The sequence below is a fragment of the Saimiri boliviensis genome, chromosome 14 (assembly GCF_048565385.1).
Source record: "Saimiri boliviensis isolate mSaiBol1 chromosome 14, mSaiBol1.pri, whole genome shotgun sequence".
Classification (NCBI taxonomy): Eukaryota; Metazoa; Chordata; class Mammalia; order Primates; family Cebidae; genus Saimiri; species Saimiri boliviensis.
The window spans coordinates 43999634-44123136 of NC_133462.1; the positions used below are offsets into that span (position 1 = coordinate 43999634).

At 55.1% G+C, this 123503-nt stretch overlaps 4 protein-coding genes and 1 pseudogene across 4 annotated transcripts; 3 read left to right on the top strand and 2 right to left on the bottom strand.

Annotated features, from left to right (window-relative positions):
• Nucleotides 1-4604: 4604 nt before the first annotated feature.
• Nucleotides 4605-4688, top strand: LOC120363140 (U4 spliceosomal RNA; annotated as a pseudogene).
• Nucleotides 4689-5900: 1212 nt separating this feature from the next.
• On the bottom strand, nt 5901-8015 carry GADD45B (growth arrest and DNA damage inducible beta). Its single transcript, XM_003928609.2, has 4 exons — nt 7748-8015; nt 7533-7634; nt 6898-7120; nt 5901-6659 (listed from the first exon to the last, which is right to left on the bottom strand). The coding sequence occupies exons 1-4, from the start codon at nt 7789-7791 to the stop codon at nt 6546-6548; spliced, it is 483 nt and encodes a 160-aa protein (XP_003928658.1). The 5' UTR covers nt 7792-8015; the 3' UTR covers nt 5901-6545.
• An 18605-nt stretch (nt 8016-26620) lies between these two features.
• On the top strand, nt 26621-52054 carry LMNB2 (lamin B2). Its single transcript, XM_039466603.2, has 12 exons — nt 26621-26940; nt 36797-36933; nt 42490-42646; nt 42729-42854; nt 45932-46102; nt 46176-46301; nt 46558-46778; nt 46927-47221; nt 47510-47617; nt 48086-48205; nt 48327-48437; nt 49086-52054. Exons 1-12 carry the CDS (start codon nt 26677-26679, stop codon nt 49125-49127), a joined length of 1878 nt encoding a protein of 625 aa, XP_039322537.1. The 5' UTR covers nt 26621-26676; the 3' UTR covers nt 49128-52054.
• Nucleotides 52055-52573: 519 nt separating this feature from the next.
• Nucleotides 52574-53289, top strand: TIMM13 (translocase of inner mitochondrial membrane 13). Its single transcript, XM_003928608.4, has 3 exons — nt 52574-52768; nt 52858-52926; nt 53137-53289. The coding sequence occupies exons 1-3, from the start codon at nt 52649-52651 to the stop codon at nt 53233-53235; spliced, it is 288 nt and encodes a 95-aa protein (XP_003928657.1). The 5' UTR covers nt 52574-52648; the 3' UTR covers nt 53236-53289.
• A 3399-nt stretch (nt 53290-56688) lies between these two features.
• TMPRSS9 (transmembrane serine protease 9) lies at nt 56689-88553 on the bottom strand. The gene is made up of 18 exons (XM_074384831.1): nt 88412-88553; nt 82763-82890; nt 81003-81070; nt 80682-80857; nt 79250-79291; nt 78635-78748; nt 77522-77693; nt 72798-73072; nt 70463-70599; nt 67363-67681; nt 65246-65417; nt 64324-64595; nt 63103-63239; nt 60485-60881; nt 58940-59108; nt 58006-58271; nt 57780-57916; nt 56689-57368 (listed from the first exon to the last, which is right to left on the bottom strand). The coding sequence occupies exons 1-18, from the start codon at nt 88551-88553 to the stop codon at nt 57207-57209; spliced, it is 3285 nt and encodes a 1094-aa protein (XP_074240932.1). The 3' UTR covers nt 56689-57206.
• Between the last annotated feature and the right edge of the window lie 34950 nt (nt 88554-123503).

Sequence of the window (123503 nt, forward strand, 5' to 3'; positions counted from 1 at the left end):
CTGTTACGGCATATGAACTATATCTCAATAACATATATCATTGTTTTTATATATATAGTGTGGTGTATATATACTATATGTGTATATATATATACAGTATGTATGCTGTGTGTGTGTGTGTCTGTGTGTCTGTGTGTGTGTGTCATCTGTGTGTCTGTGTGTCATCTGTGTCTGTGTGTGTCATCTGTGTATCTGTGTGTGTCATCTGTGTCTGTGTGTCTGTGTGTGTCTGTGTGTTTGTGTGTGCCTTTGTGTATCTGTGTGTGTGTGTCTGCATGTGTGTCTGTGTGTGTCATCTGTGTGTGTCTGTGTGTGTCTCTGTGTATCTGTGTCTCTGTGTGTGTGTCTGTGTGTCTTTGTGTATCTGTCTGTGTGTGTCTTTGTGTATCTGTGTCTATGTGTGTGTGTCTGTGTCTGTGTGTCTGTGTGTCTGTCTTTGTGTATCTGTCTGTGTGTGTCTTTGTGTATCTGTGTGTGTGTGTGTGTGTCTGTGTCTGTGTGTGTCTGTGTGTCTCTTTGTGTATCTGTGTGTGTCTTTGTGTATCTGTGTCTGTGTGTGTGTATCTGTGTCTGTGTCTGTGTCTGTCTTTGTGTATCTGTGTCTGTGTGTGTGTGTCTTTGTGTATCTGTCTGTGTGTGTCTTTGTGTATCTGTGTCTGTGTGTGTGTATCTGTGTCTGTGTGTGTCTATGTGTCTGTCTTTGTGTATCTGTCTGTGTGTGTCTTTGTGTATCTGTGTGTGTGTGTCTGTGTCTGTGTGTGTCTGTGTCTGTGTGTGTGTCTGTGTGTGTCTGTGTGTCTGTCTTTGTGTATCTGTCTGTGTGTGTCTTTGTGTATCTGTGTGTGTGTATCTGTGTCTGTGTGTGTCTGTGTGTCTGTCTTTGTGTATCTGTGTCTGTGTGTGTGTCTGTGTCTGTGTGTGTCTGTGTGTCTGTCTTTGTGTATCTGTCTGTGTCTTTGTGTATCTGTGTCTGTGTGTGTGTGTCTGTGTCTGTGTGTGTCTGTGTGTCTGTCTTTGTGTACCTGTCTGTGTGTGTCTTTGTGTATCTGTGTCTGTGTGTGTGTCTGTGTGTGTCTGTGTGTGTCTGTGTCTGTGTGTGTCTGTGTGTGTGTGTGTGTGTGTCTATATGGAAAAACAGTACTTTGAGTCACACTGGCCTTGGCTTGTTTCCTGGCTCTGCCTTTGTCCCTTGTGACTTTGGGCAAAGTCACTGCACCTGTCTCAACTCCACGTTCTCTTTCTATAAAAAGCAGATAGGGGCTGGACACAGTGGCTTACACCTGTAATCCCAGCATTTCGGGAGGCCAAGGCAGGAGGATCACTTGAGCCCAGGAGGTTGAGGCTGCAGCAAGCTATGATCACATCACTTCAGCCTGGATGACAGAGAGAGACCCTGTCTCAAAAAACAGCAATGGCTGGGCATGGTGGCACACATCTGTAATCCAAGCTCTCCGGAGGCTGAGGTGAGAGGATTGCTTGAGCTGGGGAGGCAGAGGTTGCAGTGAGCTGAGATTGCACCACTGGACTCCACCCTGCAGGATGGAGTGAGACCTTGTCTCAGAGAAAAAAATTAAAAACAAGGTCGGGTGCGGTGGCTCACACCTGTAATCCCAGCACTTTGGGAGGCCAAGGCGGGCCAATCACCTGAGGTTGGGAGTTCAAGACCAGCCTGACCAACATGGTGAAACTCCGTCTTTAAAAAAATTAAAAACAGCTGGGCGCGGTGGCTCAAGCCTGTAATCCCAGCACTTTGGGAGGCCGAGGCAGGTGGATCACGAGGTCGAGAGATCGAGACCATCCTGGTCAACATGGTGAAACCCCGTCTCTCCTAAAAATACAAAAAATGAGCTGGGCTTTGTAGAGATGGGGTTTCACTATGTTGCCCAGGCTGGTCTTGAACTCCTGGCCTCAAGTGATGCCCCCACTTCAGCCTCCCAAAGTGCTGGGTTTACTGGCCTGGGCTACCGCACCCTGCCTGATTCATTCAATATTTATTGACCCCCTACTGTGTGCAAGGGCCTGTGTTAGCCTTAGAAAAACAAGAGAGAGGCCGGGTGCGGTGGCTCAAGCCTGTCATTCCAGCACTTTGGGAGGCCGAGGCGGGTGGCTCACGAGGTCAAGAGATCGAGACCATCCTGGTCAACATGGTGAAACCCCGTCTCTACTAAAAATACAAAAAATTAGCTGGGCATGGTGGCGCGTGCCTGTAATCCCAGCTGCTCAGGAGGCTGAGGCAGGAGAATTGCCTGAACCCAGGAGGCGGAGGTTGCGGTGAGCCGAGATCGCGCCATTGCACTCCAGCCTGGGTAACAAGAGTGAAACTCCGTCTCAAAAGAAATAAAAAATAAAAAAAGAGTTCAAGACTAGAGTGGCCAACATGGTGAAACCCCGTCTCTACTAAAAAATACAAAAATTAGCTGGGCGTGGTGACTCTTGCCTGTAATCCCAGCTACTCAGGGGGCTGAGGCAGGAGAATTGCTTGAACCGGGACCCGGGAGGTGGAGGTTGCTGTGAGCCGAGATCGCGCCAGTGCGCTCCAGCCTGTGGGCTACAGAGCGAGACTCCATCTCAAGATAGTAATAATAATAATAAAAATTAAAAACACAGTTGTGGCCGGGCGCGGTGGCTCAAGCCTGTAATCCCAGCACTTTGGGAGGCCGAGGCGGGTGGATCACAAGGTCGAGAGATCGAGACCAACCTGGTCAACATGGTGAAACTCCGTCTCTACTAAAAATACAAAAAACTAGCTGGGCATGGTGGCGCGTGCCTGTAATCCCAGCTACTCAGGAGGCTGAGGCAGGAGAATTGCCTGAACCCAGGAGGCGGAGGTTGCGGTGAGCCGAGATCGCGCCATTGCACTCCAGGCTGGGTAACAAGGGCGAAACTCCGTCTCAAAAAAAAAAAAAAAAAACAAACACAGTTGTGACCAGGATTGGAAGAAGTGACAGGGGTGAGGGGCTGGCCCCTGCCAGCTCACCTGCTGTATAATTCCTCTTTGCTGTGTCACTTCCCGGCCCTCGGCCTGTCCCTCCGGGGCAGAGATACATTATGGGCCTCACGACATTCCCAAGACCCTGCTCCTTCCCCAGAGAGGGAGGACTCAGAGAAACAGAAGACCATAAACTGCTGAGACTTGGGGCAGGGCCAGGGGGTGCATTTCTTTTCTTTTTTTCTTTTTTTTTTTTTTTTTTTGTTTTGCTTTTTCAGACAGAGTCTTACTCTGTCACCCAGGCTGGAGTACTCCTGCTTCAGCCTCCCGAGTAGCCCAGATTACAGGCACATGCCACCACACCTGGCTAATTTTTGTATTTTATAGTAGAGATGGGTTTCACCATGTTGGTCAGGCTGGTCTCAAACTCCTGACCTCATGATCTGCCCGCCATGGCCTCCCAAAGTGCTAGGATTACAGGCGTGAGCCACTGCGCCTGGCTCATTGGAGTTTTTAAAATAGTTCTTGAAAATATTCTTCGGGTCTCCAAGTTTTTCTATTTTTTTATTTTTTTTATTTTTTTTTTTTTGAGACAGGGTCTCACTCTGTTGCCCAGGCTGGCGTGCGGTGGTGTGTGATCTTGGCTCACTGCAGCTTCTACCTCCCCGACTCGAGCGATTCTCCTGCCTCACACTCTCAGGTAGCCGAGCTTTTCATTTTGCATAGAAGGCGTGGTTCGCTGGCCCCTGCTCAGGCAGACTCCACTAATTCACAGGATGGCCAGGAGAGAATTAAAGATGATTTTGGAGGGCTGACAAAATTACCTAGTGGGTATACTGCTTGTTATTCAGGCAATGGCTATAATTGAAGCCCAAATGTCACTCTGACACATGCATCCCATAACACACCTGCACATGTACCCCCTAAACATAATTTTTTTATTTTTTGAGACAGTCTCGCTCTGTTGCCCAAGCTGGAGTGCAGTGGTGTGATCTCGGTTCACTGCAGCCTCTGCCTCCCGGGTTCAAGAGTTCTCCTGCCTCAGCCTCTCGAATAGCTGGGATTACAGGCATGCGCCACCCCACCCGGCGAATTTTTTGTATTTTTAATAGAGACGGGGTTTCTCCATGTTGGTCAGGCTGGTCCTGAACTCCTGACCTCAGGTGATCTTCCCACCTGGCCCTGCAAAGTGCTGGGATGACAGGTCTGAGCCACTGCATGTGGGCGAAGCTCCTAGGGTAGGGAGGCGGGGTGGCCCCACAGGTGGTCAGTCAGGAGTCCTGGGGTCAGGAGTTCCAGACCAGCTTGGCCAACACACCGAAACCCCAACTCTAATAAAAATAAAAAATAAAAGGCCGGGCGCGGTGGCTCAAGCCTGTAATCCCAGCACTTTGGGGGGCCGAGGTGGGTGGATCACGAGGTCGAGAGATCAAGACCATCCTGGTCAACATGGTGAAACCCCGTCTCTACTAAAAATACAAAAAATCAGCTGGGCATGGTGGCGCGTGCCTGTAATCCCAGCTACTCAGGAGGCTGAGGCAGGAGAATTGCCTGAACCCAGGAGGCGGAGGTTGCGGTGAGCCGAGATCGCGCCATTGCACTCCAGCCTGGGTAACAAGAGCGAAACTCCGTCTCAAAAATAAATAAATAAATAAAAATAAAAATAAAAAATAATAACTTTGCGCAGTGGTAGTATTGTAGCCAGCGAGGTTTATCCGAGGCGCGATTATTGTTAATTGTAAACTTTTCCCAATACCCCGCCGGGTATTCTATTCTCCTCTCCCCCAAACCCCTTCAGGACTCCTTCGGCCTGTTGCCTCCCCCCCGCCCCCCGGGGTTTCCCTGCTCATTCAGGGCTGTGGTGGATTCCCCCTTGCCTTCTTGGGACCCCTTGGGACCCCCTCTCCCCACTTCAGTTCTCTCCTCCTCCCAGCCCCAGGTGGGATCCCCACCCCTCCCCCCTTCTCCCTCTGGGACTTCCCCCTCCTTCTCTCCCTCCCTCCCCCGCTGGGGCTCTCCCATCCCCGTGACTCCCAGGGAGCAGCTGGGGTTTTCCTCCGGCGCCCACGTGAGGCTCCGTGGAAAGGTCGCGGCCTGCGGAGGACCACCCCACCCCGTCTCCCCCCTAGTTCCCAGGCCTGGGGCTGCAGGGCAGCAGCGGGGAGCCACTGGGCGGGAAGACTGAGGCCGGGCAGGGAAGGGCTGGGCCAGGCTCCCAGCCCGGGGCAGGGGGAGTCACCACCTCGCCTGCAACTTGGGGAGAAGTAGGAGGTGGCTGGCCAGGGCCCACGGTTTCGGTTTAGAGTAGCAAAACGCAGCACTGTGCCAAGCCCAGCTGGCCCGGAGGCCGACTTCCTGGGGTATTTTTCTGCTTGTTGATTTTAGTTTGCAGGAAAAAAAAAAAAAAAAATAGGTTTTTGTCTTTAGTGCAAAAGAGAGGCCTATCCCGAGAGGGGGAAGGCGCGTAGTGGGTGCGGGGCGCTCCCTGGGGAGTCCTCGGAGGACGCTCTCCCTGCAGGCCTGAGCTCACCGCGCTGTGTGGTCCCAGATGCCCCCTTGACCGCTGCGGACCTTGGGCTGCGGTGGCGGCCGGGGCAGGTAGGGGCTGCAGCCAGCACCCCCTCCCGCCGAAATGCATCCATCTGTGCCCAGAGCTTGGGGTTGGCTCCGGAACAGCCCGTAACAGCGGTGGCACGGCCCCAGGTTTCGTCATAAACCGGTCTCTTAATTGCTACAAGGGCAGGACGAGAAGAAAAAAAAAAAAAAAAAAGAGGCATAGGTTTGTGGGGCGGCGGCGCCTGCTGCAGAGAGAAGAGGCACTGTCTGCACGGAGCCGGGAGCTGCTACCAGGGGCTTAAGTAACACTTCCTGGTGAGCTGGCGGGGGAGGGGGTGAAGCGTGTCCCCGGAGCACTCCCGGGGAGGGGCGGGGGTCCAGTAGTTCTCGGAAGCTGAAAGCATACCAGCACCCAGAGGCTTTAGAAATTTATTACAAGGCCATCATAGTAGAAGTAAAAATATAGATATCTGTGCTTCCCGTCTCGCTCGCAGTGGTTCAGTAACGAGTGCAAGTAACAAAATAGATCGTCTCTGTCCTCTGCAAACTGGGAGTTCGTGGGTACAGAGCAACCTCAGCCCCAGCTCCCAAGTCCCAAAGTGTGGTCCTGCCGAGGGTGCAGACCCTCGTTCAACCACGTCTCTCGTCCTCGGATGCCAGCTCCAGTCCCATGGAGGGTGGGGGGTGCAGTCACTCTCACCCCACCCCCGAGTGGAGTCTGGACCGTCCGTGACGGGGAGGGCGGCAGTGCGCCCTGCCACTCCGGCTTCTGCTCCGTCCCAAGGCCTGAGCTCCGGGGTCCCATCTCCTGCTGGCCTGGGTCCCCCCTTCTCCTCCGCCGCAGCCCCTGGCACAGCTTCCGGGTCTCCGCCCTGGGGGCGGCCGCTCACTCCCCTTCTCCTCCTCCTCCTCCTCTTCAGTCTCCGACGACTCTGCCCCCGATGGTCTCGTGGGTTAGGTTGTTTTGGGGGGGTTGTGCTGGGGGGGAGGGGGGTTCAAATATTTATTTTATTTTATGTTTTTGGCAGCGACTCCACAGGTTCTGTTGCTGGGAAGGGCCTCAGCGTTCCTGGAGCGAGATGTAGGGGACCCACTGGTTGTTACCCCGGCTCTCTTCGCAGTAGGTGGCTACCTCCACCAAGCCGTGGCTCTTCCAGGCGTCCGTGTGAGGGTTCTGTAGGAGGGGGAAATAAAGGGTTTAGCGGGAGCCTCCCTCTCCCGGGGCCCCTGTTTGTGGAAAACAGGCAGGCTCAAAATAGCTCCCTGGGTGAGGAGGCCCAGCCCGGCTGCCCACGGGACATGCCAAGCATGGCTGAGTGCTGAGCTGTGCAGGACCAGCCAGCCCGGCTTTGTTGACAAACACCGGCCCAGGTGCCCCCGGCAGGGCGGGGTAGGGCAGAGGCCCGACTCACCGTGACCAGGAGGCAGTGCAGGTCCCGGGCCTCGGTGGTGCCCTGGGTCTCGGCCGGCTCGCCCAGGAGCTGTGCCAGGCGCTGCATGCCCGACACCCGCACGATGTTGATGTCGTTGTCGCAGCAGAAGGACTGGATGAGCGTGAAGTGGATTTGCAGAGCGATGTCACCCTCCTCCTCCTCGTCAATGGCCAAGAGGCACAGGACCACGCTGTCCGGGTCTCTGAGGGGGGCCAAAGAGAAGGGGAGGGTCAGCCGGGGAACCGGGGAGAGGCCACCGTGCAGGGAGGCGTTTGCAAAACAAGGAGCGTGCGAGAGCAAAAGAGAAACGGCAGGGGTGCAGGGGGTGATGGCCTCCGCAAGCTGAGCATGGTGGGGGAGGGGAGGGCACATGGTTCAAAGCACAGGGTCGGGGGGTAACAGGTCCACAGCGGGAGGGGCGCTGGCAGACAGATGCAGCAGGATCCTGCAGCCCCCAATCCACAAACCAGCAGAGGAGCCCCGCATCCACAGCGGGGGGGCACTTGGGGAAGTCCCAGCCCCGTGCAGTACAGGCTTGTGGAAAGCGTCCAGAGCAGAGGGGAGGGGGTCCCCCGTCCCACCCGCGCCCAGCCCGGGGAGGGGGTCTGACTCACACATTCATCAACTTGGCCGACTCGTACACCCCCACTGTGAGGCGGTCCTGGCGCTGAGCAGCCACCAGCAGCTCCTCCACCGCGGCGGTCACCGTCTGCATCCTGGGGCCAAGGGAGAGGAGTCAGTGACGCGCGGACCACCGGGTGCTGCGTTCGGCTCCCGGCCCCGCCCGACCCGACCCATCCCGTCCCGGCCGACCGCAGCGGCTACTTACTTCTGCGCCGCGTTGTCGCACGCCACGAGCTCTTCCAGCGTCATGTTGCAATTATAATCCACAGTGGACGCGGCTCCCCGGCAGTCCCCAGGGAGAAACTGCAAAGTCCGAGCCAGAGAGCCCAAAACCTTCCCACGGAGCCGGAGCGCTCGTCCAAGACCTCCGGGAAGCAGCGAAATCCTTCCAGAAAAGGCGGAAAAAAAATGTTGCAAAGTCCTCGGCGAGAATAATCCAGAAAGTGGCAGGAACGAATCGAAGTCTAACGCTTCGGCGATCTGAACAGGGAGCCTCCAGCACCGCCTTTTATAGACTCCGGCGGGGAAAGGGGGCGGGGGGCGGGGAGAGGGGCGTGGCCTCGGTGATCATTTGCCCCCTCCTATTGGTAGGGGCGAGGGCTCTGAACTCTACGGTTGGCTGACGGCGGGGAGGGGGCGGAGCGCCGTGCGGGGGCGCCCCACGTGGGGGCGAGCGCCAGGAGGGGGACGTGCGGGGGACTGGTAGGTGACCGCCAATGCCAGAAACAAAAAAAAAAAAGCAGAAGTTTTTTTTTTCTCCTGATTTCCCGGCAGCAGAGCCGCGGTTCGGGGCGCGCGCGGGATTTCCAGCGCGCGAGGCGGCCCGGACTTTCGGGGGAGGGGAGCCTGGAATCCCCTCCCGCTCCTCGGAGAGTCCCGGACCCGCGCTTTTCCCAAGTTCTGCAGGGGCTGGAGGGGCTGCACGGGGAAGGGGCCCGGGTTGCAGCCTGATCTCGCGCAGGTGGTGGCGATGGCCGGAGGCTCTCCTGGCTGCTGCGACCCCAGCCCCCAGGTGATCTGGCTTCTCCCGGCCTCTACGTTCGGGTCTGAGTAATGGGGCTGCAGTGCCGGCCTCTCTGGTTTGCAGAGCGTGATCTCAACTAAGGCTGACAGTCAGCGCCCAATAAACATCAGCTGTCATCTGGGGGTCGCGGGGGGCTTCCTTGAGGTCCCCCAAAGTGGAGGGGGTTGCAAAGCCCGGGGCACTCTGGGGAAGAAACCGGGCGCCCCCTCGCCGCCTCCTGCGAGTTTCAGGGTGGGGCGCGCGTGGGAGGTGCAGGTGGCGCGGCCCCGCCCCCGCCGGCTGCCTAGCGTTCCAGCCTTTGCCCGTGCAAAGGGAGGCCTCCGGGCCCCGGAGAAAGCCGGGGTGGGAGAGAGGATGGTGCAGGCTCCGGCTGCACGCCGCCGCTTCGGGCCCACGTGCCAGGGTGGCGCCCACTTTTATGTCTCACTCCAGGGTGGGCGCTGACCTGCGTGGAGCGCGTGGCCCCGGACCTGGCCCCCACCCTCGCCCCACCCCTCCCCGTTCATGGATGATTCAATTCAAGACCTGGGAAGCAGGGGTGGTGCTGATGTGCATTATGCAAAAGGAGAAACTGAGGCTTGGAGAGGCCACCGGCGAGTTCGTGTTGGAGCCACGCGTGTGCGCCAGGCACGGCCGCCTGCAGGACTCCGCCGCCGCCCCGGGAAGACTGTTCGAGAGCGAGGCGGCCCGGCGCCGCGTGACAACGTCTCCCACGGTCGACCGGGGGCTCCAGGGTGACTCACATCTGCGTCCCCTCCCCCGCCAGCCTGGGGTCTGGCCTCGGCCCCGAGGCTCGGTTTCCCCGGCTCCCTGGCCCCCGGGCCCGCGGGGCCGGCTGACGCATCGCGCCTCCTCCGCGCCGCCCACCGCTGGGGCGCGAAACGTCGCGGGGCTGCGAGGCGCGGCGGCGCCATCTGGTGGCCGCGCGTGGTCCCTGCGTCCTTAGCGCCGGAAGAGGGGGGGACGGGCGGGGCACTGGGCTGGAGGGGATAACGGGAGGGTGGCAGTTACAACGTTTTGTGTCATTTTATATGTGCAGCGTTTTACGCTGGCAACGTGTATGTTTCTATCTTAGAATTTCAATTTAAAAATGAAAGCAGCAGGGCGCGGTGGCTCACGCCTGTAATGCCACCACTTTGGGAGGCCGAGGCGGGTGGATCACCTGAGGTCAGGAGTTCGAGACCAGCCTGACCAACACGGCCAACATGAGCTGGAGATAGGGAAGGTCAGGGAGGTGACGGGGATCAGTGCAAAATCAGATTCTGTCTTTATTTAGAATTTCGATATTTTGTTCCTCATGGATACTGGGGCATTGATTTTTATTTCCCTCTTGTTGCCCAGGCTGGAGTGCAATGGCGCGATCTCGGCTCACTGCACATTACAGCTGGAATTACAGGTATGAGTCACCCGGCCCGGCTGATTTTGGTTTTTAAAAAGTATTGCATTAGCTGGGTAACGGGGCTTCTCTTTGTCCTCCCAACACTTTGGGAGGCCAAAGCAGGAGAATCTCTTGAACCCAGGAGGCAGAGGTTGCAGTGAGCAGAGGTCACACCACTGCACTTCAGCCTGGGCGACAGAGCAAGACTCTGTCTCAAAAATAAATAAATAGGCCGGGCACGGTGGCTCAAGCCTGTAATCCCAGCACTTTGGGAGGCCGAGGCGGGTGGATCACGAGGTCAAGAGATCGAGACCATCCTGGTCAACATGGTGAAACCCCGTCTCTACTAAAAATACAAAAAATTAGCTGGGCATGGTGGTGTGTGCCTGTAATCCCAGCTGCTCAGGAGGCTGAGACAGGAGAATTGCCTGAACCCAGGAGGCGGAGGTTGCAGTGAGCCGAGATCGCGCCATTGCACTCCAGCCTGGGTAACAAGATCGAAACTCCGTCTCAAAAATAATAATAATAATAAATAAATAAATAAATAAATATAAATAAAGTAAAAGATAGGATCAGTAACAATGTCAGCCAGGCCTTCTTGGAGCCTGAAGTGAAAGGAATAATCGTTGTGAGTAATCCTGTCCTTTTTTTTTTTGAGATGGAGTCATGTTCTGCACCCAGGCTGGAGTGCAGTGGCACGATCTCTGCTCACTGCAACCTCCCTTCCCAGGTTCAAGCAATTCTCCTGCCTCAGCTTCCTCAGTAGCTGGAATTACAGGCACCCACCACCACGCCCAACTAATGTTTGCATTTTTTTTTTTTAAAGATAGGGTTTCACCGTGATGGCCAGGCTGGTCTTGAACTCCTGACCTCAGGTGATCCACCCACCTCTGCCTCCCAAAGTACTAGGATTACAGGCGTGAGCCACCGCACCCGGCCAATTTTTGCATTTTTACTAAAGACGGGGTTTTGCCGCGTTGGCCAGGCTGGTCTCAAACTGCTGACCCCAATCGGTCTGCCTGCCTTGGCCTCCCAGAGTGTTGGGATTACAGGCGTGAGCCACCACACATGGCTTTAAACAAAATTACAGTAAATTTTAAAAATCTATACAACATAGGCATTTTTGCATTCATTTAGATTTTTTTAGAAAAATGTATTGCATACTTTGGCAATGCTGAGGTGGGCGTATCACCTGAGGTCAGGAGTTCGAGAATAGCCTGGCCAACATGACGAAAACCCGTCTCTACCAAAAATACAAAAATTAGCCAAGTGTGGTGGTGTGCACCTGTAATCCCAGCTACTCGGGAGGCTGAGGCAGGAGAATCTCTTGAACCTGGGAGGCAGAGGCTGCAGTAAGTGGAGATCATGCCATTGCAATAGTAGCCAGACTCTGTCTCAAAAATATATATGTATAAAATATACTATCATTATATAATATAATAATATATAATACATAATGTATATGTTATTTATCATGCGTGTTTTGTGGGGCCACCTTCACATTTTGACATTTTGCTTCCGTGATTCTTAGCCCCAGCCTTCTTTTTTGAGATGGAGTCTTGCTCTGTGGACAGGCTGGAGTGCAGTGATGCCATCTCAGCTCACTGCCACTTCCGTTTTCCAGTTTCAAGCAATTCTCCTGCCTCAGCATCCCAAGTAGCTGGGATTACTGGCGTGCCCCACCTCGCCTGGCTAATTTATTTATTTATTTTTTATTTATTATTATTTTTTTTTGAGATGGAGTTTCGCTCTTGTTACCCAGGCTGGAGTGCAATGGCGCGATCTCGGCTCACCGCAACCTCCGCCTCCTGGGTTCAGGCAATTCTCCTGCCTCAGCCTCCGGAGTAGCTGGGATTACAGGCACGCGCCACCATGCCCAGCTAATTTTTTGTATTTTTAGTAGAGACGGGGTTTCACCATGTTGACCAGGATGGTCTCGATCTCTTGACCTCGTGATCCACCCGCCTCGGCCTCCCAAAGTGCTGGGATTACAGGCTTGAGCCACCGCGCCCGGCGCAATTTATTTTTTATTTTTAGGAAAGACAGGTTTTCACCATGTTGGCCAGGATGGTCTCGATCTCTTGACCTCATGATCCACCCGCCTCAGCCTCCCAAAGTGCTGGGATTACAGGCCTGAGCCACCACGCCCAGCCGGCCCCTGCCCTTAACACCATCCCTCCCTGCCCACTGCAGCACACAAGGACATATGGAAACAGGGCTTGATCTGCCCAGAGGGGCTGGAGCCAGGGTTCCCTCCTGCTGTGGTGGCTGGAATGCTGCAGAATTCGGAGTCCTGGGGATGTTTGGAAGAGGTGGGGGCAGAGCAGGAGGCTCTCTGACACTGTGGGAGGTGCCGTGGACTAAATGTGTCTCCTCCAAAATTCGTCTGTGGAAGCTCCAACCCACAGTGGGATGGGATTTGGAGGGGGCTTAACCTTGAAGATGTTGGGGTTAGAGGAGCTCATGAAGGTGGGGTCCTCTAATGAGATCAGTTTCTTTCTCTTTTTCGAGACAGGGTCTCCCCGTATTGCCCAGGGTGAGTGCAGTGGTGTGATCATAACTCACTGCAGCCTCTGTCTTTAAGGCTCACACTTGTAATCTCAGCACGTTGATAGGCCAAGGCGGAGGATCGCTTGAGCCCAGGAGTTCGAGGCCACCCTGGGCAACCTGCTTAGACTCCCATCTCTACAAATAATTTTTTAAAAACTTAGCCAGGCAGCTGGATGTGATGGCTCACGCCTGTAATTTCAGCACTTTGGGAGGCCGAGGCAGGCGGATCACAAGGTCAGGAGTTTGAGGCCAGCTTGAGCAACATGGTGAACCCCCATCTTTTTTTTTTTTTTTTTTTTTTGAGACGGAGTTTCGCTCTTGTCACCCAGGCTGGAGTGCAATGGCACGATCTTGGCTCACCGCAACCTCTGCCTCCTGGGTTCAGGCAATTCTCCTGCCTCAGCCTCCTGAGTAGCTGGGATTACAGGCATGTGCCACCATGCCCAGCTAATTTTTGTATTTTTTTAGTAGAGACGGGGTTTCACCATGTTGACCAGGATGGTCTCGATCTCTTGACCTTGTGATCCACCCGCCTCGGCCTCCCAAAGTGCTGGGATTACAGGCTTGAGCCACCGTGCCCGGCCCCCATCTTTAAAAAAAAAAAAAAAATTAGCCAGGCCTGATGGGCACACCTGTAGTCCCAGCTCCTTGGGAGGCTGAGGCAGGAGGATCACTTGAGCCCAGGAGTTTGAGGATTCAGTGAGCTATGATTGTACCACTGCACTCCAGCCTGGGCAACAGAACAAGGCCCTATCTCATACACACACACACACACACACACACACACACACAGAAAGCCTGGTCACACTGGATCACACCTGTAATCCCAGCACCTTGGGAGGCCAAGGCAGGTGGATCACCTGAGATCAGGAGTTCGAGACCAGCCTGACCATCATGGCCAAACCCCATCTCTACTAAAAATATGAAACGTGCCAGGTGCGGTGGCTCACACCTGTAATCCAGCACTTTGGGAGGCTGAGGCAGGTAGATCATGAGGTCAGGAGTTCAAGACCAGCCTGACCAACATGATGAAACCTCATCTCTACTAAAGATACAATTTTTTTTTTTAAAAAAAGATAAAGCTGGGCATGGCGGTGGGGGCCTGTAATCCCAGCTACTCGGAAGTCTGAGGCAGGAGAATCACTTGAACCCAGGAGGGGCATGTTGCAGTGAGCCAAGATCATGCCATTGCACTCCAGCTTGGGTGACAGAGTGACACTCTATCTCAAAAACAAACAAACAAAAAACAAAAGTTGGCCAGGCATGGTGGCGCATACCAGTAATCCCAGCTACTCAGGAGGCTGAGTCAGGAAAATAGCTTCAACCTGGGAAGCAGCTGGGTGCAGTGGCTGACTCCTGTAATCCCAGGTACTCAGGAGGCTGAGGCAGAAGAGCTGCTTGAACCGGGTAGGCAGAGGTTGCAGTGAGCCGAGATCACGCCACTGCACTCCACCTGGGTGACAGAGTGAGACTCTTGTCTCAAAAAAGAAAAAAAGTAAAAAGCCAGGCTTGAGGGGCTGTGTGGGCAGAGGTCCCAGGCGGCAGGCGCAGCTCATGAGAAGGTCCTCAGCCGGGACTGCACCTGGTGCGTTTGAGGAATCCGGAGAAGGCCCTGGGGCTGGAACAGGGTAAGCCTGGGGAGAGCTGGGAAGATGAACTCAGAGAGACTGGCTTGGGGGCTGTGGGAGGGGTCTGCGTTTCACTCCGGATGTAGCCAGGAAGTGATTGGCAATTGGCAGTGGCTGGGCTCTGACATCATGTTTTTCTGCAGAGAGGAACAAGATGAGCAAGGCGTGACTCCTGTCCCCAAGGAGAGGTTTCAGGATGGAGCTGAGTCATCGTTTGAACTTAGAGACATGTGTAAGACAGCCCCGGCTGGGAGGAGGTGGGATCCCCACGACAGGTGGCCGCGGAGGCTTGATAGGCACGCTGGGGAAGTTCCGAGGAGAGCGACAGGGGAGGAGGGTGGAACGGGACACAGCCAGAGGCTGGCCAGTCTGGGACTGTGCCTCACAGGGGGAGGCAGGAGGAAAAGCTCTGTCTGAGGTCACATTTGCCTGGTTCAAATCCCACCTGCAGCCGGGCGCAGTCGCTCAAGCCTGTAATCCCAGCACTTTGAAAGGCCGAGGTGGGTGGATCACAAGGTCAAGAGATCGAGACCATCCTGGTCAACATGGTGAAACCCTGTCTCTACTAAAAATACAAAAAAAATTAGCTGGGCATGGTGGTGCGTGCCTGTAATCCCAGCTACTCAGAAGGCAGAGGCTGGAGAATTGCTTGAACCCGGGAAGCGGAGGTTGTGGCAGGCCAAGATCGTGCCATTGCACTCCAGCCTGGGTAACGAGAGTGAAACTCTGTCTCAAAAAAAAAAAAAAAGCTCACAGACAATGGAACGGCTGGAACCCCAGCGTCTGACATTGCAGACACTGCTGGCATGCTGGGTGGCTTCCCCCTGTTGCCAGGCATGCCCCAAGGCGGTTAATTTTTTTTTTTTTTTTTAATTGGGTTTCACTCTGTTGCCCATGCTGGAATGCAGTGACGCCATCACAGCTCACTGAAGCCTTGAACTCCTGATTTATGAAAACAATCCTCCCACCTCAGCCTCACAAATAGCTGGGATTACAGGCAGGGGGCGCCGCACCCAGCTAAGCAGGGGCTCTTCCTGCCTACTGCGTAAAGAAAGACCACGTGACTGGGCGTGGTGGCTCATGCCTGTAATCCTAGAACTTTGGGAGGCCAAGGTGGGAGTCCCTCGAGTCCAGGAGTTTGAGACCAACCTGGGTAACATAGGAAGACCCCAGTCTAAAACAGTATTTTAATTAAAAATAAAAGGGCCGGGTACGGTGGCTCACGCCTGTAATCCCAGCACTTTGGGAGGCCGAGGCGGGTGGATCACGAGGTCAAGAGATGGAGACCATCCTGGTCAACATGGTGAAACCCTGTCTCTACTAAAAATACAAAAAATTAGCTGGGCATGGTGGTGCGTGCCTGTAATCCCAGCTACTTGGGAGGCCGAGGTGGGAGTATAACTTGGGCCCAGGAGGCAGAGGTTGCGGTGAGCCGAGATCACACCACTGCACTCCAGCCTGGGCAACAGAGCAAGACTCCATCTCAAAAAAAAAAAAAAAAAAAAAAAAAAAAAAATCAAGGAACATCAGCTCCACTCTGTTAAGAGAGACATCAGCTCTCTTGGGTCTCCAGCTTGCAGACTTCAGATGTTGTGACTTGTCAGCTCCTATAAGCCTGTGTGTCAATGACTAATAATAAATCTCTTTTTCGGCTGGGCTCGGTGGCTCACGCCTGTAATCCAAGCACTTTGGAGGCCAAGGTGGGAGGATCACCTGAGGTCGGGAGTTCAAGACCAGCCTGACCAACATGGTGAAAGCGCGCCTTAAAAAAAAAAAAAAAGAAAATCTCTTTTTCTCTCTCCCTCCTGCTGGTTCTGTTTCTCCGGAGAACCCTGACTCATTCACCTCCAGCCATTCCCAATGAGCAGAGGCAGGTCCTGGACAGCAGTCAGCCAGACTTGAGGCTCTTGGTCCAGCAGTCTGCAAGGAACAGAATCCTTCTAGCCACGTGTGTGAGTGAGTCTGGAAGTGGACCCTGCCCCAGCAACACCTCGCTTGCCGACTCTCGGAGCCCTGAGCCACTGGATGCCAAAGGTAAGCCACATCTGGGTTCCTGACCCACAGAAACTGTGATATAAGAAAGGTAAATATCGGCCGGGCCCCGTGGCTCATGCCAGTAATCCCAGCACTCTGGGAGGCCAAGGCAGGCAGATGACTTGAGCCAAGCAGTTTGAGACCAGCCTGGGCAACATAGCGAGACCCTGTCTCTACGAAAAATACAAAACTTAGCCAGGTGTGGTGGCAGGACCCTGTGGTCCCAGCTACTCTGGAGGCTGAGGTGGGAGGGTCCTTTGAGCCTGTGAGGTCAAGGCTGCAGTGAGCCATGACTGCGTCACTGCTTCTAGCCTAGGCAGCAGAGTGAGAACCTGTAAGCAAGAAAAAGAGAGAAAGAAGGAAAGAGGAAAGAGAGAGAGAGAGGCGGGAGAAAGAAAAAGAGAAAGAAAAAGAAAAAGGAAGGAAAGAGAGAGAAGGAGGGAGGGATGGAGGGAGGGAGAAAGAATGAAAAGAGAGTGAAAAATGAATCTACTCCTGCTATATCTTGGGGCTGTTTGTAACACAGCAGTAGCTAACTGATACACTGATGTTACATGATGTGTGTTTCTTTCTTCTATATCTGCCTGTACCCTCTGGGAGTTCTCATTCATTGCTGTATCTGCTGTGCCCAGGACACAGACTTTGCACTGGCCGTTCCCTGTCCCTTGAATGGTTTTCCACCCTTTTTTTTTTTTTTTTTTTTGAAACCGAGTCACACTCTGTCGCCCAGGCTGGAGTGCAGTGGCACAATCTTGGCTTACTGCAACCTCCACCTCCCGGGTTCAAGAGATTCTCCTGCCTCAGCCTCCTGAGTAGCCAGAATTACAAATTACAAGTCCTCTCCCTCATGCCCGCTCATTATTGTCTTTTTATTAGAGACGGTGTATCATGTTGGCTGGGCTGGTCTCAAACTCCTGACCTCAGGTGATCCACCCTTCTCAGCCTCCCAAAGTGCTGGGATTACAGTTGTGAGTCACTACACCTGGCTAACTGTTGTATTTTCCGTAGACATGGGTTTTCGTCATGCTGACCAAGCTAGTCTTGAACTCTTGACCTCAGGTGATCTGCCTGCCTCGGCCTCCCAAAGTGCTGGGATTATAGGCATTAGCCACCACGCCCAGCCTTATTTATTTATTTTTGAGACAGGGTCCTACTCTTGCCACCCAGAATGGAGTGCAGTGGTGCAATCTCAGCTCACTGCAGCCTCCACCTTCTCGGATCAAATGATCCTCCCACCCGAACCTCCCAAGTAGCTGGGACTGCAGGTATGAGCCACCACGCCGGGCTAATTTTTGTATATTTTGTAGTGGTGGGGTTTTGCTATATTGCCCAGGCTGGTACCGAACTCCTGGCCTCGAGCAATTCTCCCTCAGCCTCTCTAAATGCTGGGATTGCAGGTGTGAGCCACTGCAGCCCGCCTCATTCACCTATTTATACTGTGTACTGGCTTCCCTTCCGTCCCCCCAGTGCCTGCCGCAAAGTAGAGGCCCCCCCATTATGTGTTGATTTCACTGCAACATTCACTCATTTAACAGGCAGCTGCCAGCTGCGGCCCCAGAGCTCTGCTCGCCTCCCAGATTTCTGTTGGGATCACAGGGTTCCAACTCCAGGGTCCTGAATTCTGATTTTAGATACCAGGTTTGGCCTCCAGGTTCTGGAATCCACACTCCATAATCCGGCTTCCCAACACCCAGACCCCAGAATCCAGGCTCCAGGCTCCAGGCTCCGGGCTCCGGAATCCTGGGTCCCTGAGATCCAGACTCCGGAATCCGGGCTCATGCAGATCCAGGCTCCGGAATCCTGGGTCCCTCAGATCCAGGCTCCGGAATCCGGGCTTACGCAGATCCAGGCTCCGGAATCCGGGCTCACGCAGATCCAGGCTCCGGAATCCGGGGTCCCTCAGATCCAGGCTCCGGAATCCGGGCTTACGCAGATCCAGGCTCCGGAATCCGGGCTCATCCAGATCCAGACTCCGGAATCCGGGGTCCCTCAGATCCAGACTCCGGAATCCGAGGTCCCTCGGATCCAGGCTCCGGAATCCGGGGTCCCTCAGATCCAGGCTCCGGAATCCAGGCTCCAGGCTCATATTCCAGGCTGGGAGCCAACCACAGGCGTTCCGCTGAGATTTTTTAAAATCTGGCGCCAAAATCCACTCCTCGGGTGGGAGTGGCAGCACCGGGTAGAGGTCAGTGGAGGGGACACGTGCGGGCTGGGGCCTCCCGGGCTGCATGGTCCCAGGGTCCGGTATTTCTCCCCCGTGGCCCCACACCCCCTCCCCCAAAGCAGAGAGCAATCGGTCACTAACTTTCCTTTTTTTTCCTTTTTTTTGAAACGGAGGCTCACTCTTGTCACCCAGGCTGGATGGCAGTGGCGCGATCTCGGCTCCCTGCAGCCTCTTTCTCTCGGGTTCAAGCGGTTCTCGTGCCTCAGCCTCCCGAGAAGCTGGGGTTACAGGTGCCCGCCACCACGCCCGGCTTATTTTGTATTTTTTTTTTTTTTTTTTTTTTTTTTTTTGAGACAGAGTTTCGCTCTTGTTACCCAGGCTGGAGTGCAATGGCGCGATCTCGGCTCACCGCAACCTCCGCCTCCTGGGTTCAGGCAATTCTCCTGCCTCAGCCTCCTGAGTAGCTGGGATTACAGGCACGCGCCACCATGCCCAGCTAATTTTTTGCACTTTTAGTAGAGACGGGGTTTCACCATGTTGACCAGGATGGTCTCGATCTCTCGACCGTGTGATCCACCCACCTCGGCCTCCCAAAGTGCTGGGATTACAGGCTTGAGCCACCGCGCCCGGCCTTATTTTGTATTTTTTTTAGTAGAGTCAGGGTTTCACCACGTTGACCAGGCTGGTCTCGAACTCCTGACCTCCGGTGATCCGCCAGCCTCCGCCTCCCAAAGTGCTGGGATTACAAGCGTGAGCTACCGCGCCCGGCCAATTGGTCACTAACTTTCTTTCTCTCTCTCTTTTTTTTCTTTTTTTTTTTTAAAGACGGGGTTTCACCATATTGCTCAGGCTGGTCTTGAACTCCCGACCTCAGGTGATCCGCCCGCCTTGGCCTCCAAAGTGCTTAGATTACAAGCGTGAGCCACCGCGCCCGGCCAATTGGTCACTAACTTTCTAGCGCCCTCTCCGGGTCTCCCGTTCAAATCCCGCCTCTGCCACGCCCTTGGTGCGGATCCCCGGACCGGTCCCTGACCTCCCTGTGCCTCAGTTTCTCATCGTGGAAATGGGCCCGGAGCCCCTCCGCTGCGAGTCTTGCCGCCTGGGGAGGCCCCATGGAGTGTACGGGGCAGCTTTGCGGGGTGCCCCGACCTTGGGCTCCGGGCGCGGCCGCCAGCAGCAGCCTGTGGCTGGGTGCGGGGGGCGGGGGAACCACCGCCGCAGCTGTCACCGCCCCTCCCGGTCAGCGCCAAAATTTGAAAATTGCCCAGCACCTCCCAAACTGCGCGCTGGGTGGGGGAAAGCCCTGGGCCCCACCCACGGGAAGCGCGGGGCATTCTGGGACTTGGAGTCCAGTCCCTGGGTGGGGTCCCGCGGGGATGGCCCCAGGCACCCTGCGCCCCTCCCCGGCACCCAGAGAGGAGGGCGGGGGGTAGGTTCGAGACCCGGGTTTGCAGAGTGCAAGACTCAGGCCGAGGCCCGCGCAGTCAGGCAGGAAGCGGCGCTCCTGGCGGGTGGAACGGCACAAGCAAAGGCTGGGAGGTGGATGGAGGGCGATGGGATGGAAGTGCCCAGAGGGGCCGCGCGATGGGGCAGGGGTGGGACCCTGCAGGGCCTCCAGTGATGGGCTCGTGGGGGATCAGGTCGGCCAGTGGCCAAGGCCGGTGGTCAGTGAGAACTTCACGGGGAGGAGGTTGCAGATCAGTCTGGGGGTGGTGGGTAGGAAAAGTGACCCAGCCGGGAATCCCAGCACTTTGAGAGGAGGCAGGCGGGTCACCGGAGATTAAGAGTTTGAGACCAGCCTGGCCAACATGGTGAAACCCTGCCTCTACTAAAAATACAAAAATTAGGTCGGGCATGGTGGCTCACACCTGCAATCCTAGAATTTTGGGAGGCAGAGGTGGATGGATCACTTGAGGTCAGGAGTTCAAAACTAGCCTGGCCACCATGGTGAAACCCCATCTTTAAAAAAAAAAAAAAAGAGGGCCAGGTGCGGTGGCTCACGCCTCTAATCCCAGCACTTTGGGAGGCCGAGGTGGGTGGATCACAAGGTCAAGAGATTGAGACCATCCTGGTCAACATGGTGAAACCCCGTCTCTACTAAAAATACAAAAAATCAGCTGGGCATGGTGGCACGTGCCTGTAATCCCAGCTACTCAGGAGGCTGAGGCCGGAGAATTGCCTGAGCCCAGGAGGCGGAGGTTGCGGTGAGCCGAGATCGCGCCATTGCACTCCAGCCTGGGTGACAAGAGCGAAACTCCGTCTCAAAAAAGAAAAAGAAAAAGAAAAAGAAAAAAAATACAAAAAATTAGCTGGGCGAGGTGGCACATGCCTGTAATCCCAGCTAATCAGGAGGCTGAGGCAGGAGAATCACTCCAACCTGGGAGGCGGAGGTGGCAGTGAGCTGAGATCGCGCCACTGCACTGCAGCCTGAGAGACAGAGTGAGACTGTCTCAAATAAAAAAAAGTGACCCCAGTCCCGCCCAAACCTCAGTCATCCCGCTCTCCTCTGGCCCCGCCTCCTGTAATAGTATTGCTTTCCCATTGCGCTTTACCATTTGTCTTTATATTTTATATTCTTGCCTTTATGAGAAGCAGGAACAGTATCAGGTCTCTAAATACACAGTCACAGCCTAGGCTTTCCTGCCTGGCTGGGTTATTTATTGTTTGGTTTTTTTTTGTTGTTGTTTTTTTTTTTTTTCTTGAGACGGAGTTTCGCTCTTGTTACCCAGGCTGGAGTGCAATGGCGCGATCTCGGCTCACCGCAACCTCTGCCTCCTGGGTTCAGGCAATTCTCCTGCCTCAGCCTCCTCCTGAGTAGCTGGGATTACAGGCACGCACCACCATGCCCAGCTGATTTTTTGTATTTTTAGTAGAGACGGGGTTTTACCATGTTGACCAGGATGGTCTCGACCTCCTGATCCACCCGCCTCGGCCTCCCAAGGTGCTGGGATTACAGGCTTGAGCCACCGCGCCCGGCTATTGTTTGTTTTGAGAAAGAGTCTTGTAGCCAGCTGCGGTGGCTCATGCCTGTAATCCCAGCACTTTGTGGGGCAGAGGTGGGCTGATCATTTTGAGATGAGCCTGGAGTTCGAGACCAGCCTGACTAACATGGTGAAACCCCATCTCTACTAAAAATACAAAAATTAGCCGGGCAATAGTGGTGGGAGCCTGTAATCCCAGCTACTTGGGAGTCTGAGACAGGAGAATCGCTTGATCCTGGGAGGCAGAAGTTGCAGTAAGCCGAGATCTCATCCACCACTGCATTTCAGCCTCTGTGTCAGTGTGAGACCCTGTCTCAAAAAAAAAAAAAAAAAAAAAGTCACCCAGGCTGGAGTGAAAAGGTGCAATTATAGCTCACTGCAGCCTCCACGTCCTGGACTCAAGCAGTCTTCTTGACTTGGCCTCACAAGTAGCTGGGAATACAGGTGCACGCCACCACCACCAACTAATTTTTAAAAAGTTTTTGTAGGGGCCAGGCATGGTGGCTCTCTCCTGTAATCCCAGCATGTTTTGAAACTGAGGCGAGCAGATCACTTGAGATCACGAGTTCAAGACCAGCTTAGCCAACATGATGAAACTCTACAAAAAAACAAAAAAGCCAGGCATGGTGGCGCAAGCCTGTCATCCTAGCTAATCGGGAGGCTGAGGCAGGAGAATCTCTTGAACTCAGGAGATGGAAGTTGTAGTAAACGGAGATTGGGCCACTGAACTCCAGCCTGGGGGACAGAGAGATTCTGTCTCCAAAAAAAAACAAAAACCAAAACAAAACAAAACAAAAACTGTTGTAGAGACAGGTCTCGGTATGTCACCCAGGCTGGTCTCGAACTCCTGGGCTCAAGCCTTTCCTGTCTCAGCCTCCCAGAATGCTGGGATTGCAGGTGTGAGCCACCATGCCAGGCTTCCTGCCTGGGCTCTAAGGCTGAGATCTATCTGGTGAGAGGGGAATGTTAGGGAGTGAATACTGGTGCTGGAGACAAGTAGGCACTTTCCCCTGGTGTCCTCAGTAGGCTGGAAAGGGCGTTAGATTTTCAGCTTGTGACTTACTGGGCTCCCTGGTGGAGGCTGAGCCAAGTCCCCCAAGGTAAGATGTGTGGGCAGGCAGAAGGAACACCCGGCCGGTTCTAGACTAAGAGGAAGTTGTTGCGCAATTGGGGCAATTTTGCCCCTCGGATGACATGTGGCAGTATCTAGAGACATATTTGATTGTCACAAGCTGGGAGCTAGGGCTGTGCACTGTGGCTTACACCTGTAATCCCAGCACTTTGGGAAGCCAAGGCAGGGAGTTCACTTGAGGTCAGGAGTTTGAGACTAGCCTGACCAACGTGGCAAAACCCTGTATCTACTAAAAATACGAAAACTGCTGGACACGGTGGCTCACACCTGTAATCCCAGCACTTTGGGAGGCCAAGATGGACAGATCCCAAGGTCAGGAGATTGACCAACCTGGCCAACGTGGTTAAATGCTGTCTCGACTAAAAATGCAAAAACTAGCTGGGCATGGTGGCGGGCACCTGTAATCCCAGATATTGGAGAGTTTGAGGCAGGAGAATTGCTTGAACCCAGGAGGCTGAGTTTGCAGTGAGCAGAGATTGCACCACAGCACTCCAGCCTGGCAACAGAGCGAGACTCCATTTCAAAAAAAAAAAAACTTAAAAAAAAAAAATTTTAAGGGCCGGGCACAGTGGCTCACGCCCGTAATCCAAACACTTTGGAGGCTAAGGCGGGCGAATCACCTGAGGTCGGGAGTTCAAGACCAGCCTGACTAACATGGGGAAACCCCGTCTTTAAAAATAGTAAATAAGTAAATAAATAAATAAATAAAAAGCCGAGCATGGTGGTGTGCCCCTGCAGTCCCAGTTCCTCGGGAGGCTGAGGCAGGACAATCGCTGGAACCCGGGAGGTGGAGGTTGTCGTGAGCTGAGATTGAGCCATTGCACTCCAGCTTGGGTGACAGAGCAAGAGTACACGTCAAATGAAAATGAAATAAATTAGGGGTCTGGGATGCTTGTGGCGTGGAGTGGGTGGAGACCAGGGACGCTGCTCAACACCCTGTAATGGACAGAACCCCCGACTCTAGCCCCCAGCAACAGAGACTGATCTGGCCCCTAATATCTAGTGCAGAGTTGGAGAAACGGTGAGGCATACGTTGTCTCGTTACATTAAATTTTGTTCGTTTGTTCTTTTGGAGACAGAGTCTGGCTCTGTCGCCCAGGCTGGACTGCAGTGGTATGATCTCAGCTCACTGCAACCTCTGCCTCCTGGGTTCAAGTGATTCTTGTGCCTCAGCCTCTCAAGCCTGGATTACAGGCGCACCCCACCACATCTGGCTAATTTTTGTATTTTTTGTAGAGACAGGGTTTTGCCACGTTGGCGAGACTGGTCTCAAACTCCTGGTCTCAGGTGGTCTGCCCGCCTCGGCCTTCCAAAGTGCTGAGATTACAGGCATGAGCCACTGCGCCTGGCCTTGTTAAATAAAATGTATGGCAGGCCATTGTTTTAGACTAGGGTCTTATTCCCCAGCAGACCAGATAAAATTGGAATGGAGTCACTAGTGCTGGGTAACAGGTAATCAAACCGAACTATTTTTTTTTGTTACTGTTTTTTGAGACAGGGTCTCACTCTGTTGCCTGCACTGGAGTGCATTGATGCAATCACGGCCGACTGCGGACTTGAACTCCCGGATGGAAGCGATTCTCTTGCCTCAGCCTCCCGAGGAGCTGGGACTACAGGTGCATGCCAGCACGCATGGCTAATCATGACAAATTTTTGGAGAGACGGAGTCTCACTATGTTGCTTAGGATGCTCTCAAAGTCCTGGACGCAAGCAATCCCTCATCATCTTGGCCTCCCAAAGTAGTGAGATTACAGGTAAGAGCTGCCGTACCTGGCATCAGACTGAACTTTAAATAGAGTGCAGGTTTTCTTTTCTTTTCTTTTCTTTTCTTTTCTTTTTTTTTTTTTTTTTTTTTTGAGGCGGAGTTCCACTGTGTCGCCCAGGCTGGAGTGCAGTGGCGCGATCTCAGCTCACTGCAGCCTCCACCACCCGGGTTCAAGCGGTTCTCCTGCCTGCCACAGCCTCCCGAGTAGCTGTGATGACAGGTGTGTGCCACCACGTCCGGCTAATTTTTGTATTTTTAGTCGAGATGGGGTTTCTCCATGTTGGTCAGGCTGGTCTCAGACTCCCATCCTCTTGTGATCCACCTGCCTCGGCCTCCCAGAGTGCGGGTGAGCCACTGCACCCGGCCTTATTTTTACTTTTTTTGAGGGAAAGTCTGGCTCTGTCACCCAGGCTGGAATGCAGTGATGTGATCATGACTGGCAACCTTGACCTCTTTTGCTCAAGCAATCCTCCCACCTTAGCCTCACAAATACCTAGGACTATAGGCACCTAATTTTTTCTTTCTTTTTTTTTATTTTTTATTTTTCAAAAGGCTGAAACTGGAAACCTGGCTAATTTTTTACTCTTTTTTTTTTTTTTTTTTTTGAGACGGGGTTTCGCTCTTGTTACCCAGGCTGGAGTGCAATGGCGCGATCTCGGCTCACCGCAACCTCCGCCTCCTGGGTTCAGGCAATTCTCCTGCCTCAGCCTCCTGAGTAGCTGGGATTACAGGCACGCGCCACCATGCCCAGCTAATTTTTTGTATTTTTAGTAGAGACAGGGTTTCACTATGTTGACCAGGATGGTCTCGATCTCTCGACCTCGTGATCCACCCGCCTCGGCCTCCCAAAGTGCTGGGATTACAGGCTTGAGCCACCGCGCCCGGCCTTTTTTTTTTTTTTTTTTTTTGAGATGGAGTTTCGCTCTTGTTACCCAGGCTGGAGTGCAATGGCGCGATCTCGGCTCACCGCCACCTCCGCCTCCTGGGTTCAGGCAATTCTCCTGCCTCAGCCTCCTGAGTAGCTGGGATTACAGGCACACGCCACCATGCCCAGCTAATTTTTTGTATTTTTAGTAGAGACGGGGTTTCACCGTGCTGACCAGGATGGTCTCGATCTCTTGACCTCGTGATCCACCCGCCTCGGCCTCCCAAAGTGCTGGGATTACAGGCTTGAGCCACCGCGCCCAGCCTTTTTTTTTTTTAAAAAAAAAAAAAAAACAAATGAGGTCTTGCTGTGTTGCCCAGGCTGGTCTTAAACTCCTGGGCTCAAGCGATCCTCCTGCCTCGGTCTCCCAAAGTGCTGCCATTGCAGGTGTGAGCAAACTACTGTACCTGGCCTGGCTTTTATTTCTTATTTCTCCTTTCTTCAGCCTTTTCTTCCTGTAAGGCAGAATGCCCCTCCTTTCTGCTCCACTCCTTACAGCGCCTGTTTCATAGATCGAATGCTGTCTGATTCATGAATTGCTGATAAGAACCAATGATCTCATTAAACACAATTTGTTGAAATTATATTCCTTGACAGCTTCTTCTGCACAGTTTATATCAGTGGCATTGTACAGTATATGGCTTTTTTTTTTTTTTTTTTTTTTTTTGAGACAGTTTCTCATTGTCGCCCAGGCTGACGTGCAGTGCCACGGTCCTGCTCACTGTAACCTCTACCTCTGAGGTTCAAGCGACTCTCCTGCTGCAGCCTCCCAGTAGCTGGGATTACTGGTGCGCGCCTCCATGCCTGGCTAATTTTTCTTTCTTTTTTTTTTTTTTTTTTTTGAGACGGAGTTTCGCTCTTGTTACCCAGGCTGGAGTGCAATGGCGCGATCTCGGCTCACCGCAACCTCCGCCTCCTGGGTTCAGGCAATTCTCCTGCCTCAGCCTCCTGAGTAGCTGGGATTACAGGGACGCGCCCCCATGCCCAGCTGATTTTTTTTGTATTTTTAGTAGAGACGGGGTTTCACCATGTTGACCAGGATGGTCTCGATCTCTTGACCTCGTGATCTACCCGCCTCGGCCTCCCAAAGTGCTGGGATTACAGGCTTGAGCGACCGCGCCTGGCCTAATTTTTCTATTTTTAGTAGAGATGGTGAGAGCTCCCTGTGTGGCCAAGACTGGTCTCGAACTCCTGACTTCAAGTGATCCCCTGGCCTTGGCCTCCCAAAGGGCTGGGATTACAGACGCCCGGCCCTATATGCCTTTTGTGTCTGACTCTTTGAGGACGTTTTGAGGTTCTATGAGTGGGGAAACTGAGGTACCAGACAGCAACTCAATGCCGTTTTCTCGTTGCGGAGCTGGGAGAGTTTGCAGCCAGGCGAACTGTTTCTGGAGTACGAGGCTCTGGGAAGCGGGAGCGGGCCGGAGACTTCAACTTCCGGCGTGCTCAGCGCGCGCCCGGCGGCCGGACTACAAGTCCCAGGCCGCCCCGCGGTGGCGGGCGGCGGGCGCGGCGCGGCGCGGCGCCATCTTGCAGCCGGCGGCGCGGATTGAATGAGCCCGCCGAGCCCCGGCCGCCGTCGGGAGCAGCGCAGGCCGCGAGCCGCCGCCACCATGGCCACGCCGCTGACCGGCCGCGCGGGCGGGCCCGCCACGCCACTGTCGCCCACGCGCTTGTCGCGGCTGCAGGAGAAGGAGGAGCTGCGCGAGCTCAACGACCGCCTGGCGCACTACATCGACCGCGTCCGCGCGCTGGAGCTGGAGAACGATCGGCTCCTGCTCAAGATCTCAGAGAAGGAGGAGGTGACCACGCGCGAGGTGGGCGCCGGGGCTTAGGGGCCGGGCGGGGGTGCAGCCGGCAGGCCCCACCCACCGTGGGGCCCGAGATCGCGGGGACCCTGGGCGGGGGTGCAGACGGGGACGGGCTCCGGCCTCGGGGGTCTCCGCGGGGTTCTTGGGGGGGCCCTGAGTGAGGGGGTGCAGCTCAGTCAGGCCCCGCCCACCGCGGAGTTCGGGATCGCGGGCACCCTGGGTGCAGACAGGGACGGTCCCGGGTCTCGAGAGTCTCCGGGGGGTTTCGAGGAGCCCCTGAGTGAGCGGTTCAGTTCGGCCAGGCCCCGCCCACCGCGGGTGCGCGGTCGCGGGGACCCTGGGCGGGGGTGCAGACGGGGACGGGCCCCGGCTCGGGAGTCTCCCGGAGGTTTGGGGGCCCCTGAGTGACGGGTGCTGCTGGGCCAGGCCTAGCCCACCGCCGGGTTCGCAGTGGCGGGGAATCCTGAGCAGAAGGAGAGGGTCCGGATTTGGAGATTCCCTGAGTGAAGGATGCAACTCGGCCAGGCCCCGCCCACCGCGGGGCGCGCGATCGCGGGGGACCCTGGATGATTCCCGGTTCGGGGTCTCCAGGGGTTTGATAGGGAGCCCTGAACAAGGGGTGCAGGCCGGGCTGATCCTGCCCACCGCGGGGCGCGCGATCGCGGGCCACTCTGAGTAGGGATGGGTACGGCCGGTCCTTGGAGATGGGGAAGCCTGTGTGAGAGGTGCCCGCTGGGTAGGCTTTGCCCGCCACAGTTTCCGAGATCTTGGGGGGCCCCTTAGCGGGTACAGACGGGAATGGCCCGTTCTCTCAGGGGCTCCCAGAGGGTTTCTAGGGCTCTGAGTGAGGAGTGCAGACCAGGAATGGCCCACCTGCGGAGGGGGTCTCCTAAGTGAGGACCGCAGAGGGGCCTCCAGCTAGCTCTGGGGACCCTTCCGTGGGAGGTGCTTACTGTGGCCATGAGGGGTGCCGACTAGGGTTCCCCACCAAAGAGAGGTCCTGGGGATTTGGGGGCTCCCTGGGTATTGGGTAGCAGCCTCCATGTGCCTCGACCCTCAGAGGATTCCAAGGAGAGTTGGCGGACTCCCCCCAACTTGAGGGTGTGTGAGTGGAAGTCTCTGGCGTCAATCTGGGGGAATGGGGGTGGTCTCTGGGCTCCAAGGAGACTGGGGGGCCCAGGCCCTCTGAGAAGCCCCACAATGCGGTGGGAATGGGTGGGGGGTATTTCTGGAGTCTCTGGTGTGAGTCATGTGGTCTCAGTTCTCCCTGGAACTGTAGGGAGTTGGCTGATGAATCCAGGAGAGGTTGGTGACTGGGGTTGGAGTCAGGCTCCTCATCTCTCAGCAGGGCCAGGGGTGGGTAGGGGGCCGAGGGAGAGGTTCTGGCACCTTGGGGTCCCACGGGAAATTTGGGAGGCCCTTACTTGTGCCCTGGGGTCACCGGCAGGTTCTGCCCTCAAGGGAATGTGGAGGAAGGGGAGAGTGGAGGTCCTGGGTGCGGTGGAAACTGCAGGTTCTGAATGGGCCTGGAGGCTTCGGTGCAGACTGAAGGCGGGGCTGCTAAGTCCGGCCCCGGAGGGGACGTGAGGGTGGGTGTTGTGGGGGCTGGGTGCAATCTGTCCTGGCCACCTGCCTAACCCTTGGGAGGCTCTTTGTCTCTCCCACTGGCCATGCCCAATCCAACAACAGGACTCCAGATGGGGGGCAGCCAGGAGCACCCACTTGGTTCCTGCCATGGGTTGGGGTCCTGTTGGGAGAGCCGGGTGCCGAAGTCGGAACATGCGGCTCTCAGCCCCCACCTGCCTGTCTGGAGATCGGAGGACATGGTGGCTTCTGGGAGGAGAGCTGCTTGTTGAGGGGGTTGGGTCCCTTCTGGGAGCCACTTACCCTCTGTGTGACCTTGGGCTAGTCACTTACCCTCTGTGGGACTCAGTGCCCCGCCTTTGGAATGGGCGTGATTGTAATAACTGCCTGTTGCTTGTGTATTTGGCCACAGCAGCTAAACTTTGGTCTAGTGGCTCCCTTCGGGTTCTGTTGTCACAGTGCCCTGGGGACAGGGAACCTGAAAGAATGTAGCCAGTGCCTTCAGGGAGGTGGAGGGAACATCAGTGCTTGGGGGGGTCCCCTGCTTTGCTTTTCTTGTTTTTGAGATGGAGTCTCTCTGTCACCCAGGCTGGAATGCAGTGGTGCAATCTCGGCTCACTGTAACCTCCGCCTCCCAGGTTCAAGCTAGTCTCAGCCTCAGCCTCCTGAGTCGCTGAGATTACAGGCGTTCTTCACCACGCCCGGCTAATTTTTGTGTTTTTAGTAGAGACAGGTTTCGCCATGTTGGCCTGGCTGGTCTCAAACTCCTGGCCTCAGGTGACCCACCTGCCTCAGCCTCCTGAATTGCAGTGATTACAGGCGTGAGCTGCCGCACCTGGCTGGTTTCCTGCTTTTCAATCAGTGTGGCTTTGGGCTGGCCCCTGTGTCTCTGGGAGCCTCCGTCTTGTCATCTGTCCAGTGGGGACAGAATTGTCCCAACTTAGAGGCCGCCTGTGGACCTCGGTGTGCAGGCTTAGAGCTGGTTTCTTGTCTTCGGGTCTCTGTTGTCCCACCTGCCAATGGGACAAACAGCTGCAGGGAGCTTTGGGGATGCGGGGCCTGGTGAGTGCTGGGGAGGGACGCCCTGTTGAACGGCTGGAGCCCGGCCTAGCCACCTCTCGGGGCCCCAGCAGCGTCCTTCCCAGCCCAGTTCACCCAGGCTGGGTGAAACGCAGGCCTGACTCCGGTGAAGGCAGCCACTCAGCAGGTGACACACTGCCCGCCCCCCCCAACTGTGAGCCGTGTCTGCAGGGCACGTGGCAGGGGACAGCTGGGAGCTCCACCTGGGACTAGTGGTCCAGGAACCCTGCTGGGGGAGGGGCCACTGGTAGGGAGGCATCATGTGGGCCCTCATGGAGGGGGTGAGCTGGAATAGCTGGGGGCTTTCTGGACACAGGTGGGCCAGGTGGGGTTCAGAGAGTAGCCTCAGGCTCAGGCTGGCAGGATGGGGGCGGGGGAGGGAGCTCTGATTGAGGAGGGACGTTGACTGTCATGCTCCAGAGCATGCAGGTCACCTGGACAGCGGGGCCTCTCTTACCTGGCCAGGTTCTGCCCTGGGGGCGCTTGGCCAAGGCTGGAGATGCTTCTGTTTGTCACATTGGGAGAGACACATCATTGGCATAGAGTGGGTGGAGGCTGGGGTGCTGCTCAGCACCCCGAAAAGAGAATGACCTGGTCCCTGGCCCTCACGAGGACTACCCTACCCCTATGAGGATGACCCGGGCCCCAGGAGGATGACCCGGCCCCCAGGAGGATGACCCAGCCCCCAGGAGGATGACCCGGCCCCCAGGAGGATGACCCGGCCCCCAGGAGGATGACTCGCTATCATGGCATCTGTGGCCAGGCCAAGCAGCCTGCTGGGAGGCAGGAGGGACTGGGTTCCGATTTTATCAGGCTCAAAACACAACGCAAAGCATCCAGGTTTGTGGCGGCCCCTGAGGTCCTCACACACATCTTGCTCACTTCTTTCCTGCCGGCACGAGCGCTCCGTTTCACACTTGTGCACAACCAGGGCCGGGCATGGGTTCCACGTTCCCGTGTGTTGCAGCGAGGTGTCTTTTGGCGGCATGGATGAATCGCCATGTACGCATCGCTGGAGGGCTTGGGGAAGGGTGGGGTGGGGGCCGGCCAGATGGGTGTTTGTTGAAGAAGGGTCGCTGCGTGCCGGTGGCAGGGGCGGCCTGTGTCCAGGTGTGGGAGAGCCAGGTACTCCGGGTACGTCCCTGCCAGGCGTTGTGTTCCCGAGGGAGGAGACTTGGCCTCGCCCCAGTGTCCCCTGGCTGCTCCGGGCTGCGGGGTGGGAGGTGGGGGGGCGGGGCCTCGGAGGTGGCCCGGGAAGCTCCAGCAGGCGGGGCCGGGCGAGCTTGGAGGCTGGAATCTGCTTTGGAAGTGACCCCGAGCCAGTGTTTGCATTTGCCCCTCGGAACCGGAGTTCTCAGCTGGGCAGTTCTGTCCCCCTGTGACCTCTCCCAGCTGAGTGTGCCACTCTGTGTGTGCAGGGGACCCCAAGCAAAGGCCGTCTCGGGTCACCCGAACCCCTGCCAGGCCCTCGAGATCCAACACATTTGTTGGGATCCCTCAAGCCCAGCACTTGCTGGATGCCGTAAAAGATGAAACAGGAGGCCCAGCCCGTCCCCAGCCCCTGCATCGCCTCTAAGCGCCGGCCGGTTCCCCGGCACACCTGTTCCGCAGGCTGAAAGGGTCTTTGTGAGGCGCCCCCGCCTCAGCACCAGAACTCGCCTCATTATGAGAGTTCCAAAAACCAGGCACGCTCCGCGGCCTCCCTCTGAAACAGGCGGAACTGTGTCCGTCGGAACCACTCAGCACTGCCGTAGCATGACAGCTGCCTTAGACCGTAGGGGAAGAAATGGCCACAGCTGTGTGCCAATAAAACTTTGTTTAACCACGTGGAACTGTGGGGTGCATGCAGTCTGCCTGTATCACAGATTATCTTCATTTTTTTCTCCTCGAGGTTTTTTGTTTGTGTTTCTGAGACGGAGTCTCACTCTGTCACCCAGGCTGGAGTGCAGTGGCCCCATCTCAGCTCACTGCAACCTCCGCCTCCCGTGCTCGAGACGTTCTCGTGCCTCAGCCTCCCAAGTAGCTGGGATCACGGATTTGGACCACCACACCCAGCCAATTTTTGTATTTTTAGCAGAGATGGGGTTTCACCATGTTGGTCAGGCTGGTTTCAAACTCCTGACCTCAGGTGATCCACCCGCCTGGGCCTCCCAAAGTGCTGAGATTACGGGCGTGAGCTGCGTGTGAGCCACCTCGCCTGGCCACCCCTAGCCATTTAAAATATAAAAACTGTGGGCTTTCAGCCTGGACAGGCTTGTAGTCTGCTGGGTGGAGCTCGTCTGGGGCCGGAGTTTGCAGCCTGGCTGTGGATTACTGCTGAATTAACACCAAGCAATATTATTTACCAACATACACCCATCTTTTTTTTTTTTTTTTTTTTCGGAGACAGCACCTCACTGTCACCCAGGCTGGAGTGCAGTGGCATAATCTCAGCTCACTGCAGCCTTGATCTCCTGGGCTCAAGTGATCCTCCCATCTCAGCCTCGGGAGTAGCTGGGACTACAGGTACACTCCACTATGCCGGGCTAATTTTTTTTTTTTTCCTTGTAGAAACAGGGTCTCATTTTGTTGCCCAGGCTGTTTTTGAACTCCTGGGCTCAATGATCCTCCCATCTTGGCCTCCCAAAGGGTTGGGGTTACAGGTCTGAGCCCCTGTGCCTGGCCCACGTGGGAGGATTTATCCGGCTCAGTAGTTGGAATTCAGCCTGGGCAACAGTGAAATCCTGTCTCAGAAAAATTTTTTTAAGCAAAACATAAAATCTTTTTTTTTTTTTTTTTTTTTTTGAGGCAGTCTCACACTGTGCTCGTCCAGGCTGGAGAGTAATGGTGCAATTTTTATATTTTTGGTAGAGATCGGCTTTTACCATGTTGGCCAGGCTGGTCTTGAACTCCTGACCTCAGGTGATCTGCCTGCCTCAGCCTCCCAGAGTGCTGAGATAGATTACAGGCATGAGCCATCGCGTGCACTGATGAAAATCTTGGTTTCTTTCTGCTTTTTGGTAAGAAAAAAAAGAAATTGTGCATTTAACGTAAGTTTCCAAATATATTCTCCATTTCATTTAAGGCTTTACAATATTTCATATTTTACTTTATTATTGTTATTAATTTAGAGAGAGTACCTCACTCTGTCACCAGGCTGGAGTGCAGTAGAGTGATCTTGGTTCACCGCAGCCTCCGCCTCCGGGGTTCAAGTGATTCTTCTGCCTCGGCTTTCCAGTTACCTGGAATTACAGGCGCGCGCAACCGCGCTCAGCTAATTTTTGTGTTTTTAGCAGAGGTGGCGTTTTGTCATGTTGGTCAGGCTGGTCTTGAGCTCCTGACCTCAACCGATCTGTCTGCCTTGGCCCCCCAAAGTGCTGGGATTACAGGCGTGAGCCATGGCATGCACCCAATACTCCATATTTTAAATTTCTGCTATGCTTGTAGTTAAATTCACTTTTCATTTCTAAAATGTGGTGTATGTGTGTGCACATACGTGTGCCGTTTCTGTTTTTTTTTTTTTTTTTTTTTCCTTTCTTTTTGGAGACAGAGTCTCACTCTGTTGCCAAGGCTGGAGTGCAGTGGCCTGATACCAGCTCATTGCAACCTCCACCTCCCAGGTTCAAGCGATTCTCCTGCCTCAGCCTCCCGAGTAGCCGGGACTTATAAGCATACGACACCACGCCCAGCTAATTTTTGTATTTTTAGCAGAGACAGGGTTTCGCCATGTTGGCCAGGATGGTCTCGATTGCTTGACCTCATGATCTGCCCACCTCTGCCTCCCAAAGTGCTGGGATTACAGGCGTGAGCCACCGCTCCCGGCCAAATTTTATTTTATTTTTGAGACGGGGTCTAGCTTTGTTACCCCAGGCTGGAGTGCAGTGGTGCAGTCATAACTCACGGCAGCCTTGAAATCTCAGGCTGAAGTGATTCTTCCCGTTTGGCCTCCTGAGTAGCTGGGAGTACGGGCATGAGCCATTGTACCCAGCTAATTAAAAAAAATTATTTGCTGGGTGTGGTGGCTCATGCCTGTAATCCTAGCACTTTGGGAGGCCGAGGCGGGCGGATCACAAGTCTAGGAGATCGAGACCATCCTGGCTAACATGGTGAAACGTCATCTCTACTAAAAATACAAAAAATTAGCCGGGCATGGTGGTGACCACCTGTAGTCCCAACTACTCGGGAGGCTGAGGCAGGAGAATCGCTTGAACCCAGGAGGTGGAGGTTGTGGTGAGCTGAAATTGCACCACTGCACTCCAGCCTGGGCGACAGAGCAAGACTGTCTCAAAAAATAAAGAAGTAAGTGATTAGGTAGGCACGGTCGCGCATGTGCCTGTGGTTTCAGCTACTGGGGAGACTGAGACAGGGGCTAGCTTTGTTACCCGAGGCTGGAGTGCAGTGGTGCAGTCATAGCTCACGGCAGCCTCGAACTCCCAGGCTGAAGTGCTCTGTCCCAGGCCGGAATGCAGCGACGCAGTCTTGGCCTACTGCGTCCTCTGCCTCCCGGGTTCAAGGCAGGAGGCTTGCTTGAGCCGAGAGTTTGAGGCTGCAGTGAGCTGTGATCGTGGTACTGCACTCCAGCCTCAGTGAAGCTCTGTCTCAAAATAAATAAACACAGAAAAGGTGCAGTAAGAATACGGGACTAGAGTCTTTTTATTTTTTTTTTTGAGGTGGAGTCTCACTCTGTCGCCCAGGCTGGAGTGCAACAGCCCAATCTCTCTTGGCTCACTGCAACCCCCGCCTCCCAGGTTCAAGCAGTTCTCCTGCCTCAGCCTCCCGAGTAGCTAGGATTACCGGCGTGTGCCACCACGCCTGGCTAAATTTTGTATTTTTAGTAGAGACGGAGTTTCTCCATGTTGGCCAGGCTGGTCTTGAACTCCTGGCCTCATGTGATCTGCCAGCCTCGGCTTCCCAATATGCTGGGATGACAGGTGTGAGCCCTGCGTTCGGCCCTGCACTCCTTCTGTCTGTTCACTCTGATGGATATTCGGGTGCTGGCAGTCGTTGGCTATTAGGGAAGATGGTGCCGTGGACATCTGTGTGTAGTTTTCTTTCTTTCTTTTTTTTTTTTTTTTTTTTGAGACGGAGTTTCGCTCTTGTTACCCAGGCTGGAGTGCAATGGCGCGATCTCGGCTCACCGCAACCTCCGCCTCCTGGGCTCAGGCAATTCTCCTGCCTCAGCCTCCTAAGTAGCTGGGATTACAGGCACGCGTCACCACGCCCAGCTATTTTTTTTGTATTTTTAGTAGAGACGGGGTTTCACCATGTTGACCAGGATGGTCTCGATCTCTCGACCTCGTGATCCACCTGTCTCGGCCTCCCAAAGTGCTGGGATTACAGGCTTGAGCCACCGCGCCCGGCCCCTTTTTTTTTTTTTTTAAAACGGGGTGTCACCATGTTGGTCAGGCTGGTCTTGAACTCCTGACCTCAGGTGATCTGCCCGCCTTGGCCTCCAAAGTGCTTGGATTACAGGCGTGAGCCACCACGCCTGACCAGTGTGTAGTTTTCAAACAGGGAGGGATGTGAGTTTCATTTCTCCTGGGTCCACACCTAAGAGTGGACTTACCGCGTCCTGGGCCGGCTCTGTGGCTCTTGGGGGAGCTCCTGGGCTGTTTTCTGTAGGGCTGCCTCTGCTCAGGTTCCCGCCGCTGCCTGGGAGCTTCCGATTTCTCTGTGTCCTCGCCCGCACCTGTGGCTGTCTGTCTTCCTGATGGACGCCCTAGTGGGTATGAAGCGGCATCTCGCTGCTGTTTGCTCCCACATGTTTTTAAACTCATTAAGTGCACGGCCCTGTGGGAGGAGGGAAGGCAGGGAGGCCACATGAAGCCTGAGCTGTGCCCCCAGCTGGCTCGTGCAGAGGCCGGGCAGGTGGCGGCTGTGGTTGCAGCAGGATTAGTAGCAACTGGAGAGGTCGCCTTCCTGCACTGCGTGTGCCTCCAGTTCGCCCGGAGGCCCTCAAGAGGGCGGGTTTAGGGGCCTGGCTGTCGGTACCAGCTGGGCTTTGTGTGAGCATCAGGGAGGGGCTTTCTTCAGCCAGGCAGCCCAGAGGGTATTCCAGTCGCTTCTGCCCACCCCTGCCCGCCCTGGCGACCTCTGGCTCTCTAGCCCCTCCCTGCATTCTTGCTGGCTGGGCTGGGTCTCCCTGGGGAAAGGTGGTGGCAGCTGGTGGGGTGGGGAGCTGGGGACTCCAGCCTCAGACCCCTGTGAGCGAGGGGTGGGAGCTTCTGTCCTGGAACCTCTGAGCTGCCACATTGGCAGCTGGCCTGGGGGGCACACGGCAGGGGAGGCCAGCTGCCCCTTCCTCCATCCCGGGGTGCAGCCCAGTCTGCTTGTGGGCCATGGGCATGTGTGTGGGATCGGGGCACAGACTGGCCCCAGTTTGCAGAAGTGGGGGATCTTGGGCCCAGCAGGGTCTGGAAGGGGGCCGCAGGTTGCTGAGGATGGTGGGGGTGGACCTCAGGCCCTATGGGATCTGGGAAGGGGACTCCAAGTTACAGAGGCCGGGGCAGGGGGTCTCTGGCTTTAGGGGGTCTGGAGGGGAGCACTGGGTTACAGAGGCACTGGGGGGTTTCAGGGGCCCAGTGGGGTCTGGGAGGGGCCGCTGGGTTGCAGAGGTAGAAGGGTTTCAGGCCCAGTGTGGTCTGGGAGGGGGTCCCCAGTTTGCTGTCATCACCAATTGTCCGAGGACGATCACCCGATGTCCACGCTGCCCTGCAGGAGAGATGCTCAATGAAACATCTCCACCAGTTTTCTGGTTCCGAAACTGGGAGTGTGAACGATGTACCTAATTGCCAGGCATCATGTCGCTATGACAGCAGCTAAGGGGCTGCGTTTCCGGATGTGGCGGGTCCTCAGGGAAGGGGACAAGCTCCATCCAGCTGCTGTGCTGCTCCAGGTTCAGGAACCCACACCGTTGGTCTCCGGCACTGGGCGCTGCTGTGCCAGGAGCTGGAGCCTGTGGGAGATGATCGCTCCAGAGGGGCCGCCGCAGAGGAGGGGGCTCCTGGGATGGCTGGGACCTGCCCCTCCCCCACAGGGGCTCCCTCTGCTGTGTCTGCGAGGCGGGCAGCACAGGCTGTCCCAGTGTTCCCAGCTGTCATCCTCTTGCTCTGCGTGCCAGTCCCCGGGAATCTGAGCGGGGCCAGTGGCCGGGCCCCCAGGCTGCCTCAGTCCTAGGGGAAGCTTGAGTCCTCACTTCGCCCTGGCCGTGTCTTCCCAGGTGAGTGGCATCAAGGCGCTGTACGAGTCGGAGCTGGCCGACGCCCGGAGAGTCCTGGATGAGACCGCTCGAGAGCGCGCCCGGCTGCAGATAGAGATAGGGAAGCTGAGGGCAGAGCTGGACGAGGTCAACAAGAGGTGAGCGTCCGTGGCTGGGCATGATGTCACCCTGATCCTCGCACCACAGGGCAGACGGGGGAGAGTGGGCATTGGGGCTCGTGCGGGGCACCCCGACACGGGCACAGCCTGGAGCTCACAGCTCCTGTCCTGTGTCCCCACCAGTGGCTGCCACGTCACTTTCTGTGCTGAGGAAAGTCACAGATGCTCAGGTGGGACAGCAGGAGATGCAGGGCAGCTTAGGCTGAGAAGCAAAGTCTCCCGCCAGCTTCCCCAGAGAGGGCTGCCCGGACAGCCTGGCCCGCCGCCCTCACCTGCATCTGCGCCTGCTCCCGCACGGCTAGACCACGGGCCACGCCGGTGCACGGGAGCGAGATGCTTCCCACCTCCAGGCCCATTGTGGGCGTTTCCCTGTGGTCGGCTGTTCCTCGTGCCGGGGTTTTGTGCCAGCTTCTGGGACGCTCTGGTGTGTGGTGTGTGACCAGGGTGGTCATGGGTTGTTGGGCTGCCCCGTGGTTGGCTGCAGAGTGCCTCTGGGTGATGGCTATCAGGTGTCACCATCTGGGTGACAACTGCCCGCATTGGCAGAAATGATCAGCCCTGTCCGCCTTGCACCCAGTCTTGCCTGATTCTTGGCCTGGGTGCTGTGGGCAGCAGTTTAAACAGAGCGATGATGGTAAAAGGAGTATTTATTCAGAGGTGCCGGGAGGCCAGCAAAACCCCGAGCTCAAGGCCTTTCTTGATTTGAGGCTCAAGCTGGCACTAGGTCTCCAGCTGCCAGCGTTCAGGCATCTGCAGGTGCCTCTGATTCCCTCAGGCCAGGGGTGGGCCAGGGTCTTCCCACGCTGCTTGTCCAGAGCCACGCACCCCTGCACCCCGGGCTGGCTCAGCCTGGAGGGACCCGCTGGTAGGAGGGGTGGCACCTTGGCCACCTGGTATGGGGGTGACAGCAGCCATGTTGTCCCTGAGTTGGAGTGTGGCCACAGGGACTCCACGTCCAGCAGTGTTGGGGCCGGCATGCCTGGTGGCTGGGGAGCTCTCCCTCTGACGCCCTCCTGCCAAGGCTGGCACTGTGCCCATGGAGAGAGCTGGCTTCCCTTCAGCAGGAGGACCTCCAGGCCGGCCCAGGGACCACTGCCCACCTCCCCGGGGCCCAGGGCTCCTGGGGGACCACTTGCGCCCTGATAGCGGCCGTGAGCTAGGGACCCTGGGGCCAGGCACGAGCGGGGACAGGCTGCCTTCTCAGCACATCCCACGCAGCACGGGTGCCCGGCGGGGCCTGCGCGGGCCTTGCCTCTGGGCTGTCTGCCTCCAGGGCTCACCGTGCTTCATAAGCAGGTTCCTCTGTGGAGCCGAGCACGCCCTGGCAGGCCCTGGCAGGATTAGAGCGTGGACAGGGTGTTCGGAGCTACTGTGAAGTCAAAACTGCACTGGGCGGACTGGACAGAGCTGCTGTGGGCCCCGCACCAGGCCTCTCTGGACCCTTTCCTTTACAACGTTGAAATTTACGTGATGTGAATTTCACCTCGAATTGAAAGGTTAAAAAAACAAAACGCTCCATAGTGCCTGCCCTAGGTGTTGAGGAATTCCCGGTTCCGGACCTCCTGAGCAGCGCCTGGCATCCACAGTGAGGCCTGTCTTTCCCTTTCCTTTGAGAAACGGTCTCCTCTGTTGTCCGGGCTGGAGTTCAGTGGCACAGTCACAGCTCATGGAAGCCTCGAGCTCCCAGGCTCAGGTGATCCTCCTGCCTCAGCCCCGCCTGGAGTAGCTGGGACCGCAGGCGCACACCATACACCCAGCTAATTTTTTAATTTTTTATTTATTTATTTTTGAGACAGAGTCTTGCTCTGTCACCCAGGCTAGAGTGCAGTGGTCTGATCTTGGTTCACTGCAACCTCCACCTCCTAAATCAAGCAATTCTCCTGCCTCGGCCTCCTGAGTTGCTGGGATTACAGGCCCGTGCCACCACGCCCAGCTCATTTTTTTTACCATGTTGGCCAGACGGGTCTCAAACTCCTGGGCTTAAGTGATCCACCCACCTCAGCCTCCTGAAGCGCTGGGATTACAGGCGTGAGCCACTGCACCCAGCCTAATGTTATTCTTTTTTTAACAAATTTATCTCCAAGACCTCACACGATGAGAGAAACATGGGAGCAGCGTGCAGGACCTCACAAGCCAGAGCCTGCCACGAAACCCCGGGTGCACGGCTGGGGAATCGAACTCAGCGCCTGGGGCTCTTAGAAAATGGCTGTGAGCCCTGCAAGCCAGCACCTTCCTTCCGGGCCTGCCCTGCAGTCCTGCGGAGCCCTGTATTTCAGACTGAGTTGCTGAGGAGCTGCCCAGCTTCCCTGATCTCCACTCCAGTCTTCTGAGCTGGCCTGCAACCTGCCTGTTCCTCCTCACCCCTGGTCCTTTGCGCTGCTGTTCGCCTGCCTGCAAGGCCCTTTCAGCTGTGGTGGGCCTGGCTGCTTCTGCAGCACTGCACCTTCAGGTCTCTGGCCCCAGGGTTGCCTCCCAGCGCCCTCCGGCCCTGCCCGCAGGCAGCCTCCCATCTAGTGGGCAGCCTGTCCCCTCCAAGGACGTCCTGCTTGGGAAGGCCAGGGTTCTAGATGCACCTCTGGTGTGAGAACTGTGCCTTCCACGCAGCGGGCACTCAGCCAGGATCTGCCCCACAGATTCCAGCTTCCCCCAAACCCCTGGAAAAATCCCCTGCAGGGCCGAGGGGCTCGCAGCCCTCTGAGTGGAAGGATCTGGTCTGTGTGGCATGAGCTCAGAGATGTGGGGTCTGCACCCCAGACCCTGCTGGAGATCCACTCCATGCCTGCAAGTAGAGCTTACTGTCTCTCAGGCTGCTGACGGGGTCACATCAACTTTATGGCTGAAGTTTCTGGTCTTCACGCCTTGCAAGAGCAAGCAGATGCCACACCTCCAGTGTGTGGAGAGCCCCAGCTATGCCAGGTCCAGTGCTAGAGTGGCCGGCAGCCCTGCCCTGGTGGGACGCAACAGGAGCCAGACCTGTGTTCCGTGCACCTGGCATGGACGCTTTTACCTGGCAGGTGCCTTATACCTGATTGTCTGACCCCCCACCAGGGACCCCTCACAGGAGAGATGTGTTTATGCAACAGCCGCCCTGGGGCTCTTATCTGACCCATGTCTGGCATATGCCTGCCTGACCATCGCTCTGGCACTGGGAGCCCTGCCTGAGGCAGCTCCTGGTTCTTCTGACAGAAGAGGCAAATTCAGCACAGTTATAGGAAACCAGTTTGAAGATTTATTACAGATCTCAGGCAGGGAGGGCACCATGAGCTGGGAGGGCAGTCCTCCCTCTCTGGGCCACACAAGAAAGGAAGAGTCCCACAGAGAGTGACAGCTTGGCAGCTAGCAGGAGAGAGATAGGTAGATGATGCATAGATGATGGATGGACGGATGGATGATGGACGGATGGATGATGGATGGATGGATGGACGGATGGATGATGGATGGATGGATGGATGGATGGATGATGGACGGATGGATGATGGATGGATGATGGATGGATGGATGGACGGATGGATGGATGGATGGACGAATGGATGATGGATGGATGATGGACGGATCGATGATGGACGGATGGATGATGGATGGACGGATGGATGATGGACGGATGGATGATGGATGGATGGTGGATGGATGCATGATGGATGGTGGATGGATGATGGATGGATGGATGGTGGATGGATGATGGATGGATGGATGGTGGATGGATGCATGATGGATGGTGGATGGATGATGGATGGATGGATGGTGGATGGATGATGGATGGATGGATGGTGGATGGATGCATGATGGATGGATGGATGGATGGTGGATGGATGGTGGATGGATGATGGATGGATGGATGCTGGATGGATGGTGGATGGATGGATGGATGGATGGATGATGGATGGATGGATGGATGGATGGTGGATGGATGCATGATGGATGGATGGATGGTTGGATGGTGGATGGATGATGGGTGGATGGATGATGGATGGATGGATGATGGATTATGGATGGATGAATGGAGACGGTGGATGGATGGGTAGATGGATGATGGATTATAGACAGATGGATAGACAGTGATAGGGCAGTAGATATAGCTATCTGTAGGTTGATATATATGGACATAGATTATGTAGATAGATACAGTTATTGATACAGATATGGTTACACAGACAAGACAGAGGGGAACAGTTGTGGGTCACTTTCAGTTTGTGGGCAAATGCCTATGGGTCTTTTGAAAGGTGCTGGGGAATGGGGAAGCACATTCCGCTAGGCGGGAGAGATCTCTGTCACTTCTTACCTCTAGCTTGGGCTCAAGCCGCCTGGATGTGGGGTTCTTTTAATGCCCAGGCAGCAACCTTTGCTGTGTTGTTCCTGATACACCCGGTTGTCCTCATCCTGGGGCGATTCTGTCCCCAGGGGACACTGGATGATTCCTGGGGACATTTATGGTTGTCAGAACTGGGCAGCAAGGAACTCCTGGTCTGCAGTGAGTGGAGGGCAGAGACAGTGCCCAGGACGGCCCCGAATGTCAGCAGCTGTGACACTGAGACACTGGGTGTCCTCACTGTTGCTTGGGGGGGATAAAGTTAGTTCCCTGGTGGGAGGGGGCAAAATTCAGCTCCAAGACTTAGAATTATGTGGCCAGGTGCAGTGGCTCACACCTGTCATCCCAGCACCGTGGGAGGCCGAGGCAGGTGGATCACGAGGTCAAGAGATCGAGACCATCCTGGTCAACATGGTGAAACCCCGTCTCTACTAAAAACACAAAAAATTAGCTGGGCATGGTGGCGCGTGCCTGTAATCCCAGCTACTCAGGAGGCTGAGGCAGGAGAATTGCCTGAACCCAGGAGGTGGAGGTTGCGGTGAGCCGAGATCGCGCCATTGCACTCCAGCCTGGGTAACAAAAGCGAAACTCGGTCTCAAAAAAAAAAAAAAAAAAAAAAAAAAAAAAAGAGTCACCTGGCTTGATGGCTGACACCTGTAATCCCAGCACTTTGGGAGGCTAACACAGGAGGATTGCTCAGACCAGCCTAGGCAAACAAGTGAACCCCTGTCTCTTAAAAAGAAAATGCTTGAGTGCCTAAAATCCACACTGGCAGTATTTGTGTGTTTACGAAGTCTGAGTGTTTGCTGTCTTAATTAGCTCATGTTGGTGGGTGAGCCTGCTTCAGACAGCTTAAGTTTACCAACAAGGCCGACTCTTGAAAGGCCAGGGTCTTCCTTTGTAACGTTCATAGAGGATGCGTTCATTTCTCCTCAGATGGTCCTCCAGGGTCCAGAAGGGGCAGGACAGGCTGGGAAAGCCCACGGCTCTCGGTGGCCCCAAGCGCTGGTGTCTGTCACTTGCTGGGCTCCTGACAGTGCCAGGCGGATGAGGAGGGCGCAGGTGGTTTTGCCTGGGCGCCTGGGGCCGCATCGTCTGTGGGATGGGAAGGTCCGGGGCTCGGAGGCCCTGGTGACCTTGTCCTTGGGCTTGTGCGACACGCCTGGGGGTGCCCCCTGTGACCCGGTGGGCCTTGCCCCTCCCCGCTCACTTGCCCTCCTGACTTTCAGCGCCAAGAAGAGGGAGGGTGAGCTCACGGTGGCCCAGGGCCGAGTGAAGGACCTGGAGTCCCTGTTCCACCGGAGCGAGGCGGAGCTGGCAGCCGCCCTCAGCGACAAGCGCAGCCTGGAGAGCGACGTGGCTGAGCTGCGGGCCCAGCTGGCCAAGGTAGGTGGTAGGAGCCGTGGGACGCCCCTGCAGGGCGCGGGCGGCAGATTGTCACGCTGGCATGCTGTCCTGTGCCTCCCAGGCCGAGGACGGTCACGCGGTGGCCAAAAAGCAGCTGGAGAAGGAGACGCTGATGCGCGTGGACCTGGAGAACCGCTGCCAGAGCCTGCAGGAGGAGCTGGACTTCCGGAAGAGCGTGTTCGAGGAGGTGAGCGGCGGCCCAGCGGAGACAGAACCCGCCCTCACGGCCGTGGAGGGCACTGAGAGGCCGGGCCGGCCCCCCCCCGCCCCCGCGGCTCCCTCCTCTGCTCCCATGCTCTGTGTATCTGACAAGGACACGTGTCATTGGATTCAGGTTCCTCCCGGATCATCCAGAGTGACCTCACGGCACTGCAGAGACCCCGTCTGCAAATAAGGGGCATTCGCAGCTGCTGGGCATCGGGACATGGGCACATCTTTTTTTTGTTTTTTGAGATGGAGTCTCACTCTGTTGCCCGTGTTGGAGCGCAAAGGTGCAATCTCGGCTCACCGCAACCTCCGCCTCCCGGGTTCAAGCGATTCTCCTGCCTCACCCTCCCAAGTAGCTGGGATCAGGCACGCACCACTATGCCCGGGGAATTTTTGTACTTTCCGTAGAGACGGGGTTTTACCATGTTGGCCAGTCTGGTGTCTAACTTCTGACCTCACGTGATCTGCCTGCCTCGGCCTCCCAAAGTGCTGGGATTACAGGCGTGAGCCACCACGCCCGGCCCTTTTTTTTTTTTAATTTTGTTTTTTTTTTTTTTTTTTTTTTGAGACGGAGTTTCGCTCTTGTTACCCGGGCTGGAGTGCAATGGCGCGATCTCGGCTCACCGCAACCTCCGCCTCCTGGGTTCAGGCAATTCTCCTGCCTCAGCCTCCTGAGTAGCTGGGATTATAGGCACGTGCCACCATGCCCAGCTAATTTTTTGTATTTTTAGTAGAGACGGGGTTTCACCATGTTGACCAGGTTGGTCTCGATCTCTCGACCTCGTGATCCACCCACCTCGGCCTCCCAAAGTGCTGGGATTACAGGCTTGAGCCACCGCGCCCGGCCATAATTTTGTTTTTAGATAGTAAAGACTGGGTCTTGCTATGTTTCCCAGGCTTGTCTCAAACTCCTGGGCTCAGGTGATCCTCCTGCCTCAGTCTCCCAAACTGCTGGGATTACAGGCCTGAGCCAACCCGCCGGTCACAACACATCTCTTGTGTGTCAAGGAAGGTCTACATTGATTTCTTGCCTTTCTTAAAGCTTGGCATTCACACCCTGGGAACTGAGCTGTGGCCGCCTGGGGCCTAACCGCTAGACCCTGAGACGGTCAGGTGTGTCTTCTGGGGCCACTGTGCCGCCTCCCACAGGCCTCCCTGTCCAAAGCAGGGGTGAGGCCTGCACTCCCTACCCAGCCTCCTTCCCCGACCTGCAGAGCCCCTCACCTGGAGCCTCACAAGGAGGGGCCATCACCCGTGTCCCTCAGGACCCGCTGTGATGTCACAGTGCAGGGTAGAATGCCGGGGCTGGCCGGCCACGCTCACTCCCCAGGGAGAGCTGCTGGTGGAGGGATGTCGGGGCAGCCGCGGACTCACGCCCCGCTCCAGCCAGGCCCAGAGAGCACGGGGGCCCTCGCGGGAGCCAGAGGGGAGGCCGCCGGGGCCATTGTGAGGGGGCCTGTGGGGGACCCTGTGAGAGAGCCCATGAGGAGACTCAGCAGGGCTGTGCGGGGGTCCAGGAACACACCCCTGGTGGAACCCACGAGGGGACCTGTGAAGAGACCCACGAGGGCACCTGCGAAGAGACCCGCGAAGGTCGTGTGGGGCCCCGGGAAGACACCGCGGAGGGGCCCTCGGAGGGAGCTGCCGTGGGGAGCCTGGCTCAGGCTCGTGCAGCCCGCAGGATGCCGGACCCCTGAGAGGAGGGCAGCGGCGTGATCTCGGCTCCCTGTAACCTCCACCTCCCGGGTCCCAGCGGTCCTCCTGCCTCAGCCTCCACACCCAGCTAAGTTTTGTATTTTTAGTAGCAATAGGGTTTTCCGATGTTGGCCAGGCAGGCTGGTCTTGAACTCCTGACCTCAGGTGATCCTCCTGCCTTGGACTCCCAAAGTACTGGGATTACAGGTGTGAGCCACCGCGCCCGGCTCGCTTTCTTTAAAACAGCTTTTATGAAGGAGTTCACATTTTTTGCTTTTCTCTTTTTGGAGTGTCACTCTTTTGTCCAGGTTGGAGTGCCGTGGTGTGATCTTGGCTCACTGCAACCTCCCGGGTTCAAGCAATTCTCTTGTCTCAGCCTCCTGAGTAGCTGGGACTACTGGCGCCCACCACCACACCCAGCTTTTTTTTTTTTTTTTGAGACGGAGTTTCGCTCTTGTTACCCAGGCTGGAGTGCAATGGCGCGATCTCGGCTCACCGCAACCTCCGCCTCCTGGGTTCAGGCAATTCTCCTCCCTCAGCCTCCTGAGTAGCTGGGATTACAGGCACGCGCCACCACGCCCAGCTGATTTTTTGTATTTTTAGTAGAGACGGGGTTTCACCATGTTGACCAGGATGGTCTAGATTTCTCGACCTTGTGATCCACCCACCTCGGCCTCCCAAAGTGCTGGGATTACAGGCTTGAGCCACCGCGCCTGGCCCCAGCTTTTTTTTTTTTTTAAATTAAGATGGGGTTTCACCATATTGGTCTGGCTAGTCTTGAACTTCTGACCTCAGGTGATCCACCTGCCTCGGTCCCCCAGAGTGCTGGGATTACAGGTGTGAGCCACTTCGCCCGCGCCCCATGCCCAGCTATTTTAAGTCCACCTTTGTGAAGTGTACAGTTCAGCATTGGTAGGACCTCCACAGGATTGTGCGACCACCACCTCTAATTCTAGAACATTCCATTACCCAAAAACAACCCATCTCTGTCGCCCCCCCGGCCCCGGCACCCAGGCATCCCCGTCGCGCCTCTGTGGCTGGGCCTGTCTGGGACATTCCGTGGGAATGGGGTCACGCCTTCTGCGGCCTTTTGTGCCTGGCGTTTCTCACTGAGCCTGACGTCCTCAAGGCGCATCCACGCTGAGGCCAGTGTCAGAGCCCTGCTTCTGTTCGTGGCTGAGTGACGTTCTAGTGTGTGGATGGCCCCGGGGTCGCCCCTCCCCTGCACGTGCACCAGCTCGTACCTCGTGCACAGGGAACCCGGAATTGCCTGGAGGCTCCTCTTGGCACATTTTGGAGCCGTCCCTTGGGCCCGGGGCTTGGGGCCCGGCGGGTCGGAGGGTCACAGAGGCTGGTCCGCAGGAGGTTCGCGAGACGCGCCGGCGTCACGAGCGGCGCCTGGTGGAGGTGGACAGCAGCCGGCAGCAGGAGTACGACTTCAAGATGGCGCAGGCGCTGGAGGAGCTGCGGAGCCAGCACGACGAGCAAGTGCGGCTGTACAAGCTGGAGCTGGAGCAGACCTACCAGGCCAAGGTGTGGCCGGCGGGCGGGGTGGCCGGGGGGACCCCCGCCCCGCGCGCGCCCTCACCCGCCCGTGTCCCCGCAGCTGGACAGCGCCAAGCTGAGCTCCGACCAGAACGACAAGGCGGCCAGCGCGGCCCGCGAGGAGCTGAAGGAGGCCCGCATGCGCCTGGAGTCCCTCAGCTTCCAGCTCTCCGGGCTCCAGAAGCAGGTGACGAGCCCCCTGCCACCGCCACCATCCCCCTGGCCGGACCGCTGGGCCCTGCCCCGGATGTGCCGGGCTTGGGGCTCCAGCCTTTCCGCAGTGGACGCAGCGCTGGGGCGCCTGGCGATGCCCCTTCCCTCCCCTCCTGTGCACCCCACGCCCGAGGCTGGCCTCTGCCCGGTTCGCAGTGATCACACCCGTCTCCCGCAGTCCCAGGATCACCCGGGCCCTTGTGACCCACGACTGCCCGCCCCCTCCCCAGGCCAGCGCGGCTGAGGATCGCATCCGGGAGCTGGAGGAGGCCATGGCTGGGGAGCGAGACAAGTTCCGGAAGATGCTGGACGCCAAGGAGCAGGAGATGACGGAGATGCGGGACGTGATGCAGCAGCAGCTGGCCGAGTACCAGGAGCTGCTGGACGTCAAGCTGGCCCTGGACATGGAGATCAGCGCCTACCGCAAGCTGCTGGAGGGCGAGGAGGAGAGGTGGGGCTGCGGGGGGTCACTGGCGAGGGGCGGGGCTGCTGGGGGGATGCAGGGGCGGAGGGGGGCCAGGGCTGCAGCCACCGTTGCGCATGCCCTGGGCTGTCTGGGGCTCCCACCGCCAGTCCCACCCTCCTTGCCTTCCCCCCAGGCTGAAGCTGTCCCCCAGCCCATCCTCACGCGTCACTGTCTCTCGAGCCACCTTGAGCAGCAGCAGCAGCGGCAGCAGCACGCCGGCCACCGGGCGCCTGGGCCGCAGTAAGCGGAAGCGGCTGGAGGTGGAGGAACCCTTGGGCAGCGGCCCCAGTGTCCTGGGCACAGGCGTGGGCACCGGTGGCAGCAGCAGCTTCCACCTGGCCCAGCAGGCCTCGGCCTCGGGCAGCGTCAGCATAGAGGAGATCGACCTGGAGGGGAAGTTCGTGCAGCTGAAGAACAACTCGGACAAGGTGACAAGAATGACCAGGGCACAGGGGAACGGGGGTGACCCATCGGATGGGGGTGACGGGAATGACCGGGGCACAGGGGCAACATGAGTGACCCAGCAGATGGGGGTGACTGGAATGACTGGGGCACACGGGGGTAATGAGCGTGACCCAGCTGATGGGGGTGACTGGAATGACTGGGGCACAGGGGTAATGAGCGTGACCCAGCTGATGGGGGGTCCGCTGGCAAGGGCTAGGGGGAGGTGTCGCTGTCCTGGCAGCTGAGGCCCATGCTTGCGCCTCGTCTTCCAGGATCAGTCTCTGGGGAACTGGAGGATCAAGAGGCAGATCTTGGAGGGGGAGGAGATCGCCTACAAGTTCACTCCCAAATATGTCCTGCGTGCCGGCCAGATGGTCACAGTAGGTGGTGGGGCAGGAGGGCGAGGGTGGCCACGGACGGGGTGTGAGGTGGGGTTGGAGGTGCGGGACTCGGCAGGGGGTGGGGATGTCGGTGGCAGCAGGCACCGTCTCAAAGGAGCTGCTGCAGTCCTGGAACCTTCATGCACCCGTGTGGCCCCACTGGGCCTCCCTGAGCCTGAGCAGCGTGCCCAGGGTCTGAGTCCAGGCCATCTGGGCTGGCAGGCGTCCTGAGATGTAGCAGTCAGGGGCATGGACTGTGGAGCCTGGGGGCGAGAGCCAGGAGCCTTTGGTCACTGTGTTCCCTTCTTCTGTATCCTGGGGACCATCACCGTGGACAAGCCCGTGTCGGGCTGGAAGGACTGAATGCCTAGGGCATTGAAGGGGGCTGCCTGGTAGGGGCCAGTGGCTGGCCCACATCCCAGGAACCAGAGGCGACCCTGATGGGGGTCCTTGTTCTTGGGTCCCCAGGTGTGGGCAGCTGGGGCGGGGGTGGCCCACAGCCCCCCCTCAACACTGGTGTGGAAGGGCCAGAGCAGCTGGGGCACGGGCGAGAGCTTCCGCACTGTCCTGGTCAACGCAGATGGCGAGGTGAGTGCCTGACTTGACAGGTGCTCGGCTGGAGTCCTGGGTGGGGTCTTGGGACCCTCGGGACCGACACAGCAGCTCTGGTCCTGATCCCGGACATGCTGCCGTGTCCTGTCCCACACAGGAAGTGGCCATTAGGACCGTGAAGCAGTCCTCAGTGGTTCGGGAGAATGAGAATGGGGAGGAAGAGGAGGAGGAAGCCGAGTTCGGGGAGGAGGATCTTTTCCACCAACAGGTAGGGCTCCTGTGCCCTCTTGTGGCTGGGGAGCAGCCTCTGGGGCAGCATGAGCTCATGCACGCACACACGTGTCCCTGTACATGCACATACATGCACGCGCACACACACACATACCCACACACCCACACACACACACTCTGGCCGAATCCCCGGTGGGAGCTGCACCTGGCTCCCGTGGCTCGGGTGAAGCCAGCCTTGGCTGATACAGGCACGGCAGAGAGCTGCTCTTGCCTCCTGGGTCGTGCCCGTCGTGTGGATGTGTGACATCACAGCCCTCAGGGTAGCTGGCCTCGGGGGTCCCCTGGGAGGTGGGTGTTGAACAGCTCCCCAGATGCTCTCTGGTCAACCAGGCTTCCTCCGTCCAAGACACAGGCCCCTTCAGTGCTGGCTTTTGGGGAGGTGAGTGCAGAAACCACATCAAATGCACGTATCGCAAGATTCCTGTGGTTCTTTCTGGAACCCAAAAACAGCACGTGTGGCTCACAGCTGGGCTCGTGGGGAAATGGAATGGAAGCCTCTAGAAATAGACACTGTTGCCCCGCCCTCCTGTCCGGCCTCTCCCTGGTGGGGAAGGTGGGGACAGCCCGCTAGCTACCTGCCGGTGGCCTGCTCCTGACCGTGGCTGTCCTTCCTTCCTTCCTGCAGGGGGACCCGAGGACCACCTCGCGAGGCTGCTGCGTCATGTGAACCCACACTCCTCATCCACACACCTTTCTTTACCCAGAGCCACTGAAAACTATTTTTATATCATTGGCTTTATTTAGTTCTTGATACTTTTTAGAGAATTTCTAAGCAAACTGCCAGAACGTGTGGGTGGGTCTCCCCAGCCCTCCCTCTCGGTGGGTTTCCTCCAGCTCCGCTTTGTCGCCACTTCACCACGGTCCGGAGGCTTTCTTTCCAATCCACCCCGCTCCCCATCTCACCATTTGGTCCAGTTGGAAGCCCAGGGCCAGGACCCCGAGGTTTAGAAGACGCTCGGGCTTGGAGGGAGGAGGGCCAGCAGGCTAGGGACGGGACAGCAGGCGGTCTTCATGCGGACCCAGCGCAGAGATCACGGAGGAATTCAGTGGTGGTGGGTTTTGCTTTTTTTTTTCTTTGAGACGGAGTCTTGCTCTGTCGCCCAGGCTGGAGTGCAGTGGTGCGATCTTGGCTCACTGCAGCCTCCGCCTCCTGAGTTCAAGCGATTCTACTGTCTCAGCCTCCTGAGCAGCTGACATTACAGGCGTGACCCACCACATCCAGCTCATTTTTGTATTTTTAGTAGAGACGGGGTTTCACCAAATTGGCCGGGCTGGTATTGAACTCCTGACCTTGTGATCCACCTACCTCGGCCTCCCAAAGTGTTGGGATTACAGGCTTGAGCCAGCACGCCCAGCCGGGTTTTGCTTTTTGAAGGCTTTCTACAAAACCAAATTCAGAGTTCAGGCTTCGACGTGGTGGGGCTGGGGGCCAGGCTTGCAGATTCTGGCTGCTCAGCCTTGGACAGTGGAAACCCCTCAGCCACCAGCGTAGGAATCGTGTGGCCCCCAGGGTGGGTTTTCACTCTCCTGCCTGGGCTTCCAGATTCCCAGGTTTTTCTGACCATCAAGTTTATTTGCTGGAGTTTTTTCGAAGTTCAGTTCCTGACTGCAGGGCTGACAGGGCAGGGAAGGGGAGGACCCAGAGAAGGAAGAATGAGGACCGTCCTGTTGTAAGACCTGTCATGACCGTAGTGTGGAGGGGATATACCTGGTTGCCTCAGACACAGAGGCTGTGAGTTTCAGAGCAGCCGTCTGCAGGAAACGCCACAATGCCTGACCCTCTGGAGGAGAGCGATGCGGCCCCTCCCTGTCATGGCACCCTCTGCCCTGCGCCTGTATATACACGTGCATATCCATGCTGTAGCTTTATCTGTGACTTTCTCGCTGAAACCGTTTCTCAGGCCTAGGCCACCTGACTCCTGTCTCGACGCCCCCAAGCCCCTCAGTCCAGCTTCCCGATGCCCCGCACCCCCTTCTGGCAATAGCTCACCGTTTACACCCTCCCTCATAGATACACAGAAGTTATTTTTTTAATGGATATTTATTTTTTTACATTGGTCAGTACGCAGATCAGGGGTTCACGCCGGGGCCTTGAGGACAGGCTGACCCTCCTCGGGTGGCGTGGGGCTGGCGGACCCTCTGACGGCAAAGCCTCTTTCAGAAAGTGCAGCTCGAGTCTTAAAGACGCCAATACTGAGCCATGGGCACGCGCCGTCTCTGGGCCGTGGCATCCACTGCAGGGCGGGGGTGGTGCCGCTCCCCTGGACTGAGTGTCCACTTCCTTGGGGACTTGCTGGTGAGAGGAGGGTATGGGAGGCCAGAGCCCCAGGCCAGGAAGGAGCCAGCGGCCAACAGAGCAGAAACACCACTGCCCCGTGTGCCCCCATCACTGTCCTAGCTCTCAGAAGTCCCTGCCCACGTAGAGAGGGCATGTCTTACCAAAGCATTTCCTCCTGGAAGGTCGGCTGGTGGGGAGCTTTGCCTGCCCCAGGACACCATCTACGGGCCTCTGGAAGTGGGAATGGGGGCGCCAGGCTGCGTCCTCTTCCCCACCCTCACAGCAGGAATCACCCGAACCTTACACCAGCCAGGCTCCCTGCCGTGAGGGTTCTGGGGTAGGTCTTGGTGGTCTTGGCTTGTGGGAGTCTAAGGTGGTCTCAGCCACATCCTATATATTTTGGGTCTGGAGGAACAAAGCTGTACCCTGACGTTGGTCTGTGATTTGCTGACAGCCTTGCAGGCTGGGCTCATGGACAAAGAAGTTCCCCCAAAACTCGCAGGTCTTGATGTCCAGAGGCTGCCCAGCCCTGTCCAGGACCCCCCCAACCCTACATTTGCCTTGAGTGGAGCTGTTGGAGGCCATAGCACTGTGGGTGCCCTTGGCTGAAGGGGGTGGCAAGAGACGTGGACTAGGTGGCCTGTGGGTGACTGGAGGTTCATTGATAAATGAGTCTTTGGAAACACTAAGGAAATCAAATTTTTAAAAGTTATTTATGGCCTGGGAAACAATTTGCATTTGTCCCCAAATACGCTTAGCTGTGTGCTGCTTAGAAGATGCGAAACCGCCCCTCTGTGTAAGCCCATGCCGTGTGACTCTAAGCCTAGCACCCTCCCTGCGAAGCATCAGACGCCACCCAGCCCTGGGGGGAGGCCCACGGCTGCTGGACCAACCGGGTTCTGGGATACACAGCCCCAGGTAAACGCTGAGGTCTGCCCCGTTGAGCCCAGGAGCAGGCGGCCTGCGGGCTGACCCAGAATCGGATCATGCACCTATCCTCAGGCCAGCGGCTTTGGCTGGGGTTAGCCCGAGGCCTGCACGTGGCAGTTCTTTCTGTTAAAGATCTGAGGGTCTCAGTCCTGTGGCGCCGCCGCCTGCAGCCTTTTCCAAGCCCTGCATCGAGCGAGCATCACGGCACAACTTGGAAACGGAGCTGGGCTGCAGCCTCGGGCTGGCGTGGGCTTTCATTTTAGAGATTCGGTTTTTAAGAAGATGCATGCCAAATGTGTGGGGTTTTCTTTTCCAATGATTTGTAATATACATTTTATGACTGGAAACTTTTTTGTACAACACTCCAATAAACATTTTGATTTTAAGTTCTGCCTCTGGGTATTCTAGTGCAGGGAAGCTCGAGCTGGGGCCTCTGTCCCTAATGAAGCGGATGTCTAAGACCGCTCCACCCCGAAGGATAAAAGTCGCTGGCGAGTGTAGACAGGCCCCCGTCTTTTTTTTCTAGCGAGTCTCCGACGCTGCTGCAGGGACTCTTTTGTCACCTGATGCGACCGGGTTCCTGCGGGCTCCGCCCCGGCGGCAGCACGTGGTTAGACGCGCTGGGTGCCTGGTGCGCATGCGCAATAGACCGCGGGACAAGTCGGAGGCGGAGCTTGAGTACAAGTCATCGGCCTCGGCCTCACGCAGTGGCACCCCGCCTCCCCGGGCCAAGTCAGGGCCGCCCTCCCCGCGGAGTCGCAAGCGCGGACGGCTCCCGTCGGTCACGGTCAGTCCACGCCTGCGCATGCGCTGAGAACCGCCCAACCTGGAGCGGGCCGGGCGCGCGAGGTCTTGTGGGAGTTGTAGTCCTCAGTCCTCGCCCGCGCGAGCTTTAATTCCCGTGGTGCCCCGGGCGCCCCGTTTCCGGCGCAGCTACGGGTCGGCGCACGCGGTCTCGGTCCGGTTGACTTTGCGGAGCCATGGAGGGCGGCTTCGGCTCGGATTTCGGGGGCTCCGGCAGCGGGAAGCTGGACCCAGGGCTTATCATGGAGCAGGTGAAGGTGCAGATCGCCGTGGCCAACGCGCAGGAGTTGCTGCAGGTGCGGGGCTGGCCGGGGGCGGGGGTTGGGGGCGACAGGGCCACCCCTGAGGGTCGGCGTCGCGGCTGAAGCCTGGCGTGTCTCCACAGAGGATGACGGACAAGTGTTTCCGGAAGTGTATCGGGAAACCTGGGGGCTCCCTGGACAACTCCGAGCAGGTGAGACCCGCGGAGGTTCGGGGCGAGGGTCGCGAGCGTCTGGATTGGGGCTGGGACGCGTCTGCGCGTGCGCGGACTAACGGGGAAGCGCAGCGGAGCGGCCACTGCACGTGCGCAGCCTGCAGCCCGGGCGACCTGGAGCCTGGGTGCGGGCGGACCCCCGGGGGCGCGAGCGCCGGGGCTGAGCCGTGCGCCCCTCCCCTCCCGCAGAAATGCATCGCCATGTGCATGGACCGCTACATGGACGCCTGGAACACCGTGTCCCGCGCCTACAACTCGCGGCTGCAGCGGGAACGAGCCAACATGTGACTGGCGGGCTCGTGGCCACCCCACCCTGTTTATTTCCATAAACGTGCTTTGAGAGGTGGGGCCCTCCTGTGCGTACTGCCTGCCCGGGGCTTAGGGGGGTGGCTCCGGTGCTGGGACAGATGGGACTGTGTTCTCACCGCCCCCCCCCCGCCCTGCCCCCTGCCAGCCAGTGCAGCCTGCATCTCGGGGTGATCGGCCCTGTGCCTTCCCAGAGTGCTGCCAGCCCAGAGGCACCTCCTTCAGGCTTTGGGGGATTCCCCTGGTGTGTCCAGGTCAGCCTCATATTTTGGATGGAGAACTCTTGTTTGGAGTTTGGAGTTGGCGGCGGTCAGACCCCAGCTGAGCTGTCACCTGTTGCGGATGGGCAAATAAATTGTTGGGGGAGGGCAGAGAGAAACCTGTTTATTTCCATCCGGAGGGTTCTCTGGGAGAAGGTGAGGCTTGCCCCTGGAACCCCAGCTCGGAGGGTCCAAGCCTCCTCTGGGTTGGGGGAAGTCCATCTGTTTGTTTGTTTGAGATGGAGTCTCGCTCTGTCGCCCAGGCTGGAGCGCAGTGGTGCAATCTCGGCTCACTGCAACCTTGGCTTCCCGGGTTCAAGAGATTCTCCTGCCTCAGCCTCCTGAGTAGCTGAGACTTCAGGTGTGCGCCACCACACCCGGCTGATTTTTTGTTTTTGGTAGAGACATAGTTTCACCATGTTAGCGTGGATAGTCTCTTATCTCCTGACCTCGTGATCCGCCCACTTTGGCCTCCCAAAGTGCTGGGATTACAGGTGTGAGCCACCGCACCCAGCCCCATCTTTTCTCTTAGTGCCACTGGGCTGCTGAGTCACGAGGAATGTGTTGCTGGCGCCACCCCGTCCCAAAGGCTAAGGGGGACAGCCCTCCCCAGGGTAGAGCTTGCCTTCACCCTGTTAAAGCGCGCTGTGAATGACAAGACCTCCTAAACAGGCTTTGACAAGGCTGTTTATTCACCCCGGTGCTGGCGCACTGAGTCCAAAAGAGAGTCAGCCGAGGGCGGTGGGATAGGAGTTGGTTTTATAGGTTTCGGGTGGGCAGTGGAAAGTTAACCCAAGTCACAGTTCAGGGTGGTTTTTGCAAGCCGGGGGTGGGGGTGGCAGGTGTCGCAAGGTTGGCTTCGACTTTTTGGCTTTGGGAGTGCGTCTGGAGGTGTACCCGTGGGTCTCAGGGGTCACCATGGTGCAGCCAGTTCAAAGAACCTTGCATTCCTGCCTTTTGTGTATTAACAACATAAAAGTAACAACTAGAAAAAGGGGGCAGTGAATATTTTGGGGGTTGCACAGGGGGGCGATGGGCGATGTTTCTCAGCGCTTCTTCGAGTGGGAGCGGGAGCGGCGTGGAAACCTAAAAATGGGAGGGGATTCAGACTGCCGAGAGGTTTTGAGGCAAAGGTCGATGATCTGCGGTTGTTAGGAGGAGCGTTTGCTGTATTGACTGATTGGTTATAGCCTGGATGTGGTTTTGTAGGGATTGTGAGACTAGTCCGCGTAGAGGAGGAGAAAGACAGGTGTAAGGGGCCAACCAGTGGGAGGAGCCATGATACCCAGCTGGAGAGAGGCCAGCTAGGTCCAGAATAATTGTCTGCCTGATGAGCAAGCTTCTGGGTCCTGTCTTAAAGCCTTTTGATGGCGTTATATACAAGGTCAGATTGATTTAGATAAAAGCGGCGTTCTTTATTTGGGAATAGAGTCCTTTTTTATTTTAGTTTATTTTATTTTAGCCGTTAGTAGATTGAGGATTTGGCCATCTTGCAGGACACGTGCAGCCAGGGAATTAACCTGGGCTTGGAGAACAGTGTTTGAGTATGTCTGGAATACTGGCGGAAACATCATTAGAGACCCTGGAAGGTGGTGATGGAAGTCGTGAGGCCTGCCATACCTGCTCCAGCTGCAGCAGTGGACACCCCAGTCCTACAAGAAAGGGGATTAATGGAATGACTTGTCATGTAGGAGTTACAAGGGGGACAGGGAGATGGTCATTTCTATTGGCAAACTGGATTTTGGGAGTAAGGAAAATTAAGCTACAGGTGCCTGTCTAGTTGTAAGAAGGCAGAGGTAGGTGAAACCGCCCCAGAGGAAGAAAAGGCCTTGGCTCAGGCGGAACTGGAAGTGTAGACTGAAAAGGTGAGAAAGCGTTCTGGGGGGCCTGAGGTCTTGTCCCCAGATACCAATGGAACCAGCAAGGGCTGCGACTTTTAAAGGTTGTAGTGGGGTTTGATAGAGTAATTGTGTGGAAGGAGAGGTCTTGTTTTCATGATGTGTGAGAAAGCGTTACAAAACCCTGATTTTTTTTTTTTTTTTGAGACGGAGTTTCGCTCTTGTTACCCAGGCTGGAGTGCAATGGCGCGATCTCGGCTCACCGCCACCTCCGCCTCCTGAAAACCCTGATTATTAAGCAGAGTGGTGGTGCTGACTTCTGGGGGTCCTGTAAAGCAGACAGACAGGTCGGCTAAATGAAGCGGTTTGGGTGCCTAGAAAGTTTTTGATAGTCCATTGGGGCTTGGAGTTGCAAAGTGGCATTGATAGGGTAGGAGGTGGCTAAGAGGTAGACCAGAGGATGGATTGTGTTGGGAGCGTAAAGGGGCCTGAAGAGTTAAAACCAGGCATCCCCAAACTACGGCCCGCGGACCCATGCGGCCCCCTGAGGCCATTTATCCGGCCCCTCGCCGCACTTCAGGAAGGGGCACCTCTTTCATTGGTGGTCAGTGAGAGGAGCAGTTTGTGGCGGCCCTCCAACGGTCTGAGGGGCAGTGAACTGGCCCCCTGTGCAAAAAGTTTGGGGACGCCTGGTTAAAACAGTATTTGTGGGCCAGGCACGGTGGCTCACGCCTGTCATCCCAGCTACTAGGGAGGCTGGGCCAGGAGAATCGCTTGAATCCAGGAGGCGGAGATTGCAGTGAGCCGAGATCGTGCCACTGCGGTACAGCCTGGGCGACAGTGCAAGACTCTGTATCAAAAAAAATAATGGTATTTGTGGTTACGGAACCACAAATATGGGTTATTACCTGTACATGGAGTGAGGCTGGAAATGCAGAAGTGCAGAAGCTGTAGTACCCATCCCGTCGGGATATGTCCGATCTTGTGACAGATGCATGACTGCATATTTAAGAGCTGAAGGGGCCTTTTTCCTTCATAGTGAGGGTGACAACTTAGGCGAGTCAGGGACGGAAGTGACAGTATAAGTTGTAGCTGATAGAGACATCCCAAGCCAGCAAGCTTTTGTTAGGGTTGGCTTTAGCAAAGAATGGGTTGAGTTTTGTAGAGCTAATTGGAAACAAGAGGAAGGAGACGTGCAACTATGTGGGGCAGACAAAGTGGTTGTAGTTGATTGGGGGAGAAGTCACAGGGGGTACCCAGGTTTCGGCACCAAATGTTCATCGCGCTGTGTGTGAAGAGACCACCTCAACAGGCTTTGTGTGAGCAACAAGGCTGTTTATTCACTCTGCGCTGGTGGGCTGATTCGGAAGAGAGTCGGTGGAGGGTGAGTTGGTTTTATAGGTTTGGTTTTATAGGTTTGGGGTAGGCAGTGGAAAGTTACAGTTCAGGATGGCTTTTTTGCAAGGTGGGGGTGTCACAAGGTTGGACTAGACTTTCTGGCTCTGGGAGTTCCTCTGGAGGCGTACGTGTGGGTCACAGGGGTCATCGTGGTGTAGCCCCTGTGTGGCCAGTTCAGAGAACCTTGCAGACCCCACTTCTTTGCACCCGAGGTCCTGGTGGAGCACCAGGCAGGTCGGTGGTCCTCACCGTGACACTGAGGTGCTGAGCCAGTGAGCTGCGGTGGAGGGGCTGTGTTCATTGTAGCAAAATGTGCAACCCAGGTGCCTCCCCATGACCCCCAGCTCCCCCCACGTCTGTCCTTGGGTAGGGTACAGTGAGGTGGGGTGGGGGGTGGGGTGGCCTGCTCCCCCTGCTGCTTTCACCCAGAGTCCTGGCCTAGACGACCACGTTGTGATCACTCCTGGATGTGCTGTCCTATCCAGCCTCTCACAGCTGCCACCCGGGTGTAGACACCTGGGAAGTGGGGCCGGCCACAGCCATAGCCCCAGCTGGTGACCCCAGTTAGCACCCACCGTCCAGAGGGCTCCCTGCAGGCCAGGGGTCCCCCAGCGTCACCCTGTTGGGGAGAGAAGAAAGGGAGTTAAGAGGCTGGTACCTCCCTTAGAGCAGCCCTCGGGTCGCTGGCCCCTGGGTGAGTGACTTCCCCTGGGACCCTCACTTTCACTGTCTGGAAAATGGGCTCAGTGCAAAGGTGGCCGACATTTGTGGACACCCGCCACGTGGTCCCGAAGTGGAACGGGGCCACCCACTGCTGCCAACACCCAGGGGTGGGACGCGGTGGGTGGGGGGAACCTGTCTCGTGGTGGGTGCCCAATAAACGGTTGTGAAGTGGACATTCCTCCAGAGCCGCAAAGGCGCCCTGCTAGGTCTGCCTGAGAAGTCTGCACTGGAGGCCGGTGGTGAGCTGGTGGGCTTGGCGCAGCGGGAACCCGCCCTCCCCGGCGGCCGGGCAGGACCTGGGGCTCACCGAGCAGCTGTCCACGCCTCCCTGCGGGAAGCCAGCGCACAGCATGCGGCCGCTGATCTGCACCGGGTAGAAGCGGCGGCAGGTCTGCTCGCTGAGGAGGCGCACGGCCGCCTTCTGCAGCTGCCGCGCCATGGAGCCTACGGGCGAGCAAGACCGGGCAGGTGTGGACCCCGTCCGGCCGCCCCCCGCCCCCCGCCCCGCACCCCGCACTCCCGCGCGTGCCTACCTCCCTCGCGCACAGAGCCCCAGCCGGTGATGACACAGCGCGCGCCGTCGGGGGGTCTCGGAGCGGGCTCGGGCAGGCAGATGGGGCGCACCAGGCGGCTGCGGCGCACCGGGCCCGCCAGCTCCAGCAGCGCCACGTCGTAGTCCAGGGTGTAGAGGTTGTAGAACGGGTGCTTGTAGATGCGCGCCACGCGCTCCAGCTGTCCCTCCGCGCCGCTCAGGAACGGCGTGCCCAGGAAGGCCGCCCACTGCTTGGGGTCCCCGTAGCTGCAGGGTGCACGAGGACAAGCGTGGGCCCGAGTCCCTGCGGCCCCCGCCTTTGCGGTGTCCCTCAGCGGCCGGCTGGGAGCCTGGGTGGGGTTCTTGCCCTCTGGCTGCTGGTCTGGGAAAGGGCTCTGTGGCCCTCACTAAGCCCAGCTACCAGGCACCAAGGCAGCACCAAGAAATGCAGCCGTCCCCACCTAATGGTAGCCTCTGAAAGGGGGTCTGGTAGCCCTGAGGGTCCCGACCCCACCCGCCCTCCCCTTCTGACCTCAAGCCCCGCGGCGCCGGAGCTGGGTGACCCCGCTGGAAGATGCAACCCCTCGCCTGCCAGGGGAAGGGAGCTTTCTACTGGGTGGGCTTTGGGAGGCTGGAGAGAAGTCTGAGGGGTGAGGGCTGGGGAGAGAAGTGACCTCAGTGTCCCCGTCGGCTTGGCCCGAGCTGGGAGAGGCGGCAGCCTCCGGGTTAGGGGGGACCGCGGGGTAAGACTCGGCCTTTGCTGCTCCAGCCTGGGTGGTCAGGCTAGGGGTGGGGGGTGACGTGGAGGGGGTGGGCTGGGGAGGGCCCAGGGAGCTTGGGTGGGGGTGGGCGGTGGGGGGGAGCAGGGGGAGTCGGGTCGGAACAGTTCGGTTCCAGGTGAGCTACAGACACACGCAGGGACGTTTCAGACTCACACGTCGAAGCAGTGCGCCGCAGACAGCAGCCACCTCTCTGCCACCAGCACGGCCCCACAGCGGTGCTCCCGGCGCCGCAGCCACAGGCTCACCTGCCACGGCCACTCCCCGCGGCCCGCCGCGCTGCCCCCCACAATCCTGGTGAGCGCCGCCGGCGCCAGGCCGCAGTCTGCGGGGGAACCAGGCGCATGGGCAGGTGGGTCCAGGGCGCCTCCCCCACTCAGCCCCTCGGGCACGCCCCTCCGCCAATCCCCGTGGGAGCCCTGGGGAGGGGGATGCGAGGGAGGACGTGCCCCAGGAAAACAGGGCAGGAAAGGACGCTGGGCTGGATGTGTGGTGTTTGGGCTTTTCCCAGATAACAGTGGGAATGTGTGTCTTCCCCATGACTTCAGCTTCAGGCCACACCCCCCCGCTGGGGCCAGGCGGGAGGCATTTCGCAGGGCAGCCTGCCACACCTCAGGCCTCCAGGACTTCCATCCCACCCCCAAGGCCTTGGCAGACACCAGGGCCCTCCCCCGGAACCCCCGCCCTGCCGTGGCGCGCTCTGCCTGGGTCCCTGATGGCCCCATCCCCTTCCCTGACATTCCCTGCAGGCTGAGCCCTCCCAGCCCGCAGAGGCCTCCCTCAGAACTCAGCTGTGGAAGAATGCGTGGGTGGTTTCCAGGAACCCCTTTACCAGCCATGGAGGGGGACCCCTACCCACCTGCTGTCTCCAGAAGGCCGTTTTCCTCAGGGGCTAGCCCCCTCCCCACCCTCCATCACCGCCCAGTCAGCTTCCCTGGGTGCCGCCCGCAGTCCCATCCAAAGCAGACGCGAAGGCCGGCACAGAAGAGAAGTTCCATTTCCCCGCCAGCCCTGGCACCGTCCGGCCCTGGCCCGAGACCAGGTGGCCTTGGCACATCCGACGGCGGCCGCAGCCCCTGTCCTTGGGAACGCCAGCTGTCTCCACACACAGCCCGCCCCCATTTCAAGGGGGCCCTCGCTACCTCTTTTGCGCCCAAAGAGCTCCCAGGCCATAGCTACTGAAAAAGTAAAAAGCAGCTCAGACTGAGACAGCGAGAGCCCCCAGGCTGCAGGGACAGACCGGATGAGGGCGGCTGCCACGTTAACAAAACACTCGCCCAGGGACACGGCGTGACTGTGAACCACCAAAGCCCCCTGCCTGCCCTTTTTTTTTTTCCCCCTACATAGTGTCTCGCTCTTGTGGCCCAGGCTGGAGTGCAGTGGCACCATCTCGGCTCACTGCAATCTCTGCCTCCTGGGTTCAAGCAATTCTCCTGCCCCAGCCTCTCAAGTAGCTGGGACCACAAGTGCACCCCACCACACCCAGCTAATTGTTGTGTTTTTTGTAGAGACGGGGTTTCACCATGTTGGCCAGGCTGGTCTCGAACTCCTGACCTCAGGTGACCCACCGGCCTTGGCCTCCCAAAGTGCTGGGATGACAGATGTGAGCCCCCACACCCGGGGATGTTATGTCTTGTTCGGCAACCCGAGCTGACGGTCATGGTGCCCTCACTCCACGGGTCCCTCCGTCTCTCGCAGTACCTGGTAGCTGGGAGTGGGTGGTGGCCTCTGCGGTGTCTGGAAGTGGCGTCTGTCCCCCAAAGGTGGTGCTCACGGCAGATAAGGTTGAGTTGGCAGGTTGGCCGGTCACTCTGCTGGTGGCCACAGGGGTGGGTTGGCTGGGGGTGGCCCCCAGGACCATGAGGCCAGCTGTCCTGGGGAGATGGCTGGTGGTGGCCAGCATCCTTGTGGTCGAGGGCGGGGAGACGAGATGGGGCTGGGAGGCCATGGTCTCCAGAATCCAGCCCTTCAGCCTCGTGATGCGCGTGTACACGCCAGGCTTCTTAACTTGAGCGCAGCCAATCCCCCAGCTCACGATCCCCGCCAGATAAAACACGCCGGGGGTCTCCTCGCAGGCCAGGGGGCCCCCGGAGTCGCCCTGGAAAGGAGGGAAAGAGCGCTGGTTGATCCTCCAAGGACCCTCTCTGCCCGGCCCTGTGAGACCCTCCAGTGTTCCTACAGCCGGTGGGACTCAGCGGGGGACGGGACCGCACAGCATTGGTCTGGAGACCTGGCTGCAGCCTGTGCCTGGCTGTGTGACCTGGAGTGAGTCACTTCTGAGTCTCCATCATTCTTGCTTTTGTTATGGGGCAATAAAACAGGGCAGAAAAAAACTCTTAAAAAAACAGTAAAAGCCACGAATAGTTCCACCACCTAGAAGCAGCCCTGATCGTTAGCTGCCAGGCTTGGGTCTTTTTTTTTTTTTCTGAGACAGAGTCTCACTCTGTCTCCCAGGCTGGAGTACAGTGACATTATCTCGGCTCACTACAACCTCTGCCTCCTGGGCTCAAGCAATTCTCCCTGCCTCAGCCTCCCGAGTAGCTGGGACTACAGGTGCCTGCCACCACGTCCAGCTTTTTTATTTTTTATTATTTATTTATTTATTTATTTTAGTAGAGGCAGTGTTTCATCATGCTGACCAGGCTGGTCTCAAACTCCTGACTTCAGATGATCCGCCCACCTCAGTCTCCCAAAATGCTGGCATTACAGGCGTGAACCACTGCACCCAGCCCTTGCTTTTTTGAGACAAGGTCTTGCTCTCTTGCCCAGGATGGAGTGCAGTGGTGTGATCACGACTTACCGCAGCCCAGAACTCCTGGACTCAAGAGATCTTCCCACTTCAGCTGCCCAAGGAGCTGGGACCACATGTGCCTGCCACGTGCCTGGCAAGTTTTTCTCTTTTTTTTTTGGTAGAGATGGGATCTCACTGTGTTGCCCTTGCAGTCCTGGCCTCAGCTGATCCTCCCATCTCAGCCTCCCAAAGCACGGAGATTACGGGTATGAGTCACCGCGCTCAGCCTGATAATCAACCGCTGCCTTTGTATGTGAGGTTGAGCCCTTCAGAAATCTGGGCCAGGCATGGTGGCTATGGCCAGACGTGGTGGCTCAGGCCTGCGATCCTAGCAGTTTGGGAGGCCAAGGTGGGTGGATCACTTGAGATCCGGAGTTCAAGACCAGCCTGACCAACATGGTGAAACCCGTGTCTAGTAAAAATACGAAAATTAGCCGAGCACGGTGGCGCGTGCCTGCAGTCGCAGCTACTCAGGAGGCTGAGGCGGGGGCCTTGCTTGAACCCAGGAAGCAGAAGTTGCAGTGAGCTGAGATCATGCCACTGCACTCCAGCCTGGCCAGAGCAAGACTCCTTCTCCAAAAAAAAAAAGGCCGGGCGCGGTGGCTCAAGCCTGTAATCCCAGCACTTTGGGAGGCCGAGGCGGGTGGATCACGAGGTCAAGAGATCGAGACCATCCTGGTCAACATGGTGAAACCCCGTCTCTACTAAAAATACAAAAAATTAGCTGGGCATGGTGGCACGTGCCTGTAATCCCAGCTACTCAGGAGGCTGAGGCAGGAGAATTGCCTGAACCTAGAAGGTGGAGGTTGCGGTGAGCCGAGATCACGCCATTGCACTCCAGCCTGGGTAACAAGAGCGAAACTCCGTCTCAAAAAAAAAAAAAAAAAAGGCAGCGTACAGTGGCTCACGCCTGTAATCCCAACACTTTGGAAAGCTGAGGTGGGTGGATCATGTGAGGTCAGGAGTTCGAGACCAGCCTGGCCAATATAATGAAACCCCGTCTCTACTTTAAAAAAAAAAATCGGCTGAGGCCAGGCGTGATGGCTCAAGCCTGTAATCCCAGCACTTTGGGAGGCCGAGGCGGGTGGATCACGAGGTCAAGAGATCGAGACCATCCTGGTCAACATGGTGAAACCCCGTCTCTACTAAAAATACAAAAAGTTAGCTGGCATGGGGGCGCGTGCCTGTAATCCCAGCTACTCAGGAGGCTGAGGCAGGAGAATTGCCTGAACCTAGAAGGTGGAGGTTGCGGTGAGCCGAGATCGCACCATTGCACTCCAGCCTGGGTGACAAGAGCGAAACTCTGTCTCAAAAAAAAAAAAAAAATCGGTTGGACATGGTGGTGGGTGCCTGTAGTCCCAGCTACTTGGGAGACTGAGGCAGGAAAATCACTTGTACCTGGGAGGCAGAAGTTGCAGTGAGCCGAGATCACGCCACTGCACTCCAGCCTGGCGACAGAGTGAAACTCCATCTCAAAAACAAAACAAACCTAAGAAATACCCGCCGGCTTTCCCCTGTGAACGGTTACCTGGCAGGAGTCGACTCTCCCTTCCAGGAAGCCCGCGCAGAGCATGCGGTCGGTGAGGGAGAAGTTGTAGAGCACGCTGCAGGTTTTCTGGTCTATGATCCCCACAGACGCCTTCTGCAGGAGCTCGGGCTTGGTGGCTGCCAGGGAAAGAGCCCAGAAAGGCCACATCAGAGTGGTCACCACAGCAGCTCCAGGTCAGCTCCGCTAACAGCCCTGAGACGCGGCATGCCCACCCCAGAGACAGAGTTCCAGGAATTGCACAAAGCCATAGATTAAGGAGGAGGTGGGACCTCAGATGCCTCACTTGGAGCCCACGGTCCCCACAGGGCTGCTGCCTTAGCACCTGGGTCACGTGTAGGAGGCCGTTCTGAGGTCGAAGGGAGCAGTAACTTGGAGCGGGAAGGCTCTCGGGGTACACTAGCACATCGACAGTGAACATTCTCTCTTTTCTTGAGATGGGTGTTGCTCTGTTGCCCAGGCTGGAGTGCAGTGGCATGATCATGGCTCACTGCAGCCTCAGACTCTCAGGCTTGAGCGATTATCCTGCCTCAGCCTCCTAAGTAGCTGGGACTACAGGCATGGGCCACCACACCCAACTAATTTTTAATTTTTATTTTCTTTTGAGATGGAGTCTCGCTATGTCGCCCAGGCTGGAGTGCAATGGCGCAATCTCAGCTCGCTGCAACCTCCGCCTCCCAGGTTCAAGCGATTCTCCTGCCTCAGCCTCCTGAGTAGCTGGAACTACAGGCGTGCACCACCACGCCTGGCTGATTTTTGTATTTTTAGTACAGTCGAGGTTTCACCATATTGGGCAGGCTGGTGGAATGAACTCCTGAGCTCAGGCAGTCCGCCTGCCCTGGCCTCCCAAAGTGCTGGGATTACAGGCGTGAGCTACGGCACCTGGCCTCCAGTAAACGTTTTTTATAAAGGGCTAGAGAATTAAATGTTTTCGGCTTTAAAGGCCAGTCTCTGTCACGGGTATTTAACTCTGCTGCTATTGCAGGGAAGCAACCACAGACAATCTGTTGGTATGTTAATGTGGCCCTTTTTCCAATAAAACTTTATACAAAGAGGCAACGGCCAGATTTTCCCCGGAGAGGGAATGGAGAGGTGAGTGGCGTGTGGGCAGCGGGACCAGAGCCAAGGGGGCGAGGCACCGATGTCCCTGTGCGGTGTCATGGAGAATGAACCCGCCATTCCCCTCAGCGGGGCGGGGCTCACCGTTTCCTTCCTGCGTGTTTCCCCATCCGGAGATCATGCACTTCCGGCCCACGGGAAACTTCTGGATGGCCAGGGGCAGGCAGACGGGCTGGATGTACTTGTTGAAGGCCAGGGGGCTGGCCAGCTCCAGGACGGCCAGGTCGAAGTCCAGGATGCCAGGGTTGTAGAGGGGGTGCGGCACCACCCGCCGCAGCCCGACCTTCGCCGGGCTCCCGCCCAGCCCCAGGAGGGACGCGGTGCCCAGGTGGGCCCGGACCTGCTCCACCTTCGTGCTGTGGAGACAGGGCGGGAGACAGGGCGCTCAGGCGTGCCCGCCCTCGGGTCACACCCGCCTTATTGGGGAGGGCCGAGGCTGTCGGGCGCCCCTGAGAAGCCCCGTGGGGCAGCCACCCCCCAAAGCCCAGGAAGGCCCCAGGACCATTCCTCCAGCCCTCGGCTACAGGGAGGAGGACCAGGGGAAGAGGGGCTGCCAGGCTCCTCCTGAAAAGGATCCCGAGGTGGGGGCAGGTCAGGGGAGCCTCAGGCTTCATTTTCTACCCCCCCCCCCCCCCCCCAGTCCCTACGGCTTAGGAGTCTGTCTCTTTCTGGTTGAGCCAGCGTCTCACTCTGTCGCCCTGGCTGGAGTGCAGTGACACGATCAGGCTGCCTGCAGGCTGGGCTCAGGCAGTTCTGCCGCCTTAGTAGCTGGGACCATAGGTGCTGGCCCCCAGGCCTGGAAATCTCCAAGAAATATGTGGCCTGGGTAGCAAGCGGTAGGGAAGGTGCCCTCCTCCCTCCCCTGGGCGGGCTCATTTCTGCTCTGAGGCATTGCACCAGCTCTCTCCTGTCTCCTAGCTGCCCTGGTCCATGCAGCAGCCCCAGCAGGATGGTTTCTGACAGGGAGGGGAAGCCAGGCAGCCTTCCTGGAGGAGGCGGGACTTACTGGTTGAAGCAGTGAGCGGCAGACAGCAGCCAGCGGTCGCCCACCACGGTTGCTCCGCAGAAGTGCCGGGCCCCTTCCTTCAGGCTGACCTGCCAGGGCACTTCCCCAGAGTCCGCTGCGAACCCGCCCACGATCCGGGGGGGCTTCTCCATCGCAGGCCTGGCCCCGCATTCTGGAAGGGGACACAAGACCCGGGCTGGGGATCCTGGCCTGCTCGGACGGGACACCGAATGCACCCAGGCCTGTACTGGTAATCACTCCCCCTCCACAGATGAAGCCCTGGAGGCTTCTGGGCATCTGTGCTTGCCCCGGGTCTCGAGGGAGGTATGTGGCCCGGTCAGCCTCAGGACACCCGAAGCCCACAGAGGCAGCTTCATGGACATTCCGGGAGACCCAAGGCGTGGCTCAAAAAAGGGCAGGATCGCTATGGGGTTTCCGAAGAGGGTGGGGCGTAGGGGAACTGAAATGAAGCGTGGCCGGGCACGGTGGCTCGCGCCTGTAATCCCAGCACTTTGGGAGGCCAAGGCAGGCGGATCACCTGAGGTCAGGAGTTCGAGACCAACCTGGCCGACCTGGTGAAACGCCATCTCTACTAAAAATAAAAAAATTAGCCAGGCATGGTGGGCACCTGTAATCCCAGCTACTTGGGAGGCTGAGGCAGAAGAATTGCTTGAATCCAGGAGGCAGAGGCTGCAGTGAGTTGAGATCACATCATTGTACTCCAGCTGGGTGACAAGAGTGAAACCCCATCTCAAAAAAAAAAAAAAACTGGGCCGGGTGCCACACCTCATGCCTGTAGTCCCAGCACTTTGGGAGGCCAAGGCAGACAGATCACCTGCGGTCAGGAGTTCGAGACCAGCCTGACCAACATGGAGAAACCCCGTCTCTACTAAAAATAGAAAATTAGCCAGGCGTGGTGGCGCATGCCTGTGATCCCAGCTACTCGGGAGGCTGAGGTGGGAGAATCGCTTGAACCCAGGAAGCGGAGGTTGCAGTAAGCCAGGGTCATGCCGTTGCACTCCAGCCTGGGCAACAAGAGTGAAACTCCTCTTCAAAAAACGAAACCAAAAATCCCAGCATTGTTGTTAATAATGAAACACTAGAAACACCCCCCCCTACCCTTTCCTCTGGAACAAGAAGAAACACGTTCCACAGTGTGGCTCCTTTCTCCACACCGTAGGTGTCACGGGACACGCGCCCAGTAAACCAGAAGGCTTAAAAACAGGGAAGGAAGGAACGCTTTTTGGAAACAAGGAGATAATCCCACGAGTTTTGTTTCTTTTTGAAACTGAGTTTTGTTATTGTCACCCAGACTGGAGTGCAATGGCATGATGTCGGCTCACTGCAGCCTCTGCCTCCAAGTTCCAAGTGATTCTCCTGCCTCAGCCTCCTGAGTAGCTGGGATTACAGGTGGCCACCACCACGCCCAGCTAATTTTTAGTAGAGACATGGTTTTGCCATGTTGGCCAGACTGGTCTCGAACTCCTGACCTCAAGTGACCTGCCTGCCTCGGCCTCCCAAAGTGCTGGGATTACAGGCGTGAGCCACCGTGCCCGGCCAATCCTACAAGTTGTCTGGGTACAAACTATTTGAAACTGGGCGCGGCGGCTCACGCCCATGATCCCAGCACTTTGGGAGGTGGGCGGATCACCTGAGGTCGGCAGTTCGAGAGCAGCCTAACCAACGTGGAGAAACCCCGTCTCTACTAAAAATACAGAATTAGCCGGGCATGGTGCCGTGTGCCTGTAGTCCCAGCTACTCCGGAGGCTGAGGCAGGAGAATCGCTTGAACTTGGGAGGCAGAGGCTGCGGTGAGCCGAGATCGCGCCACTGCACTCCAGCCTCGGCAACAGAGTGAGACTCCATCTCAAAAAAAAAAAAAAAAAAAAAAAGCACGTGAAAGTTACTCCATTGATAAATCACCGTAGTTAACAAGACATGGGCAAGACCTGGGGACCGAAAATACCTGAGGGGCCATACCAAATAAGATGGGAAAATGGATAAACAGGACATCCCTTGAGCAGGAGACTCAAAATTAGGAAGATGCTATGAAGGCATCAGCTCCCTAAATCGAGGTAGGAGCCTACATCACCCTCCGCCTTTCTGCCCAGAAAATACCTTGTAGCTTTGGCACGGTGACCCAGCCAAGAGCCGCGGTGCCGGGGGCCGGCGTGGATTTGGTGGGGCTGTTGACCACGGAGCTCTGGGGACTGGTGGGCCAGGCCGTGCTGGGGGCAGCGGGGACAGGAGCCGCCGTGAGGGCCGGAGTCGGGCCGGTTGTGGTGGTGGCCTCCAGGATCCAGTCACGCAGCCTGGTGACTCGGGCATAGACCCCGGGACGTTGCGCTTCTGCACAGCCGATGCCCCAGCTCACGATGCCAGCCAGAAAGAACCTGCCAGAGGGTTCCTCGCACACCAGGGGTCCTCCTGAGTCGCCCTAGGAAAGCAGCACACCCCAGGATGGGCTGGCACTGCCAAGGCCTCTCTCTACACGAACTCATAGAGCACTCGTGGGCCGATCATTCATATCTCAGAACCTCGGTTTCCTCTTCTGTGGAGGAAGAATCCGAGACAGCTAGACTATAGGATGTCTAAGATGTCTTTCAGTCCTACCCTGGACAGGCTAAAACATGACCCAGATAAATAACATCCCCTCCTCTTCTTAACCCAGTAGATCTTTGGTAATGTCACCACTCGCCTAGGCTGACAGTATGGCTGCCATGCTGGCGCCTGCAGCTATCTCACTGGTAGCTGTAGCATTGCTCCCAAGGTGCTTCATCTGCTCTCACTCATCCGGCCTCACCAGTGTTTACCTTCCCATATCCAGCTCACTCTCACTCTCTTAGATTTTTTTTTTTTTTTTGAGACAGTTTTGCTCTGTTGCCCAGGCTGGAGTGCAATGGCGTGATCTTGGCTCACTGCAGCCTCCGCCTCCCAGGTTCAAGTGATTTTGCTGCCTCAGCCTCCCTAGTAGCTGGGAGTACAGGCACGCGCCACCATGCCCAGCTAATTTTTTGTATCTTTAGTAGAGACGGGGTTTCACCACGTTGGCCAGGCCAGTCTCGAACTCCTGACCTCAGGTGATCCACCCAACTCAGCCTCCCAAAGTGCTGGGATTACAGGTGTGAGCCACCACGCCCGGCCTCCAGCTCTTACGTTCTTAAACACGAGCCCACTCTAGTAAGAGTTGCTAGCGTTCTCTCCAGGTTCTGGCTTCAATATGGCAATCCAAGCGCACACAGCAGTCTCCCCACCTGTCCCCCACCCTCGCCAGGCCTCAGAAACAAGAGCAAAGGCATGCACAAAAAAGGAATCCGGCTAGGCGCGGTGGCTCACGCCTCTAATCCCAGCACTTTGGGAGGCCGAGGTGGGCAGATCGTGAGGTCAGGAGATCAAGACCATCCTGGCCAACATGGTGAAACCCCGTCTCTACTAAAATGAAAAATTAGCCGGGCGTGGTCGTAGTGGCAGGCATCTGTAATCCCAGCTACATGGGAGATGAGGCAGGAGAATTGCCTGAACCCAGGAGGCGGAGGTTGCGGTGAGCCGAGATCGCACCATTGCGCTGCAGCCTGGGTAACAAGAGCGAAACTCGTCTCAAAAAAAAAGAACGAGCAACATTTAAAAATTTTCAATTTCATGTTTTTGGGCCAGGTGCAGGGGCTCACGCCTCTAATCCCAGCACTTTGGGAGGCAGAGGCAGGCGGATCCCCTGAGGTCAGGAGTTTGAGACCAGCCTGAACAACATAGAGAAACCCCATCTCTACTAAAGATACAAAAAATTAGCCAGGTGTGGTGGCGCGTGCCTGTAGTCCCAGTTACTCAGGAGGCTGAGGCAGGAGAATCGCTTGAACCTCGGAGGTGGAGGCTGCAGTGAGCCGAGATCGCGCCGCTGCACTCCAGCCTGGGCAACAGAGCAAGGTTTCATAACAAAAAAGAAGGAAAGCAGATTCCAGGTATCCAGCAGAGGCAGCTTTGAGTGACCTCTAATTTTCTTTTTGAGACAGAGTCTTGCTCTGTTGCCCAGGCCAGAGTGCAGTGGTGCGATCTCAGCTCACTGCAACCTCCGCCTCCTGGGTTCAGGCAATTCTCCTGCCTCAGCCTCCTGAGTAGCTGGGATGACAGGCACGCACCACCATGCCCAGCTAATTTTTTTGTATTTGTAGTAGAGACGGGGTTTCACCATGTTGACCAGGATGGTCTCGATCTCTTGACCTCGTGATCCACCTGTCTTGGCCTCCCAAAGTGCTGGGATTATAGGGGTCAGCCACTGCAGCCAGCCATAATTTATCTGTTTCTACTAGAAATGGGGTTTCAACATGTTGCTCAGGCTGGTCTCAAACTCCTGACATCAAGTGGTCCACCTGTCTCAGCCTCCCAAGGTGCTGGGATGACAGGTGTGAGCTGCTGCACCTGGTCCTGGAAGCTTCTCGAGTTGAGCCTGAAGCTCCCTAATGGGCAGCTGACCACCCAGGGGCAAGAGTCCACGGGATTCCCACAGACCAGCCTTTCCTGCACAGATGGAGAGAAGCATGCCCAGGGCGTGTGCTGGCATCATTCGTACGAGAGATGTTTCTCGGGGGTATGTTGTATCAGGGCAGGTGCTGGGGACAGCGTCTGTGTCCCCCACAGAAGTCCCAGTTTATAGGGCAGCTGGGGGGATTTCCACAGGGATCCCATCACAGGCAGCCTCTGGGGTTCCTTGGGAGGGAGCAGGGAGCCATGGAGGGTAGAGGAGGGAGTGTAGTCCGGTTCGAGCTTCTGGACGAGCCTCTAAGCGGCATCTGCCTCTCAGTCCCAATTGCTTTAAAAATTCCTGGCCGGGCGCGGTGGCTCAAGCCTGTAATCCCAGCACTTTGGGAGGCCGAGGCGGGTGGATCACGAGGTCAAGAGATTGAGACCATCCTGGTCAACATGGTGAAACCCCGTCTCTACTAAAAATACAAAAAATTAGCTGGGCATGGTGGCACGTGCCTGTAATCCCAGCTACTCAGGAGGCTGAGGCAGGAGAATTGCCTGAACCCAGGAGGCGGAGGTTGCGGTGAGCCGAGATCGCGCCATTGCACTCCAGCCTGGGTAGCAAGAGCGAAACTCCGTCTTTAAAAAAAAAAAAAATTCCTCAAGGGCGGGCATCCAGAGATCTGTGAATCCCTCAGCACTTGAACACGCTCGTGTCTGTTTCTGTGTTTTTCTGGGGTCTGGGGCGTTGGGGGCTCACCTGGCAAGAGTCCACCTTCCCATCCAGGTAGCCAGCACACAACATCCTGTCCGTGAGCGAGTTGCCGTACAGGCTGGCACACAGTGCCTGGTCCAGCAGCTCCACGGTGGCTTTCTGCAGCACCTCTGGCTTCACCACTGCCCCGACACGGAGAGAAAAGCAGGGTGAGAGCGCCGGAGCCCCAGCAGCCACTTTGAGCTGGGAGGCTGAAGGACATCTCCTCTCTGAGCCTCCCTCAGTTTCCTCAGCTGCAAGTGTGGCTGCCTACAACACCTGGCTCTGAAACTACAAGAGGTCAATACCCCACCCGGTGGCAGTCTCTTCCGGGACTGGGAAGAGGCATCAGACTTAACACCCCCAGCCCAAGGTCCTCCGCACCCCGCCCCAAGCCCAGTCCACCCTCAGCATTCCCGTCTAAGGGATCTCAGGTCCCTCCTTCCAGGCCCACAGTCCTCAAATTGCCAGCCCCCAAATATACCCGGGATCACCCCATCTCACGCCCATCCTTGCCTGGGTCCTGACAGCTGTCCTTACTTCTTTTATTCTGGTCCCACCCCACTAAAATCCATTCCCATCCCAGCAGCCACCAGCACCCTTGCTAAACATTAAATCCAGTCTCATCAGCTCCAGCCCCGGGGACTTCCTTGCTGTCCTCCCACCCCAGGGCCTTTGCACATGCTGTTCCCGCTGCCTGAAATGCTTGTCCCTGCAGAATCTGCCTGACTTCCTCCATCTCCTCGCTCCAGGAGGAGTCTCCTGAACTCCTATTTAAAACTGCAGCCCCCTAAGGGCCGGGCGCGGTGGCTCAAGCCTGTAATCCCAGCACTTTGGGAGGCCGAGGCGGGTGGATCACAAGGTCGAGAGATCGAGACCATCCTGGTCAACATGGTGAAACCCCGTCTCTACTAAAAATACAAAAAATTAGCTGGGCATGGTGGCACGTGCCTGTAATCCCAACTACTCAGGAGGCTGAGGCAGGAGAATTGCCTGAACCCAGGAGGCGGAGGTTGCGGTGAGCCGAGATCGCGCCATTGCACTCCAGCCTGGGTAACAAGAGCGAAACTCCGTCTCAAAAACAAAACAAAACAAAAGCCCATGAGGCAACTGTTTTCATCATTCCGTGCCTGTTTGCAAATGATCTCAAAAATCCCACGAGTGGCGGGGGCCGTGGATCATGCCTATCATCCTAGCACTCTGGGAGGCCAAAGCTGGAAGATCTCTTGAGTCCAGGAGTTCAAGACCAGCCTGGGCAATAGAGTGAGACTCGTCTCTACATTTTTTTTTTTTTTTTTTAATTAGGCAGGTATGGTGACTCATGTCTGTAATCCCAGCTACTCTGGAGACTGAGGTGGGAGGACTGCTTGAACCCAGTAGTTTGAGGCTGCAGGGAGCTATGATCTCGCCACTGCACTCCTCCTGGGTGACAGAGTGACGGCCTGTCTCAAAAAAAAAAAAAAGCCGGGCATGGTGGCTCACACCTGTAATCCCAATACTTAAAGAGGCTGAGGCAGGCGGATCACTTGAGGTCAGGATTTTGAGACCAGCCTGGCCAACATGATGAAACCCCATCTCTATTAAAAATACAAAACTAGCTGGGCGTGGTGGCACGTGCCTGTAATCCCAGCTACTTGGGAGACTGAGGCAGGAGAATTACTTGAACCCAGGAAGCAGAGGTTGCAGCGAGCCAAGAGCCAAGATTGTACTCCAGCCTGGGTAACAAGAGTGAAACTCCGTCTCAAAAAAGAAAAGGCCAGGCGCTGTGGCTCACGCCTGTAATCCAAGCACTTTGGAGGCCAAGGCAGGCGGATCACCTGAGGTCAGGAGGTCAAGACCAGCCTGACCAACATGGTGAAACCCAGTCTTAAAAAAAAAAAAAGAAAAAAGCCGAGTGTGGTGGCTCACGCCTGTAATCACAACACTTTGGGAGGCGGAGGCAGGTGGATGACTTGAGGTCAGGTGTTCGAGACCAGCCTGACCAACAAGATGAAACCCCGTCTCTACTAAAAATACAAAATTAGCTGGGCATGGCAGAGGGTGCTTGTAATATCAGCTACTTGGGAGGCTGAAGCAGAATTGCTTGAACCCAGGAGGTGTAGGTTGCAGTGAGCTGAGATCACACTATTGCACTCCAGCCTGGACAAGAGTGAAACTCCATCTAAAAAAAAAAAAAAAAAAAAAAAATCCCAGTAGCATGAGGATGGGGTGATAGATACATTTTAGTAAGCAGTGGAGTTCATGAATGCAGCATCGGAGAGGAACGCACCCCACCGCATTTTCCCCTGCCGTCTGCCCGCCCTCCTGCCCGAGCTCCCTGGAGGCCGAGGAAGATGCTCACGGAAGTCCTCCTTCAGGTAGCCCCAGCCCGAGATCAGGCATTTCTTGCTGGGTGGGAAGACGTGCGTGGCGGCCGGGAGGCACACGGGCTGGACGTGCCGGCCGAAAGCCAGAGGGCTGCTCAGCTCCAGCACCGCCACATCAAAGTCGGCCGTGTCCGCGTTGTACAGAGGATGCTTGATGATCCGGGCCACCGGGGTCCGCACGGTGCTGGCCTCTGAGCCGCTGAGGTAGATCGTACCCACGTAGGCCACCCACTCCGTCGGGTCTTGGAACCTGCAGGAGAGAACGCCCCAGCTCAGAGGCCACCGGGGGTCAGAGCCGTCGCCGGAGGCAGACGGGACACTCACCTTGGATACAAAACTTAAGGGATGTCCCACCTAAATTAATATTTATTAATAGTATTTATAAGTTGGGCGTGGTGGCTCATGCCTGTAAGCCCAGTACTTTGGGAGGCCGAGGTGGGTGGATCACGAGGTCAAGAGATCAAGACCATCCTGGTCTACATGGTGAAACCCCGTCTCTATGTATTAAAAAAATAAAGCCGGGCTCGGTGGCTCAAGCCTGTAATCCCAGCACTTTGGGAGGCTGAGGCGGGTGGATCACGAGGTCGAGAGATCGAGACCATCCTGGTCAACATGGTGAAACCCCGTCTCTACTAAAAATACAAAAAAATTAGCTGGGCATGGTGGCGTGTGCCTGTAATCCCAGCTACTCAGGAGGCTGAGGCAGGAGAATTGCCTGAACCCAGGAGGCGGAGGTTGCGGTGAGCCGAGATCGCGCCATTGCACTCCAGACTGGGCAACAAGAGCGAAACTCCGTCTCACATAAATAAATAAATAAATAAATAAATAAATAAATAAATAAATAAATAAAAAATAAAAAAATAAAAAAATAAAAAAATAAAAATAAAAAGTATTTATAAATATCAGGCCAGGCACGGTGGGTCCTGTCTTAAATCCCACACTTTTTTTTTTTTAAGATGGGGTTTCACCATGATGGCCAGGCTGGTCTTGAACTCCTGACCTCAGGTGATCCACCCACCTCAGCCTCCCAAAGTGTTAGGGTTACAGGCGTGAGCCACTGCGCACGGCCCAAATCCCACACTTTCAGAGGCTGAGGCAGGAGGTTCACTTGAGCCCAGGAGTTTGAGGCCAGCCTGGGCAACACAGCAAAACCCATTCTTTAAAAGGAAAAGAAAAATAAAAGTATTAGCTGGGTGTGGTGGTGTGCACCTGAGTCCCAACTACTCAGGAGGCTGAGGTAGGAGGATCGCTTGAGCCTGGGAGGCTGAGGCTGTAGTGAGCTATCACTGAATCACTGCACTCCAGCCTGGGCAACAGAGTGAGACCTGTCTTAAAAAAGAAGAAAAAAAAATCACAGGTGCAGAAGAATGCATGATGCATGAAGTCTCAACATTATTTTTTTCTTTAAAAAAAATTTTTTTTTTTAAGACGGGGTTTCACCATGTTGGTCAGGCTGGTCTTGAACTCCCGACCTGAGGTGATTTGCCCACCTTGGCCTCCAAAATGCTTGGATTACAGGCGTGAGCACTGCGCCCCGCCTCAACATTTTTTTTTTTTTTTGAGACGGAGTTTCGCTCTTGTTACCCAGGCTGGAGGGCAATGGCGCGATCTCGGCTCACCGCAACCTCCGTCTCCTGGGTTCAGGCAATTCTCCTGCCTCAGCCTCCTGAGTAGCTGGGATTACAGGCACGCGCCACCATGCCCAGCTACTTTTTTGTATTTTTAGTAGAGACGGGGTTTCACCACGTTGACCAGGTTGGTCTCGATCTCTCGACCTTGTGATCCACCCGCCTCGGCCTCCCAAAGTGCTGGGATTACAGGCTTGAGCCACCGCGCCCAGCTAACATTTTTTTTTTTAAGACGGAGTCTCACTCTGTCACCCAGGCTGGAGCGCAGTGGCACAATCTCAACTCACTGCAACCTCTGCCTCCCGTATTCAAGTGATTCTCGTGCCTCAGCCTCCCAAGTAACTGGGATGACAGGTGTGCTCCCCCTCTGACTACTAAATTTTTTATATGTTTTTTGTAGAGACGGGGTTTCACCATTTTGGCCAGGCTGGTCTCGAACTCCTGACCTCGTGATCCACCCGCCTCAGCCTCCTACTGTTGGGATTACTGGCATGAGCCACCACGCCCGGCCAAGTATCAGCATTTTAAACAGAGACCGGATCTGACAGAGCTGGCATTAGGGTGAGGGGAACCAGCCATGAGCCTCCAGCACAAAAGTTCAAGAGGTGCCAAACACCTCAGCCATCAAGGTAAATGATACCGAGCCGGTGCAGCGGCTCACACCTGTAATCCCAGCCCTTTGGGAGGTACAAACAGGTGGATCACTTGAGGCCAGGAGTTCGAGACCAGCCCGGCCAACATGGCAAAACCCCGTCTCCGCCAAAAATACAAACATGAGCCAGGTGATGCAGGCACCTGTGGTCCCAGCTACTTGGGAGTCTGAAGCAGGAGAATCGCTTGATCCTGGGAGGTGGAGGTTACAGTGAGCCGAGACTGTACCACTGAACTCCGGCCTGTGTGACAGAGCGAGATTCCATCTCACACACACAAAAAGATAAATAATATCACAAGACAGTTTTTTTTTTTTTTTTTTGAAACGGAGTTTTGCTCGTTACCCAGGCTGGAGTGCAATGGCGCGATCTCGGCTCACCGCAACCTCCACCTCCTGGGTTCAGGCAATTCTCCTTCCTCAGCCTCCTGAGTAGCTAGGATTACAGGCACGCGCCACCATGCCCAGCTAATGTTTTGTATTTTTAGTAGAGATGGGGTTTCACCATGTTGACCAGGATGGTCTCGATCTCTTGACCTCGTGATCCACCCGCCTCGGCCTCCCAAAGTGCTGGGATTACAGGCTGAGCCACCGCGCCCGGCCTACAAGACAGTATTTTTAAAAAATCAGTGAATGCAAACAATGTCCACAATAAGCAAAACAGCAACAAAATGTCATCAGTCACCAGAGGAGCGCAAGTCAAAGCCAGAGGGAGATGCTCCTTCACACCCACAGGGATGGCTACTCTCACAAGAACAGAAACTGGGGGGTGTGGAGAAACCAACCCTTGTGTACTGCTGGTGGGAATGTGAAATGGTAGAGCCGGGCTGAGCATGCCTGTCATCCCAGCGGTATGGAAGGCCAAGGCAAGTGGATCACCTGAGGTCAGGAGTTCGAGACCAGCCTGGCCAACATGGTGAAACTCTGCCTCTACCAAAAACACACACAAAAAAGATTAGCCGGGCGTGGTGATACGCACCTGTAGTCCCAGCTACTTGGGAGGCTGGGGCAAGAGAATCGCTTGATCCCGGGAGGTGGAGGTTGCAGTGAGCTGAGATCACATCTCTGCATTCTGGCCAGGGCAAAAGAGTCGCAAAAATATAAAAATTTAAAAAAAAAAAAAAAAAAAAAAAGGCAAGATGCAGTGGCTCACACCTGTGATCTCAGCACTTTGGGAAGCTGAGGTGGGCGGGTCACCTGAGGTCAGGAGTTTGAGACCAGCCTGACCAAGATGGTGAAACCTCATCTCTGCTAAAAATACAAAGACTCGCCGGGCGCGGTGGCTCAAGCCTGTAATCCCAGCACTTTGGGAGGCCGAGGCGGGTGGATCACGAGGTCAAGAGATCGAGACCATCCTGGTCAACTTGGTGAAACCCCGTCTCTACTAAAAATACAAAACATTAGCTGGGCCTGGTGGCGCGTGCCTGTAATCCCAGCTACTCAGGAGGCTGAGGCAGGAGAATTGCCTGAACCCGGGAGGCGGAGGTTGCGGTGAGCCGAGATCGCGCCATTGCACTCCAGCCTGGGTAACAAGAGCGAAACTCCGTCTCAAAAAAAAAAAAAACAAAAAATACAAAGACTCCTTTGGCTCAAGTCACAGAATAAAAAAATGAAAAAAAAAAAAAAAAAAAAAAGCCGGGCGCGGTGGCTCAAGCCTGTAATCCCAGCACTTTGGGAGGCCGAGGCGGGTGGATCACGAGGTCAAGAGATCGAGACCATCCTGTTCAGCATGGTGAAACCCCGTCTCTACTAAAGGTGCAAAAAATTAGCTGGGCATGGTGGCGCGTGCCTGTAATCCCAGCTACTCAGGAGGCTGAGGCAGGAGAATTGCCTGAACCCAGGAGGCGGAGGTTGCGGTGAGCCGAGATCGCGCCATTACACTCCAGCCTGGGTAACAAGAGCAACACTCCGTCTCAAAAAAAAAAAAAAGAAAAAAAAAAAAGAAAAAGTACAAAAACTGGCTGGGCGTGGCAGTGTCTGCCTGTAATCCCAGCTACTCAGGAGGCTGAGGCAGGAGAATCGCTTGAACCCAGGAGGCAGAGGTCGTGGTGAGCCAAGATCATGCCGCTGCACTCCAGCCTGGGCGACAGTGTGAGACTCTGTCTCTAAAAATAATGCACTCACTGGGCGTGGTGGCTCACAACTGTAATCCTAGCACTTTGGGACGCTGAGGTGGGTGGATCACGTGATGTCAGGAGTTCAAGACCAGCCTGGCCATCATGGTGAAACCCCATCTTAAAAAAATATACACACACACACACACACATATACATATGCACTCAGATTCAACAACAGCAAAAGCAACAAAGGAATAGAAAAAATTACTTCCAAGGGCTCTGAGGAGACCAGAAGTGACGTCCTCGGTGCGCGAGGGAACACGGGAGAGGGACAGAGGGTTTGGAGCTTCGGGATGGGGGCTTACTCATTGAAGCAGTGCGCAGCAGACACCAGCCACCTGGCGCCGATGATGGTGGCCCCACAGAAGTGCTCCTTTTTCTCTCGAAGGCTGGCTTGCCACGGAAACTCCCCCGGGGACGCTTCCACGCCGCCCACAATCCTGCCGGCCGTCCTCCAGGCAGGCTGCAAGCCACACTCTGCAAGACAGCAGGTCACCAGCCAGGACCCCACAAAGACAAGACCTCACGCTGAGCTCCCAAAATGTAACATCTCGGATTCTCTCATCTACAGCCTCCAGATTCAGAGATGCTCGGGGACCCCTACCTGGTGTCCCGGACTCCTCCGGGGTCTCCCCTCCCAGAGAAAGGTCTATCCAGGACAGAGCTGTGGGTAAGGGGCGATGACCACAGTACAGGTGTGTGTAGGATATTGTGTCTATTTAGTCAACTTTCACGTCCTTCAGCAAAGGTTTGTAATTTTTTTTTTTTTTTTTTTTCCGACGGAGTTTCGCTCTTGTTACCCAGGCTGGAGTGCAATGGCACGATCTCGGCTCACCGCAACCTCCGCCTCCTGGGTTCAGGCGATTCTCCTGCCTCAGCCTCCTGAATAGCTGGGATTACAGGCACGCGCCACCATGCCCAGCTAGTTTTTGTATTTTTAGTAGAGATGGGGTTTCACCATGTTGACCAGGATGGTCTCGATCTCTTGACCTCGTGATCCACCTGCCTCGGCCTCCCAAAGTGCTGGGATGACAGGTGTGAGCCACCGCGCCCGGCTCATCTCTTCCAGCAGTTTAATTGTCTCTTCCCATTGCTCAAATCCCTGTGGCCACACCCCTGGATTTACAGGACACAGCTCCAGCTCCTGGTATCGATGGCTTTCCAGGCTTTGGCCAAGCTTCTGTTTTCAGCCTGGTATCTTCACCCTGTTCTCCCAAGGGTTCTCCCCGTCAAGACCCCCGAGCATTCCCTCTTTCTGCTTCCTCGTGTTGCTCCCCACACCATGGAATCCCCTTTCTTTTCTCTGCCCAGCCCCCATAAACGCCAGGCCTGTGTGCCCAAGTGACAGAGAGCAGAGCCCACAGCTGACCCTGGAAAGGGGGTGGCGCCCGGAGGCCCAGCCAGAGAGGCAGACTGACCGCAGAGCGCCTCATCAGACCCATCGGAGCAGTCCTGCTGGTCGTCACACTCCGGGTTCAGCTTGGTCACACACTGGCCATTCTGGCAGGAGAAGGAGTTCCCTGGACAGCGGCCTGAGGACAGGAAAGAACGGGGTTTCTGACCTCACGCTCCGTCTCCTGCTTGCAGTGAGGCACCACTCCACCCGGGGTAGTTTCCCCAGTGTATGGAAACAGAAATGCTCTCCTTTTTCCTTTTCTTTTTTTTTTTTTTGAGACAGAGTTTCACTCTTGTTACCCAGGCTGGAGTGCAATGGCGTGATCTCGGCTCACCGCAACCTCCGCCTCTAGGGTTCAAGTGATTCTCCTGTCTCAGCCTCCCCAGTAGCTGGGATTACAGGCACGCGCCACCACACCCAACTAATTTTTGTATTTTTAGTAGAGACGGTCTTTCACCATGTTGATCGGGCTGGTCTCCAACTCCTGACCTTGTGATCTGCCCACCTAGGCCTCCCAAAGTGCTGGGATTACAGACCTGAGCCACCGCGCTCAACCTTGTTCCGGGAATTCTTTCCCTTAGTTGAAAGGGGGAGCTTTAGGAAACCTGTCAGTAACTGCAATTGGAGAAAAACATACCTGATTTCAAGTCTCTTTCTGCCAAGGGTCCCTTATGTCTTCCTGCAACCAAACAGCAAAATAGAAGCTCATCGAATAAGCAGTAAAACTCTTTGAAAACATCCTATTGGCTGAGCACAGTGGCCCGCACCTGTAATCCCAGCACTTTGGGAGGCTGAAGTGGGAGAATCACCTGAACCCGGGAGGAGGAGGTTGCTGTGAGCCGAGATTACGCCAGTGAACTCCAGCCTGGGCAACAAGAGCGACACTCTGTCTCAAATTTAAAAAAAAAAAAAAAAAAAAAAAAAGGGCCGGGCATGGTGGCTCACGCCTGTAGTTCTAGCACTTTGGGAGGCTGAGTTGGGTGGATCACCTGAAGTCAGGAGTTCAAGACCAGCCTGGCCATCGTGGTGAAACCCCATCTTTTTTTTTTTTTTTTTTTTTTTTTTTTTTTTTTAGTAAAAAAGAACACGGCCTGTTGCACACAGGTGGTGAAGTGAAGTGAGCAGGTGTCCTGTCCACCCTGGGGCGTCACTTACACTCCTCAGTGAAGATAAAACACAATCAGCACTGCTGTGCAGTCACTCACTGGCCACAGGGCTCAGGCGGCCACCACACCCCACTGGCCTGGAAACGCCCCCTCACCAGGGAAAGTTCTGTTAACGCTGGAGCAGAGGTTATTAAGACCTGGACCAGCATGTCACAGCTGGTGGGGAGGGAACCACCGATGTCCCGCTCATCAAGATCAAGCTGACGATTTTCTTTTTTTTTTTTTTTTTTTGAGACAGAGTTTCGCTCTTGTTGCCCAGGCTGGAGTGCAATGGTGCGATCTCGGCTCACCGCAACCTCCGCCTCCTGGGTTCAGGCAATTCTCCTGCCTCAGCCTCCTGAGTAGCTGGGATTACAGGCACCCGCCACCATGCCCAGCTAATTTTTTTTTTTTTTTTGTATTTTTAGTAGAGACGGGGTTTCACCATGTTGACCAGGTTGGTCTCGATCTCTCGACCTTGTGATCCACCCGCCTCGGCCTCCCAAAGTGCTGGGATTACAGGCTTGAGCCACTGTGCCCGGCCTTTTTTTTTTTTTTTTTTTTTAATAGAGAGGGCTTCACCATGTTGGCCAGGCTGGTCTTGAACTCCTGACCTCGGGTGATCCACCTGCCTTGGCCTCCCAAGTGCTTGGATTACAAGTGTGAACCACAACGCCTGACCTTTTTTTTTTTTTTAAGTAGGGACTGGGTTTCACCATGTTGACCGGGCCGGTCTTAAACTCCCAACCTCAGGTGATCCATCCGCCTCAGTCTCCCAAAGTGCTGGGATCACAGGCATGAGCCGCTGCGCTGACTGTTTCATTTTCTTTTTATGGGAAGAGGTGATTATCAAAATGTATCTTGTGACAGCTGCCCGCCTCCAGCCTCCTCGTGATGTGGATTCAGTCTCAACTGCCCACTCACCTGTGAGCTCAGCCGACACAATGGTGCCGTAGGCAGCCAGGGAGATGCCTTGCTCCCGCAGCCTTGCCCGGATTCCTTCCTGCAGTATCTCCTCCTCCAGGCCCAGGCTCAACGTCTGGAGGGGTTGCAGCAGAAAATGCAGCCGGAAATGCACCAGGACGCTAGAGTTCCCTTCCCTACAGGTATGGAGGAGAGGCCCTTGGAGGAGGAGGGGCTCCTCCCTGCTGGAATCTTCTAGAATCTTCCATACTTTTCTGGAATCCTCCAGAAACTCCCAGATGTCCACCAAGTCTCCTTCACCCAATGGAAGCTCCAACTCACCTGTAATTCAGCACCGTGCAGCCCACACAGCTTGCCTCTAACTCTGTCTTCTGAAAACTACTTACAAACTGCAACAGAAACAAGACCAGTCAATGTTGAGACCCACAGCATGGGCACCCCGCCACTGCAGAGGCCTGGTAGGTGTTGGAGGGAGCTAGAGAGGGGGCTGGTTCCATGGGAAGGAATTTCCTTTCATTTCTGTTTTATTTTTATTTGTTTTATTTATTGAAACAGTCTCCCTCTGTCGCCCAGGCTGGAGTACAGTGGCACGATCTCGGCTCACTGCAACTTCTGACTCCCGGGTTCCAGCGATTCTCCTGCCTCAGCCTCCCAAGTAGCTGGGATTATGGGCACCCACCACCAGGCCCAGCTACTTTTTGTATTTTTTAGTAGAGATGGGAGTTCACCATATTGGCCAGGCTGGTCTTAAACTCCTGACCTGGTGATATGCCGACCTCAGCCCCCCACAATGCTGGGATTACAGGTGTGAGCCACCACGCCCGGCCTTATTTTTTATTTTTAAATTTTTTATTATTATTATTTTTGAGACAGAGTCTTGCTCTGTCATCTGGGCCCGAGTGCAGTGGCATCATATCAGCTCACTGCAATCTCTGCCTCCCGGGTTCAAGCGATTCTCCTGCCTCAGCCTCCTGAGTAGCTGGGATTACAGGCACGTGCCACCATGCCCAGCTGATTTTTTGTATTTTTAGTAGAGATGTTGTTTCACTACGTTGGCCACGCTGGTCTTGAACTCCTGACTTCATGATCCGCCCACCTCAGCCTCCCAAAATCCTGGGATTACAGGAGTGAGCCACCACGCCCAGTATATCTTTTTAAATTATTATTATTTTTTGAGATAGTGTCTTGCTCTGTCACCCAGGCTGGAGTGCAATGGCACGATCTCAGCTCACTGCAACTTCCGCCTCCCGGGCTCAGGCAATCCTCCCACCTCAGCCTCCTGAGTAGCTGGGATTACAGGCACATGCCATCACGCCCAGCTAATTTTGTATTTTTAGTGGAGACGGAGCATCTCCATGTTGGTCAGGCTAGTCTCCAACTCCCAACCTCAGGTGATCCACCCGCCTTGGGCTCCCACAGTGCTGGGATTACAGGCGTGAGCCACCACACCCGGCCTGCACCACTGTATTCTATTTTATCTTTTCCTGCTTTCCTGGAATGCCTGATTTTACCTTCCCCCAGGCTGGGAGGCCGAGGAGGGTGGATCACTTGAGGTCAGGAGCTGGAGACCATCCTGGCCAACATGGTGAAACCCCGTACCTACAAAAAAATACAAAAATTAGCCGGGCGTGGTGGCAGGTACCTGTAATCCCAGCCACTCGGGAGGCTGAGGCAGGAGAATTGCCTGAACCCAGGAGGCGGAGGTTGCGGTGAGCCGAGATCGCGCCACTGTACTCCAGCATGGGTGAGAGTGAGACTCTGTCTCAAAACAAATAAAACACATTCCCCCAGCCGGGTGTGAGGGCTCTGATTCCCATCCAGAATAAAACTGGAAACTGGAAACCTGGCCTGAAGTCCCACATGAGTCAGTCCTAAGTGGATATTGCTCTGCCCTGCAGGCATCAGCCTCGGCCCCCTGGCCTCATCCTCCCCATCCCATGACCTGGCTTCCCAATCTCACAGCCTCCACCCCAGCCTCCCTGCCTCCACCCCGCCTCCCTCCCCCATGGGAAGCAGCTCTAGGTCAGTGCCCCCAGCTACTTGCTTTTCCTCCCTGGCCCCCAAACGCAGACCACCCTCACCAGTGCCTCCAGGGTGGGCGTCAGCGTGCGGTGATAGTCCGAGGCCTCCTGCCGCAGACTGCTGGCCCATCGGATGCCCCGAACCTGGGCTGTGTGGTCCACGTGGACACCCTGCATAGAGAGGAAGGCTGGGGACGAGACCAGGGCCCATGAGAGAGCCTAGATTTGGGGGCTCAGGGCTCCACTGAGCCAGCGCCCCAGGCCCCGCCCTGCCTGCCCCCACACAGCCCGGTGGTCACTCCGTCGCCCCTGTGGTTGTCCCGAATAGCTACTCACAGGGCTCTCCCTCCATTTCCAAAAGCATCCTGGTTTGGAGCTGAATTCTCTGGCCACCCACTCAGAGGTCCCCAGATAACAGCACAAAGCAGATGTGAGGCCCCCAGTGAGCCCCAGACGCCCCTGGTTATCCCCCCAAGGCAGGACCCTGCTCATGCCTGTCTCCCATGTGGTGTCTGGCCCAGGACCTGAGCTGACTACAGGGAGTAACAGCTGGAATGACACTGGGGGACGGTGAAATGACTGTCCCCACCTCCTACTGCAGGGACGAGAGCACAGCCAGAGGCCAGCAGGGCTCTCCGGCCACAGTCCCATGAGGACATCTTCAAAATGCACTGGTTAATTGGTTGGTTTTGAGACGGGTCTTGCTCTGTTGCCCAGGCTGGAGTGCAGTGGCGCGATCTCCGCTCACTGCAACCTCCACCTCCCAGGCTCAAGCGATCCTCCTTCCTCAGCCTCCCGAGTAGCTGGGATTACAGGCGCACACCACCACACCTGGCTAGTTTTTTGTATTTTCAGTAGAGATGGAGTTTCAACATGTTGGCCAGGCTGGTCTCAAACCCCTGACCTCAAGTGATCTGCCCACCTCAGCCTCCCAAAGTGCTGGGATTGCAGGTGTGAGCCACTGCCCCAAGCAGAAAGCCTTGTTTTTTAGCTGTTGGGTATGTTGAGCGCAAAGTACAAAGTACAGCAAAAATAATAGTCATAAAAAATTCCTATGCCGATTCAAGCAGCAGAAGAAAAATCTTCTAAATAAAAACTACAAGAGCAACCACGGAAATCATGGAAGCACGAGTTTTGGTCAAAAATACGTTAAAACTCCCAGAAGTGCACACCAGCAAAAAATGGTCATCATTACAACATTTAAACGATGAAAATAGCAGCCTCGTAAACCGTAAAAGCTGGGTCCCAATTCTGTTGATTCTAAATGGATAGATGTGCTGGGTGGCTATTTACATAGTCAATACATTCAGTAGGCAGAATATTCTAAACCAATTCTAAAAACAGGACGTTTTTCTCGTTCAAGAAACTAAAAATAAAGAAGAACGAGCACCCTGGTGGTGGCCTGGATTGCCCGCCTGAGTCCCAACCTCACTCCGTAACTTTTTAGTCTGAAACAACTGCAGATTCAGGAAGGTGCAGAAATAGCTGAGAACGTCTCCCGCCCTCCACCCAACCTCTCCTGACATCTCCAGCTAAAATAGGGAGCTGTTCAGGAAGGGCTGAGTTCTCATTTTTATTTTTTATTTATTTATTTATTTTGAGACAGAGTCTCTATTGTTTGGGCTTCAAAGCAGGGGCGCGGTCACAGCTCACTGCAGCCTCCACCTCCTGGGCTCCGGTGATCCTCCTTCCTTAGCCTCTCCCGAGTAGCTGGGACCACAGGCACCCACCGTCACACATAGCTGCTTTTCTTTCTTTTTTCCTCTTTTCAAAAATTTTTATTTGTTATCACTATTGTTTTTTGTTTATTACACTTTAAGTTCTGGGTACATGTGCGGAACGTGCATGTTGGTTACATAGGTGGACACATGCCATGATGGTTTGCTGCACCCATCCCCCTGTCATCTACATTAGGGATATTTCTTTTCTTGTTTTGAGACAGAGTCTCGCTCTGTCACCCAGGCTGGAATGCAGTGGCACAATCTTGGCTCACTGCAACCACCTCCCATGTTCAAGAGATTCTCCTGCCTCAACCTCCTGAGTAGCTGGGATCACAGGTGTACGCCACCACACCCGGCTAATTTTTTTTTTAATTTTAGCAGAGATGGGGTTTCACCCTGTTGGCCAGTATGGTCTCGATCTCTTGACCTCCTGATCCGCCCACCTCAGACTCCCAAACTGCTGGGATTATAGCCATGAGCCACCATGCCCAGCCTTTTTTTTTTTTTTTTTTTTTTTTTTTTGAGACAAGGTCTCACTTTGTCGCCCAGACTGGGGTACAGTGGTATGATCTTGGCTCACTGCAACTTCCACTTCCCAGATTCAAGCACTTCTCCAGCCTCAGCCTCCCAAGTAGCTGGGATTGCAGGTGTGCACCAACATGCCCAGCTAATTTCTGAAATTTTTTTTTTTTTTTTTTTTTGTAGAGATGAGTTTTCACCATGTTGGTCAGGCTGGTCTCAAATTTCTGACCTCATGATCCACCTACCTCGGCCTCCCAAAGTGCTGGGATTACAGGCGGGAGCCACCGCGCCCGGCGTCTTTTTTTTTTTTTAATTAGGGTGTCACTCTGTCTCCCAGCCTGGAGTGCAGTGGTGGGATCATGGTTCCCTGCAGGTTCAAACTCCTGGGCTCAAGTGATCCTTCCACCTCAGTCTTCCGAGTAGCAGGGACTGCAGGCACGCACAACCGCTCATTTTCATTTCAGACATTTAAAATGTTTTAAGTGCTTCTTGTTTTTATTATTTGATTTTTTTTATAGAGACAGGGTCTCACTATGTTGCCTAGGCTGGTCTTGAACCCCTGGGTCCAAGCAAGCCTCCTGCCTCCACCTTCCAGAGTGCTGGGATTACAGGCGTGAGCCACCACGCCCAGTCTTAAGGGCTTCTTAAAAGACTTTCTGGGGCGGGGCGCCTGTAATTCCAGCACTTTGGGAGGCTGAGGCGGGTGGATCACTTGAAGTCAGGAGTTCAAGACCAGCCTGGCGGGGCTGGGCGTGGTGGCTCACGCCTACAATCCCAGCAGGTGGATCCATGAGGTCAATAGATGGAGACCATCCTGGTCAACATGGTGAAACCCCGTCTCTACTAAAAATACAAAAAATTAGCTGGGCATGGTGGCGCATGCCTGTAATCCCAGCTACTCAGGAGGCTGAGGCAGGAGAATTGCCTGAACCCAGGAGGCGGAGGTTGCGATGAGCCGAGATCACGCCATTGCACTCCAGCCTGGGTAACAAGAGCGAAACTCTGTCTCAAAAAATAAAAAATAAAAAAAGATTTTCTGGGGTTGCAGGGGGTCCTGGTGGGAATTATATTTATCTGTTGTTCCCAAAATGAATTTGTTAGAATACAGATGAGAGAACCTCTGCCTCTCGCTAGTGTGAGGATGAACACAGACACACATGCAGACACGCACATGCAAACACATGCAAATGAACATGTGTGCACCATACACAAACACACAAGGAACCCAAATCGTACTGCATTTACTACGCATGGCCACTAGAGGGCCTCAGTCAAACGTGTCTGACTCTGGGAGTTTCCAGAATTTTCACAAATATTAAAAAAAAAAAAAAAGAAAGAAAGAAAAGCCAGTTACAATGGTTCACACCTGTTATCCTAGCACTTTGGGAGGCTGAGGCAGGAGAATCACAAGGTTTGAAGTTCAGGACAAGCCTGGCCAACATGGTGAAACCCCGTCTCTACTAAAAATACAAAAATTAGCTGGGCATGGTGGCAGGTGCCTGTAATCCCAGCTACTCAGAAGGCTGAGGCAGGAGAATCGCTTGAGCCCGGGAGGTGGACGTTGCAGTGAGCCGAGATCGCGCCACTGTACTTCAGCCTGGGCGACAGAGCAAGACTCTGTCTCAAAAAAAAAAAAAAAAAAAAAAAAATCAGGAGGATTCTCACAGGATCACCAGCTTATCATTCTGCTGCCCAAGAGCATTCCCCCCAAAATTGCTGTTAATTATCATCATTTAAATGTTACTGTGTCACCCAGGCTGGACTGCAGTGGTACGATCTCGGCTCACTGCAACCTCCGCCTCCCAGGTTCAAGCAATTCTCCTGCCTCAGCCTCCGGAGTAGCTGGGACTACAGGTGCGCGCCACCATGCCCAACTATTTTTTGTTTTTATTTTTAGCAGAGACAGGGTTTTACCATGTGGGCCAGGCTGCTCTGAACTTCTGACCTCAGGTGATCCACCCGCCTCGGCCTCCCAGAGTGTCAAGATTACAGGCATGAGCCACCGCGCCCGGCCAGAATGAACATTTATCATCATAAAATCAACGTCATCATCATTTAAATGTAAAAAGGTGATTTTAACATGCTGTGGGAAGCCAGTGACTGCAGCGTGAGCTCGTCCCACACCTCCACTGCCCAAGAGATCTTTCTGCGATGATAGAATCTTCCAGATCTGCACGGCTCACTACAGCAACCACAGGTCACACGTGGCCACAGGGCAGTTGAAGTGTGGCTGGTGGGGTTCAGGAATTGAATTGCATTTATTCACTGAGACACGGTCTTCTCTGCTGTCCAGGCTGGAGTGCCAAGTCAGGATCTCGGCTCACTGCAACCTCCACCTCCTGGGTTCAAGCGATTCTCCCACCTCAGCCTCCTGTGATTACAGGCATGTGCTACCATGCCTGGCTAATTTTGCTTTTTTTGCTTTTTTTTTTCTTTTTTTGAGACAAAGTCTTGCTTTGTCACCAGGCTGAAGTGTAGTGGTACAGTCTCAGCTCACTGCAACCTCCACCACCCAAGTTCAAGCGATTCTCCTGCCTCAGCCTCCTGAGTAGCTGGGACTATAGGCGCGCACCACCACACCCAGCTGATTTTTGTATTTTAGTAGAGACGGGGTTTCACCATGTTGGCCGGGCTGGTCTCGATCTCTTGACCTCATGATCTGCCCATCTCAGCCTCCCAAGATGCTGGGATTACAGACGTGGGCCACCATGCCCAGCCCTAATTTTGCATTTTTAATAGAGATGGGGTTTCTCCAATGTTGGTCAGGCTGGTTTCAAACTCCTGACCTCAGGTGATCTACCCACTTCAGCCTCCCAATGTGCTGGGATTGTAGGCAGGAGCCACCACGCCTGGCAACTGCTCGTTTTTTTTTGTTTTTGTTGTTTTTTTTGAGACGGAGTTTCGCTCTTGTTACCCAGGCTGGAGTGCAATGGCGCGATCTCGGCTCACCGCAACCTCCGCCTCCTGGGTTCAGGCAATTCTCCTGCCTCAGCCTCCTGAGTAGCTGGGATTACAGGCACGCGCCACCATGCCCAGCTAATTTTTTAGTATTTTTAGTAGAGATGGGGTTTCACCATGTTGACCAGGATGGTCTCGATCTCTCGACCTTGTGATCCACCCACCTCGGCCTCCCAAAGTGCTGGGATTACAGGCTTGAGCCACTGCGCCCGGCACTTTTGGGTACTTTTCTGATTTGCCAAAATGTAAACTAAGGTCATTTCACTGTCTGTTTCTCTCTCTGTCACCCCAGCTGTGAAAACTTCCTTCGGGAGCTTCTTGCGTTGGTAAAAGCGACACAGAGGAACTCACCCGCCCCCCCGTCCACACCCCTGACCTGGAGCAGCCTTTGTTCCACGCGTAGACACTGCCCTCCGACGCGTGACCACGGAGACACCACCAAGTTGCTTCCCCGTGTCTGCACAGGTGCCCTGGTTTTGCAAACCCAGCCAATCCTGTAGCTACTTACCCAAAACGACTCCCAGGGTGAGGACGACAAGGCTGGTGGCCACCACGCCAACGGTGACCGCTCGACAGCACGCGGCGTCCGGAGCAGGGACCTCCTTGGTTGTCCTGGGCATGAGGTGTACGTCAGCCACGGCGGACTCCATGGCTCAGATGCATGCAGACAGCAATCTGGATGTCACCCAAGACGACAGAAACACGGGGTCAGAGGCTGAAGGCGTTTGTCTTCCCATAAGCAGGAGCTGCAACTATGCCCTTAAAAATGGCCAGGCGGCCGGGCGCGGTGGCTCAAGCCTGTAATCCCAGCACTTTGGGAGGCCGAGGCGGGTGGATCACGAGGTCAAGAGATCGAGACCATTCTGGTCAACATAGTGAAACCCCGTCTCTACTAAAAATACAAAAATTAGGGCCGGGCGCGGTGGCTCAAGCCTGTAATCCCAACACTTTGGGAGGCCGAGGCGGGTGGATCACGAGGTCGAGAGATCGAGACCATCCTGGTCAACATGGTGAAACCCCGTCTCTACTAAAAATACAAAAAATTAGCTGGGCATGGTGGCGTGTGCCTGTAATCCCAGCTACTCAGGAGGCTGAGGCAGAAGAATTGCCTGAACCCAGGAGGCGGAGGTTGCGGTGAGCCGAGATCACGCCATTGCACTCCAGCCTGGGTAACAAGAGCGAAACTCCGTCTCAAAAAAAAAAAAAAAAAAAAAAAAAAAAAATGGCCAGGCTGCTCGGGCATGGTGGCTCATGCCTGTGATCCCAGCACTTTGGGAGGCTGAGGCGAGCGGATCACAAGGTCAGGAGTTCGAGACCAGCCTGACCAACACGGTGAAACCCTAGCTCTACTAAAAATACAAAAATTAGCTGGGCATGATAGCGGATGCCTATAATCCCAGCTACTCAGGAGGCTGAGGCTGGAGAATCGCTTGAATCCAGGAGGCGGAGGCTGCAGTGAGCTGAGACTATGCCACTACACTCTAGCCTGGGCCACAGAGCAAGACTCCATCTCAAAAAAAAAAAAAAAAAAAAAGGCTGGGCTGGCTGGGCACAGTGGCTCACGCCTGTAATCCCAGCACTTTGGGAGGTCGAGGTGGGCAGATCACAAGGTCAGGAGTTCAAGACCAGCCTGGCTAACATGATGAAACCCTGTCTCTATTAAAAATACAAAAATTAGCTGGGCATGGTGGCAGGGACCTGTAATCCCACCTACTAGGGAGGCTGAGGCAGGAAAAACACTTGATCCTGGGAGTTGGAGGTTGCAGTGAGCAGAGATTGCTGCATTGCATTACAGCCTGGGTGACAGAGCAAGACTCTGCATCAGAAAAAAAAAAAAAGGCCATGGGCACAGAGGCTCACACCTGTAATCCCAGCACTTTGGGAGCCCAAGGCGGGCAGATCACGAGGTCAGGAGTTCAAGACCAGCCTGGCCAACATGACAAAACCCCATCTCTACTAAAAATACAAAAATTAACTAGGCATGATGGTAGGCGCCTGTAATCCCAGCTACTCCGGAGGCTGAGGCAGGAGAATCACTTGAACCCAGGAGGCGGAGGTTGCGGTGAGCCGAGATCGTGCCATTGCACTCCAGCCTGGGTGACAGAGTGAGACTCTGTCTCAAAAAAAAAAAAAAAAAGCCAAGTGCAAGGGCTCACGCCTGTAATCCCAGCACTTTGGTTGGGAGGCTAAGGCTGGTGGATCATGCGGTCAGAAGTTCAAAACCAGCCTGGCCAAGATGGTGAAACTGCATCTCTACTAAAGATACAAAAAATTAGCCGGGCGTGGTGGTGGACACCTGTAATCCCAGCTACTCAGGAGGCTGAGCCAGGAGAATCGCTTGAACCCAGGAGGTGGAGGTTGCAGTGAGCTGAGACTGCGCCATTGCACTCCAGCCTGGGTAACAAGAGTGAAACTCCGTCTCAAAAAAAAAAAAAGATAAAATCTGACTGCTGGCTGGACTGCCGCATGGAGGTGAGGGCTCCCATAGGTTACTGAGGTCCATTACTAGAAAGAGTAAGCGTGAGGTTCCCACAGCTGCTATAACAAAGGACCCCACAGCTGTGGGCTTAGAGGAACACTGAGTGACTGGTTGGGCATGGTGGCTCTCACCTGTAATCCCAGCATTTGAGGAGGCTGAAGTGGGAGGATCACTTGAGCCCAGGAGTTAGAGACCAGCCTGGGCAACACGGTGAGACTCCATCTCCACAAAAAATAAACAGAAACTAGCCAGGTGTGGCGCCTCATGCCTGTAATCCTAGCAGATCAGGAGGCTGAGGCAGGAGGATCGCCTGAGTCCAGGAGGTGGAGGCTGCAGTGAGCTGTGATTGTGCCACCGCACTGCAGCCTGGGTGACCGACCCTGTCTCTAAAAATTAAGAAATGGAATACTGACTCGGAACCTCACAGTTCTGGAAGTCAGAAGTCTGAGATCCATCTTACAGGGCTCCCCACCAAGCTGTGGGCAGGACGGGGCCCTCATGGGGGCTCCAGGGGAGAATCCGTTTCCCCGCTTTCCATCTAGAGGCTCGGGGCCCGTCCTCCTTCTTCACAGCCACAGGCGGCCTCCGCCAGTCTCTCTCTGACTCCCACCCTCCTGGTTCCCCGCCCCCCCCCTTTTTTTCTTTTTTCCTCTGTGGTATTTCAGGATTCTGGTGGTTGTTGTTGTTGTTGAGACAGGGTCTTTCTCTGTTGCCCAGGCTGGAGTGCAGTGGTGTGATGACAGCTTACTGCAGCCAGCGCCTCCTGGGCTCAAGCAATCCTCCCATCTCAGCCTCCTGAGTAGCTGGGACCACATGCGTGCACCACCACACCCGGGTCATTTGTTTTGTTTTGTTTTGTTTTTGTACAGAAGGAGTCTTGCTATGTTGCCCAAGCTGGTCTCGAACTCCTGACCTCAAGCAATCCTCCCACCTCAACCACCTGAACTGCTGAGATTACAGGCATGAGCCACCATGCCAGGCCTGAGTGACATCTTTTGAAGGGAGGTGCATGAAAGAATTTGTGACCACAGACTGTTTTTCTGTCACACTCAACAATTCCTTCTGGCTCAGTGTCCAAAATAGATTCCTAAACCAGGCATTCCTCACATGCGGGTAGCTACAGCTCTGGACAGGCCACCAGCATGCCCTCTGGAAGGACTGGTCTCTTTCCTCCCTCCCTGGACCCTCTGTGAGCCATTCCTAGCAATTAGATGGTCCCTTCGAAATGTTCATCAGAATACGTCATCCCTGGCGACACACACACTAAAATACCTCCAGCAGTTCTAAAACACAAAGTTCTCCTCCTGACCTTCACACCCGATCCCTGATTTTTTTTTTTTTTTTTTCTGAGACGGAGTTTCGCTCTTGTTACCCAGGCTGGAGTGCAACGGCGCGATCTCGGCTCACCGCAACCTCCGCCCCCTGGGTTCAGGCAATTCTCCTGCCTCAGCCTCCCGAGTAGCTGGGATTACAGGCACCCGCCACCATGCCCAGCTAACTTTCGTATTTTTAGTAGAGACGGGGTTTCACCATGTTGACCAGGATGGTCTCGATCTCTTGACCTCGTGATCCGCCCGCCTCGGGCTCCCAAAGTGCTGGGATTACAGGCTTGAGCCACCGCGCCCGGCCCGATCCCTGATTATTATTATTATTATTATTTTTTGAGATGTTATCTCGCTCTTGTCCCCCAGGCTGGAGTGCAATGGCATGATCTCGGCTCACTGCAAACTCCGCCTCCCGGGTTCAAGGGATTCTCCTGCCTCAGCCTCCTGAGGAGCCGGAATTACAGGCCCCCACCACAGATGTGGACCTGGATAATTTTTGTATTTTTAGTAGAGCCAGGGTTTCATCATGTTGCCCAGGCTGGTCTTGAACTCCTGATCTCAGGTGATCTGCTTGCCTCGGCCTCCCAAAGCATTGGGATTACAGGTGGGAGCCGCTACACCCGCTGGTGGTAAATATTTTCATGTTCACAAGCCTGTCTGGACTGTGGCCCTGAACGGTGCCATTATCATGCTAATGCAGCCCACCATATGTAAATAATTAGACACAATCTGGCCGGGCGGGTGGCCCACACCTGTAATCCCAGCACTTTGGGAGGCCGAGGCAGATGGATCACCTGAGGTCAGGAGTTCAAGACCAGCCTGGCTAGCATGGTGAAACCCCGTCTCTACCAAAAATATGAGTGGTGGCGTGCGCCTGTAATCCCAGCTACTTGGAGTGCTATTTTTTTTTTCTTTTGTACAGAGGGAGTCTTGCTATGTTGCCCAAGCTGGTCTCGAACTCCTGACCTGACCTCAAGCATGCGCCTGAGGTAGGAGAATCACTTGAATCCAAGAGGTGGAGGCTGCAGTGAGCTGAGGTCCAGCCATTGCACTCTAGCCTGGGTGACAGAGTGAGACTCCATCTCAAAAAAAAAAAAAAAAAATTTAGACACAACTGAGTTTCCATGACACTTTATTTATGGACACAAATCCTGACTGGGCGCAGTGGCCAACACCTATAATGCCATCTCTTTGGGAGGCCAAGGTAGAACGATCCTTTGAGTGCAGGAATTTGAGACCCCCCTGGGCAACACAGCGAGACCCCAAAACAAAGAGAGAAAGAAAAAACACAAATTAGCCGGGCATGGTGGGGCGCGTATCTGTGATCCCAGCTACTCAGGAGGCTGAGTGGGGAGGACTGCTTGAGCCCAGGAGGCGGAGGCTGCAGGAATCTGGGATTCCACCAGCCTGGGTGACGGGGAGACCCAGCCTCTGTAAGAATAACAGCATGCAAAAGTCATTCTTGAATCTCCGGCTGTGTAAAAGCAGGGAGCGGACCTGACGTGGCTCTGGCCCACGGGCTGCAGTTTCCTGACCTCTGAAATAGACACGTCTTCATTTTTATGTTTCAGAGACAAGATCTTTCCCTCTCACCCAGGCTGGCGTGCAGCAGTGCGGTCACAGCTCACTGCGGCCTCGACCTCCCAGGCTCAAGCAATCCTTCTGCCTTAGATTCCAGAGTAGCTAGGACCGCAGGCACACTACCACACCTGGGTACTTAAATTTTCTTTTGCCGGGCGCGGTGGCTCAAGCCTGTCATCCCAGCACTTTGGGAGGCCAAGGCAGGTGGATCACGAGGTCAAGAGATCGAGACCATCCTGGTCAACATGGTGAAACCCCGTCTCTACTAAAAATACAAAACATTAGCTGGGCATGGTGGCGTGTGCCTGTAATCCCAGCTACTCGGGAGGCTGAGGCAGGAGAATTGCCTGAACCCAGGAGGCGGAGGTTGCGGTGAGCCGAGATCGCGCCATTGCACTCCAGCCTGGGTAACAAGAGCGAAACTCCATCTCAAAAAAAAAAAAAAAAAATTTTTTTTTATGAGATGGGGTTCTCATGGCCGGGCACGGTGGCTCACGCCTATAATCCTAGCACTCTGGGAGGCCGAGGCGGGTGGATCGCCTGAGGTTGGGAGTTCAAGACCGGCCTGACCAACATGGTGAAACTCCTTTTTTTTTTTTTTTTTTTTTTTTGTGAGACGGAGTTTCCCTCTTGTTACCCAGGCTGGAGTGCAATGGCGCGACCTCAGCTCACCGCAATCTCTGCCCCCAGGGTTCAGGCAATTCTCCTGCCTCAGCCTCCCGAGTAGCTGGGATTACAGGCACGCGCCACCATGCCCAGCTAATTTTTTTGTATTTTTAGTAGAGACGGGGTTTCACCATGTTGACCAGGATGGTCTCGATCTCTTGACCTTGTGATCCGCCCACCTCGGCCTCCCAAAGTGCTGGGATTACAGGCTTGAGCCACCGCGCCCGGCGAAACTCCATCTTAAAAAAAAAAAAAAAAAAGAGATGGGGTTCTCACTATGTCGTCCAGTCTGGCCTTGAACTCCTGGCCTCAAGCCATCCTCCTGCCTCGGCCTCCAGTCGTGAGGCTGCACCTGGTCACCTCTCTGGCTGTTTATAATCATTTGCCAACCCCTAAACCCAGCGATCTCCCACCAACGAGTCATTACTAAGGCTTAGAAGTGGAAGAAGATTTACAAATACCAGTCCTCAACACGCCCAGGTGGCAGCCGTGTGCCATGGTGAAAACGAAACCTTCGCCCGTGCTCCTATGCAGTCTCACCGGAGCAGGGGATTTGGGAGTGACCCAGGGTCCCCGCGACAAACTGCCTCTGTGTCACGTGGGTCCCCAAGCACAACGCGGCAGCTGTCAGCCCCTGAGGGATGTGACTGGAGGCCAGGGGCAGGCAGATTCCACTGGGAGCGTCGGGATCCCACCTCCCAGGATTCACACCCTCTGTCAGCTGCAGCTGTGACCCCTTCTCCACAAAAGACGGGACAACATGGTCACACTGACCCCTTCTCAACGACGGACGGACAACACGGCCGCTCTGACCCCTTCTCAACAACGGATGAACAGCATGGCCGCTCTGACCCCTTCTCAACAACGGATGGGACAACATGGCCGCTCTGACCCCTTCTCAACAAGGGATGGGACAACATGGCCGCTCTGACCCCTTCTCAACAACGGATGAACAGCATGGCCGCTCTGACCCCTTCTCAACAACGGATGGGACAACATGGCCGCTCTGACCCCTTCTCAACAAGGGATGGGACAACATGGCCGCTCTGACCCCTTCTCAACAACGGATGAACAGCATGGCCACTCTGACACCTTCTCAACAATGGATGGACAACATGGCTGCCCTGACCCCTTCTCAACAACGGATGGACAACATGGCTGCCCTGACCCCTTCTCAAGATAGGATGGACAACATGGCCACCCTGATCCCTTCCCAACAACTGATGGGACAACATGGCCGCCCTGACCCCTTCTCAACAACGGATGGGACAACATGGCCGCTCTGACCCCTTCTCTGCAACGGATGGACAACATGGCCGCCCTGACCCCTTCCCAACAACGGATGGGACAAGTAGCCGTGGTGACGTCAGGTGATCTGAGGCCCGCCTCAGCCTCCCCAAGTGCTAGGATTACAGGTGTGGGCCACGGTGCCGGCATTTTATTTATGCTTTTTTGCGATTCTGGCTCTGTCCCTACGCTGGAGTGCAATGGCACAATCTCAGCTCACTGCAACTTCCCCCAGCTGGGTTCAAGCACATCCCCCTCCTCAGCCTCCAGAGTAGCTGGGATTACACGCGTGCGCCACCACGCCCAGCTGATTTTTGTACTTTCAGTAGAGATGGGGTTTCACCATGTTGGCCAGCCTGATGTCGAACTCCTGACCCCGTGTGATCCGTCCGCCTCGGCCTCCCAAAGTGCTGGGATCGCAGGCACGAGCCACCACACCTGGACCAATTAACACTTAAATCAGTAGATACTGAACAAAGCAGGTGGTGCTCTGTAACCTGGTGGGCCTCACCCAGTCAGCTGAAGGCCTGAAAAGACTGAGGCTCCCCCAGGAGGAGGGGGAGCTGCCTCTAGACGGCCTTCGGGCTCCGGACCGCCACGTTGACTCCTCCCTGGGCCTCTCGCCTGCCCGGCAGATTTCAGACCTCAGCCCTCAATGGTGTCAGCCAAGTCCTTAAATAAATCTCTGTGTGTGCATGTGCGTGTGTGTGTCTTTGTGTGTGCCTGTGTGTCTGTGTGTGCGTCTGTGTGTGTGTGTGTGTGTGTGCATGTGTGGGTCTGTGTGCATGTGTGTTTGTGTGGGGGCATGTGTGCACGTGTGTGTGTGCATGTGTGGGTCTGTGTGCACGTGTGCATCTGTGTGTGTGCATGTGTCTGTGCATCTGTGCATGTGTGCACATGTGCGTGTGTGGGTCTGTGTGTGCATGTGTGCATTTGTGTGCATCTGCATGTGCATGTGTGACTGTGTGTGCATGTGTGCGTTTGTGTTTGTGCATGTTTGGGTCTGTGTGCATGTGTGCGTCTGTATCTGTATGTGGGTCTGTGTGTGTGCATGTGTGAGTCTGTATGTGTGCATTTGTGTGTACATGTGTGCGTTTGTGTGTGTGCATGTGTGGGTCTGTGCGTGTGTCAGCAGGTATCCATGTGTGTGCATCTGTGTGTGTGCATTTGTGTGTGCATGTGTGCGTTTGTGTTTGTGCATGTGTGCATCTGTGCATCTGTACATTGTGTGCACATCTGTGTGCATGTGTGCACCTGTGTGCATGTGTGGGTCTGTGTGTGCATGTGTGCCCGTGTGCATGTGTGGGTCTGTGTGTAAATTGTGTGTTTGTATGTGTGCCCCTGTGTGTGCATGTGTGGTTCTGTGTGTACATGTGTGTATGTGTGCACCTGTGTGTGCATGTGTGGGGTCTGTGTAAATGTGTGTTTGTGTGCGCCTGTGTGTGCATGTGTGGTTGTGTGTGTAAATTTGTGTTTGTATGTGTGCACCTGTGTGTGCATGTGTGCATCTGTGTGTGCACGTGTACCCGTGTGTGTACATGTGTGGGTCTGTGTGTGTCTGTGCATCCACTCAATTGGTCCCGTTTCTCTGGGGTGTTCTGTCTCTAATCTGTATTTTAGTATGTCTCTCTTGTGCAATATTCGGGACATTCTCAGACTAAAAAAATGTTTTGGCCGGATGCGGTCGCTCATGCCTGTAATCCTAGCAATTTGGGAGGCCGAGGTGGATGGATCCCCTGACATCAGGAGTTTGAGACCAGCCTGGCAAACATGGCAAAACCCTGTCTATACCAAAAATACAAAAATTAGCCGGGTGTAGTGGCACAGGCCTGTAATTCCAGCTTCTTGGGGGGCTGAGGCAGGAAAATCACTTGAACCCCAGAGGTAGAGGTTGCAGTGAGCTCGCCAGCCTGGGCATCACAGAGTGAGACCCTGTTTAAAAAAAAAAAAGTTTCGGTTGTTTATCTGAAATTCTGGTCGGGCGCCGTGGCTCACAGCTGTAATCCCAACACTTTGGGAGGCCGAGGGGGGGGTGGGTCACCCAAGGTCAGGAGTTCGAGACCAGCCTGACCATCACAGTTAAACCCATCTCTACTAAAAATACAATTAGCCGGGCATGACAGTGCATACCTGTGGTCCCAGCTATTCGGGAGGCTGAGGCAGGAGAATCGCCTGAACCCAGGAGGCGGAGGTCACAGTGAGCCAAGGTCGCGCCACGGCACTCCAGCCTGGACAACAGAGCAAGACTGCGTCTCAAAATAAATAAATAAATGTCTGAAATTCCGATGTCTCTGAGTATGCTGAATGTTTTACTGTCCAGTCTGCCAACCCCATGCTGGGACCCAGCCACAATGTCCCTTCTCGGGGGAACGTGTCCCTCTGGGAATGGCCACTCCATGCCTGGCTGCCACCATCTAGAGCCAATGAGAAAGGAGAGAGAGGGTCTGGGGCAGCAGGGAGGGAGCCGGGGCGGCGGGGAGTGACGCTGTACCACGCTTTTGCCTTTACTCTTACACTTGAGTTCAACTGCTTTTAGAGGAGCCAGAGAATCTCCAAGAATCACTTGATGGATAGTCTAGAAACAAAAGACAGAAAGATAAGAGTGACATCTGTGATTAGAGCTGGAAAGGCACGTCCCAGTATGAGCTCAGCGACACTCCCCAAGACACACACACACACTGTGCTCATTCAAACGCAGCTGCCTCTGCTGACCCCAGCCCGCAGGTTTTCTGAGGATTCCTGTGTTCTCTGAACTGTCTTCTCATCACCGTCATTAGTTCACAGAAAGGACTCCACGACTATTTAGCGTCAAATATAGAAGCGCCATTGATTCCACTTTCCAGCCAGCCAACCTTTACGACGGGCTGGGCCTGGCTGCCTTGCACCCTGAATGAGACAGAAACGATTCTCTGAGCCCAGAGAGCTTAAATCTGAGTTGGGAGAGGCCCAAATCCATTCACAGGATGTACAAGGATGGTTCAAAACTAGAAGCCCAACCAAGAACTTCGAATCTGTGTACCAGGGTCTTTGATTCAGACATGGGGTCAGCGGAGGATTTTCTGAGGGAGTGATGAGTTATCTGAGTTCGGAAGGATAAATGGAAATTCAGGGAGCGTCCAGTGGAAGGAACAGATGCTACGTGGCAGGGATACAGTATTCAGAATCCTTGTGGCAGGAGCGAGGAAGTCAAGGCTAATGCAGAGAAAGTGTATTAGTCATTGCTGTGTAACAAATCAGCACCAACTTAGCAGCTTAAAACAGCATGTACTCGGCTGGGTGCAATGGCTCGTGCCTATAATCCCAGCACTTTGGGAGGCCAAGGCAAGTGGATCACCTGAGGTCAGGAGCTCAAGACCACCCAGCCTGATCAACATGGTGAAACCCCGTCTCTACTAAAAATATAAAAATTAGCCGGGCATGGTGGCGCGTGCCTGCAATCCCAGCTACTTGGGAGGCTGAAGCAGGAGAATTGCTTGAACCCAGGAGGCGCAGGTTGCAGTGAGCCAAGATCACACCATTACACTCCAGCCTGGGCAACAAGAGCGAATCTCTGTCTTTACAAAAATGTTCTCATTAGCTCTGTAACTAAGGTGTCAGCTGGGCTGCATTCCCATCTGAAGCTGGACTGGGAAAGAATCCACTGTCTATTTTTTGTTTTTGAGGTGGAGTCTTGCTCTCTTGCCCAGGCTGGAGTACAGTGCCATGATCTTGGCTCACTGCAACCCCACCTCTCAGGTTCCAGTCATTCTGCTGCCTCAGCCTCCCTGGTAGCTGGTATTACAGGCACACACCACCACACCTGGCTAATATTTTTTAATTTGTAGTAGAGACAGGGTTTTGCCATGTTGGCAGGCTGGTCTTTTTTTTTTTTTTTTTTTTTTTTTGTGTGTGTGTGTGTGTGTTTTTTTTTTTTTTTTTTTGAGACGGAGTTTTGCTCTTGTTACCCAGGCTGGAGTGTAATGGCGCCATCTCGGCTCACCGCAACCTCCGCCTCCTGGGTTCAGGCAATTCTCCTGCCTCAGCCTCCTGAGTAGCTTGGATTACAGGCATATGCCACCATGCCCAGCTACTTTTTTTGTATTTTTAGTAGAGACGGGGTTTCACCATGTTGACCAGGATGGTCTCGATCTCTTGACCTTGTGATCCACCCGCCTCGGCCTCCCAAAGTGCTGGGATTACAGGCTTGAGCCACCGCGCCCGGCTGGCAGGCTGGTCTTGAAATCCAGACCTCAAATGATCCTCCCACCTCAGCCTCCCAAAATCCTGGGATTACAGGCATGAGCCACCACACCTGGCCCTGTTTTGAGACAGGGTTTCACTCTGTGACCCAGGCTGGAGTGCAGCGGCACAATCGTACCTCACTGCAACCTCGAATTCTTGGGCTCAAATGCCTCTCCTGCCTCAGCCTCATGACTCTGCATTTTCAAGCATGTGCAGCAAAAACCCAGCACACTTTTTGGGTCGCCAACCCCGTGTCCATCCCCACTGTCTAGCCTGGGTAGGTCCACTGGCCCCACCCTTGGAATGTGGGAATAGCTCAGATGGTTTCCATCAAGTGACAGCTTTCAGATGCTCAGTGGCTTTTCCTATAGGCATATCTTTAGTGGCCTGGGCAGTTTCATAGGTATTCTTAAAGTTAACACAAAGATTTGAACTCCTTGATTTGCATGATTTGCATGGGAACTGCGTTAAGTGTCCCGTGGAAGGAACAGATTCTACACAGCAGGAATAAAGTATCTAGAATTCCTGCAGCAGGAGCGAGGACGTCAAGACTAATGTTAGACAAAGTGTATTAGTCAGCTACTGCTGTGTAACGAATCAGCAGAAACTTGGCAGTTTAAAGTAACATGCACTCATTACCTCCTCATTTCCTTGGGTCAGGATCCTGATAGGGTTTTCTGGGTTACGTGACTAGCAAACCATTTTTACAGCTCACAGGCCACTCAGGGTAAGAGAAAGAGCAGTGGACTCTGGGGCATCCATGAGAACTCAGGGACAGTCTTACAGAACATGATGTGATTGTGAGGGTCACAACTTGTCAGCTTGCTCACAGGATGTGACCTGACCAAAGGAAGTGCCGTGGCATCAAGTTCAGTGGTTCTGCCCAACTCCAGGGGAGGAGATGATTATGCGAGTGGGTGTCCACAGGAGTCCTTGGTCTTAGAGTTCTGTGTCCCACAGAAATCAAGAGGCAGAGTGGCCTGAGGTGGGAGTGAGATAAAGAGGTGCCTGAACAAGCAGAGTCTCTTTCACCTCAGCAAAACACAAAGCACACACAGGACATATGTTCGCAAGCTCAGCTACAGAGAACACCATGAGCTCAGTCACAGAGAATGCCACAAGTTCAGCCACAGAGAATGCCATGAACTCAGCCACAGAGAAGACCATGAGCTCAGCCACAGAGAAGGCCACGAGCTCAGCCACGGAGAATGCCATGAGCTCAGCCACAGAGAAGGCCACGATCTCAGCTATGGAGAATGCCATGAGCACAGCTCGGCCACAGAGAATGCCACAAGCTCAGCCACAGAGAATGCCATGAGCTCAGCCACAGAGAAGGCCACAAGCTCAGCCATGGGGAATGCCATGAGCACAGCTCAGCCACAGAAAATACCACAAGCTCAGCCACAGAGAACACCATGAGCTCAGCCATAGAGGAGGACCACAAGCTCAGCCATGGCGAACTTCACAAGGTCAGCCACAAAGAACATCATGAGCTCAGCCACAAGATAACAAACACCACGAGCTCAAGCTACGGAGAGCATCACAGGTCCAGCCAGCCACAGAGACCACCACGCTCCGCCACGGAGAACATCAAGCTCAGCCATGGAGAACAGCCTGCATGACCACTGAGTGGGAGCTGGGAACATAAATGGCCATACAACTACACCAGCACGGTCCAAAACGGTAGCCACTGGCCTCCTGTAGCTATTAAAACTAAAGTTAATTACAGTGGGCCAGGTTCAGTGGCTCATGCCTGTAATCCCAGCACTATGGGAGGCTGAGCACTATGGGAGTTTGAGACCAGTCTGGGCAACATAGTAAGACCCCACTCTACAAAAAAAAAAAAAAAAAAAAATAGAAGAATTAGCTGGGCATGGTAGCATGAACCTGGGTCCCAACTACTCAGGAAGCTGAGGATCAGTGAACCAAAGAGATCGAGGCTGCAGCAAGCCATGATTGTGCCACTCACTGCACCTGAGATGGGCAAGAGCAAAACCCAATCCAAAAAAGAAAGGAAAGGAAAGGGAAGGGAAGGGGAGGGGAGGAGAGGGGGAGGGGAGGGGAGGGAAGGGGAGGGGAGGGAAGGGGAGGGCAGGGGATGGGGGGAGGGGAATAGGAGGGAAGGAGGGGGAGGGGAGGGGGAGAAGGGAAGAGAGGGAGGGGGAGGGAAGGAGGGGAAGGGGAGGGGATAAGGGGGTGGGGGGAGGGAAGGGGAAGGAAAGGAAGGGAGACAAGGGGGAGGGGAGAAGGGGGGAGGGGGAGGGAAGGGGAAGGGGAAGGAGGGGAAGGGAGGGGAGGGGGAGAAGGGGGAGGGGAAGAGGGAGGGGAGAAGGGGCAGGGAGGGGGAAGGGAGATGGGGATGGGGAGGGGGAAGGGAGGGGAGGGGGAGGGGGAGGGGGAAGGAAGGAGGAAGAGGGATGGGGAGGGGGAGGGAAGGGGGAGGGAAGAAGGGGGACGGGGAGGGGGAGGGGAAATGGGGAGGGGGAGGGAAGGAGAGGACGGGAGGGGGAGGGGAGAAGGGGGACAGGGAGAGGGAGCGGGAGTGTGTTTAGGATGAGAGGGCCCAGCGTGGGCAGGGTGTGGGGACCCGTGAGAGGTGAGGCAGGAAGTCCCAGCATCCCCATTTGGAAGGCCACCGTGCACCACACAAAAGTCGGGGCTTTGCCTGAGGACCCGCGTGGCTGGAGACCTGTTCCACATCCAGCGAACGTGGAAAGCTCTGCCAACGACACTGACTTCTCCCTCCAGGCATCTGACCGGGTGCGGCCGCATCACCACCCAAATCTCATCCTGAATCGTAGTGTTCCCATGACCCCCACAGGTCATGGGAGGGACCAGGTGCAGATCACTGAACCATGGGGTGGGTCCCCCAGCCTGTTCTCAGGACAGTGAACGAGTTCTCGCAAGAGCTGATGGTTTCCTTTTTTTTTAAGATGGGGTTTTTCCATGATGGCCAGGCTGGTCTTGAACTCCTGACCTCCGGTGATCCACCCACCTCGGCCTCCCAAAGAGCTAGGATTACAGGCGTGAGAGCTGATGGTTTCCTAAGGGGCTTCCCCTTTGCTGGGAACCCATCCTCCTCTCTCCCACCGCCATGTGGAGAAGGATGCGTGGCTTCCCCGTCCCCCACGGTCACAAGCTTCCCGAGGCCTTCCGGCCATGCTGAACTGTGAGTCAATTAAACCTCCATCCCTTATAAATAATCACCCACGGCAGGTATGACTTCTGCTGTTGCTGCTGTTGTTTGGAATGGAGTCTCGCTCCGTCTGTCGCCCAGGCTGGAGTGCGATGGCACGATCCCGGCTCACTGCAACCTCCGCCTCCCGGGTTCCATCGATTCTCCTGCCTCAGCCTCCCGAGTAGCTGGAACTACAGGCATGCACCACCACACCTGGCTAATTTTTGTATTTTTAGTAGAGACGGGGTTTCGTCTTTGGCCAGGCTGCGGTCACACTCCTGACCTCACGATCCACCCACCTCAGCCTCCCAAAGTGCTGGGATTACAGGCGTGAGCCTCCACGCCCAGCCTCCGGTAGGTTTTTAGTAGCAGCATGAGAACGAACCGACACAGTGTCCCAACACTTACAGGGACAAATGCTCCCGGTTTGCCCAGGACTGTCCCTGCTCAGCATTGAAAGTCTCGTGTCTCAGGAAACCACTCAATTCCTATCAAACCAGGACAGCTTTCACCCTATAAGTCACGGCTAAACACCGTCGCCTGAGTCCATTTTTGTCCTGGTGTGAAGAAATACCCGACCCTGGGTAATTTATAAGGAAAAGGTGGGTCAAGCATGGCAGCTCACGTCTGTCATTCCAACACTTTGGGAGGCCGAGGCAAGAGGCTCGCTTCAGGCCAGGAATTTGAGGCCAGCCTGGGCAACATGGTGAGACCCCCGCCTCTACAAAATTTAAAATTTAAAAATCGGCCTTGCATGGTGGTGCATGCTTGTAGTCTCAGCTACTCAGGAGGCTGAGGAGGGAGCATCAATCACTTGAGCTCAGAAGATCGAGGCTGCAATGAGCTATGACTGTGCCAGCCTCGGTGGCAATGACACCCCCATTTCTGCAAAAAAAAAAAAAAAAAATTAAAAATTAGCCAGGCATGCCAGGCGCAGGGGCTCACGCCTGTAATCCTAGCACTTTGGGAGACCGAGGTGGGTGGATCACCTGAGGTCAGGAGTTCAAGACCAGCCTGGCCATCATGGTGAAACCCCATCTTAAAAAAAAAAAAAATTAGCCAGGCATAGTGGCACGTCTGTAGTCCCAACTACTCGGGAGGCTGAGGCAGGAGAATTGCTTGAGCCTGGGAGGTTGAGGCTGCAGTGAGCTGTGATCACACCACTGAACTTCAGCCTGGGAGAGTGAATGAGACTGTCTCTGGAAAAAAAAAGAAAAGAGAGAGAGAGAGAGAGAGAGAGAGAGAGAGAGAGAGAAAGAAGGAAGAGAAGGAAGGCAGGGAGGGAAGGAGGGAGGGAGGGAAGGAAAGAATGAAAAAAAGGAAGACCAGGTGTGGCGGCTCATCCCTGTAATCCCAGCACTCTGGGAGGCTGAGGCAGAAGGACTGCTTGAGCCTAGGAGGTTGAGACCAGCCTGGGCAACATAGTGAGACCCCATCTCAAATAAATAAACACACACACACACACACACACACAAAATAAAGCGTGCGTGAGGAACTGCCATGTGGGAGACTGGAAGGTAGGGAATCTGTGAACAAAAGAAAACAGGAGAAGCCAGCGTGAGGTGGCTGCCCATCCGTGCCCACTCCGGCTTCTCTGGTTCTGGGCACACCCGTCCAGATACGCACTGGCGCACCGCTGCCCCGGTGTGACCCCACCTGGCCGTCCTCGGATGCCAGAGAAATTGCATCCTGGCAGCTGGCAGGCCTGGCAGAGAGCAGGCAGCAATCAGGCGGCGGAATCTTCCCTTGAACCAAGGAAAGCTCAGAAAGAGCCGTGACCCCTCGGTCCAGGGAATCTGACAGTGTCTCTGGGTACGTTCCTAGAAATGCATCTTGGGGCCGGGCGCAGTGACTCACGCCTGTAATCACAGCACTTTGGGAGGCCAAGTAGGGTGGATCACTTGAGGTCAGTTCGGGACTAGCCCGGCCAACATGGCAAAAACCCCATCTCTACCAAAAATACAAAAATTAGCCAGGTGTGGTGGCGTATTCCCATAATCCCAGCCACTCGAGAGGCTGAGGAAGGAGAATCACTTGAACCTGGGATATAGAGGTTGCAGTGAGCCAAGGTCGCGCCACTGCACTCCAGCCTGGACAGCAGAGCAAGACTCTGTCTCAAAAAGAAAAAAAAAAAAAAAAAAAAGGCCAGGCATGGTGGCTCACACCTGTAATCCAAGCACTTTGGAGGCCAAAGCGGGCGGATCACCCTAGGTCGGGAGTTCAAGACCAACCTGACCAACATGGTGAAACCCCGTCTTTAAAGAAAAAAAAAAAAAAAGATGTGACACCTTGAGTGGGTCCGACATCCATGTCCTAATCCCCAGAACCTGTAAACATGGTGCCTTCCATGGCCAAAGGGTCTCTGCAGGTGGGACTGAGTGAAGGAATTGAGACGGGAGATAATCCTGATGTCCCCACAGTGTCCTCACAAGAGGACGTGAGAGAGTGAGGGTCAGAGAGTCACTGGAAGAGGCTGCACTGTGGTTGTGAAGGGAGAGGACGGGACCTGAGTGAGAGGTATGGGCGCCTCCCGACGCTGTGAAGGGCGGACAGATTCTCACCTGGACTCCCCAGGAGGGACCAGCCCTGCCATGCCTTGACGTTAGCCCAGGGAGGCCCGCCTTGTTCCAGCAGCACCAGGAAGCTAGCGCGGCCTCCCTGGGCAATGCTGCTCAGTGCTGACTTGGGAGAGCGCTGACTGGTTTGCTGGGTATCGGGCATCTTCACCGGAGGCGCGCCCTGCAAACCGGAGCTGCCCAACCCACAATATCCAGATCCTCGCTTCGCCCTGAGACCTCCAGGACTCCCAGCCAGGCAGTGACAGTCCCCAGGCCAGCTTTCCCCAGGTCGGTGATCGGCTCTGTCCCTTCAGTTCTAATTCTCGGGTATCTGGGGTGACAATGTCATTTCTGTCTGTCTAGCATCCTCCGTGAAGGTCCACTTCATCCCTGCTGTCCTGGGCAGAGGAGGTGGTTCCATCATGGTGCCACCTACCTGGCCACCAAGTCTGCCAATCACAGTGTTTACTCCCTCTCTCCCCCTCCATCTCCACCAGTGATTGATCCATACTGGTCCCTGACCTTCCAATCACAGTTCCCACCCCTCCATCCCCATCAATGATTGGTCCACACTGGATCCTGACCTGCCAATCACAGTTCCCACCCCTCCAACCCCATTAGTGATTGGTCCACATTGGACCCTGACCTGCCAATCACAGTTCCCACCCCTCCATCCCCATCAGTGATTGATCCCCACTGGACCCTGACCTGCCAGTCACAGTTCCTACCCCTCAATCCCCATCAATGATTGGTCCACACTGGACCCTGACCTGCCAGTCACAGTTCCCACCCCTCATCCCGATCAGTGATTGGTCCACACTGGATCCTGACCTGCCAGTCACAGTTCCCACCCCTCCATCCCCATCAGTGATTGGTCCGCACTGGACCCTGACCTGCAAATCACAGTTCCCACCCCTCCATCCCCATCAGCGATTGGTCCACACTGGATCCTGACCTGCCAGTCACAGTTCCCACCCCTCCATCCCCATCAGCGATTGGTCCACACTGGATCCTGACCTGCCAGTCACAGTTCCCACCCCTCCATCCCCATCAGCGATTGGTCCACACTGGATCCTGACCTGCCAGTCACAGTTCCCACCCCTCCATCCCCATCAGCGATTGGTCCACACTGGATCCTGACCTGCCAGTCACAGTTCCCACCCCTCCATCCCCATCAGTGATTGGTCCACACTGGACCCTGACCTGCCAGTCACAGTTCCCACCCCTCCATCCCCATCAGTGATTGGTCCGCACTGGACCCTGACCTGCAAATCACAGTTCCCACCCCTCCATCCCCATCAGCGATTGGTCCACACTGGATCCTGACCTGCCAGTCACAGTTCCCACCCCTCCATCCCCATCAGCGATTGGTCCACACTGGATCCTGACCTGCCAGTCACAGTTCCCACCCCTCCATCCCCATCAGCGATTGGTCCACACTGGATCCTGACCTGCCAGTCACAGTTCCCACCCCTCCATCCCCATCAGCGATTGGTCCACACTGGATCCTGACCTGCCAGTCACAGTTCCCACCCCTCCATCCCCATCAGTGATTGGTCCACACTGGACCCTGACCTGCCAGTCACAGTTCCCACCCCTCCATCCCCATCAGTGATTGGTCCACACTGGATCCTGACCTGCCAGTCAGTTCCCACCCCTCATCCCCATCAGTGATTGGTCCACACTGGATCCTGACCTTCCAGTCACAGTTCCCACCCCTCCATCCCCATCAGTGATTGGTCCACACTGGATCCTGACCTGCCAGTCACAGTTCCCACCCCTCCTTCCCCTTCAGTGATTGGTCCACACTGGATCCTGACCTGCCAGTCACAGTTCCCACCCCTCCATACCCATCAGTGATTGGTCCACACTGGATCCTGATCTGCCAATCACAGTTCCCACTCCTCCATTCCCATCAGTGATGGACACAAGAGGGTGTGTAAGACCAAGTTCTTATGGATCCTTGAGTTTCAACTTTATAAAACTGCCCTTTTTTTTGGAGACAGAGTCTCAGTCTGTCACCAGGTTGGAGTGTAATGGTGCTATCTCGGCTCCCTGCAACTTCCACCTCCTGGGTTCAGGCAATTCTCCTGCCTCAGCCTCCTGCCTAGCTGGGACTACAGGCACGCGCCACCATGCCCAGCTAATTTTTGTATTTTTTTTTTAGTAGAGACGAGGTTTCACCATGTTGGCCAGGATGGTCTCGATCTCTTGACCTCGTGATCCACCCGCCTCGGCCTCCCAAAGTGCTGGGATTACAGGCGTGAGCCACCACGCCCGGCCAAAACTGCCACTTTTTAAAGACCCAAATCTATAGAGCAAGATTAGTTTCCTATGGTTCAACTAATAGAAGCACAGTTACGAGCCCCTCTGCCAGGGGGGCTCCCTGGGTGGGGCTGCACCTGACTCACTCTGGTGTCCACTGAGGTCCTTCTCTGGTAGAGACGTACATGTGGCACGGTCACCAAGATGGGGCTGGCAAACTGTCACATGTAAGTGTAGGACCACTGGCCGCCATCTTGGTAACCAACAGAAGGAACGGATGAAGTCAGAGCCTTGGAGGAAGAGATCAGAAAGGGACAGGGTGGGGAGCAGAAGTCTCTACCAGAGTGAGTCAGGTGCAGGCTCACCCAGAGCCAGTTCCTCCACTGGACCCGTTTAGCCATGGAGCCAAGGCCTGTCAAGACCTGTGCCAGCTGGTTTCAGGACACGTAGCTTGTGAACAAACCAAAGCAGAGAGCAGTAACTTCTACAAGGAAGATCGCTAAAGGAAATGCTCGGGCCGGGTGCGGTGGCTGACACCTGTAATCCCAGCACTTTGGGAGGCTGAAGCGGGTGGATTATGACGTCAGGAGTTCGAGACCAGCCTGACCAACATGGTGAAATCCCATCTCTACTAAAAATACAAAAAAAAAAAAAAAAAAATTAGCCGGGCATGGTGGTGCACACCTGTAATCCCAGCTACTCAGGAGGCTAAGGGAGGAGAATTGCTTGAACCCAGGAGGTGGAGGGTGTGGTGAGCCAAGATCATGCTACTGCACTCCAGCCTGGGTGACGGAGTAAGACTCCATGCCAAAAAAAAAAAAAAACCCACAAAAACTAAAGGAAATGCTGTTCTTCCCCTCCTCCATTGCTGTCTAGAGAAGAACATGATAGAGTTAACACACCATCAGGTTTATCCACCATATGCACTCGGTGTCCAGTCTACTGAGGCCATTAGAGACACAGGCGAGGCGTCAGCACCAGCCGGCGGCCAGAGGAGGAATCTTCCTCCAAGAACTTCTTCCAAGCCTGGGTAGGGGCTCCCTGGAGACAACCAGATCAACCCAGTGGCCTCAAACAGGGTCTTTGAGGGTTTTTTGTTTTCTTTTTTTGAGACAGAGTCTCGCTCTGTTGCCCAGGCTGGAGTGCAGTGGTATGATCTCGGCTCACTGCAACCTCTGCCTTCTGGGTTCAAGCGATTCTCTCACCTCAGCCTCCCACGTAGCTGGGACTGCAGGAGCCCACCATCACAATTTTTGAATTTTTAATAAAGAAAGGATTTCACTAGATTGGTCAGGCTGGTCTTGAACTCCTGACCTTGTGTGATCCACCCACCTCGGCCTCCCAAAGTGCAGGAATTACATGTGTAAGCCACTGCACCAGGCCTACCCTGCCTCTCTTATTAATAGTTTAAAAAAAAAAAAAAAAAAGCCGGGTGCAGTGGCTCTCGCCTGTAATCCTAGCACTTTGGGAGGCTGAGGCAGGCAGATCACAAGCTCAATAAATCGAGACCATCCTGGTCAACATGGTGAAACTCCATCTCTACTAAAAATACAAAAATTAGCCAGCCGTGGTGGCCCGTGCCTGTAATCCAAGCTGCTCGGGAGGGTGAGGCCGGAGAATCGCTTGAACCCGGGTTGCAGTGAGCCAAGATCCCACCACTGCACTCCAGCCTGGGCAACAGAGTGAGACTCCGTCTCAGGAAAAAAAAAAAAAAAAAAAAAAAAAAAAAAAAAATATATATATATATATATATATATATATATATATATATATATGGTTGAGAGAAATCAACATGAAATAGACAGGCAGAACTTTGAGCCTCTCCTAGTTACCTTAAATACAAGGAAAATGAATCTTTGGTGCTGATGCAGTAACTTGAGAAGCAAACAGTGACGCCCCAGAGGCAACAGAGCTCCATGGCTTGGGAAAATGTTATAAAGCCCAGATATGCCCAATGTACAGAACCTTCTAGACTCCTCTCAACTCCTCAAGGACAGACATGAGACTTCTTTACCTCTGCCTTGCTCAAGTCTCCCTGTAAAGTACCTTGCAAACAGTTGGTACAGACAAAAGCATCTGGTGCTTCAGTGAAAAGTTTACAAGTTAACCAAGGAATAAATCAGCCTGGTGTGGCCACGCACAGTGGCTCACGCCTGTAATCCCAGCACTTTGGGAGGCTGAGGTGGGTAGATCCCTTGAGGTCAGGAGTTCAAGACCAGCTTGGCCAACATAGCAAAACCCCATCTCTACTTAAAAAAAAAAAAAAAAAAAAAAAAAATTAGCCAGGCGTGGTGGTACACCTACAATCCCAGCTACTTGGGAGGCTGAGGCATGAGAATCACTTGAACCTGAAGGTGGAGGTTGCAGTGGGCTGAGACTGCTTCACTGCACTCCAGCCTGGGTGACAGAGGGAGACTATGTCTCAGAAACCAATAAATACATAAGAATTAAAAAAAAAAAAAAAAAAAAAAAAAAGCAAAAGCTGGAAGGTGGATTTGTCCTGGGTGATTTACCCATCTCATTACAATGCAAGGTCCATTGAAACATTTAAAACCCAAGTTTTTTTTCTTTTTTTTAAAGATGGGATTTCACCATGATGGCTAGGCTGGTCTTGAACTCCTGACCTGAGGTGATCCACCCACCTCCGCCTCCCAAAGTGCTAGGATTACAGGCATGAGCCACCGTGCCCAGCTAAAACCCAAGTTTCTGGCTGGGCACCGTGGCTGACACCTGTAATCCCAGCACCTTGGGAGGCCAAGGCAGGAGGATCACTTGAGGCCAGGGGTTGAGACCAGCCTGAGCAACACAGCAAGACTCCAGCTACATAAAAAATCAAAATAATTAGCCAGGCGTGGTGGTGCACACCCGTGGTTCCAGTTACTTTGGAGGCTGAGGCAGGAGGATCATTTGCGGAGGTCAAAGCTGCACTGAGCTGTGACTGAGTCACTGCACGCCAGCCTGCGTGATAGAGCAAGACCCCGTCTCAAGAAAAAATAAATTTTTTAAATTAAAAATAAGGTTTAGAACACTCATATTTCTTTTTTTTCTTTTTTTTTTTTTTTTTTTTGAGACGGAGTTTCCGCTCTTGTTGCCCAGGCTGGAGTGCAATGGCGCGATCTCGGCTCACCGCAACCTCCGCCTCCTGGGTTCAGGCAATTCTCCTGCCTCAGCCTCCTGAGTAGCTGGGATTACAGGCACACGCCACCATGCCCAGCTAATTTTTAGTATTTTTAGTAGAGACGGGGTTTCACCATGTTGACTGGGATGGTCTCGATCTCTTGACCTCGTGATCCACCCGCCTCGGCCTCCCAAAGTGCTGGGATTACAGGCTTGAGCCACCGCGCCCGGCCAGAACACTCATATTTCTACACTGAAATAAATTCTTACCAAGCTGCAAAGTCCATTTTGGGGTTAAAAAAAAAAAAGTCAGCCAAAACAGAATCATTCAGTGCTGGGCAGACCAACAATCCTACCTGCCTGTTTTGATGAATCTTTCTCTTATCACTCAGATGCCGTGGAGACAGTCGGTCTCAGACGAGTGGACGTTTTAATTCAGAGAAAGGCGCAGAGAGAAGGTTCTGGAAGGTCCTTCATACCACTAATCTCAGAGTACAAATTATCTTCTAGAGTTTGTTTTATTATCTTTTTTTTTTTTTTTTTTTGCAAAGACTGGGGGTGGGAGAGAATGAAATACACACGCAGAATGAGTCTGAGAAACAAGAGTGGGACCACAGGTGACCCTGAGGCGGGAGAAAGCCCTGAACAAGAGGAGGCAGCATTTATTTATTTATTTATTTATTTTAAGCAACGTAGGTGGAGGGTAATTTACCTGCCGGGTTTGACAGCTAGGTGAGAATGCCCCAGGCAAACTAAAGAGAGAAATGCGTAGCTGGAAAACCAAAGAGATGCCCGGGTCCGGTGGCTCACGCCTGTAATCTCAGCACTTTGGGAGGCTGAGGCGGGTGGATCACAAGTTCAGGAGTTCGAGACCAGCCTGGCCTGCATGGTGAAACCCCATCTCTACTAAAAATATAAAAATTGGCCAGGCATGGTGGAGGGTGCCTGTAATCCCAGCTACTCGGGAGGCTGAGTCAGGAGAATCGCTTGAACCCGGGAGCAGAGGTTGCAGTGAGCCAAGACCATGCCATTATACTCCAGCCTGGGCAACAGCGTGAGACTCTGTCTCAAAAATAAATAAATAAATAAAACAAAGAGATCAGTAGGAGGAGACGCCCGTGTTACAGGAAAAAGCTCTGAGAAGGACATGTGATCTCAGGTCTGAACTGTGCACCCAGAGACAGAGAAGAAAACAGAAGAGGCCGGGTGTGGTGGCTCACGCCCGTAATCCCAGGACTTTGGGAGGCCAAGGTAAGCAGATCGCTTGAGGTCAGGAGTTTGAAACCAGCCTGCCCAACATGGTGAAAACTCATCTCTACTAAAAATACAGAAATTACCCAGGCATTGTGGCGCATGCTGTAATCCCAGCTACTCGGGAGGCTGAGTCAGGAGAATCGCTTGAACCCAGGAGGCGGAGGTTGCAGTGAGCTGAGATTACACACAATCATGAACGATCAGCATTGATGTCTCCAAACTGAGCCTGTGGCTCAACCCGCCTCCAGCCCAACAGACACCACTCTCCAGGAATCCTCTGGCTCAGGCGGGAGGCAGGAGGTCCGACTCTCATCCCAACATGGTGGTGAGGGGGTGACAGGGACTGTCACCAAGTGACTCATTTCACTTTGGGGTGACCAGTTGTCCTGGTTTGCTCAAGGCTATTCTAAGAGTCTCGCTCTGTGGCCTGGGCTGGAGTGCAGTGGCATCATCTGGGCTCTCTGCAACCTCCACCTCCCGGGTTCAAGAGATTCTCCCGCCTCAGCCTCCTGAGTAGCTGAGGTTACAGGCACCTGCCACCACATCCAACTAAAAAAAAAATTTTTTTTTGAGACAGAGTCTCACTCTGTCACCCAGGGTGGATTGCAATGGTGGTGGTCTCAGCTCACTGCCATTTCCACCTCCCTGGTTTGAACGATTCTCTTGCCTCAGCCTCCTGAGGAGCTAGGACTGCAGGCACATGCCAACACACCTGGCTAATTTTTGTATTTTTAGTAGAGACGGGGTTTCACTATGTTGGCCAGGCTGGTCTCGAACTCCTGACTTCGTGATCCACCCGCCTCGGCCTCCCAAAGTGCTGGGATTGCAGGCGTGAGCCCCCGTACCTGGCAGCTATTCCAGTTTTAACCTCAAGTCTGGGACATCCAGCCAACCCACCCACTCCCACCTTCATCTGTCAGGAACTTCTGGAGCCGTGTTGGGACACCCTGGAGGGAGTGGGTAAGGACGGTGCGAGCAGAGGCGTGAGCTACTGTGAATGAGGCAGGAGCAACATCTGTTTCCAGCCTCCAGATGAGGCCGGCTGGGGAGAGTCTTGGCTCAGGGCCAGCGTGTCCTTAATGCCACTCTGAGAACTGCCAGTGTCTGTTTTCAAACAGGAGTGAGCTGTGGGCTCAGGGCCTTCACAGAGGACAGCTGGGGCCAGGAGCAGGGTGACGGGAGGGAGGTATTGACCTTGGGAGAAAAATTAAAGCAAGGTCCAAAAACCTCGGTCATCAAGATACATGATAGCGTCACGCATTTTTTTTCTTTAAGAGATAGAATAAGGCTCCGTCACCCACGCTGGACTGCAGTGGTGCAAGCTCTGCTCACTACAGCCTTCAACTCCTGGGCTCAGCCTCCTGAATAGATGGGACTACAAGTTCATCCCACAATGCCAGGTTAATTTTTTTTTTTTTTTAATTTTTGTAGAAATGGGGTCTTGCTGTTTTCCAGTCTGGGAAATATATGGTTTTTTTTTTTTTTTTTTTTTTTTGAGATAGTCTCTCTGTCACCCAAGCTAGAGTGCAGTGGCATGATCTTGGCCCACTGCAACCGCTGCCTCCTAGGTTCATGTGAGTCTTCTGCCTCAGTTTCCCAAGTAGCTGGGATTACAGGCGTCTGCCACCACACCCGGCTAATTTTTGAATTTTTAGTAGAGATGCAGTTTTGCCATGTCGGCCAGGCTGGTCTTGAACTCCTGACCTCCACTGATCTGCCAGCCTGAGCCTCCCAGAGTGCTGCAATTACAGGCATGAACCTACGCTTGGCCGTCCCCAGCTGAGTTTCTGATGAGATCACAACCCAGGCAACACTCTATGATCGCAGCCTTGTCAAACCCAGAGCTGGGGATCCAGCCACACCATTCCCAGACCCCAACCCACAGAAACTACATAAAACCATGAGACAGTCAGCCAGAGCTGTTTCCAGCTGCTGCATTTGTGGTAATTTGCAGAAAACGACACAGAGTCCAGTGGCTCAGATCTGTAATCCCCGCACTTTAGGAGGCTGAGGCAAGAGGATCGCTTGAACCCAGGAGTTTGACACCAGTGCGGGCAACATAGCGAGACCCCATCTGTACCAAAAAAAAAAATTAGAAATTAGCCAGGGTGGTGGTACACACCTGTAGCCCCAGCTACATGGGAGGCTGAGGCAAGAGGATCACAGGAGCCCAAGAGGTTGAGGCTGCAGTGAGTCGTTACGGAGCCACTACACTCTAGCCTGGGTGTGGGTGAAAGAGCAAGACCCTGCCTAAAAAAAAAAAAAAAGAAAGAAAAAGAAAAAGAAAAGAATATAATAATTAACAGGCTTAAATTTGACACTGACCAAACTGAGCTCTGAGATCCCTCCTCAATCTTCTCCCTCTTCACAAAAATGCCTGCTCCTCCCGCGTCTTCCCCGGCGTAGACAGCAGCCTCACTTTTACAGTCACTCAGATGAAAACCTGTTTTCACAAACCTGGTTGGGCCGGGCGCGTTGGCCCACGCCTGTAATTCCACAACTTTGGGAGGCCAAGGCCGGTGGATCACCTGAAATGAGGAGTTCGAGACCAGCCGGGCCAACATGGAGAAACCCCGCCTCTACTAAAACTACGAAAATTAGCTGGGCGTGGCGGTGGGCACCTGTAATCCCAGCTACTCGGGAGGCTGAGGCAGGAGAATTGCTTGAACCCAGGAGGCGGAGGTTGCAGCGAGCTGAGATCGCGCCATTGCACTCCAGCCTGGGCGACAGAGCAAGACTCTGTCTCAAGAAAAAGAAAAACAAAAAACAGAAAACAAAAACCACCCAGGTTTATCCCTGATGCCCTGGCACACCCCCACCCAGTCCATCCAAAAACACTGTCAGACCGTCCGCAGGACAGACCTAGAATTGGGTCCCTACACCATGTCTAGCCCGGTCGAAGCAGTGCGTCACCCAGGCTGACGAAATGCCACTTCCATCCACCCCTCCCTGGGTCTGTTCTTAACAGGGAGACATCTGAGACCCGCGTCAGATGGCATCCCGCCTCTGCGCAAACCTCCCCCTCACCCCCGGGTGACACAGTCTAACTGTCCTCATTCCCCAACCCCGCCCTCCTCAGCCCCAGCTACACGGCCTTCCTCACTGATCCCCAAAAGCACAAAGCACGGAGCAGCCTCAGGGCCCTTGCATGGGCTGTGTCTCCTGCCCGACATCCTACTGTACCCTTCCCATTCTCTGCTTTATTTTTATTTTTTGTCTGTCGAATTTTGCAAGCTGCACCCGTGGGAGTGGATGGTAGGAACCTTCTGCCACCACGCACAGCTGAGTAATTCCCACTCATCTTCCCTTGAGCGCTGGCAAAGGGGATCCAGGAAAAAACAGCCACCCTGTTTCTCTCCATTTGCAGCCTCATGTTTACTGAAAGAGCAAGCTGTTTCCCCTGCACCTCTGGCCCTACCAACCCGGAGTTACGATCTGGTAACTACAGCTGGCACAGCGTTCCTCAAGAGCTGTAACACTGGAAAACGTGCCTTTAATAAAAGTAAGTGGATAAGGCCGAGCACAGTGGCTCACGCCTGTCATCTCAGCGCTTCTGGACGCTGAGGCAGGTGGATCACTTGAGGTCAGGAGTTCCAGACCAGCCTGGTCAACATGGTGAAACCCCGTCTCTACTAAAAATCTGAAAATCAGTCAGGTGTGGTGGCGCATGCCTGTAATCCCAGCTACTTGGAAGGCTGAGGCAGGAAAATTGCTTGAACCTGAAAGAGAGGTTGCAGTGAGCCGAGATTGTGCCATTGCACTCCAGCCTGGGCAACAGAGCAAGACTCCATCTCAGGAAAAAAAAAAAAAAAAAATTAAGTAGACAAGCATTTTCGGTGTGACAAGCATTGCATTAAACAATATTTATGCTCAACATCTCATTTATTACCACAGTTCTCCTGGGAGACTGGTTCTATTCTGACCAAAGATGAATTGGAGGCACGGAAAAGTTAAGTAGCTTGCCCACGGTTACAGATGTGGTGGCTTTTAAGTATGTCCAAAAATTATCTGCTCTCCTCACCTAGCAGAGCCTAATTTGCCTCCCTTTGAGTGTGCAAGATAAATCACTCCCAAATCCTTGGCCCACAGAAACTGTGATGTGATAAGTGTTTGTTGTTTTAATTGGCTAAATTTGGGAGACATCTGTCATGCCGTAATCGATAACTAATACACAGGACTTCAGCTCCCAGGACTTTTCTGTCTGATGTTCTTTATTTATTTACTTTTTGGTTGTTTTTTGAGATAGGGTTTCACTCCTGACCCTGCCTGGAGTGCAATGGTGTGATCACAGCTCACTGCAGCCTCCCACTCCTGGGCTGAAGCGATCCTCCCACCTCAGCCTCCTGAGCGGCTGAGGCTACAGTTGCACACCACCATGCCTGGCTCATTTTTTAGTTTTTGTCCAGATGGGGTCTTGTTCTCTTGCCCAGCTGGCCTCAACCTCCTGTGCTCAAGTGATCCTCCTGCCTCGGCCCCCCAATTAGCTGGGATGACAAGCCTGCACCATCACAGCCCCAGCCTGGTCTCAACTCTTTGGCTGTCTCACCGACCTGCCTGTGTCGTGTTTTTTTGATTTTTCACCTAATCCAAGATGAGCACACAGTTTTCAGACACCTCCAGCCCATTAGACTCCCCATCTCTGGTCCCACGGCAGCCAAAGCCCATTTATGGAACAGTCAGCTGTTGTCTGCGCCGCCGCCTCTCCTATTTCTTCCCGTCCCCCGGCCTCAGGCCCGAATCTAGCTGGAAAAACCTCCCCTCCTCCATCGCCCCAACATCATGAAATAAATCACTCAGCAAGCCTACAGGAAATTTAATAAGCTCGGTCCCTCTCTTTTTTTGCATCTTGTCTATGGTCTTTTTGTTAGGTTTTCATGGGAAGAGGTGTTTGTGAGAAAACTATTTGCAGCAATGATATCCTGTGTTCTTTTTGCTTCATAATGTGCACAGAGAAGAGAAAGGAGCCAGTGATGTGTGGGAGGGCAGAGGCGGACCGACAGGAGTGATACCAAGGAAAAGAGAGAGAAAGGCAGAGATCAAAAAATAACCTGCCCGTCACTTAGGCGTTGTATCATTGTAAATCAACACAGCTCCTAAACGCAACGTGGCATCCCGGATGGGAACGGAGAACAGAAATATCGGTGGAAAACTGAGCGCGGCCCCTCGGTAATAACGCCTTAGCTTTGCTCTCTGTCCCGTGGCTAAAGATGTCAACGCCAAGGGAACGCCGGGTGGAGGGCGTGTGTGCCGGGACTCTCGGCACCATCTTCGCAACTACAACTATCCGAACTTTTTTCATCAATCGAGGTAACGCGTAAACAAAACGGCGAAGGACTGGATGCCGCAACTCCCGCCCATAATCTCAGCGCTTCAAGGTGAGAGGATTACCTGAGCCCAGGAATTCAAAACCAGCCTGGGCAACACAGCGAGACCCCATCTCTGCAACACAGGAAGCCTTGTGCAGTGCTCAGTGGGTCACCCAGAGTATGCCGTCGTCTGTACCCATTTCAGAGCCACACACAGAAACCTCAATGGCTTAGAGCTGTCTGCAGAGCTGCGTCACATCAACGTCAATCAAACCCAAAGGTTCGCCGGGCACGGCGGCTCAGGCCTGTAATCCAAGCACTTTGGGAGGCCGAGGCGGGAGGATCACCTGAGGTCAGGAGTTCGAGACCAGCCTAACTAACATGGTGAAACCCCGTCTCTACTAAAAATACAAAAGTTAGCCGGGTGTGGTGGCGCGTGCCTGTAATCCTAGCTAGTCAGGAGGCCGAAGAAGGAGAATCACTTGAACCCGGGAGGTTGACGTTGCAGTGAGCTGAGATCGTGCCACTGCACTCCAGCCTGAACGACAGCGTGAGACTCCATATATAAAAAAAAAAAAAAAAACCCACAAAGGTTCACCTCAGCTTCATTCTTGGGCTTCTAAGTTTCTCTTTCTCCGTCTTTCTTTTATTATTTATTTATTTGAGACAGGGTCTCACTCTGTCGCCCAGGCTGGAGTGCCCTACAATCACAGCTCACTGCAGCCTCCGACTCCCGGGCTCGAGCGATCCTCCCATCTCAGCCTCCCGAGTAGCTGGGACTACGGGACTACTGGCAGCATCGATGAGATGCATTTATGCCAACAGCTCCCATTTGTGCAGGGCTCACAGGCTTATGTGGGCTGATCCAGACCTGCCACTAATCCCAGGGAATGCAGGAGACAGGTCCAGGTAATATCAGCATGCCCATTTACAGAGGAGGAGACTGAGGCTCTCTTTGCCCGTCTCTCTCTCTCTCTCTCTCTCTCACTCACACACACAAACACACAGATCTCTTGGAATTCCAGTGACTCCCCACATTGCTGGGTGGCTTCCCTGTTATGCTCCCCAAGAATCCTACTCCCCAGCTAAGCCAGGTGGGCCTCAGGGACAGAGGGCCACGGGACCGACAGCTCTAAACCCCGCCCCAGCGTGGGCGCCCAGGGTCCCCTCCTGCCTCCTCACGCACCAGCTCCAGCACCCACAGCTGCACCCACAGCTGCACGGGGAACCACGCGACCTCACTCCCTCCGTCCCACCCACCCGCTTGCCTGTCCCCCACCAGCCAGCCTGGCCGCTGCTCCTACATCCAATCTTCACTCATCCGTCCACCATTCAAGCGACGCCACCTTGGCCTTCATTCTGCCCTCACCAGCCAGCCATCTGCGGCGCCTCCATGTCACCAACCACAGTGACAACAGGGTTTGACCCCGATGCTCCCGCGTTCCCGAAAAGCCCGCGCACCTGCAGACAGAGTCCCCAGCCTGGGCAACCGGCCACCAACACCTTCTGCCTAAGCACTCTCCAAGCCCCGCATTTTACACCCTAAACCTTCCAAATTCTGCAAAGGGAACTGCGGACCGCACGTGAAAGACGCAGGGACGGGACGGAAGGCGCAGTGGGCCGCACGGTCCCCACGGTCACACGCCGCGCTCAGCGGGGCGCACACGGACTCCCCTTCCGTGTGACGGGACAAGCAGGCCCCGTGAGGTGGGGTCTGCAGGACCCAGGTACCCAACGGTCAGAACAGCCTGAGCGCGGGAACCCTCACTCCCATGACCCAGACAAGAAGACGAGGAAGGAGGAGTGTGCACACACAACCACACAACAGCACAACCATACACAACATACAACCAACCACCACCATACACAACCGCACACAAGCACACACAACCGCACACAACCGCACACAACCGCACACAACCACACACAACCTCACACCTCACACCTCACACAACCACACACAACCACCTCACACAACCCTCACGCAACATACCTCACACCACCACACACCTCACAAAATACACCTCACACAACCACACACACAACCACACATAACCAAACACAACCACACACAACATATAACCTCATACTACATACCTCACACAACCGATACACAACCCTCACAACCCTCACACAACCTCACACAACCACACACAACCACACCTCACCCAACCCTCACACAACATACCTCACATCACCACACACCTCACAAAATACACCTCACACAACCACACACAACCAAACACAACCAAACACATCATACAACCTCATACTACATACCTCACACAACCTCACACAACCACACACAACCTCACACAACATACAACCTCATACTACATACCTCAACCTCACACAACCACACACAACCCTCACACAACCACACACCTCACACAACATACAACCTCATACCTCATACCTCACACAACCACACACAACCACACACAACCACACCTCACACAACCCTCACACAACATACCTCACACCACCACACACCTCACAAAATACACCTCACACAACCACACCACACACAACCTCATACTACATACCTCACACAACCTCACACAACCACACACCTCACACAACCACACACAATCTCACACATCCATATACAACCTCATACCACATTCCTCACACTACACACAACACACAACCACACACCTCACAAAACACACCTCTTACAACCACATACACCATCTTACACCACCATCCACAACTCATACTCAATCTCACCATGCAAGTAAACACATAACCACACATTACAACTGCACAAACCTCACATACAATGAACACACAGCCAAACACAACTTCATACACCGTCATACACAAATACACACAATCACAACAACCACAGACAGTCGTATCCAGACACAATTACACACACTGCCACACACAATCATATGCAGTCACAAACACAATTCCACAACCATACACAATCACACAAAACCACAAAATCATACAAATCTCATCAGGCAACCACACACAACACACAACCAACCATACACTGTAACCACACAACTGCAGAAATTTCCCATACAACACACAGCCACAGCCATTCACCATCTCACACGTGCAGTCACAGGTGCATACACACAACTGCACCTCCACCACAGACAATTACACGGGCACAACGACACACATCACCACACACAGCCACACAATGTCACACAACCACACACAATCCTATGCAATCACACAAAGATCATGACTTAACTATACACAACCACACATGACCACACAACCATACACACAAATGTTTTTTTTTGTTTTGCTTTTGTTTTTGTTTTTGAGACGGAGTTTCGCTCTCGTTACCCAGGCTGGAGTGCAATGGCGCGATCTCGGCTCACCGCAACCTCCGCCTCCTGGGTTCAGGCAATTCTCCTGTCTCAGCCTCCTGAGTAGCTGGGATTACAGGCACGTGCCACCATGCCCAGCTAATTTTTTGTATTTTTAGTAGAGACGGGGTTTCACCATGTTGACCAGGATGGTCTCGATCTCTTGACCTCGTGATCCACCCGCCTCGGCCTCCCAAAGTGCTGGGATCACAGGCTTGAGCCACCGCGCCCGGCTCACACAGTAACACAGTCATATATGTGTGACAGTAACACAATCATATATGAACCCACACAACCACATAATTACACAACTATACATAATCACACATGAATCCACAACACATAAGCACACACAACCATACCCAATCACATAATTACACAACATAGACAATCACTTATGACCACAAACACACACACACACACACAATACAGTCACAAACAACCACACACAGCCATATGCAGCTACAGACACAGTTACACATATTGCCACACACAACCACACATAATCACAAGACCACACGCAATCACACACAATCACACACAGCCAACTCACCCAGAATCTCACACAGTCCAGCCTAGCCAGGCCCTAGGAGAAGGTCAGGGAGCCAGGGGCACAGCTGTCCTACGGGGCACCCCTGACCCGCAAGGCACCAGCCACCACGCAGCACACAAGGTGTTTTGGGCCATTAACCCTCAGAGGCCACTGTCCTAACCCTTTGGCAACTCCCCAAAACCTCTGGTAACCCTGGAGCACGTGGCTGGGTCTGAGGCCTGGTTTGACCCCTATAAAGTGAGAAGGAAACCGAGGGCCCCCGGGCCACAGAAGACCCTCGAGCACAGACCCCTGTCCCGGGACCCCTCGCTAATTCCTAGAACGTGAGTCATTCCTGGTCATTTGGGGATAACGCCACGGTCCCCAGCCTGGGTTTCCTGCCGGGCTAAACCAAGAGGACCCTCCCCGAGGCAAGTACCACCAACCAACCATTCCCACCCTTCACCCTCCTGCAGTCATCACCCAACGTCCCCATGGGGCGGTCACTCACCAGTGGCTCGGAGGGTGAGAACTGGGGTGGGAGGAGAGGCTCCAGTCAGATGCCCGGCACCCCACCCCAGACTTGCATCCCCCCGCAGCCTCCCACCATCCCCAGCCCCAACTCCCACCCCCCTAGCCTGGACTCCCACCCCAGCCTCTCACCCCACCCCAGCCCTGACCCCCCTAGCCCGGACTCCCACCCCAGCCTCTCACCCCACCCCAGCCCTGACCCCCATAGCCCCGACTCCCACCCCAGCCCTGACTCCCACCCCAGCCTCCCATTCTCCCCTAGCCTCCCACCACCCCAGCACCAACTCCTACTAAACCTCTGAACCCCCCCACCCCGACTCTCACCCTAGCCTCCCACCCCCACACCTCGACTCCCACCCCAGCCCCTAACTCCCCCACCCTCCACCCCCCAGCCCCGACTCCTATCCCACCCTCCACCCCCCTCAGCCCCAACTCCCACCCCAGCCTCCCACCCCCCAGCCCCAACTCCAACCCCCCCATCCCCGACTACCACCCCAGCCCCCCAGCCCCACACCCCACCCCAGACTCCCACCGCCTCCAACCCCCCACACCCACCAGCCCCGAATCCCACCACAGACTAACCTCCCACCCCGGCCCTGACTCCCACCCCAGTAGCTGCCAGCCCCTCTCCTGCTGCCCCGCACCTGAGGGCTTCAGGCTGACGCTTAGATCTTGCTTTAGGTGAAGTTCGAGGGTGGAGGAGGTAGGACTTGGGGTAAGACCACCATGGGGAGAGCTTCGGTGGCCCCACGCCCCTCCAGGAACCAGGATGAATCTACACACCCTGGCCTCACCCACGCAATCCTGGCTGTGTCCACACAACCTCGCCCGCATCTACACAGCACAGCTGAGTCCGCACGACCCCGCCCGCATCTACACAGCACACCTGAGTCCGCACGACCCCGCCTGCATCTACACAGCACACCTGAGTCCGCACGACCCCGCCTGCATCTACACAGCACACCTGAGTCCGCACGACCCCTCCCACATCTACACAGCACACCTGAGTCCGCACAACCCCGCCTGCATCTACACAGCACACCTGAGTCTGCACAACCCCGCCTGCATCTACACAGCACACCTGAGTCCACACGACCCCTCCCGCATCTACACAGCACACCTGAGTCCACACAACCCTGCCTGCATCTACCCAGCACACCTGAGTCCACACGACCCCAGTCCCATCTACACAACACACCAGAGTCCACACGACCCTGGCCACAGCTACATAACCTGTCGATGTCTACACAACCCCAGTGGCATCTACACAAACCCGGTGGTGTCTACACATCCTGGCGGCCTCTACACAGCCCCAGCCACGTCTACACAGCCCCAGCGCGACCACACAGCCCCGGGGCTTGGAGAACGCGGATGGAGGAAGTGGGGGCTGTTCCGAGGGGAGGCTGAGCCCCGAGGCGACCGCGACCCCGACTCACCGCGCTCCGGAGGAGGAGGCCGCACCGATGCCGCGCGGATTCCGCCGCCCGGACGCGGAGCCCGAGCCGGCCCCGGGCTGGAGGCGGGGCGGGGCGGGCCGCGCCGGGCCGGGGAGCCGCCCTCCCTCCGCCCCCCGCCGAGCCCCTTCCCCTGCGCCGCCTGCTGCCCAGGCCGGGAGCCTCCGGAGGACCAGGGGTGCCGGGGGCTCTGCGAACTCCCCCCCCGAACTCCCCACCCCTGGCGGGAGCCGGCCCAGAGTGCAAGTCGATGGGGACGGATGGAGCCGGGGGTAGCCGGGGTGGGTGGGGGTCCCCGCAGAGTGGGCGCTGTGGGCAGGTGAGCCCACCTGGGCAGGTGACACGAGACAGGGGGCGGGGAGGGATGTGCCAAGGACAGCCCTTGGCGCTGGGGACGTTTTCTAGGGAGCTGGTGTGACTGTGTGTGCGTTGTTTCTTGTGGGGGTTTTGTGTTTTTAGATGGAGTGTGACTCTATTGCCCGGGCTGGAGTGCAGTGGCATGATCTCGACTCAC

Coding starts and splice junctions, on each gene's coding strand:
- TMPRSS9 (XM_074384831.1), bottom strand. CDS start 88,553: ATGGAGTCCGCCGTGGCTGACGTACACCTCATGCCCAGGACAACCAAG. Junction 82,891..88,411: donor CACCCTGGGAGTCGTTTTGG/GTAAGTAGCTAC, acceptor TCTCGTCCCCAG/CCTTCCTCTCTATGCAGGGT. Junction 60,882..63,102: donor GGAGAGTCGACTCCTGCCAG/GTAACCGTTCAC, acceptor CCTCCTTTCCAG/GGCGACTCCGGGGGCCCCCT.
- GADD45B (XM_003928609.2), bottom strand. CDS start 7,791: ATGACGCTGGAAGAGCTCGTGGCGTGCGACAACGCGGCGCAGAA. Junction 7,121..7,532: donor TCGGCCAAGTTGATGAATGT/GTGAGTCAGACC, acceptor GGCCCCCCTCAG/AGACCCGGACAGCGTGGTCC. Junction 6,660..6,897: donor TGCACTGCCTCCTGGTCACG/GTGAGTCGGGCC, acceptor CCCCTCCTACAG/AACCCTCACACGGACGCCTG.
- LMNB2 (XM_039466603.2), top strand. CDS start 26,677: ATGAGCCCGCCGAGCCCCGGCCGCCGTCGGGAGCAGCGCAGGCCGCGA. Junction 48,206..48,326: donor TGGTCAACGCAGATGGCGAG/GTGAGTGCCTGA, acceptor TGTCCCACACAG/GAAGTGGCCATTAGGACCGT. Junction 48,438..49,085: donor AGGATCTTTTCCACCAACAG/GTAGGGCTCCTG, acceptor TCCTTCCTGCAG/GGGGACCCGAGGACCACCTC.
- TIMM13 (XM_003928608.4), top strand. CDS start 52,649: ATGGAGGGCGGCTTCGGCTCGGATTTCGGGGGCTCCGGCAGCGGGAAG. Junction 52,769..52,857: donor ACGCGCAGGAGTTGCTGCAG/GTGCGGGGCTGG, acceptor GTGTCTCCACAG/AGGATGACGGACAAGTGTTT. Junction 52,927..53,136: donor CCCTGGACAACTCCGAGCAG/GTGAGACCCGCG, acceptor CCCCTCCCGCAG/AAATGCATCGCCATGTGCAT.